A 108,308-nucleotide genomic window follows, 5' to 3' on the forward strand; every position below is an offset into this window, starting at 1 on the left:
CCCTGGGGCAGCAGCACTCGCAGAGGTTTTTTCCTGCAGGAGCAGATCCGGCAGCAGCACAAAAAGCAGGAGGGGTCCAGAGCATCTTGTGGCCCTGAGCATCCCTCCTGTACTGCCCATCCATTCCCAGGTGGGATCAGGTGCATTTTCCCCACCTGCTCCACAGGCAGCTTTGGCTGAGGTCAGGCAGCTGCAAATGGCAAATCAAGTATTTTTTTCCCCTCAAAATGGCAATTTTCTCTTTCTAACAAAGGATAGAGGCTGCAAAGAAGAGCAGTAATGGCTGGGCTTGATCTTAGAGGCTTTTTTCAGCCTTATGATGACAGAGCAAAATATTTGCTTGGGAGGAAATGCTGAGCTGCAGCGCTGCTGCTGAAAAGGCTGCAGGTCCAGAAAATGATTGTCTGTGTTGCACTTGAGGGATAATTTTGATGAGTATTGCTGTGTCTGGTAAAAAACAGAATCTAAGAATGGTTTGGGTTGGAAAGAACCTTAAAATTCATCTCATTCCACCTCCCAGTGTCCCAGGTTGCTCAGAGCCACATCCAGCCTGGCTCTGGGCACTTGGTCACCACTCACTGTGCTGCTTTCTGGCCATGCTCAGTTTTATAAAATAAATGTGATTTTTTCCCCCCCAGAAAAGATTTCTTTCACTCCCAGTTTTCCCTTCTTGGTTTCCACATCTGAAGTTAACCAAAATCTGTTAATCCCCATCTGTTTGCCTGGGGTTCTGTCCTCCCTTACCTGTCCATAAAACCATCTGATGTCTGTGCCAGGATGGAGATGCACAGGAACAAATCCAACATCTCCACCCTGCCCAGAACACGAGTTCATGAACTGATACCATTCAGGGCTTTTCTAATTGAAACATCATGTCTTGCACAATCATCTCCTCCTCCATCCCCTTCTTTCACCCTTTTAGAAACCATTTCCTGCTTTTCCCAGCTGGACACGCTGTCCTTCCTCCTGCTTTGAAGCAAATATTTTGTTGGGTTTGGCTGCTGCTTGACACAGCCTCACGTTGTCTCCTGCCTGATATTTGAGACATCTGCTGCTGCAGGGAATATTTGGGGCTGGAAATCTCCAAAGGGAGGTGAGGTGCTGAGATGGATCAGGAAGCTGCAGAGCAGGAGGAAAACCCTTCTCAGCCTCACCTGCAGAGTAATTCAAGCTGAAATGGTTTAAAATTTAAAAGCTGGGAGCTGCTTGTTCCAAGAGCCTGGAACTCCAGGCTGAGGAGCTGCTCTCCTCCTCACGTGGACATGGAATCCAACCCCCATTCCCTCTTTTGTTTCAAGTGGGTGGGAAAAGAGAATTGGCCTCCTGAGCTGTGGAGGTTGCCAGCATCTGCTTTGCCTCATTCCTGCTGCTTGCAGAACATCTGGCTCTGCTCTGGGACAGCCACCAGGGCCAGAGGTGCTGCAGGGACAGGAGCTGTCAGCAGGTGACAGCCCCTGCTCATGGTGATTTTCCTTCCAGGACACAGACACAGAGCTTTCTCCTTGGTTGCTCCTGTCTTTTTTTTTTTTTTTTTTTTTTTTTTTTTTTTTTTTTTTTTTTTTTTTTTGGCTGGGTTGCTTTGAACAAATGATTTTTTTTTTTTTTGTCCAGCTGAGCTCCAAGATCTGGATTTTCCTGCCCAGGGCTGGGGCTGTGACAGGCACCTGTCACAGGACACAGTGTCACAGCCCCACCATGGATTGCTTGGCATCCCCCAGCCTCCCCCTCCTCCCACCCTGCAGGATTCTGTCTCAGCTGCTTTGGAGCTTCCATTGCTGCTTTTTGGGAAGCTCCTTGCAATTCTCAGAAATCCCACTTTCTGTTGAGTTTGCTTTATTAGCATTTAATCTCCACCACAGCTTGGAGGAGACCTGGAAAACCCCAATATACCAAACACCCCTTTGCCCCCCAAATTTTGCACCCTTGAGCACACACGTGCCTGGCTCCCTTGGTCTCAACAGCCAAAAAACCCCAAAAAACCCCAACAGGGTGAGTTGTTCTCACCTGACCTGGAGGGCTGGGGCTGCTCCTCGCTGCCACTCCAGGGGGACACTTTGGGACACTGGGGGGTGGAGGCACTGCTGAATGGCCCTTTGTGTGCTGGATAAAGAGGGCATTATGAAATGTGGGAAATGAGACTCTCCCTGTTCCTCTGCCTGGCCCATCCCAGGGGAGGGTGGGCTCCCCCCAGGCACTGAGTGTGCTCAGGTTCAGCAGCACAGGGGGGCTGTGCTCTCCTGGGAAATGGGGACAATAATCAGAGCTGGGGCTGGTTCTGTGCTGGACAGGGAACATCTGGCAGCTCCTCCTCTCACAGGAGCCACTGCAGCTCCTGGGGATGTTTCTCCTCCCTCAGCCCTTCAGTTCAGGGAAGAGGCAAATTCCAAAGGGAATGTTTAAGGAGTCAGTCCATTTCCAGGAAATCCTTCTCTTGTTCTTTCTTTTTTTATTTTTTTATTTTTTTATTTTCCTCCAGTGGAAAAGTTAAGTCCTCATGAACTTTTTGAGAACTTTTGTTCATTCTCTCTTGCCAGCTAAACTCTGCTTTGTGCTGGAGACAGAACCCCTTTCTCCCAGTGCTGGCCATGGGCCAGGAATGTCCCCTGTGTGCTGGCAATGCCACCAGCCCTGTCCCCCTTCCCTCTGCTGAGGAAAGCCCCAGCTCCTCTCTGGGGGTCTTTTCCCTTCCCCTTCTTGTGCATGAGGTGATGGAGGGAGCTCTGCTTGCTTCACCTTGCTCTGCAATGGAAAACGTCAAATATCAGGGGGAGGAATCAGTCAGACCTGTGGAACAGGAGGGTGGTGGCTCCTTGGAAGAAACAACAGCACAAGTGGTGTCAGCAGGAATTCCTCTTCCCTCTCCAGCTCCAGAGATGCTCTCTCTGGGATAGGACTTGGGGGCTTTTGGTGCTGTTTGAGTCTTTACACCATGTCAAGGTCTGCAGAGGGAGCAGGTCCCATCGTGCTGGGTGGCAAAGGGAAGATTTCCCAGAGTTTCTGTGTGTCAGGGCAGGACACAGAGGGCAGAGCAGAGGGGAGCCAGTGGATTCCACAGACCCACTCAAAGCCCCATCACCAGCAGCATCTGCAGAGGCACAAACCACAATGTGCTGAGGAAAAAAAATTCCAACAGCAAGGGATGATATAAATGGTATTTATCTCTGGAGGACTGTGGCTTGAGTTCTCCACTGCTACTGATACCCCCAGAGCATCAAATAAAACCCTGCCCTTCCAGAGAATCTCCATTTCCCAGAGCTGAGTGTGTGAAGAGGTGGCACAAAGGTTTGGTGACTTCACCTGCCCATTTCTCAGGGGTGCAGAGCAGAAGGGAGCTGTTGTGCAAGCAGGAGGGGAACAACCAGGGTGGCTCTAAAGATGTGTCCTCCAACTGCCAAAATATGGTTTGCAGCTGAGTGTGGGACGTGCATGAGTAGTGATTGCAACACAGCCACCACTGGGACTGTGTGGAGAGAACTGAGTATCTTTTGTGAGAGCTTTAACCTTTGCAAATGAGCTGGGCACAGGGATAAAAGGAGGGAAGTCATGAATAGTTTGTGTTGGAAGGGACCATTAAAGGTCATCCAATCCAACCCCTCTGCAGTGAGCAGGGTCACTTTGAACTAGACCAGGTTATTCCAAACCAAATCCAACCTGGCTTTGAGTATTTCCAGGGATGGGGCAGCCACAGCTTCTCTGGGATTCCTGTGCCAGGGCCTCACCTCCCTCTCAGGGAAGGATTTTCCCCCAATATCCAGTCTAAACCTGCTCTCTGCCAGTTTGAAACCATTCCCCTTGCCCTTGTAAAAATCCCCTCTCCAGCTCTCTTTAGCTACTGGAAGGGGCTCTTAGGAATCCCTGGAACCTTCTCTTCTCCACCTGGGTGGTTTCCAGGGGAAGGGCTGACAACTTGCCCCAGAGTGGAGAGAGCTGGAGCTGTTCCTGAGGGTCCCCAGCAATGATGACAGATGAGGATGGAACTGCAATTCCTATAAACACGTTTATTGGAAGGGTATAAAGACAGAGTGCAAATTCCAGTAAGAACACCTTGTAGGCACATAGACATTGGTGGGACAGGAACCCAGGAGGTGGCAGTATATCCAGATTCCCAGATGCACCCAGATCCAGAGAGATTTGACCTCCACAGATGGATTAGGACCCTTCTTTCTGCAAAGCTTTCTATTCTTCTGCTTCATCCTGCCTGGCTTAGAGCTCTCACCAGAGCAGGCACTGTTTTACCAAGCAGCCTTTGGAAGGGCAGCTTGGAGCAGGGCTGGGACCCTGCAGAGTGCAGGAGGAGCATCTGCATCAGAGAGGAGCCTGTTCCCCTCGCCCTGGTGCTCTGGGAGTGGCAGTAAATGTGTGCAGTTTGGTTAATATGAGCACTGCAGAAATGAGCATTTAACAGTCCTCCTGCTGCAGCTGTTTCCAGTCAAAAGTCCCATCCAAAGTTGGATCAAAATTATCCTTTTCCTGCTCTCGGGAGAGCTCCAGAAACACCTGGAAGGGGCAAGATAATGCTTGGGTTATTTCTCTGTGATGCTCCTTTGCAGGAGGCACAGCTCTGCAGCCCTGGGAGAGGGGTGGAGAGGCTTTTTTGGGAGCAGGAGCTGAGCCCCCTGTGCTCTCTGGAGACACCAGACAGCATCACCTGCCTGGAGGTATTTCCATACAGGTTTTCCCCACCAATGGATTGACTTAAATAATCTGCTGTTTCCATGCTTAGGTGTGCTGTGTGCTTTTCTCAGCCAAGTGGGGTCTGGGACATCATCCAGACTTGTTCCCACCAGGCAAAATCCCAGCAGTAAAAACCCCAAACCATTTCCCACCCCTTTACCAGTAGAGAACCCCTCACCCACCACCCTCAGGCAGTTTTTTGGTGGAACTGCCTTTTGCCACTGCACCAGCTGGTTTTGGCTGAAGGTTTTGTCCCTGCTCCTGCCTTCACAGCACAAATCAAAATCACCTGCCTGAGTCAGAGTGTTCAAGGAGAAGCTGTACTCCTCGAGGCTGCAGCTTTGCTTGGCTGTGGAGAAATGGGAAGGGGGTTGAAATGGAGCAGTTGCTGTTCTGCCTTTCCAAAATTCAGCTGGCTTTGCTCTTACCTTCCTCTAGCTTGGAGAAGGACTGAGACAGGGGCAGTGCATCTTTCATTGGGACCTTGTAGACAAGCAAACAGGAGAACCTTGAGGAAACAGAAGAAAAGGTGATTCCTGCCCTGTGTTGAGTTCTGGGGTCGAATCTTTATGGATGTATTGGTGTCCTGCTGCTGGGATCACAGGAGGGCTGGATGTGGTGGCATGATGGAATCAGATCCCCCTTAGGGACCCCTCTCCAGCTGAGACCCTGTGCCTGGCCAACACACCAGGTGTGTTTTCAGGGATGAGGCAGTGTTGAAACCACTCCTCATCCCATATTTTATACATCACACCAGGTGTGTTTTCAGGGATGAGGCAGTGTTGAAACCACTCCTCATCCCATATTTTATATATCACACCAGGTGTGTTTTCAGGGATGAGGCAGTGTTGAAACCACTCCTCATCCCATATTTTATACATCACACCAGGTGTGTTTTCAGGCATGGGGCAGTGCACAAACCACTCCTCATCCCATATTTTATACATCACACCAGGTGTGTTTTCAGGCATGGGGCAGTGCACAAACCACTCCTCATCCCATATTTCACAGTTACCTCTCCTGGCGGGCTGCACCTGGGAAAATCTTCAGAATCTCAGCGTGCAGAGCATCAGTGCTCTCTGCATCCTTGACCTTGATTTCCAGGAGATATCCTTTGCCAAACTTGTTCTTCAGGTACTGGATGGAGCCAATGCACCTGCAGGGCAGGGAGGAACAGTGAAATCATTGTCACCTCTTGTGAGGTTCTCTGACCTCTGGTGCTTTAAGGCACCAACTCTGGAGCTCTTGGCTCCTGTTTCATTGGGTTATCTTAAATAAGCAAAGCAGCTAATGGTTTAAAAGGTTATTTATTACAAAGCACATCTTATTGCAAAGCACATCAGTCTCAAAAGGCAATGGCAGAAGCAGTGGCAATAAGCTAGAAGCCAGAATTGCTAAAAGCACCAACTCTTCCCAATACAAACTCTTACATAGGATTTTTCCAACAAGCTGAGACACAAACTCAGACCACCACTCCTTAATCTATTAGAATTCTAGTTTCTTAGCACACCAGGTTATGTATAGAACTACACACACAATCTATCTTGTTCTATCTAAGAAATGTAAGCAATATTCTCACTATAACTCTATTATGTCTGTCCTGTCTACAACTGTGGTCCTGGAGCCTCTACTGAAGATATCAATGTTTTTCAACCTTCACTAGAACTCACTCTGCTGCTCTGGCATTTGAAACCTTTCACTTACTAAAAGCATTAGAGCTCACCCTAAAACTTACTAACTACTACTTTGTGTGAGTGGCTTAATGTACTTCAATCATCCAAAGGCTTTAATTCTACCCTTGCACTCTGATTTCTCTCTGAAGAATTCAGAGACTCACTGACTCCAACACTTCCTGATTAGGAAACCATGGCACTCTTGGTGGAAGCCTTGGGGTGGAGGAGCAGCCTGGATCAGCTGGGGCTGTCACCCACCGGAGCTGCCCGGACACCAGGATGGCCACACGGTCACACACGGCCTCTGCCTCCTCCATGGAGTGTGTGGTCAGGATGGCTCCTGACTCCTTGGCTCTCAGGGCATCCCGGATTGCTTTCCTGAGTGATCAGAGTGGAAAAAATATTAAAAAAAAATAAAATATCTAGAAATGTCAGACATTGTTCTTATATTCATCCAAATGTCTTTCCCCTGAAATTAGAATAAAATTTTCATGTGCTGTAATTTCAGATTAATGAGCATGTGGTAATGCTTTGAAATAATGACAAAAATACTTTTGGCTCGAGTCTCTTTCTGAATTCTCCCAAATCCCATTCAGGATTGTCCGAAACCTTGCAAAAATAATGAAGGCAAAATAGTTTTTCTCTCTCCTTGCCCATCCCTGAGTGAGAGAGAGACAAGAAACACATTTTCCAACAGAACCATTGCAACGTGAGGCACAGCACTGCCTGTGGATGGGGTAAAACCCTTCTCAGGTAAATCCCAACATAATCCTTTTTCTTCCCAGCCCTCCCCCAGGGTGGTGGCCCCTTTGCTGCTCACCAGACACGGCGCTGCCCGTTGGGATCCATTCCAGTGCAGGGCTCATCCAGGAGCAGCACGGAGGGATTCCCCAGCATGGACAGTGCCACACACAGCTGTGACACAGAGAAGGGCTCAGCAAAGCTCCTGCACACACAGCTGTGTCCACACACAGCTCCTCATTTATGGGAAATGCAGGTTGGGGAAAGGCTTCACCACCCCACCCAACGTGAGGCTCAGGTTGGTCACTCCACTCAGGCAGGAGAGTTTTAATTAGAGCTTGAGCATCATAGTGCCCATCAGAGGTGATCCAAAACACACCTTTCTGGTTATCCCAGCAGGTAGTTTTCTGACTTTTTTGTTTAAGTAGTCTTGAAGCTGCAGAGCAATCACAATTCTGCAGGGAAAAATTAAAATAGAACATTTTTATTATTCCAAATCAATGCTCTCACCAAGGGTTCCCAAAATGACAAGAAAAAGGAACTTTTTTCCCCTTGCTCTTGACTCCTGCTTGTGTTCATTAAACATTTATTGTGTTATTAAAATGTAAGTGACTGTTTGAAGCAGAGTGCACTGAATAAGCCACAAGCTCTTTTGTAAACCCACCATCAGTATCAACAGCATTAGGAATCCATCCCCTCCCTGCCAGTGTCAGCTAAGCACCCTTTTCTGTGGTGCCAAACTCTAACATCAGAAACTGCAGAAAAGTTGCCTGAAGACAACATTCTTAAAAGGGCATTAGTGGCAAATTTATCCCCACCAAAGCCACTTAGGAAAATCAGAGGTTTTCTTAACGCTCACTTAATCACAGCACTGAGCTCAAAAGCACTTCTGCAGCTGATCTCCTGATTTCCTTGCAAGGTTTTCTCTGTGAATTCTGACTCTCTGGTGCCATCCCCATGGCTGGGGGGTGGGACCATCTCTAAGAGTCAGTCCAAAGTTTCTTTGATCTGCCTCACGACCATCAGCAGAGACTGAGACCCTGGACCCACCACTGGCTCTGGAGCTGAGCTCTGGCCTGGCCCAGGTGGGTGCTGGCCCAGGGTGTCTGTAGCTGTGCCTGGTGCTACCATGGTACAAGCAGGGCACTGGTTATAGTGCCCTGTTCCAGCTCCTGCTTCATGGAGTGACAATCTCCACATACAGCAGTTCATAAATCTCCCCACCTTTTGGGCAGAGGCCACTCACTTTGGAAAAGGACTATAAGAAGTGACTTTCCTAAAGAGACTCTGAGATCTCTTTCTCCCCGACAGATTGAAGATGTGTCTATCAGCGGATGAACACGAGGATGCTCCTGTCTGTTGGTAGCTACATCCCATCCTCTCTCTCTCTCTCCCTTTTACTTTGTTCCTTTACCTCTCTCTCTCTTTATCACAAAACTGAATTGTTACACCCAATAAACTGCATTGTTGCTTTCTGCTGAACAAACCTGAGGCTCTTGCCTTTTGTCTTTTGCACCCTGGGGTCGAATGAACCATCACGACTCCCGCTGGGGTTGAGGGGATCATGACCCCATCCCATCCCCTGTGTGCTCTGTGACCCCATCCCATCCCCTGTGTGCTGTGTGACCCCATCCCCGCCCCTGTGTGCTGTGTGACCCCATCCCAGCCCCTGTGTGCTGTATGACCCCATCCCATCCCCTGTGTGCTGTGAGACCCCATCCCAGCCCCCTGTGTGCTCTGTGACCCCATCCCATTCCCTATGTGCTGTGAGACCCCATCCCCTGTGTGCTCTGTGACCCCATCCCAGCCCCCTGTGTGCTCTGTGACCCCATCCCAGCCCCCTGTGTGCTCTGTGACCCCATGCCATCCCCTGTGTGCTCTGTGACCCCATCCCAGCCCCCTGTGTGCTGTGTGACCCCATCCCATCCCCTGTGTGCTGTGTGACCCCATCCCATCCCCTGTGTGCTGTGAGACCCCATCCCATCCCCTGTGTGCTCTGTGACCCCATCCCAGCCCCCTGTGTGCTCTGTGACCCCATCCCATCCCCTGTGTGCTGTGAGACCCCATCCCATCCCCTGTGTGCTCTGTGACCCCATCCCATCCCCTGTGTGCTCTGTGACCCCATCCCATCCCCTGTGTGCTCTGTGACCCCATCCCAGCCCCTGTGTGCTCTGTGACCCCATCCCAGCCCCCTGTGTGCTCTGTGACCCCATCCCATCCCCTGTGTGCTCTGTGACCCCATCCCAGCCCCTGTGTGCTCTGTGACCCCATCCCAGCCCCTGTGTGCTGTGTGACCCCATCCCCTGTGTGCTGTGTGACCCCATTCCATCCCCTGTGTGCTCTGTGACCCCATCCCAGCCCCCTGTGTGCTGTGTGACCCCATCCCAGCCCCTGTGTGCTCTGTGACCCCATCCCCTGTGTGCTGTGTGACCCCATTCCATCCCCTGTGTGCTCTGTGACCCCATCCCATCCCCTGTGTGCTCTGTGACCCCATCCCATCCCCTGTGTGCTCTGTGACCCCATCCCATCCCCTGTGTGCTGTGTGACCCCATCCCAGCCCCTGTGTGCTCTGTGACCCCATCCCAGCCCCTGTGTGCTGTGTGACCCCATCCCAGCCCCTGTGTACCTGTGCACAGCATCAGCTGTGTCCTCCTGGCGCAGCCCCTTGATGGCTGCATAGAGCCTCAGGTGCTGCTGTGGGGTCAGGTCCAGCCACAGGGGGTTCTCCTGGGGGCAGTACCCCAGGAATGCAGGAGCCTGCTCCTGGGAGCCTCCTCCATCTCCCCTCTTCATCAGCACCTGCACAACAGAATGGGTTTGGTTCGGATTGTGGGGTTTAGGTAAGGAAATCCACAGGGAGGGAGTGATTTCACACTGTTCTTAAATATAAACATAGCAACTAGAGCAGATTTGGCAATTAAATATGGCAATTAGGGCAGATGCAACAGCTTAGGAAAATTAGAAGTCACCATCATCATCATGATCATCTTATTAATACATTATTTAATTTAATAGCAGGATGAACTCGATTAAAACCCCGATCACTAATAAAGCTCTGACAAAAACTGCAGCCTTGATAAAAACGATAGCTTAGCCTAGGTGCAAGGTTTGGATTTTTGCCATGGATCCATCCCTTGTCCCCAGGTGTCTCCTACCTGCCCAGCAGTCAGGGCTGTCTCTCCAGTGATCATTTTGATAGCTGTGCTTTTCCCTGCTCCGTTGGGCCCCAGAAGTCCCAACACTTCTCCTGCAAGCAATACACAGAATTTCTTAGGATTGTTCCCCAGTCAAGAAATATATCATGCACAGTCCCACAAAAGAAAAAAAAATAGAAAAGGCAGCTTAGTAATATCAAAGGTCATATAAAATAAATAGTTTTATTGTATAAAATACATGCTCAGAGAACCCATAAGATTTCCACTTAAACTGATGCTGTGAATTACTCCCAGGAGCCACTGCTAAAGTAGTCCCCTCTCCCCAGGATCTTTATCTTTATTTTATCTTTATTTTATCTTTATTTTATCTTTATTTTATCTTTATTTTATCTTTATTTTATCTTTATTTTATCTTTATTTTAGATAATGGACAGTCACAGATCATTAATAGGAGGCACCATTAACACATCAAGCCCAGACTAAACATGCTTTAACAACAGATTAGATTTGACTTTTCTATCCTTGCTTAGGCAACTTGGAATGTGCAGGGAATTAACTGGGGGCTCAAACAGGTCTGGAAGGGCAGTCCCAGTTCTCACCTTTTTTAACACAGAAGGAAAGGTTTTTGGTGGCTGTTTTCTTCTTCTTCTTAAAAAATGAGCCAGCTTGCTTTATTTCATAATCCTTGCACAGATTGTTGACTATAATGACTGATTTCTGAAAGTGAGGAGGAAGAAGCAAGATTAATTTATAATCTTGGACAGCATGAATCCTTCAGTTATATTTTTCTTTTAAAAAGGCAGAAAACCTTCTGAAGATCTTTGTTTTATAGTTCACCAGGTATATGAGGTGCAACAGGAAACTTTATTGTCCAGGTTCCTCTCAAAAGCTTTCTTCTCCTGATGAAATTCCCACTTTTGGGATTTTGATTTTCCCAAGGAGAACAACACAGCCAGAGCACTGACCTGCACTGGTTTGTGTTTTTTCAGGTAGAAAATCAAGCAAAGCAAGGACAGAACTCAGGGTACCTCCTCCTGCCTTGGAGCCACCACAGCATTTCTCACTGCTTCCCTCTCAGCTCTGACATCTTCATCTTCCTCCTCGAGCACCTTGGGGGGCTGCTGGCCACTTTCTCTTCTTGGGGAAATCCTGAAATCCAACCAGATTTAGCTTAGGATTTTGTTCTTTACCTTTGTTCTCCACCAGTGTATTTTGGATAGACCAAGAGCGAATTTCCCTGGGATTGAATTTATACTATATTTATAATGATTACTATTAATATTATTGTTATTGTAGGGGATGATGACGATAATGATGACATTTATAATCTTTGTTTTATACCAAAAAAAGAAGTTGGTACATCCCACAGCACAGGCTACATCCTGTGGAGGCACTAAATAACTTAAAAAGCTGTTTTATATTATCAAACCACTGAAGTATTTAAGGGGCTATTTAAGTTATAAAAAAACACCAGTTAAAAAAAATATTTAAAAATAGGGATGCAAACACAATTATATTTTCAAGGAGAAGCAGTGGGTAGGAGTTTAGATCTGACATGTGTGTTTATACAAACCTAAATATTGGGTCCCGTCTCAGCACTGCTTTTCCATATTTTAACTCCAAAAAGCGAAGAAGAAGGATGAACACCACAGAATGGATGTAAGGCTGAAAAACAGATTGTCACATTAACAGCCTTGCCCTGCCTCCCACCAGAGCTGGCACTGAGGTGGTGGCAGTGCTAAAAAGCACCTGGGGCAAACAGAAATAGTGGAAATGGAGCCCATTAGCATTGAAATTCAGGGTAACCAACCCTGCAGGAAGCACTAAGGGCAGAAAAACCCCAATTAATCAAATAACACGACAGCATGAGGTGATCCGAGCTCATTTTCATTTTGCTTTCCCCATTTCAAAGGTGTGAAATTGTTTTAGCACAACGGGTAAAGTGTCATCCAGACCCAGCCAGATCCTCCTGCTTCCTCACAGCTGAGGAGGGGTTTTAGGAGACACACATTCCTAAACAAAGCAATGTTAAATGTTTTCTTACTGCAAAGGCAGCAAACGTGAAATGAATGCCTGAGACCACAGCAAATCTCTCATCATCCTCCAGGAAAATCTGTAACAATGAAAAAATAAACCATTCAAAGAAGATGTGTAATTCTTTAGCACCATTCTGGTTAATGAAGTAACATCCAAAAATGCTTTGAAAATCTGCAAAACTTCTGATTTCCCTCAAACATTCAGAAAATCCCACCTAGGATGAGCCTTCCCAGACTGCAGCGTGCAGTTGCCCCCAGATGTTGGGGCAGTTACCCCCAGATTTTAGTGCAGTTACCCCCAGATGTTGGGGCAGTTACCCCCAGATTTTAGGGCAGTTACCCCCAGATGTTGGGGCAGTTACCCCCAGATGTTGGAGCAGTTACCCCCAGATTTTAGTGCAGTTACCCCCAGATGTTGGGGCAGTTACTCCCAGATTTTAGTGCAGTTACCCCCAAATTTTAGGGCAGTTACCCCCAGATGTTGGAGCAGCTACTGCCTGACTTTAGGGCAGTTGCCACCAGATTTTGGTGCAGTTACCCCCAGATTTTGGTGCAGTCACCCCCAGATTTTGGTCACTCCTTGCCCTGAACCACCACTCACGTGCAGGCAGAAGAACACTAAATCCATCAGGGGGTACACGGGAACCAGGAGGGAAAAAACGTAGAAGGAGATGTTGAAGTAGTCCAGGTAATTGATGAGCCTCTCGATTAAAAAAGTAATAAAGCACACCTGAAAATAAAACAAGAGAGGAATTCAGCTGATGGGAAGGGTTACTCACTGCTCGTTAAAACTCTGTGAGTCTAGTTCTGCCGTTCCCTGTTGAATTTATAAAAACTGACAAAAATAATGAGAAAGGTGAGAGGCAAGGAGGGCTCAGGAGATCCTCAGCTGTCTCTGCCTGAGGATTTGCTGCTGCTTTGGGCCAGCTGGGGACACTTCTTCCCAGGGACAGGGCTGCTTCAGGCAGAAAAATCAAACATGGGATCCCATCTTGTTCATTCCCCCATCCCAATCCATGCCAATAATCCACTTTTTTCCAGGCCAGGCCTGGATGATTAGTGTCTAGCCTGATGGCTCCTGTCTCAACACTTGACATCTCCTGGATGTGGGGTGTCAAGCAGAGTGATAAATTCATTTTTTGCCTCCATTCCTGCACCAGTTCAGGTTAGAACCAGGTAGGATTGTGGCAGCAGAAGACAGCGACACAAATTTAATACAGAATTGGCTGTTATGAAACACACCCAGATTTATTCTCCACATCTCTGCTTGGTGTTTTGGCAGCTAGCTCAAGATCCCAAAATGTCTGTAAACCCAGCTGTGCATTATCCAACCATGTGCTCACCAGTATCAGGATAAGAGACCAAAAATCAGAGTTCCATCCTTTGCGGGAGTTGAAGGAGATCAGGTACACTAAGAGAACGAGGGAAATCCCATAACCCAACATCCCCATGACCTACAGGGAGAAAAGGCTTTTGTTGGAGAAAATGGAGTGAGGTAAACCACCAGAAACTCATCTATAGCCATGGGGAGCAGTGGAAATGTTCACACAGTAAGATCAGGGCATTTAGAAATTACCACAATTTTACTCTGAGGTGCAAAGGAATATATTAAGGCACGATTTATTGCCTTTTATTTCCAGCTGGAGAAACCCAAAGGATAGGAAGTGAAACAAGAAGGTCAGTCAGAAGACCAAGAGTGTTCCAGCACCACCTGTACCCACAGTGTCTCAGCTGCCCCACAAAAAATATTTTCCCCTAAATCCCTTCCAAGCAAACCAGCAAGGACCAGAATGGGACCTACCAGCAAGAAGAAGATGCTGGCACTGCCAGAAACCTCGTTGCTTATGGCAAACTGGAGCCCAAACATGGAGAAGAGCAGGATCCAGCAGAGTGGGATGTCCACCAGTGCCTGGCCACACCAGTAGGCTGAGGGGAAGAGCCCTGAGATCCTGAGCTGGGCACGAGCTCCTGCCTGGAGAGACACAATTTCAAAGGATAATTTATTGCCTGTGCCTGGTTGGCCAACTGCACCCATGGGAATGGCCCCAGGAAATGAAAAGGGAATAAAACCAGTCACCATCATTATTCTGGGGTAAAATTCGACATCTTTTCCTCTTTTTTCCTTTTAATATTCTGTGTTGGTGGCAAAACTTTTCATGGATCAAAACACTCCCACGGTGCCAATCACAGTGCTGGACTCTGTTACCTCAGAGGTGTTTTCCAGCCTAAATGACTCCCTGGCTCTGTACTCACACATCCTTCTAGCAGAGCAGCTCCAGTCCCTTCTGCCCACCCCAAACCTGCTCCATTTCAGGGAATTTACCTTGCAATCCTGCGTGTAGCCCATTGCAAAGTGAGGAGGAAAACCAGGGAATACCAGTAGCATGTAAATGACGTAAAAAGACATAAAATAATCCCAGTATCCTCGATTAAACATCTGGAAACACAAGAAAAAAGCATTTGTGGAAAATGTCTACAATTCATTTCATCATTTATCTTACTGTGTTTCTCATGGATTATATGGCAGTATGAAAAAAAAAAAAAAGAAAAAAAAAACCAAAAAAAAAAAAAAAAAAAAAAAAGGAGGGTTTTGAACCCAAATTTTGGAAGGTTTTCCCAAACCAGAGCCATGCAAAGTGTTTGCTGCTGAGGAGAGATGGGGCATGCAGGTCCCACTCCTCCATCCCAGGTTTGTGGGGAGCTCTCTCTTCCACCAACTGATGAGCCAAAGATTGAATAATGTGGTGGAGAAAATAAAGAACCTCTTGGAGAAACCCTCCCAGCCCTTGAAGCAGCTCTTGAGACCCACATAGCAAAAATCAGATTTGTTTTTCCTGGAGTCAAACGTGGTGGCTCCAGAGGCACCGTGGAGAAAGGTGGATTTACACGTTCAGACAGCCCTACAAAGACTTCTCATTAAAACCTGATTAATTAGTGAGACTATGTTGGGAAGGATAAGGAGTTGACAGGAAGGTCTCACAGATATTTATGTATAACAGAAAGATTTTTGAATGTAGAATCTGTAAAAGGTATAGAGATGATAGCAAGTTTTGTTGTAGAAGAAAAGAATTGCTGAGCGTGTTTTACTAGGTAACTGAGAAAGCAAAGTGAGTTGGAAGGGACTTTAATGACTCTGAGCAAAGGATAGATCCACCTCAAACAAAAGATCCCAGCAAAAGCAAAAAGATTTTCACAAACAAAAATGCCATGTTACAAGTAGAGAAAAGATCTCAAAATTTTCCACAGCAAGAAAACTGAAAAACAACTTCTAGCTTGAACTGTAACACACTAACCTTTTGTGATTGGAAAATCATAATATGAATATGGTGATGTTAGTAATGATGGGCTGAAGGGAATAGGAAATGTATTGATTGGGTGGCATGCTTTAAGATGCTCTATAATAAAAAATATTTAATGTATTGTAACCAGAATTAGAGGAAGCTTTCAGACAAACCCACAGCTGGGACTGAAAAGGTTCTGTCACCCACCGCCCGTGAATTGCTGCATCCCTTGAATACAATAAACAGCATTTTAAATAATAAATAAATTGCTGCATCATTTGGATACAAGAAACTGCACTTTAAAGAGCCTGCCTGGAGCTCCCATCCCTCATTTTAGGCTCTTACAGACCTTAAGTGGTTTTCTGGTCCCTTCTGGCTTCACTTACAGAGAAGAAGGGGTGGCTCCAGACCTGGATGTGCTCGGTGGAGTTGAAGGTTCTCAGCAGGGCATTGCTGATGATGTTCACCAGCACTGGGAAGCAGTTGATGGCCTCCAAGTGGCACAGCACCGTGAACCTGTAGCTCTTCACAAAAACAGGAAAAACAGGGTAAGGACTCCTGGTTTTCCCATCTGCAGGGAAAGGAGCACACCAGGGAAATCCAGGCCTGAAATAGCTTTGCTTATCCCTTGTTTGCTAAAAAACCCAAATTATGAAGTGTTGGAAGTCCATATTGCTGTGCTAAAAATGTGCATTTTGGGGTGGAAGGTTGGGAAGATAAGGTCTCCTCTAGCATGGACTTCACTGCTCAAAACACTTCCTAATTTTCATACCTGTGGCACAAAAAGGCAATGGGGCTATCCCAGAGGGAGAGCTGATGGAGGCACCTTTCTTAATTATTCAATTGTTGTGAGGAAATTGGAGGGAGATTTAAAAAATCCTCACCTGACCTTTGCGGGACACTTTTATAGCCCCATTGTGTTGGAGTTCCTTGGTGATATTTTCCTCCTTTGCCATTTCCACTGTAAGATCCTGGCTCTGCAGCATGTGGATGAAGTCATCAATGCCTGTGCCTGGCGTGAGGACCAAAAAGAGAGGAATTAAAACACTGGGAAACAAAAGAGTCTTTGATGATTTGATTTTTGTTTTTATTTTTAAATCCATGACCACCAAATGAAAACACAGGAAATGTAATAACTGTGGGCATCAGCCAGCACGTGTGCGCTGGATCATTGCACGTTAGTTTTTGGGAAGTGAACAGATTTCAGTCTGAATTTTTGCATTGTTGTTTTTTTCCCCCCTAGCCTTTTCTGAAGTGCTACAAAATGAATTTTCCTTTGGGACCATATGATGAAGATACCAGTATCATTCTCTGGCTAAAAAAAATCAAATATCATCCACTCATGGGAATATTGAAGGTGAAACTCTGGAAGCAACTCATTAATTTGACTCAGCATGGAGTGTGGCACCTGCTTTGAAAATCCCAAACTCTGAAATTGCAGGATGGAGATCTGGATTTGTGGCAGGGAGAGAATTCTGTCCCCATCTTATCTCAGCTGCTCTGGTACCCCTTTGCACATCTCTCATCAGGATCTCACCAGCAGGTTTCCCTCATCACCCTTTAAAGACAAACCCTTCCCTCCTCCCTCATTAAAATTTTAGCCTCATTAAATAAAAACCTTCACCCCCCTTGGATCCTCTACATCTCACCCATCTGCTCTGCCCTGTGCTTTCCTTTGGAGCAGCAGCAGCTCAGACCTGGGAAGGAGAAGCTCCTTCCCTCACCTGTGTGGTTGTAGACCAGGAGGGTGGTGGTGTTCAGGTAGGATCTCCTCCCCAGGGGCAAGAAGTAGCGATCAGGAGAGAGCTGCCAGGCACTCACACTCTGCCAGCCAGCCAGCACACACAGCTGCAACACCAGGGGAAGCAGAAAAACCGCGTAGAGCAGCAGGCTGTGTTAGGAAAGAGATGAATAAACACTCTGAGGAGAGGAGCTCAGCAGAAACGCGTCCAGAATGAGTTTGTGTGTTGGAAATGGTGGGGGATACTCAGATTGCCCGATGCTCTGTTAAAAACTTCTAGGAATTTTCATAGAATCACAGAATGTCCTGACTTGGAAGGGATCCACAATGATCATGGATCCAAAGTGTGGCCTTTACACCTCGACAGTCCCACCCTGTGCATCCCTGGCAGTGCTGTCCCAACTCTCCTGGAGCTCTGGCACCCTCGGGGCCATGCCCTTTCCTGGGGAGCCTGGCAGTGACCAGCACTAAAGAAATTAGAAAAAAATTCCTAAAATCCAACCTGGCACAGCTCCATTCATTCCCTCACTATCACTGATGACCAGAGAGAATTTTATTTCCAGAAGACTCAAACCTTGATCATTCACCAAATGATTCAAAATGTAGCAGGGAGAGAACCTCAGACTGCTCAACTATTTGTAGCCATGGAATGCGTTTCAGACTTCTACTAGAAACAGGGTTTTCATAAATCAGCATCTTCTAAACATTTTAGAGCTATAAAATGTTTTTCAGACTTCCTTTAGATACGAGTTTTTCATAAATCAGCATCTTCCTCTAGTTCCTTGTGCCCTACCAGGAAACTCCAGTTTGAACACTAGTGGGGCCAAATGAGTTCAAATACTGGCAACATGAAAGACATTAAAAAAAAAAAAAAAAAAAAAAAAGCAGAGGAAGCCTGAAAGTACTCTCTGTACACACTGACTTATTTTAAAACTTCCTCCACTTGATATAAGAGTAATTCTAAATTATTCTTTTATTTGGAAAGAAAAGGGGATTCTCTTGCATAAATTAGTCAGCATAGAAATGAAAATGCACAAAAGGGAGATTTTATGTTACTGGCACTGGAAAGGAAACATCTTTCCCCTCCTCTGAGTGCAGACAACCAAGACCATTCCTAGCGAAATCAAGCATCAATTAATCACAACTCACTGAAACAGGGCTGCAGAAATTGCTATCCCCTTTGGTGTGACCGAGAGCAGAGCTCCAGGAGAGAACCTTTGGTAGTTTGTCTTAGGTGGAGATGTGTATTCTATCACCATCTGTTGGAGCTGGGTGTGGCAGTGATCTTTATCTCTGTGGCACACATTATCTGCTAATGGGCCATCTTTAAACCAGCTGGGCAATCATCTTATCTTTCCCATGACCCACCCTTCATCCAGAAGGTATCACCTGTTAATGGGCCATTGTTTAAAACTGGGTGTGGCAGTGATTCTTACCCCTGTGGGAGATATCTCCTGTTAATGGGCCATTGTTTTAAACTGGGTGTGGCAGTGACCCTGATCTCCTGGCACACATTCTCTGCTAATGGGCCATCTTTAAACCAGCTGGGCAATCATCTTTATCTTCCCACAGCCCATCCTCCCTCCAGGAGATATCTCCTGTTCATGGCCAGTGAGTCCCAGTGCATGACTGATAAAATTCCATCATCCCACTGGGAGATGCTCCAGCCAGGGGAGGAGCCAAGCCTTTCCTACCCAGATAAAAACTGAGATTTGGACACCAAGGAACCTTCTTTCCACTGGATCCCAGAGGAAAACCAGACCCTTCCACATCATCCCTGGACCTTCAGAGGAAACTGCACCTTCTGCAGGAGCACTGTTCCAGCTGAGCCACATCTGCCACTGCAGGAGGATGCAGCACCATGGAATGGGACTGCTGCCACCACCCTGACTGACTGACGGGTGTCAGCTTGGATTCTGACTCTGGCAGGGTTTGTGATTGTTCTGTGTAATACTGCATTTCTATTTTAATTTTCCTAGTAAAGAATTGCTAATCGTAATTCCCATATCTTTGACTGAGAACCCCTTAATTTCAAAGTTATAATAATAATTTGGAGGGAGGGGGTTTCCATTCTCCATTTCAAAGAACATCTCCTGCCTTTCTTGGCAGACACCTGTCTTTCAAACCAGGACATACTTACATGGCGCGGAGGTTCTTCACCGAGCTCTTGAGCTGCAGGAAGTGCACCCGTGCCATGGCAGAGCTCTGCTGCCTCCAGAGAGCCAGCTCCTGGCTCAGGGTTGTGCTGGTGTCTGTGAGCAGCTGCGAGCATGGCCGTGCCTCCTCAGGGATCCCTGCTGATGCTCCCCACTCCTCTCCAGGGATGGGATCATCTAGGGGGGATATTGGGACACCTGAGCACATCCAGACAGGGCAACGAGGCTGGTGAGGGGTTTGGAACACAAACCCTGTGAGGAAGGGCTGAGGGAGTTTGGGGCATTCGGCCTGGAGAAAAGGAGACTCAGGGGTGACATTGTCACTCTGTGACTCCCTGAAAGGTGTTTGTGCTCAGGTGGGGTTGGTCTCTTTCTCCAGGCAGCACTGACAGAACCAGAGCACGCAGCCTCAAGATGTGCCAAGGGCCTCAGTCCAATGGGTTGGATATTAGGAAAGAGTTTTTCGTGGAAAGTGTGATAAAGTACTGGGATGGTCTGTGGATGCTGGGGAGAGTCAGGGAAAACAACAATTTGAGTTTTCCCAAGCTACTCGTAGGAAAACAGAAGGGAAATAATTAATAACAAAGTTTAACACCTGGTGTTATTGACAAGAGAAGTGCATGAGGAACGTGATATTTTGGTAAAAGCATGTTTACAAGAGGTGTTGCCTTCCTTGGACCAATGAGCTCAATTCTATCCGTTGGTTCTGCGAACAACTCTATAAAAATGTGATTAATTCTGCAAGAAATCACTACTTCTGCTTTCTGGATGAGGCCTGTGTTGCTGCATTCTTTCAGCACTCCCGAGCCTTACAGAGACAATGGCCTACCCAGTGAGGTGGTGGAGTCACCATCCCTGAATGTGTTAAAAAAGATTGGATGTGACACTCAGTGCCATGGCCTAGTTGAGGTGTTGGGGCATGGGCTGGACTCAATGATCTTGAAGGTCTTTTCCAACCCAAAATTCTGTGAATTCTGTGAATGTGCATGCACGTGCATGTTTAGGTCTAATCCCAGCTCCTAGGCTGGGATTTGTGAAATTTGAACCTTTGGAGGGTATGGCTGAGGAGCTGATGTGTTTGGGTGTGGATTGTGAATTTTACCTTCTGGATTGGCTGTGGCTTCTCCCTCCAGCCTCAGGAACACGTCCTCCAGGGTGGTCATGCTGACTCCATAGTTGATAATTCCCTGCTCAGAGCAGCTTTCGAGGCCACTGAACAGATCTGCAGAACAGAAATAAACAAAGGCCATCCCTCGTGGAAGGTGCTTCCCTGCTCAGCACCAACATTTCAGACTGTTTTCATCCTCTGTGGGATGGTCAGGCTGAAGTGATGGGCATGGGGGGTGAGAAATGGGCACAGAGCAGCACAGGATGTGCGAGGTTTTCTCTTATCTCTCTCTTTCCATGCAACAGAAAGAGAATGAACTCTCAGTAACCCACTTTAGCCTGCAGGGTTTGTCACTGCAGACAGTAGAAAAGCATTTGTTGCACAATTTGATCTGATATGTATGATAAAATTGTGAGGAAAACCCAAACTGCGATGGTTTTGAAGTCCTGATGTGACTCCTCTAAAAAATCTCCCTTTGCATTTCTCCCTCCCCACATTTGGTTATTTTTTTTGTTTTTCCTCTCTCTGGATAATTCTCAATTATTTTCATATACGTTACCTGGGAATTTATTCACATTTTCTAAGGGCAGTTTATATCTCAGTTCATATTGGGTGTGTCCTGAGAAGGTGGCATTGGGAATGTACCCTTTCACCAGGGATGTCAGATTCTCCAGGTCACAGGACTCACTGACATGGATCCTGTTGTGTGGAAAAAAACCACAGACATTTAGGTTTGGAATAAAAACAACCCAAACCCACCCAGACAAACAACACCTACCATTTTATGGATGCATAAAAAGAAAGCTCTGATATTTTTCATTCATTTCCTACTCTGGATTAAGTAACCCTAACCCTGTTTCAGTTAATGGAGCTGGATTTTAATATGGGTAATTTGTTTTGATGACATCTGCTCTAGGGTTTCATTGATTCTTGTGTCCTTTTGTTGGGGGTTAAGGAGATACCTTAAATGATAGCAAATCCCCCATTTTTTCTTCAGGAAGAGAGAAGAGCCAACACACTTCAGCCTCCCGTGCGAGATAAAAGCCTTACGGTCTGCAGAAAGGAAAAGCCAAAGGAATTTCTCCTGTAGAGCAGGCAATGGCATTTTTTGGGGCTTTGTGCTCTGGGGTTACCCCCAGGGATTCTCTGGACTGAACCCATGCTCACCTGCCAGGATATCAGCCTCGTCCATGAACTGGGTGCTGAAGAGGATCGCCCGCCCCGCGCTCTGCTCCCGCAGCAGGCTCCACACCTGGTGCCTGGAGAGGGGATCCAGCCCTGCTGTGGGCTCGTCCAGGAGCAAAACCTGCAGGGAGGAGGGAGTCAGACATCCCTCTCTGCCTGTCTTTGGGGTTTGGTGCTCTGTGGGCAAGAGAGCCAGCGCATCTTTTACACCCAGCTGTTCTGGGGGATGTGAGAGCTCGTGGAACTGCTTCAAAACTCACCTGGCAAGGTGGGTTATTAATTAAAGAAAGAAAGAAATTATGAAATTTATTCATTCTAATTATAAGCACTTCAAAGAAGTCTGAAATCCTAGAGCCAAATATATATCATGTCATTGGATACTGCTGGGAACCAGGAAAAGCAGCTTTGAAGCCTTGGGTTTCTCAACCTGCTAAAGCACAAAAAAATATAACAATGATTAAACACTCACACAATTTCCACACCCTGCAGGTGTTTAATCATTGTTATAATTTCTTGTTCTTGAGCAGGCTAAGAAACTCAAGGCTTCAAAGCTGCTTTTTCCTGGTTCTCAGTGGTATCCAACGACACATCCAGTATTTTAGGTTTTATTTCTATTGGACTGGAATATTCCCAATATTACAGAGCCATGCCTGCTGTTTTACCTGGGGGTTTCCAAGCATGGCTATTCCAATGGATAACTTCCTTTTCTGTCCACCACTCAGTTTTTCAGCTTGAGTGTCTTGAATGTTGCTGATATCCAGCAGTTCCAGAATGTTCTGCACCTAAAACAGCACAAGGACGTCCATTCTCAGTAGCCATTGTCCTTCCATCCTTTATTAGGGTAGATTTATATTTAAATTAGACATCAGAAGGAAATTGTCCCCTGTGAGGGAGGTGAGGCCCTAGTATAGATTCCCAGAGAAACTGTGGCTGGCCCTGGATCCCTGGAAGTGTCCAAGGCCAGGTTGGACAGGACTCGGAGCATCAACTTTCAGAAGATCCAGATCTTTGAGCTCCCCAGTGCAAATCCTTTTGCACCTCTATGGAATGGTGGGAACACAGGCTCACCTCTTGCTCCACCTCTTTGGCCTTGATGCCCTTGATTTCAGCAAAAGTTTTCAGGTTTTCTCTCACTGTCAAGACCTCGAAGTGCAAGTTGAACTGTGGGCAAATCCCCACCAAGCCCCTGATCTCCTCCCTGTCTCCCATTTCAGACAGTTTGTAGTTGTATATGGTGGCAGAGCCTGGGGATAAATGGGATGGGAGGTTGAATTTGATCTTTAGAGATTTTGGATCAAGGCCACCCCATCCCTCCTTGTCCTACCTTCTGAAGGGAAGCTGAGCCCACTGAGCACGTTCAGCAGTGTTGTTTTTCCAGCCCCACTGTGGCCCAGCAAGGCAGTGATCTGACCCTCATAAATGTTTAAAGACAGGCCTAGAACAAAAATAACATCAAGTCTGGGGAGAAATGAGGCTTGAGTTGCCCACATACGCTGTCAAAGGCAAGAGAAGTCAAAAAGTACAAGAATTAAGTGATAATAATCAGCCAAAAGAGCACTGATTGAGTTGGGCAAAGCTGTGCAAACATTTAACTAAAGGCATAAGGAGCTGGTCTGTATTTCGCAGGAAAAACAGAAATGAAAAAAAAATTTAAAAATTAAAATCTTTCTTCTCTTCAGTCATCAAAACCAGCAAATCAGCAAGAACTGAACAAAATAGAGATAAGCCACATCAATTAATATTTGATATAATTTTTCAGGCAATGCAAATGTTTTATTTTTTTTCATTGACTGACTGTTTGCACAATGGTTTTTCCTTGTCTTTAACAGGAATCAATCTCACAGCTTTCATACCTCTTAAAGCTTCTGTCTTCTTGTCCTTTTTCTTATAGGATTTTTTAATATTGTGGAGCCTAAAATGAAGGTAAAGAGGTTATTATTTAGGGATTTCTGCAAAGGCTTTTCCGTGATGCCCTTTTACATTTTTATGGACCTTAAGTTACCATGACAGAAATGGCATGAAAAAAAAAAAAAAAAAGAAGTGTTGGGAAACAAAGCTGAGATTCACTGGTCTGATATTTTTTGTATGAACATCACAACCTGGCACCAAAAATGAGGCACCAAGACTGGCAAAGACAAGGCCAAGCCCATTGCAACAGATGATAGTTTTACAGAAAAGAAAAACAACAAACCAAACAAAACCCCAGTTATTTTTGATATAAATTTGCCTAAATTTCATCATTAGTGACCAGTCTGAATTATTTTTTTATCTCTAATCTTTCTCTGTGAAACGTTTTTATCTCTATTTTTTTCTCTGTGAAAGATTTTAATCCCTAACTTTTCCCTATGAAACAAAATTATTTTCTGATGGAAGGAGTGGGGAGCACAAATCCAGACAAAAGGAATTCCTTCTCTCTTAACCTGATGGCCTCTTTTCCCAGGAATTCGGGGGGAACAGGCTCCACATCATCCCCAAGCTGCTCCTCAGGGTTTGCTGAGGCTCTGGGCACGTCCCTGGTGGAGCCTCTCCTGCTCCTCATCCAGTATGAGCCCTTCAGGCAGAACAGGGGAGGGTCTGGGATCCCATATTTGCCTGCCAGGAAAGCAAAAAGATGTTCTGTCATTAACCAAATGCACAGCCAAGGAAACATCAGAGACTAAACTTTTAGGAGTTTCAAATAAGTCCAAAATTGCTGCTTTTTCCAGTCAAAACCCCCAGGTTTGGAGCAAAGGAGACAAGAAGGTTGTGTTCAGGGTTTATGTAATGAATTCAATTTTTGTGAATGAATAAAAGTATTGTCCTGCATGGTATTCCACTATAATATCATCAATAGAAAGAAAAAAATGTTAAATACTTTGTTGTCATTGGTGTGTGCCAGAAACAGAAAAATCACTCCATGACATAATAAAAAAAAAAAAACAAAAAATTATAAATAAAAAATAAATAAAAAATAAATAAAAAATAAATAATAAATAAATAATAATAATAACATAATTTCTTTTAGTCCACACCTTGTTTTGGTTGAGTCCAAGAAAGGACCAGCCCATTACTTCCTTGATATACCCCCTCAATCCTTGTAAATACAAATAAATCATTCCCACCTGGTAGAATTTTGTCAAAATACAGAGCCAGCAGCATGTACAAGACTGAGTCAAACAGCAGCAGTATGTATGTTGAAAATAAAAAGTGTGCTTCCTCCATAAGGTTGGAAAAGGAGAAACCTATTTGATATTTCTCTAAATGGAAAATCTGAAATCAAAGAGAAAGAAGAATAAATTTCAGGCTGGAAAAATATGCACATGCCATGGATGCAACTCTGTTAACCCAGAAATCATCTGCAGTAGTGACCAACTGTTATTTCCTTTCTAAAGGGTAAGGGAAATTAATTTACTCCATACAAAGATCTTCATTATTTAATCCAGAATTTTCTAGAACAGTCCAGAAACAGAAGGAAAGATCTGAGTTTTAGAGGAGATCAATTCAAAACACCAAATATTGGTATGACAGAGTCACAAAAAACCATGAAACAAGAATATAAGTTTGTAGTTTCAGTAGAAACACATTTTAAGCAAACAAAAATATGTATTATGTAAGCAAAGCAGTATGTTGAGTAAAAGGTTTTAAAGTTTAGCAATAGAACCTGTTATAAAGTTAGTTAGAAATTTAAGACGTATAAATATAAGTTTGTAAAGTGTTACATGATTGGTTAAAAAACGACTTCCTGTGGTAAAACCATGAAAGACAAAGCAATTAATGATGGGTGTAAGACACTAACAAACTCTGCAGAAGTATGTGATTGGCTAAAAAACTAAAATAAAGCATTGTAAGTGAGAATTAGATTGGTTTCTGATGCTATGGCATTGGATCTAACACCTTCAGTGCCTCAGTCTTCCATGAGACTGATCATGCCAAAAAGCAATAAACCTTCTTTTTTAGTTCTCCTGTCTCTCATACAAATTGTCCCAAGAGTGAATTAACAAAGTCAATTCTTTTTTCTGCTGGTGCAGAAATCACCTCTTCCATGCAGATTTTTAAAATGTATCTCAAGAAATCAAATATTCAATTACCAGAGCTAGAAAGAGCTGTGGAGATGTGACTAATGGGAAAATGGGAAACTGGGAAAATGGGAAACTGGAGAAATGGAATGGGGGTGTTGGAGCCCAGCACAGCCCAGCTCGCTTGGGGGTTTCAAACAGGCTGTGGAGAGGAAGGAAAAACATCTGGATGCTTCACAGCTGGATTTCTGAGCTAAGGGCAGGAATGTCTGTGCTTTTCTCTGGCAGCAGGGGTGGAGCCCCCTTACCTTGGCAATGCCAGTGTTGAATGCAAAAGGACACAGCAGACCCAGAAACCACTTCAGTGGCTCAGGGACCTCTTCTATCAGCACTGCAAGGCTCAGGAAGCCAAAGATGAAGATGATGAGGAAGGCCATGGAGCTGACAAGCTTGGCAGTCTTTAGGAGGGAGCTGAGCATGAAAACCAGGTGGATCTGTAAGAACAGAGCTTGCTTTCAACCACTGGAGTAACAAATATCCTTAACAGCAGCACTTCCATTTGCCAGGCACCAGGAGTAGTAAAATCCACTAAAGCCCTTCTCAGTGGGTTGATCTGAGTTTCAAACTGAGCAAATCAGAGCCCGCCAGCCCTTCAGGCTGCAAATCAAATCCCTGCTGCTGACCTGGAAAAACCACTCAGATGTTTCAGCCAGGACCACAAAGGTCCTGAGCACTGCAAAAGGCTCTGGAGCAATGCTGAAGACAGTAACAAATCGTGTGGGGAGGAAATGTGGCTGTAAAGGCTGACTTACACAGGCCAGGCCATAGAGGAAGAGGAGGAGTGAGACTGCAGGGAAGCTGCTGGTGTAGAAGGGCTCCTTGAGCAGCACAGCTGTCAGCAGGCAGGAGAAGAGCAGCACGTACAGAGAGTACAGCAAACTCCAGGACAGCCTGGGGAGGGAAAGCTGCCATCAGCCTTGGGGGTAATTAACAGCTCTGCTGACAGAGATGTGTTTGAATTGAAGTGTTGGATTATTTCCTGTCGCTGTGATTTCTCTTTGATGTCCTCAGAGTAGACAGGTGATCCAGGGAGCAGAGGGCATCTCTGCCATGCTCAACCCTCTGGCTGAGGAACTGCACAAAAACAGTGATCAGCTGCATTAACTAATATTTGATAAAATTTTCAAGCAATGCAAGTGTTTTGGTTTTTTTTGTTTTTTTTTTTTTTTTTTTCATTGACTGACTGAAATGTCTGCACAATGGTGTTTCCTTTCTTTACCAGGAATCCACCTCACAGCTTCGAGTGCTGGAGAAAAGTTATGAACCCATTTAAATCATTAACTGGCTTCTCAAGTGCCCAGGAACAGGCTGATTTTTGGCAAACGTGTTCCATTTTATAAAGAGCTCACCAAAATGCAATGTCCTGCAGCCCCATGGTCTTCATCAATACTTTGAGCTGCTTCTTTTCTCGTGTGACATTCCTTGATAAGAAATACATGAAGGGTAAGAAACACATCACAATGACAACCATGAAGTAACTGTACTCCAGGCTGATGGAGTAGAGGATGCTCTGGGACTTCATCCTGACACCAGCAATGGATTTCATTTCTTCCCAAACAGAATGATTTGTCACCATCTAAAGGAATACAAGGTCAACAGATCAGTGTTTTGCTTATTCTCTGCAGTGAGATGCATTTGTACAAGGAATATTCTGCTTCATCCTCCCTGGATGAACTTTTAATCAGCTTTATTTTCTGACAAACCCATCCCTTGCTATTCCCACTGCAGAGTTTGCCTTTCCTATATAATATTTAAAATAAAATGCCTCCATGGGTTCCTAAATTGGACTTACCTCTATAATGGCAGCATCAATGCTGGACTGCAGGGACAGGAATCCTTTGTACCAGTACCTTGGGCTGTCACAGTACTTTGAGGAGAAGTTATGGCAGCTGTCTGCAAGGCAAAGGGCATTCCACTAATGAAAAGTAATTAATTTTCACTATTAATGGAATGACAAGAACACACTGGCACTTTGGGAAACTCTTCAACTGTTGGACAGTGACAAGAAAAAAATCCCCCAAAACACCCAAACCCACAATTTATTGCATCACTTAACAAATAAGGAATAATCCCACCCTGTCCACACCAGGCAACCAGCCTGAAATTCCCATTTTGTATTACCTACATCTCCAACGACTTCATTGGGAATAGCCATGTAGAAGGAAGGAAACCTGAGGCGGTAGGAGAAGTTGTCCTTAAATACAACTCCTATCATTTCCTCGTTTGAAATCCAGGCTTCCTTCATGGCTTTCTCATCCTCCACTTCCTCTAGATTTATACCTGTGGAGTGTCAGAAAAATATTGCCATGAGGTTTTGTGGGTCTGGAAATGTGTCCACAGGCACTGAGGGAATGTTCTGCTTTCTTAGCACTGCAATTCCTCCTTTTCCAGCTCTAAATACTTCAGACTTTACCTGCTGAGAAGAAATGCATAAAGAATGGTTTTTAATGTGTTTTAAAAATATTAGCTAAGGCAGAGCTTTTCAGTTCAGAAGGGCACACTGGCCTCACAGGTAGTTTAAATCCTAGAGAAGAAATATTTGTGGAAATGGAGGATTTAGGATAAATTTTCTCTCCTGATTAACTGTTGCCGTGAGAAAGATTATGGAGCGTCGTAAAAAACAGCAACAAGACACTCTCTTGCTTGGTGTAAGAAAGAGCAAAAAAGAGCAAAAAAGAGCAAGAAAGAGCAAGTTATTGAAGGAAGCCATTGCCTTAAATAAGGCAGTTTGTGCAAAAAAAATACAGACAAATCATTGTCAGAGAAAGAGACAACTCTCCTCCCTGGCTTTCTCAGGGATCTTGCAGGTGTTCACCTCTGTTGTGATTCTTTCTCTTGTGTTTACAGTAAAGAAGGAGTTTCTAGCCTGGGAAAAATCCTGGCTAGAGCTAAGAAAGTTTCATGGCCTGAGAAAATTACTTAGAACTTGAGAAAAAGGCCTGGCAGATTTTGCCCAGGCCCCCAGCAGTGTCCACAATTAACGATGTCCGAGAACCGCTACAACACAGCGGGTTAAATAACGATAAAATTCAGTGTTTCAAAAGCAAAACCCACCCTTCATGAGAGAGCTGGAGGCCACCCTGCTCATGATGTGCCTGGTGGTGGCCGTGGCGGGGGTGAAGGTGACGGTGGCCCCGGTGGCATTGAAGGCAGGGTCATCCAGGTGGCCCAGGTGGGTGAAGGGCACCTCGGCATAGCGGCTCTGGTGCATGAGAAAGGCCACCATGAACACCAGGGGCAGGAAGAGCAGGGACAGGATCCACTCCTGCAGCGGGGAGAGCAGAGGGAATGTCAGGGCCAGCAGAAAAAAGTGTTTTTTGAGGGGTTAAAAGAATTAAAATGTCAATAAGAGGAACTCGGCACGCCCGTTTCTTAGGTGTGGATGGAAGGACTCTCTGCATTCTGCTCCTCTCTCCCCTATTGTCACAAACCAGACATAAATATCACCATTTAAATAAAATGCAAGTCTCCAAGGGTTCATTACTAGCCAGGCTTCTCAAAAGTACTTTAAGTTCTATTTTACCCAAAGAATTTGGTGTCTAGGGGCAAGGCAGGGATTGGCCACTCTCAGTAGTTTGCTACTGTTTTGGTTTTATTTTAAATTTTTTTCTTACCTGAAAGCTCTGCATCTTCATCCTCCACTTGATCAGGACATTTTTCCACAAGAGAATTTTAGTTTGCTGGAATACACTTATATTCCTCTGGACTGTCTTCATCTTTGAACCTAGAGAAAATTTCTTTTTGAAAATTGCTTTCAAATGCAACAAAAAACCAGCAGCAACTGGTTTTATTTGCACAGTCCTTGCAGATGTGCAGTGAAACTTTTTCTCCTTTACAGCAAGAATGAGCTGAAGAAATTCAGATGTTGTGTGTTGAACACAACCACCCCCGCGTGCAGGGTCCAAGAGACCTCATCACCCTCAACACACCCCAACCCTCCCAGCTCAGCAGCAAACACTGAGAAAAATCAGAATTTCAGGCTTCCATGCTGCAGCACGGGGAGTTTGGGAGGAGTTATTGATGAAATAAAAAAAGGACTATCACATTACATGACCTAATCTCCTTGGGTGGGCTCCATATCCAAGAAACAACAACAATATAGTCAATTAAAAATCTCTGAAATCCTTCTACATGTAATTTTAATGTGCTGTAGGCTCAACTCCAAGAAGTGTTGAGCAACTCCTGGCTGTGGTGTGAGCTGAGCTCTTGTGGAAAACAGCATCTGCTGAAGGAAACTCAGAGCCACGAGAGAACAAATTCTTGGAAGTGCGTGGGAGAGATGTCACTGGCAGGTTATTAATGAAAAATGAGAGAAAATGGAGTGGCCACGAGCAGGCACTGATGTGTTACTCCAGCAGCCAGGGCAGAACCCTCAAAGTGACAGGGTCAGAGCAAAATAAGGATTATTTTGCCTGGGTAATGCTGGTGGTGGGAAGGAAGTAAAGCATAAATCTGCCTGTCAGATTTTTGCAGATGAGATATTAACCATCCATAAATAATAATAATAATAATGTGCTTAATAAAATGCTTATTAACCATCCATAAAATAACCAGGAGGATCTTTATGAGCAAAAAGATTCAGTATTTCTGTGTAAAAGAGCTCTGCTCACATGGCCAAACTGCTCTGCTGTCACATCTGCAGCTAAACTCTGCTTTTAAACAAAATCTGGATCTTCTCTCAGTGATTCTCAGGTAGAACAATCAGAGCTGTTCCAGACTTTTAATCTTTTTGCAGCTTTTTAATCCCTTCACGCCTTGCTGTCATAGGGAAGGAAGATGTTGTCCTGTTCCCCTGGGGACAATGCCTCGTGGTGCTGACAGGCAGGACAGAATTTATCCTCCTCCAGATATTTCTATTCAGCCCTCAGGGGTTGAATCTGGATGTGATGAGGGAGCAGGCACTGGAATGCTGGAAAAGCAGCTGCAATAAATGCTGCTGCCCACTGCAAACACCTGCCCTGGCTGTTGCCATCACCTCCAAACAGATTTTTTTTCCTCACTGATGATCTCGCTAAACCCAGGTGTCTAAAAATTTGAATTTAGCCTGTGTAATAACCTCTAAACTTCCTTGAATAAACTGTGGATTTAAACTTGCTGTTATCTGGTTCCCTTTTCACCCCACAGAGGTGAGGATTAGGATGTTGTGTGCCACCTCTGCCACGGGGTTAGTGTCACAGCTAAAGCCAGGCTGTTCTGAGAGTCCCCTGGAGTAACCTGGGCAGGCTGGCACCCCCAGGAGATCCTGGCTGGGGTGGAGGAATGGCTCACATCCCAATGTCCCTCGTGTGTCACCCCCCAGACTGACCAGACTGACCCTGGCCATGCTGCTGCAGAGCTTGGGGAAATGTGCTACAGCTGATTCCTCTGCTCCTGGGGTATTTCAGGTGGGATTTCTTAGAGCATAAGATGGACAGAACTTTTAAATACAAACTTAACTTACACTAGAGGTAGAGAAAGAAATCTGCTCCTTGTATGCCCTGGATCACTTAAAATACTGAGCTGAAGCTATTGCTTCTTTTTAGTGCTGAGAAACACTGGAAATAAACCTCTGCCATGAGCTGAGCTCCATTTTTGTGCTATTTCACCCCAAAACAAGGTTTAAAAGACTCTATTGCCTTTAAACACCCCTAAGCTTGATCACAAGTTTGACTCAACCTATCAGAAAGATGCCCCATGCCCCAAACATTTGTGCCCTCACCCAGTGTTATTAACAGCTTTATGATTTACTGGGGGTTTTCATACCTTCAAAATACCATTTTTTATTTAGGCTTAGGAAGAATGCTTAAGCCTTACCTCAACAGGAAGGTTTGAGAGGAGCCCAGAGCTTGTCCTGGAGGAGCAGAGATGCTGAGCCTTGCTGGGATGGACTGGCTGACTGTCCCGGAGACTCCCAGCTCTCCTTTGTTGTTTTTTTACCCCCTCAGGCATTTCTACAAAAGACATTCCTCACACCATGGGTTCTTTCTTTCCTTGGCTTCCTTCCCCTTTCTGCCTGGCGGAGCTCCAGCTTTATTTGTGTCAGAAAAAGCAAACAGAGCACATCGCTGTTGAGGCGCTGGAGTGTGCTGTCCAAAAAGTTAACTCAGGACATTCTTGAGTCGTGGCCAAGAGAAGGAAAACAAGCCCCACAACAAAGCAGACAAAAATCCATTCTCTGGCAAACTCTGCTGTGTTCCCCAGTGCAGCAAGAGGGGCTGAAGTCAACGGCGATGTCACAGCCCAGGGGAGGACAGAAGGTGACAAACTCTGCCTGTGGCATCAGGCACAGAGCAGGAGCAGCAGAGAACGTTGCTTCTGGATAGCAACAGCTCTTCCAGCTAAAAATCATCTTGGAAACGTTGAAATAAACTTCTCCTAACTCTGCTCTTCTGAAGGGGATGGGTTTGGTTTCATCCCAGGCTGTGGAGCGTGGCTGGGTTTGAACAAAGCTGGATTTGCTTCCTTCTGCTCTGCCTAGCAGGAAAAAAACACCCCTAAGATCTAAATCCCATTCAGATGTTGCAGAGCGAGGCAGACAGCAGAGTCAGGGCACAGGATGAAGTTAAAACCTGTCCCCAGAACATCTCCTGCGTGTCCAAACCTTCTCCTCCCCTCCTTGCAAAAGGAAGGAAAACAACCCTAATGTGGAGAGGTGGCAATGGCAGGTCCCAGCTAGTGAATCTCAGATCTCCTCCCTGCCCAGCTCCTTGGCAGAGCCCTGATGTCAGGAGATCCACATGCAAAGCAGAGCTCCAGGGGCGTGGGTGGCTGCTCTGGGACTTCATCCCTGAGCCACGGCAGCCACCTGCTGGAACCTGCTGGCCCACACCCCTGCCTGCATTGCCAGACACCCAGCCCTGCCTGGGAAAGCACCTGCAGGGTGTCCTGCCAGTGTCCCAGCCCTGCCTGCACCCCCAGCAGCACCCAGGGCAGCTCAGGGCATGGTGAGGGTCCTGCTGTGCCCATCCCAGGGGATGGCACTGCCCCTGGACACGGGTGAGGGTCCTGCTGTGCCCATCCCAGAGGATGGCACTGCCCCTGGACACGGGTGAGGGTCCTGCTGTGCCCATCCCAGAGGATGGCACTGCCCCTGGACACGGGTGAGGGTCCTGCTGTGCCCATCCCAGGGGATGGCACTGCCCCTGGACACGGGTGAGGGTCCTGCTGTGCCCATCCAGGGGATGGCACTGCCCCTGGACACGGGTGAGGGTCCTGCTGTGCCCATCCCAGGGGATGGCACTGCCCCTGGACACGGGTGAGGGTCCTGCTGTGCCCATCCCAGGGGATGGCACTGCCCCTGGACACGGGTGAGGGTCCTGCTGTGCCCATCCCAGGGGATGGCACTGCCCTGGCCCCCCGTGGGTACAGCCCAGCCTTTGCCAGAGAGTGCTGCAGGGCACAAGTGGAAACACCTGAATGCAGGGAGTTTCTGTTTTATTTGTTTTTTGGGTTTTTTTTATCTACTTTTAACTCTAGCCCTGGCAGGTGGCTATCTAAGAGGAGATACTGATCTGCTCAGACAGGGTCAGGCTGCTGGTGCTTGCCCCCAGGTCCCCATCAGCTGCTCCATCCCTCCCAGCCACCCACAGTGGTGGGTGCTGGTGAGGAGAACCCCTCTTTTCTCAATGACCAAAGCCATGCTTCAGCACACCTTATTTTGACTCTAAATAATAACTGGGTTTTATAGGCGATGATATTAGAGCTGCTAGTTTTCATTATATTTACCCAGCCACTGCTCTGTCCCCGGCCCCAGTGGTGGGGATGAGATGGGCCCAGTTTGCCTGAGCTAGAATTCACAGCAAGAGCAGCTTTTCGGGGTAAAATAAAGCCTTTGCCCCTCTCTCCCAGGAGTCAGCCCTTCTCCTGGCCAGGTCCCACCAGCCAGAGGGGTGAGTGTCAGGGCTGAGAAAGGAGCTGCTATCCTCCTGCCATGGATGAGCCAGAGCCTTCCCTGGGTTTGCTCCTGGCACTGTCCAGGCACTGAGTCCCCTTTGCAGCCACAGTCTCACAGCCTTGGGGTCAGGAATTCAAATCTCCACCAGCCAGTTTAAGCAAGGGCACAGACGAGCAGCAGGCATCAATTTGTGAAAGGATAAAGGCTTTATTTATTAAAATAATAACTCTTTGTAAATCTGTAAGGCAGGACACCTGCAGGGCAGTGCATGTTGTGGCTGGGTAGCCGAGTGCTGGGGCTGCAGCTGATCACAGCTCTCAGGGACACTGCTGAAATCCAGCAACACTGCTGAAATACATGGAATATTTCCCACTGTGGCTCCAAAACTCAGGGGTGAAGGCATCTCTGCTCCACAGCCCCGTTGGATGCCACCTCCAGGTCGTGCTCCTCTGCATCCCTGGTGAGCTCCACAAACACCTGCAATGGACAGAGAGAAAACCACCCCATCATTGCTATGGACTGGCTGTATTTGTGCTGGTCACAGGTTATTCCCTCCTTTTCCACAGAGAGCTCCCAAGCTGGAGCTCCTGCATCAGCCTACCTGGTGCAAAGTGTTCAGTGACAAGCTGTATTCCTCAAGCTTGAAATTTCGTTTAGCTGCGGAGGGGTGGAGAAAACATCCTTAAAAACCAAATCCACACAAACGATTTGGAAGGGATTTCCTTATTTAACCAATTGTTTCCTTTTACCTGCTTCTAGCTTGGAGAAAGATCTGGACAGAGGTAGTGCATCTGCCACTGGAATCTTATAAGTGAGCAGAGAAGAAGTCCTGAAAAAGCAATAAAATAATGAATTCTTCATCTTGTGGCTCAGCATTGCAGTTTGGGGAGGGGCTATAGGATAACTGTGCTCCAGGTAAATCACTAAGCAAGGTCAGTAGGAGGAAAAGAGCACCCCAGGGCAAATCCAGGCTGTGGGCAGCCCATGGACCTTTCACATTGGTCACACACTGACCTTTCCTGCCGAGCTGCATGGGGGAAGAGCTTCAGGATTTCTGTGTGGACAGCATCACTTTGCCCCACCTCTGCCATCTTCAGTTCCAGGTGGTAACTCGTGCCAAACTTATTTTTGAGATCCTCAATGGAACCGATGTACCTGCAGAGGGAGGAAAAATGACTCAAACCACCATAACTAGCAAATAAATCAATGGCTTTAGGGAGCTGAGGAGTAGCTGTACATCCTCTTATTCATCAGCTCTTTTAACCGTGCTGCCTCCTCACAAAACTGATGAAATAAGCACAGTGGAAAAAACCACACATGGGAGCACCCAAACCAGTACTTTCCATTAGATGAAGAATAAACCAAACTGTGTTGGGTTGATGTGGCCAGAAATGTGAATTCTGTCACCGTCTGTTGCAGCCAGGTGTGGCAGTGACCCTGATCTCCTGGCACATATTCTCTGCTAATGGGCCATCTTTAAACCAGCTGGGGCAATCATCTTTATCTTTCCCATGACCCACCCTTCATCCAGGAGGTATCACCTGTTAATGGGCCATTGTTACAAACTGGGTGTGGCAGCGATTCTTACCCCTGTGGGAGATATTTCCTGTTAATGGGCCATTGTTTAAAACTGGGTGTGGCAGCGATTCTTACACCTGTGGGAGATATTTCCTGTTAATGGGCCATTGTTTAAAACTGGGTGTGGCACGATTCTTACCCCTGTGGGAGATATCTCCTGTTAATGGGCCATTGATTTAAACTGGGTGTGGCAGTGATTCTTACCCCTGTGGGAGATATCTCCTGTTAATGGGCCATTGTTTTAAACTGGGTGTGGCAGTGATTCTTACCCCTGTGGGAGATATCTCCTGTTAATGGGCCATTGTTTTAAACTGGGTGTGGTAGTGACCCTGATCTCCTGGCACACATTTTCTGCTAATGGGCCATCTTTAAACCAGCTGGGCAATCATATTTATCTTCACACAGCCCATCCTCCCTCCAGGATATATCTCCTGTTCATGGCCATTGAGTCCCAGTGCATGGCTGATAAAATTCCATCATCCCACTGGGAGATGCTCCAGCTAGGGGAGGAGCCAAGCCTTTCCTACCCAGATAAAAACTGAGATTTGGACACCAAGGAACCTTCTTTCCACTGGATTCCAGAGGAAAGGCAGACCTTTCCACATCATCCCTGGACCTTCAGAGGAAACTGCACCTTCTCCAGGAGCACTGCTCCAGCTGAGCCACATCTGCCACTGCAGGAGGATGCAGCCACCATGGAATGGGACTGCTGCCACCACCCTGACTGACTGATGGGTGTCAGCTTGGATTCTGACTCTGGCAGGGCTGGGATTGTTCTGTGTAATACTGCATTTCTATTTTAATTTTCCTAGTAAAGAACTGTTATTCCTAATTCCCATATCTTTGCCTGAGAGCCCCTTAATTTAAAAATTATAATAATAATTTAGAGGGCGAGGGTTTACATTCTCCATTTGAAAGAGAAGCTCCTGCCTTTCTTGGCAGACACCTGTCCTTCAAAGCAAGACACAAACCAAACCCAGGAAGCCCCAGACCCACCGGAGCCGGCCGGACACCAGGATGGCCACGCGGTCGCACATCGCCGCCGTCTCCTCCAGGGACTGCGTGCACAGGACAGCTGCCCTCTCCCTGCTCCTCAGGGAGGCCTGAATCACCTTCCTGCCAACACACGGATCACAGTCACTTCCTGGGAACAGCTACAACCTCCTGCTCTGTGTCTCCCTCCATGGGAACAAGTTTTAAAGCTATTAAAAAGAGGATGACTGTTTAAAGGACTTCAGTTTTCTCATTAAAGATCACCTTGACTCCACTGCTGTGTTGTAATTTCTCAGCATCCTTCCAAATTTTGCACTGATGGTGTAAACTGGTTATGAAGATCTACAGCAAACACTAGTGCTGAATGACTAAAGGGAGACTTCCTACAATTTTTTCTCTTGATCTGAAGAAAACAGAAATTTGCGTTTTTTGTACCAAATGCATGTGTTCAGCTGGTGTCTGCTGTGAATTTCTGGGGTGTATTAATGACCATTATATTACAGGGCTTGCTGCCAGATCAGTGAGGAGCTCAGCAAGATCTTGCCCTCCCCTGGGCATTAGGAAAAAGGGAAAAGACAGATCTATCTACTCTGTCACCAGGGCAGAACCTCAGCCTGCCCAAGAGCTCCTGCAATGGGGAGGGTGAGACCCATCGTGTTAAACCTGTCCCAAATTCCCATTCCCATTTCCTCACCACATGCAGTGCTGCCCTTTGGGGTCCACACTCACAGAGGGCTCATCCCAAAGCATCACTGCTGGCTCTCCCAGGATACTCAGAGCAAAGGTCAGCTGGAATAGGAACAACATGAGGTCAGGGCTCCTTTATTTACCTGCAGAACTGGAGCACCTTAATCCCTGTGAGTTTTTCACAGCTGAAGATCTTGATTCCAAAGTAGAGGAGCCGAGAGTTTAAAAAATCCCACTTCAGGTGCTCTCAGTTAATATTTTAATCTCTCAAAATCAGATTTCCCCAGAACTCCTGAGCCTGCCAAAGATGTGGAAGTGGTTTTCCATCTCATTTACTGGCAGATGTAGGTGGTGGGGCGTGAAGAGGTGATTATAAATCCAATTTGTGGTTAGCACTTATTAAACACAAGGTGCAGGAGAGTGGGAAAAGAGGGTGAGGAGGAGGGAGGAAATCCTGCAATCTGGATTCAAAAGGTATTGATGAAAATGAATGATGCCAGGAACCCACTCAGCTGAAGGTTTCATCTGCACCACATCCAAAAAATAGTGAGCAGGGTTTGGTTAATTAGCAAAGACAATTCCAACAGTACCTTTCTGGCTTCTCCAGCAGACAAACTCCTCACTGGGGTCTTGAAATGCTTCAGGAGATCCAAGGCCCTTCCTATGCTGTGGGGAATGGAAAGAAAAAAGCCCCAATGACCATCCTGGTGTGCAACCTCTGTGCTCAGGGGTGCTGAGGAACCAGACACTGGCAGGGCTTAGTTGATATCAATCACCTCGGGTTACTTGGTGATTCTGCTCCTAACTTGGATGATAAATTGAGGATTTTTTGCAGAAATGCAAAGCAGGAAGTGCAGCTAATGAGAGAAGTGAGCTACTCAAGCAACTGGCTGTGAACTGGGACAAGTTTGATTTCTTTTTTTCTGAATTTTCCCAGGTAAACTTGGGCTACAATATTCATTTGAAAGGGACTATGAACAGTATGAAATAGCAGACTCATCAGGAGAAGCCACCTCTCTTAAGGTGAAGATGTTGTCTCTTAGCCACACAAGCCAGTTTTGCTAACAGAGAATCCCTTCCCCACCCTAAAAAATCACATAGTGACTGGGCTGGAAGCCCCCCAACCTGTGGAGGGAGAGAGAACCAACAGAAGAGACCATTTGGCTTCCTACCAGCTGATGGCATGAGCAGCATCCTCTTCCCCCATGCCTCTGATGGCAGCCAAGGCTTCCAGGTGCTGCAGCACTGTCAGGTGTGGCCAGAGAGGGTCCTGCTGTGGGCACCAGCCCAGGGCACCTGGGCACAGGTGGGCTCCATCCCCACCCCTCAGCAGCACCTGCACACACACAGGTTGTGGGGTGTCTTGGGTTGCAATGTGCATTCTGTCCCCATCTGTTAAACCAGGTGTGGCATTGACCCTGATCTCCTGGCACACATTATCTGCTAATGGGCCATCTTTAAACCAGCTGGGGCAATCATCTTTATCTTTCCCATGACCCACCCTTCAACCAGGAGGTATCACCTGTTAATGGGTCATTGTTAAAAACTGGGTGTGGCAGTGATTCTTACCCCTGTGGGAAATATCTCCTGTTAATGGGCCATTGTTTAAAACTGGGTGGGGCAGTGACCCTGATCTCCTGGCACACATTATCTGCTAATGGGCCATCTTTAAACCAGCTGGGGCAATCATCTTTATCTTTCCACAGCCCATTCTCCCTCCAGGAGATATCTCCTGTTCATGGCCATTGAGTCCCAGTGCATGGCTGATAAAATTCCATCATCCCACTGGGAGATGCTCCAGCCAGGGAAGGAGCCAAGCCTTTCCTACCCAGATAAAAACTGAGATTTGGACACCAAGGAACCTTCTTTCCACTGGATTCCAGAGGAAAGCCAGACCTTTCCACATCATCCCTGGACCTTCAGAGGAAACTGCACCTTCTGCAGGAGCACTGCTCCAGCTGAACCACATCTGCCACTGCAGGAGGATGCAGCACCATGGAATGGGACTGCTGCCACCACCCTGACTGACTGATGGGTGTCGGCTTGGATTCTGACTCTGGCAGGGTTTGTGATTGTTCTGTGTAATATTGCATTTCTATTTTAATTTTCCTAGTAAAGAACTGTTATTCCTAATTCCCGTATCTTTGCCTGAGAGCCCCTTAATTTCAAAATTAGAATAATTTAGAGGGAGGGGGTTTGCATTCTCCATTTCAAAGAGCATCTCCTGCTTTTCTTGGCAGACCCACCTGTCCTTCAAACTAGGACATGGGGTCACACAATCACACATTTGGGATCTTCGAGCTCATCCCATCCCACACCTGCCACAGGCAGGGCCATCTTCCACCAGCCCAGGTTGCCCCAAGCTCTGCCCAACTGGCCAAAACAGGCAGCTGTGTGGTCAGCAGCCACCTGTGAATGGTCACTGTGTGGCTCTATGAGCAGGGTGATCCTGCTCCATCTGCCTTTTCACTTTGGCCAATATTACCAGCATCAGCCTGTCCTTTCCTGCTAATACTTTCTTATTTCCAGCCTCTCATCCCAAATCTGTAAGAGCAATGGTATTTCCTCTCCCCCAGCACATGCCATTAATCACTCTGCACGTAATTAAGTGATGGATTGTTACTGGCCCAACACTGCCCACATTCGTTTTCAATTTCCTGGTTTTGCAAGGCTGTTTATGGAGAGTGTTATTTTTGGGGTTTTTGAGATGTCAACAATTCTTACAGGGCTTGTGACATTTCACAATGGGTTTCTAATGCCAGCTGAAGATTTCCTGTTGCTCAAATTCTTAAATCTGTAACACTAACTTTGATGAACACTAGAATTTATGACTTTGATGAACACTGATGAATTTCTGTTTCTCAGTTCTGTAAATATTCTGGACACATAAATTGTACATAAACATCCATAAATCCCCTGATGGTAGGGAGATGTTGCTGGCTTGCTTTGTCACATCCTTAAGTTTTAAATGCATCAAGATCATCTCTGCAGCTGCTCCAAGGAGCCACCTACCTCCCCAGCAGTCACTGCTACACCTCCAGAAATCATCTTCAGAGTTGTGCTTTTCCCAGCCCCATTGGGTCCCAGCAGACCTAACACTTCTCCTGGAATAAATATGCAACAACTGTTAATAATATTTATTGGTACTTCCCTGTATTCTATGCAATATTTAAAAGTACAGTTGGAGAAAGGGTGGTTTTACCCCCATAAATTAAAACTTTGAATACAATGCCCACAAGAATATTCTAATAAAAATATTGCCTCCAAATGAGACCTTCCCTTTAGATTTTAGTCATTTATGTTATAGGGAGTGCAGCAAAGTACTTGAACCTTTTTTAACACCAAAAGAGAGGTTTTTGACAGCAAGTTTCTTCTTTTTCTTAAAGATGGAAGTGGCTGTCCTGACTTCGTATTCCTTGCGCAAACCATTGACAACAACCAAGTCCTGTGAACAGACAGAGAGGGAAATAAAAATACTCCTCCTACCCCATGAGACAGCTGATCTGTTCTTACCATTAAGCAGGACTTTGAAATAGAGAAAAAATTTAAATTAGAAAGCTATGAAACAGAGGGGGGGAAAAAAAAGAAAATATGCAGAATGGGAATAAAAATAATGGTGCCACGGTGACCGTGTGTGGACACTGCTGAAGGCCCAGGCAAAGTTTGCCAGGCCTTTTCTCAGATTCTGAGTTCCTTTTCTCTTTCTCAGGCTGGGAGGCTTTTTCCCAGGCTGAGACAGTTTCTCAGCTCCAGTCTGAGCCTTTCCCAGGATGGTAACTTTCTGGTAAACAGAAAAGAATTAATAAAGAGAGATTAACGCCTGGTGCTGACTGAGAAACAGTTTTGTGATGCACATGACAGGAGATGTTTTCTCCTATTGTCCAATGAATTACTGTCCTGTTTGAAGCTTGTGAACCACTCTGTAAATACGGTTTTGTTTTCCAATAAAACGTTTCTTTTGCTTCTCTTGCTTAAGAAGCCAATTGTCGTTATTATACACGACTCTCGCGTATAACGACAACCGTGGGCTGGAGGGTGAGATCACAGCAGACCTGAGTGCATGAGCTAAGGAAGCAGAGGCAGATGAGAGGATGGAAAGGATGGGGAATGAAAGGCAAAGCAGTCCAGGGGCTGGGTTTGGGTTTGGGCTCACCTGGTCCTGCTGCAGCGAGGTGACGGCGCTGCGCACCCTGTTCCTCTCCGCCTGCACCTCGGGGGGCTCCTCTGCAGGGAGCTCCTTGTTCTGCTGGGGGACCCTTCCTCTCTGCTGGATCCTGGGGGTGCAGGAGGAGAGATGCTTTCACTGGGAATCACTTCCAGAAAGGTTTGTGAGTTTTTTTTCCCAGGGTAGCACCAGCGAAACCCAAATTTTATCTGCGCTCACAGAGTCAGAGCTCAGGATTACTGAGACGGTGTTTGCTCAAGTATTTATTCCTGGGAAGGAAAAGCTCAACTTCACTGGCATGGCTGAGAAAATAGAGGCCAGTTTTAGCTTTTCCTTCATCTTTAATTATTTAATTATTGACTGGCTCCCTGCTCCACACGTGCCAGTCATCTGTTCAAGGAGAACTAAAATAATAGTGGCAGGTTTGCAAACCCATCTGGGCACTTAACTCCTCCACTTGGAAATATTTGATAATTAAATACTTTTTATCAGTCTTCTCCCAGATGACTCAAGTGGTTGGTCACTTGTTGGTGATAGTTAAGCACAGAGCACTTGGACAGTCCTGACCTGATGAAGATTTAGGGAAAGCCTCCATCCAATTTGGAGCAATTCTGACACCTTTGAAAAGGAGTTAAAATCTTTCTGTTTCAATCTGGAGCTATAATTTAGCCCCCTCTAGAGAAATGTCCCGAAATCTCAGCTATGAACCTTAAAAAAAAGCTGAAATCTCAATTTTTTTCCTCTCAAGGACATAGAAAAAAATTAAAAACACCTGCTTTGTCCACATGGTGAAAAGCATTTTTCACATATCATATTTTTCCCTCCTGCTGCCAGGGGTCCTGCCTGGCAGTGCAGCTCCAAGCTGCAGATTGGGATAGCTGTGGCTCTCAGGGAATTTTGGGACACACCTGAAGATGGGATCAAACCCCGGGATTGCTTCTCCATATCTCATCTCCAAACAGCGCAGGAGGAAAGCAAAAATCACCCCGTGGACGTAGGGCTGCAAACCAGACATTAATTAGGTTTAGATGGAGGCAAGGTAACAACACACTCTGCTAATTTTAATTAGAAAGGGATGCAGGGATCTCATTAATTTCAGCTACTGAAAAGGTTTGCAAGGGGAAGGAGCTCAAGTGATGCTTTGCAGACATTCCTCTCTGATATGCAGATTATTTGCAAAAGCCTTGATTTTTTACAGCAGCTCTAGCCCAGATAATCCACCTGCACCCCCACAGACATCCTATGGGATGGGAGATCATCTCATCCTTCTGTAGGAGCAGCTTTGGGATGATCAGTTTATTCATAATATCTGTCTTCTACATGAGATCTACTTAACCCCCTGCCCCATTTTTGCAGCATCCAAGGGCCACATGCAGCACAAGCCCAGGATTACTTGGAATTTGCCTCCCCTGCCAACACTTAATGGGAAATTTTGACAACAAAACCCATCCTTTCTTTATGGGGAAAGCCCAGTGCATCAGTGACAGCCATCCCTGCCCAAGCAACCATCTCCAGTTCCCTCCTTACTGCAAGGGCAGGCAAGTAGATGTAATTCCATCTCATAAAAATCGTGTGATCGTTATACAGGAAGAAATTCTGAAAGAGAAGGAGATCACTCAATTAGAAAGTTCCTCAGCATGGTGTGTGTCAGGGCAGGTGTGGCAGGTAGGGATGTTTAATTTTCCTGCAGGATGGGATAAAGGAGCTTTATCTGCCCTTGGTTCTCACTGCCTCAAGGGGTTGTGGCTTCCTTGGCTCCAGTAATTCAGAGGCCTCAAATCAGGTTAAATTGACCTTTTCTACCATTGCTTCTCTCTTCCCAGTTCTTTGGCCTTCTCCCAGCTCATTCCTCCCTCCTGGTTTTCCCACCCCACCACTTTCCCCTCCCATGCCAACCTTGCTGCCAAAACACAGCCACTGTAACAGCTCTTAGTGACTAAAAAAACAAAAATACCCCAACCAAACAAAGGATTAACAGGTCAGATCTTGGCCTCTTCTCTCACTCAACAGCCTGGAACTTCTCTTTTCTTGTTTTCTTTTCCCACTCTCTCTTTTTGACTGGGAATTTGGGAAGTGCCTCTTGCTCTGTCACTTTGCACCATTAGGATAATTATTGAGTTTAGTAGGATGTGTTTTGCTTACTAGTCCAGAAAACATGATCCAGCCCACAGGTGGGAACACAGGAATCAGCGTACAGGTGTAGTAAAGTACTCGATTATGATCACTGCTCAAAAAAGCAGCATAATTCACCTGGAATAAAGCAGAAAAACAATTTCCAATATTAATGCATTGTTGCTAAAAAACGGAGTTATTTGCCAGTGATCCAGGTCATTCTCCTGAATATTGATACAAATTGAAGCTGATTGCTGCAAATTTGAAATAAAGCCCCGAGTGGCAAGGTGTGAGAATCAAACATTCCAGAGTGAAGATGCTCCTCACTTACCAAAATGAAGGTTAAAGACCAAATGTAACGATTGCTCCGCCCCGTGCGAGACTTGAAGGCCATTAAATAAACAAAGAGGACAAGAGATATTCCATAACCAAAGATGCAAATGAGCTGGGGAGAAAGAGAGAGAGAGAGACATCAGTGACAAGGAGGTGCCTGTGGATGTACAAAACCTGCCCACAGCAGTTAACTGCAAATAAACTTTAAAGCCAAATCCTGCTGGGAAATGGCCCAGAGCTCACCAGGCTCAGCACAGCGTGGACCTCCAAGGGGCAGATGCGGGTGAAGAGCACCAGGAGCCCAAACATGAGGCACATGAGGCTCCAGAAGAGCGGGATGTCCACCAGAGCCTGCCCACACCAGTATGCCGAGGGGAAGAGCCCTGCCAGCCGCAGCTGGGAGCGAGCCTGCAGCTGCAAAGTGACAAAAAATGAGGAAAAGGGGAGGCTAAAACATCATTCCTGCTCCTTCTCCATTCCCTCACTCCTCCCTTCATCTCCTTTCTGAGCGCTCCCAATTCTCAGTTCAACTATTGTTTAAAACTATGTTGTTCCTAAAAGGAAAGAATATTAAATCGTTCTGATCTCAAAAGATTTATTAGCACCCAGATTATTGTGAGCCCCAGCTCACTGGGATGCAGAGAAGTGCACTTTGAAACCTGACTGCTTTTCTTCTATCACGATAGAAATCACCTAGAAATTTTGGAAGGGACCTATAAGATCACCCCTGCCATGAGCAGGGACACCTTCCACTGTCCCAGGGTGCTCCAAGCTCTGTTCCACCTACCCTGGACACTTCCAGGGATCTGGAAGAGCTGCTCTGGGCACCCTGTGCCTCCCCACTGGTGCTCTCCAGACATTTCACATCTCATTCTCTCCTTGTGTACGGCCACAGCTCGTGCTCTTTACCTTGTAATCCTCCACGCTGCCCATGGCAAAGAGAGGAGGCAAACCAGCAGCCAGAACCAGCAGGTAGGTGAACAAGCCATAAAAAATGTAGTGCTTTAGCTCTGCATTTTCTGCCTGTGGGGGAGAAATTCAGTCATCCATAATTGATGCTGCCCAGGGAAAATCTGGCTGGCTCGGTGCTCATGAGATGGTTGAACATATACAAGTGAGCAAGAGCACTAATGAAATGGTAAGTCAGTTCTGTTTAAGAACAGAAAACAGGGCAAAAAGAACAAAATAATGACATTTAGCATCCTAGAATTTGCAGAAAGAATTTGGATTATTGTAAATTGTTGAGGATGGAGACCAGCTTTTTTTTTCTGAGGAAAGGGGGGGTTTGCAAAGATCACTGTTGTATTCCCTGGCTGGAAACGACCTTAAGGATCATCTCATCCACTCCTGCCATGGTGGGGACACCTCCCAGTATCCCAGGGTGCTCCCAACCCTGTCCAGCCTGGCCTTGGGCACTGCCAGGGATCCAGGGGCAGCCACAGCTGCTCTGTGCCAGGGCCTCCCCACCCTCCCAAGGAACAATTCCCTCCTAATATTTAATCTAAACCAATTTGCCTCAGTTTGAAGCCATTCCCCTCATCCTGTCCCTCCAGGCCCTTGTAAACACTCTCCATCCTTCCATCATAAAAGGCCACCTTGAAACTTCTCTTTTCCAAAACCAACCCCAATTCTCTCCAAACAGCACAAACTTAAATACCTTAACAGTACCAAAACCCTACAAAACCCTTAGAAAAATCCCCCCAGGAACACTCAGCAGTGGCACCACCACCCCCAACCCTTGGAACTGCTGCCCCAGCCAGGTTTCCAAGGCTCATCCCAGTAAATTTGGGCAGCAGGGCAGGGCACTCCCCGTGTAGAAGAGCTGGCTCCAGAGGCGGAGGCGCGCGGTGGAGTCGCGGAGCCTCAGGAAGGTGTTGCTGAGGATGTTCACCAGCACAGGGAAGCAGTTGAGGGGCTCTGGGCTGCACATGACCGTGAACTGGCGGCTCTGGGGATGACAAAACAAAAAGTTTTCATGTCCCTGAGAGGTGTGGGAAGCACTGCTGGGACTGCTCATTACGCCAAAATAAAAATATTCTCCCTTTTTCTGGTGTGGTTATTGCTCTCATTTAAATAGTTCTCAGGAAATCTTGTTGATGTATGGGATGAAAGAAAGCAAAATATCCCTCACCTTGCCTTCCAGGGATATTTTTATAGCTCCATTATAATCTGGAAGGCTTGTGATGTTTTCCTCTAGAGTTAGTTCTGGGATTATGTTTTGACTCTTCAAAGCAGCAATGAAGTCCTCTATTTCTGATCCTGAAATCAAGTCAAGGACAGAAATTAGAGTTATTAGAGGTTCTTTTTTGTCTTTAAATATAAACAGCTTCATGTAAACAAGCTCCTACTTGCAAAGCAGAGGTATGTTAAAAACCCCAAACACTGAGATTCTAAGCAAACATGTATTTCCTGTATCTTTTCTATTTATTAAACACAATGCATGTTTCAAACTTATTTTATTTATTGCTTTTTTTTTTTTTTTTTTATTGCCTGGTTCATTACTCTTTTACATATCACCTATATCATCACTAGAACTGCATTTGCTTTTGCTCAAAAGAAAACACCTCTCAGTCAATTCCTTTATATATTTGTGGCATTTGCAAGGTTGCTCTGAAAATTATAACAAAATCCACATTGATGCAGAAAGTGAGTCACCCTCACATGCTGTTCCTCACCTGTGTCATTGAGGATGAGGAGGTTTGTAGACCTGTTTTGAATTTTCTCTTTCATGGGAATAAAATAGGGGCTAGATGTGATTTCCCAGCTGCTGGAGCTGTGCCACAGATGAAACAGCATTAAAACCATCAGTGGTGGAAGGATAAATGCTCCAAATAAAAGCAATCTGGATGGAAAAACAGACCATAAGTGAGGCCAGGGGAAACCCACCAAGAAGTAATTGTGTGATTTATGGGGGAAATTTTAAACTTAAGCAAGCCAGAGCCCTCCCACTGCCCAGCCTGCCCCTATTTTTGCAGCTTTGAAACATTCCCCACCCAATTCTCTGCTTCCAAACATCTCCAGCAGTGTTTAAACCTCCCCCCAGCTGCCCCAGGGCTGCAGGTAGGTGGGGGCTCCTGTACTTACACTCCCCTGAGGAATTTTCCTTCGTGCCTCAGTCTCAGCAGGCGGATTCTCAGCACAGCACACACCTGCTGCCTCCAGAGCATCATCCCACTCATGGCCAGGGTCCCCTGCTTGGAGAGCCCCCCAAGGTTCTGCTCCTTCTCCTCAAGGTCTGCATCTCCTGTGTGTTCACCATGAGAAATATCACCCACAAGAGCCTTCCAAGGACACCTTTTAATCCCAAACTATCATCAAGGATCTTCTGCTCTGAACAGAGGAACCCTTTGATTTTTAAATTATTTTATTATTTTAAATTTTTTTTTTTTTTTTTTTTTTTTTTTGAGAGAAAAGGGCCCGTAATTAATCCAGAATATAATTTATATTGGTGGATTCAGACTGGCTGATGTGGCAATACATCCAAAATCTTCACTGGCTTTGGGAAGCACCTTCTGGAAACTTTATCCCTTCCCACCTCTGCTCTGGGCTGTACAACCCTTCAAAAGCAAATACCCTTCCAACATGAGCCTTAATTCTTGTGCTTGAGGGAAGCCAAGACAGAATCATTTGGGTTTCTCTTCTTCCTCACTGAAGGCAAGTGGGATACAGCTGCCACTCTATGCCCATCAATATTGACATTTAGCAGAAATTGATGAGATATTCAGTTAACACATGTTTAGATGGAACTCTGAGGATACCAGGGAAGTGCAAGCTTTACCTTGGGGATCGATGGCTTCCTCACCCTGCAGCTTCAGGAAAACATCTTCCAGGGTTGTCCTGGTCACCTCATAATTAACAACCCCCTGCAAGGGGCTGCTCTCGAGGTGGCTGAACAGATCTGCACAGGAGAAAGCACCAGGCTCAGCAAGGCACCACAAACTCAGACAATTAACCCTGCATGCTCCAGCATTCACACCATTAATCCCCATGAGCTGAAAGTTATCACAAATTCACTGGTTTTTTTTGGAGGTAACTAGTGGAAAATTCAGTGGTTTTGGTTTTCATGGACAATCCTGAAGAACCAATACAAAGGGTTTAGGGGGATTTACAAGAGTGCAGCAGACTGACCTCACTCTCCTCACTGCTCCTTCTTATTTTAATAATAAATTGAGAGGAGTAAAACCAGTGAATTTTAGTTTGTAAATTAGTTGGTGGATTTTCTTTTTTTCATCCTCAATATCAGCATGTGCACTGAAGGCTTTCTGTAAAACTGATATTTATGCAGCTTCCTAATACCACACATTGCAGACCAAGGAATATAATGATTCACTTCACAATAATTTTGATTTCTAATTTTCCCACCAGAGGGTTTCCCTTTAAAACACAATAATTTTGATTATTCACAATAATTTTGATTTCTAATTTTCCCACCAGAGGGTTTCCCTTTAAAACCCAGGCACAGAGACAGGTTTCTTACCTGGGAAGCTGTCAGTGTTTTCCAGAGGCAGCCCAAAACACAGCTCATCCCTCTTCTGTCCCTTGAGCACAGCATCAGGGATGTGCTGTCTGACCACGGATGACACGAGCTCTGGATTACACCGGTCATTTATGTGCATCCTGTTAGCAAAAACAACCCATTATTGTAATGTTAAATAAGAAAAATAAATGTGTGCATCATCTGTTTGGAGTACAGAGCCAGTGGGGATTCTTCCATAGGGAAAACTCCAAAACTGGGCAGAATTCCAGTGGGAATTTTTACAGCCATCTGCAGTGCCCCTGGTTTTGCCATGAATGCCCAAATGGTTAAGAATTATGATCCTGGACAATACTGCTAAACCAAGAACTCAGAATCCTAAGAAAAGCAATTTTTTGAAAGAAAAGAAAGACAAATAAAGCCCTTGCAGGTCACTCTGGCACCACAGATCACCTCACTCTTCTTTCACCTGCAAGGGAGATGGCAAAGTCATTTTAGCTCTGTGCTCAGAACTTTCAGGGTTGGGCTCCAAAGAAAGGCAGCTTGTTGTCTAAAGAAGGGAAATTTTGGCAGGCTTAAAGGTCTTCTAAAGTGAATTGTCAGGATTTCTATGATTATCTATATAAACTCTACAAAAACACAGATTCTACAAGAAAATACGAGAATGAGAAGCTTTTCACAAAAAGAATGACGACCAAAACAAAAGGTTTTACCTTAAGTGATAGCCAATCCCCCACTTTCTCTTCAAGTAGAGAGATGAGCCAACACTCTGCAATCTCCCACAGGAGAGGAAAGCTTTTCGATCTAAGGAGGAGAATACAAAGGATTTAGGGGGATTTACAAGACTGACCTCACTCTGCTCCTTCTGAACACAGCAGACATTTTAGTAATAAATTGAGAGCAGTAAAACCAGGCCAGCCCTGAAGGTCCTTTTTATATAAAAAAAAATTAAATCAATGCCTTTCTCCTCAACATCATGGTTAATTCTTTTAGTTCTGCATTCTTGTGGGCTGGTGGAGAATTTCCCACGCAGCTCAGAAATAATACGGAAATGGGAATAGTGGCAAGTGAAATCCAGGAAAATAAAGCAAATTTTACTGACATAGAGACAAATCCAGATAATGTGAAAGTGCTCTATCCTGAAGAAGGCTGCTTTATCCTGGAGAGGAGCATGAGCAAAGCTTTGGAGGGATACAGTCCAGTTTTGGGTTTGCCCAGCTCAGCTCGGGTGGTCACTGCCAGACAAAACATTGTCCAGCAAGCACCTGCTGTTCCACAACAGGACCCACGCGTGGGCTGTGCCCTGGAAACCCCTGTTTTGCACCCCCAAGGTGCCAGCCTGGGCTCACCAGCCTGAGCATCAGCCTCCTCCATGGACTGGGTGGCGAAGAGCGTGACGCGCCCGGCGCGGCGCTCCCGCAGCAGGCTCCAGACGTGGTGCCTGGAGCAGGGATCCAGCCCTGCTGTGGGCTCATCCAGCAGCAAAACCTGCAAAGGACAACCAGGTCAGAGCTCCCCATGCCCCAGCTGTGCTCATTTTTTTCTGTGCTTCTGATGGTGTCACTCAGAAGAGGGAACGTATAGTAGGACCCACAGCTGGACTGTGGCTTAGAGAGGGTTAATAAATGAGGTTTGTTTTGAGAAGTATTCTCTGATCAAGGCATGGAGACTAAGGAGTGAAGGGGGAAAAGAAGATAACTAGGAAAGATACCCCCCAGTTGTGGAAAGTATTTTTAGAAAGATCCTGGGAAGAACAGAGGTGGAGAACTTGCCGCCAATGAATGTTGTGTTGACTAATTGTGACCAGTGATGAAAGTGTAAACTGTTTAAGGGGTATAAAGACAGTACATTGTTGTAATAAAAAGACATTAGCCTTCTGAATTATTATGTGCCTTTTGTGTGTCACACCTGCCTCTCTATTGATAAGAACACATCCCAAAATATCGCTCGTTTTTATTGCTCTTCCTCCTGTTGCAATACTGCCACCCTTCTAATTAAAAATATGGCTCTGATTAAAGCAGATTCCCCAATCCAAGTGAATCAGTAGCCTGGAATGGCAGGGGAAACCACAACAGTCTCTGTGCCAAGTCAAAATGCAAAGCTCTGTCTCAAAACAATACGTGTTGTGTGGGTGTAAACACGACCGCTCCTACCTGGGGATTCCCTAAAATTGCAATTCCAAGGGACAGTTTTCGTTTTTGTCCCCCACTCAGGGCATCAGCACAAACATCCTGAGTGTCAGTGAGGTCCATCATGACGAGAACTTTCTGCACCTTGGGAACACACCAAGACAAGAGTCACATTTCCACAGCAAGTCTGAATTCCTAAATGGCTGCAAACATTGCAGCTTCAGGATTGCAAACTTACCTACTCTTAATGACTTTGCTTGGAAATAAATAAGACAAATCTGAGTTTTAACACAGGATAAGAAAGAATCGGAAAATCACTTTGCCACTAAATTAGGTTTGTTCTCATTTCCACAGAACAAGATGAAGCATCTTTCATAAATTAAGCACAAAGTGCCCAAGATGCCATAAAAGAGAAATCAGTGGCTACCAACCTCTTCATCTACTTCCTTCCACTGAATCCCCTTGATGTGAGCAAAAATTCTCAGGTTTTCCTTCACCGTTAAGGCTTCAAAATGCAAATTAACTTGGGGGCAAATCCCAACCTTTTCCCTCATTCCTTCCATATTCCATGTTTCAGAAGCATTGTAGTTGTAGATCATTGCAGAACCTGCACAGGAGCATGAATGAAACATTTGACATGAATTCCAGCACCATGGATGTTTCTCAAATGTTAAGTAAAAAATTCAAAAAACAAAAAAATCTAAATAACTGGAGAGATCAAATATCTAATACCTTTCAAAAATATTTAAGAGCACCAAAACCCTCCCTTAAAAATAAAAACATATTTCCTACAGGTGTGCAGCTCATGGAAAGCACCAGGTCATGCAGATGGGCAAGTGACCATGGTCCACATATGAGGGATCCATTATCCCTGGAGCTGGTGTTGAAGGAGAAACCTGAACTGACAACTCAGCACGAATGATTGAGGGAAAACTTCGATTTTATTTTTCATTATTTTCCCCTTGCACTTGAAAAAAACCAAACAGCTCCTCCCCTTCATCTCCCAGGCCCATCATCTCACCTGCTGAAGGCTTGGAAAAGCCACTGAGCACATTTAACAGAGCAGTTTTCCCAGATCCACTGTGACCCAGCAGTGCAGTGATCTGGCCTTCATATATATTTAGGGACAAACCTGGAATAAAAAGAGGACAACAGCTGGATGGAAGTGTGTGAGAAGAGGATTTGGACCTGTAGCTGTTGCCACAGGTGACAGAAGTGACAGTTCTTTAGGAGCTGAGAGGTAAAATCAGATCCAAAAGCACAGGCTGGTTCTTCAGGAGTCAGGCCTAAGCTTAGTAAGGAACCATGTCTTGACTGAATTGGGGGAATAAATGCATTATCTTCAAATAAAAAAAAATTTACTTCAGTTTTCTATGAGGTTCATAACATTTTATTTTAGTGTGGCTCAAGAAGAATCCTCAGGCAGACAAGAGGCACAGCTTTTCCAACATGTGAGATTTCAAGACTTATTTCAAAGCAGCCAGACCTTGCTATCTCATTTTCTTTTTTTTTTTTTTTTTTTAATACTTTGTTTTCCTGTAGGTTATTCAGGTTGTGTTTGTTTGGTTTTTTTCCACTCAATGTAGACCTTTGAGGCAATATTGATATTTTTAATGGTTTTGTATTTTTCATTTTTGGTGTTTTCACTTGGAGGTTTCGTTAAACAAAAGCATTTAACAAATACTCCATGACTTTACTATGATTGTGTCAAATATTTGCATTGGCAACTGCCTTGGAGAACACAGCTTGGGCAGGGACAGCAGATTTGGCCATAAAATTCCAAATCTTCCCAAAATAGTTTACATTTTGAAAAGGAAGTTTGAGAGGGGATTTCTAGAGTGGTTCATCACTGCAAAAAGATAGCTTTTAAGGAGACTTCTGCTGTTGCAAAAAATAATAAACAGTGATTTTCCTGAAGGGAACAGGGAGATAACAACCTGGTAGATATTTGCCAGTAATTTACCCCAGCAGAAATAACCATTGCACAATATAATTTAACAGGCCCAGAGGCAGAATCCAGTACAGCCAGTACATTTCAAAACACTTTGGGTTCTTATCTAGTGAAAAAGGGAACAGAAGAATTACAAAGCTCTCCTTACCCTTCAAAGCTTCGGTGCTCTGGTTGTTTTTCTTGTATATTTTTTTAATATTGTTTAGCCTAAAGAAAAGTAAACAAGTCATTACTTATTGAATCACAATTTGAGGCCATTTTTTCTGCCTCAAATCAACCTTGTAAAACTTTTAGGGGAATATTTCTCAACCTCCTCCTCAAACTGGTACTTCAGAAGGAATCACTTGAGGTAATTAATTCCTGGTACTTTTAAACCAGGATTAGGTGCTGTACTTTGCTAAAAACTGTTTAAAAGGTTTCAAAGATAAACTCGAGGAACATTCAGTGAGTGAAGGAGGAGGCTCTAGGGAATAACATGTGGATATTTAATTAAGGATAGTGACCCAGCTGCCATTTTGGCAGATTTCTGTTTGCTTTCTGGTAATAACCAAAAAGCAGCACCAGCCACGAGCCCACCCAGACCTGCAAGGATGGACAGTGCAGCATTTCCTGCAGCACACTCTGTGCTTGAAGATGATGGGGAAGGTGAGCAGAGTTGCTGCAGAGAGGGCAGCACAGGGCAGGGAGTTGAAGGATGCCTGACATCCAACAAATGTTCAAACTGAACCACTGAACACCCCCTGCCTTTCACAATTTGCATTAATCTTATCCATAATCCTGCCAGCCCTACTCTCCCCAGAGCAGCGTGGCTGTGCTCTCTAGAGCCAAACAATCCATGCAGAGCTGTGTTTCCCATGCCAAAAGGAGTTCCTTTGCTGCATTTTGGCTGTAGGAGAGTGGCAAAAAGGAATGAAGAAGCAAAAGAGAGCTTTATTTAAAGAAACACCACACTTAAATAGGATAGATCGTGCAATACAGAACAGGAAATGCTCACTGGTCCAAGAAGGCAACACCTCTTTGAAAACATGCTTCGTGCAAAACATCACATAGCACATGTACAGCTCTGTGATCAACAACAGGTGTTAATCACTGTTATAATTTCTTGTCCTGAAAAACCCAAGGCTTCAAGGCTGCTTTTTCCCTGGTTCCCAGCAGTAGCCAAGGACATTCCTTACCTGATGGCCTCCTTGCCATCGAAGCCTGGTGGCAGGGGCTCGGTGTCACAGGCCAGGACGGGGTCGTGGCCGCTGCCAGCTCTCACCTCCATGCACCCTCTGCTGCCCCTGAGCCAGTACCAGCCTCTCAGGAAGAAGGCAGGAGGATATGGGACCCCGTACTTGCCTGATTCAGAGGAAGAAAAAATGAAATATCAACCCCACAACCTCCATCTGTCAACTCTGATAAATGCACCACCACCGCCTCCCCGGCAGCTGCACAATGTGAACTTCCAGCAGAGTGAAACAGTTGATGAACTCTGCAATTTAAATTGTCCATATCTATAAATGCAGGTTTTTACAACCACAGTTACAACCTCTTTGGTTCCAAAAAACCCTCACATTGGGCGCCAATAATTATTTGTCTTGGTTTAAGGTAAACTTGGGAGCAAATTTTTGAATGGGTTTTTTTTTTAGGAAACAGATATAAGTTGTGGTTTGTTTTTTGTTTTTTGGGTTTTTAAACTGGTTTGGGGAAATATTTTTTTTTTTTTAGAGAAGTGGAAAAAATGTTTATTTAATAGGTGAAGTACTTTTTAGTACAAAAATGGTCTAAATCAAGTCCTAGAGCACTCTTCCAACCCCAGTGGTCAGGTTGGAACAGGATCTCAGTGCAGTTTTCTCTCCTCTCACCACTCCTTTGGGAACTTTCTCCCTATAGAGCAGGGAATTAGAGAAAAAAAGCAATGAAGTTGGCATTTTCCCCCTCACATTTTCACTCACCAGGCAAAACCTTATCAAAGTAGATGGCCAGCAGGAAATACAAGACACCATCAAAGCTCAGGATGAGGTACAGGTTATAAAAAGGGTACATCTCTGGGGTAGCTGCTGGTCCATGTTTTTCTAGTTTTACCATCTAGGGGAAGAAAATAAATAAAAAAGCACAATTGAGATGCAACATTTCCTTCAGGCAGAAATACTCTGTGCGAGCTACTGCTGTGTCATCACAGCCATTTTCACTAAAATCCCAATTCACTCATGACCACGACACTGTTTCTACGGAGGCAAAGGGTTAATTCTGACCACAAGCACCAGAAATGCCTGGGTAAGCTGAATTTCAAACCATGCAGAAGTTACAGAGTGATGCACGTGCTGCTTGCATAGGCAACACTTCCAGCCCTGCAGCTCCTGCTTCCCACCAGCCACATCCCACTGCTCATTTTACAGAGATTTAAATTTATTGCAGTAAAATCCGTGGTGCAGTCGAGTGTCCAACCATCTTTGCCATGATTTAGCACTTGAAGCCAAGTTTTTTTAAAAGCAGAGGGGGTGACTGGGTTGTTTTGGTGATTAAAATCGTGGATTTTTCTGCTCTGTGGCAGAATTTTGAGGCTGAGCTTTTGTGCTGCACTGGTTTCATTATGCACTTACTGTAGACAGGCCAGATGTGAAGGCAAAAGGGCTGAAGAGGTTTAAAGTCCATTCCAAAGCCCGTGGCAGCTTTTCAAACAATGTCAAAAAACCCAGCGCCCCAAGGAGGATGTGAAGAAGAAATCCCACAAAACTGGAAATATTTGGCTGCTTTAGCAACGAGCTGAGCAGGAAAGTGAAGTGAATCTGCAGCAGAGAAAATCAGTAAGTGAGCAGGATGCATTTCTGCTGCAATTAAAAAAATAAAAAAAAAAAAGAAAATAGGAGCAAAATTAGAGACCCATCTGGGTTCTAGTTGTTCCCTCCAGATGCACAAGGCTTTGTTTAGCAGACAGCTCTGAGATTTAGGGCAGGTTTATAGGGACAGACATAACTCCCAGCCTCATTTTAGCATCTCTTTGTACTCTGATTTTGAGTTAGAATCTCCCAAAATGTAATGGGAGTGGTATAAAAGCCTGCAAATAATAACAATAAATCACAATAGAGTATTTTTGTTACTCTCTCATATAATACCAGGCCTAAAATACTCTGCAGTCTTTCAGATATTTTAATTAGGAATTGAAAAACAAAGTGCATCATATAAGAACACAAAAACAGACTTACAGATGCCATGCCATAAAAGAAATAAAAAAAATACAGTTCCAAAAAGCTGTTGTGATTTAAAACTTCACTCATGGTGATCCAGGTCAGCAGGCTGGCTGTGATGGAGATGTACACAGTGTACAGCAAACTCCAGGATAACCTACAAAGGAAGGCACAGTTATTTCTGTCCCTCAGCATGACAACACTCACCATGACACAGCCAATACGAGGCACAGGGGTTTGAATTCAAATATTTTGTATTTTCATCCATTTAGACTTTCCAGACTGGACAGGGGCAAATATCAGAGAGCCACAGGAATGGTCAGGGGATGGATGTGTCTGCTCAAAAAAGGGTCATCCCAGAGCACAAGGGACACAAATATGCCCAGGTGGGTCTGGAATATCTCCAGGGAGGGACACTCCACACCCTCTCAGGGCAGCCTGATTTTGGTTACTGCCCAGGGAAAATGTTCTTCCACAAATTCAGGTGCAGATGCAGTGATGGCAGCGAGGGGACACAGAGAATCTGTAGCCAGCCCCTTTTACCCTGTGCTTTTCCTGATGCTGTGAAACACTCATGCCCAGATGGATTAGGAAGGCTGTTTGGACAGACCCCATGTCCCTCTGCTTCAGCATTTAGGGGTTTCTCCAGAATTTGTTGTTTCTTTGCTTTTTTTCTGTGTGTTCCACCCATTTTCTGGAGGCAAACAACCCCTCCATACCCAGAGCCCTGCAGAACACGAGGAGGGTTCCTCCTCTTTTTGGGGAGGGAGAAGACCATCAAAACAACTCCAAAAATCCTGTCTCAGAGCAACAGGCAGCAAAGAGAGCCCCAGAATGGTTTAGGTACCTCAAAGATCCCCAAATTCCACCCCTGCCATGGACAGGGTCACCTCCCAGCAGACCAGGCTGCTCCACACTTGATAAAACAATCCCTGTAATTACAGATTAATTTCTGAGACTTACCAGAAGGCAACATCCTGCAGACCCATTGCTCTCATCAACACCTTCAGCTTCTTCTTCTCCTTGAGAACTTTCACTGACAAGAAATGCATGTATGGGCAGTAGCTCAGTATGGCACAGATAACAAACCAAAGGTAATCCAGTTTAAACAGAGGTTTCATGGTGGATCTCAGCTGAACTCCAGTGATTGAATTCATTTCTTTCCACACAGAGTGCTTGGTTTTCATCTTAAGGAAAGAAATCAGTCATTCATTTCATTTTTGCAATGAAATAGCCAACATCAGAACAAACAGGGGGTTATAGGCTGTAACATAATTAGTTTGTCAATAATAAGGTTGTGTTTATATACAAATAACCAGTGTCTAGTATCTTTTTGTGTTGACTTGCAATAAATATTATGAAATCCTTGTTGCATTCACTGCCTCGAGCCATGATAATGATCTGTCATTCTTTTAAATTTTAAATTACACTATGTGTTTAAGAAGTTGATAACCACAGAAAATCAGAGCATCACAAAATCCCAGAAATGGTTTGGGTTGGAAGGGACCTGAGAAATCCCCTTTTTCCACCCCCTACCATGGGCAGGAACCCCTCCCACTATCCCAGGTTAATCCAAGTCCTGTTTAATGTGGCCTTGGGCACTTTTAGGGATGGAAAAATAAGCTGGCTTGGTGATTTTCTTGGTGCTTGGGTTTCTTTTCTCATTTTTGGTTTAATCAGTTTGGGTTTTAATTTTACACAGAACTCTGGGAAGAGCAAAAAATTGCATTGTGGCCACACTTACTTCTATGATTGCTGCATCAATGCTGGACTGCACTGAGAGGAAGCCCCCATACCAGTAGAGAGGAACTTTGCAGTGCCTTGATGAAAAATCCCAGCAGGTGTCTGTTGGGGAAACAAATTTTTAAAAAAATAATTAATCAATATGAATTCATGCATTTCCGTATACACGTGCATATAAATACATGTGGGGTTGAAAATTAATTTTACCTAATTGTAAGGAAATCAAGATTGGGGTTTACTCAGCCTTTTATCTTTTTAGTGTGTTAAATCTCTGGCCAGGGACATTAATGCACACACAATTCTCATTTTCCAGGCATGATTTGATGCATTAAGGTACAAAAAGGAAAGGGGCAAAAAGGCACTGGATGATCTCTGAGCTCCCTTCCACCCCAAATTATTCTGGGATTCTCTGATTCTCTGTGGATGACATTTGCAACTTTTTTTCTCTGATTCTTTTTTTTGTTTTTAATTTATTTTACAAACACAAACTCTCAAATTTTAACTCTTGTCTTTCTTGAGCCATTTGGCACATGCAGCCTCCATCCCTTTGAGGTGGAACAGCAGCACAGAATTCCAGCTAAACAGTTTTTAATGGGAAATCAAAGCCTGGGGTTTCATTTATTTCCTTACCAATGTGCTCAAAGCCTTCATTTGGAAACACAGCTCTGCCCACTTGAAATCTGAGAATGTAGGAGAAGTCGTCCTTAAAAACAACACCAATAGTTTCCTCCTCCTCAAAAATTCCTTTTTCTTCCATTTTTGCCTCATTTTCCATCTCTTCTAGTATTATACCTGCCATTAGAATAGATAAATAATATAAATTTTAAAAAATTAAATAAAACCAGCCAGCTGAAAAAAAAAAACCACAACAAACCAGACAACAATGAAAATGGGCATCACCACCCAAAAAATCAGGTGGGACAGATGCTCTTGTCCCTCCCTGCCATGAGGGTGGGCGAAATCCACTTCAGGCACTGCAGGACCAGGGATTTAATTTGGAGTTTTACCCCTCAGTGGCGAGCTGGAAGCCACTTTGGCCATGATTCTCCTGGTGGTGTTGGTTGCAGGGGTGAACATGAGTGTCACCCCCGAGGCATTGAAGGCTGGCTCGTCCAGGCTGCCCAGGAATTTGTAGGGGAATTCCTGGGTGGAGAGGTGAACGATGAGACCCGCAGAGTCCCGCAGGATGTAGAGGAACAGCAGCGATGCTGCCCATTCCTGGGGGAGGAAGGAGGGAGGGAAAGGCACAGTGAGGGGTTGCTGCTGTGGGGATGGGGCTTTAGGGTTTAGTTTTGGTGTTTTTCAGATGTGTAGTGTGGAAGTCTAAACCCCCCCATAGCCTGGGAGTTGCTGGTCTGCTGTTTTATTCAGGCACAATCCCTCTCCAGGCTGGGAATTAAGGACACCTCACTGCCTCAGGCATTGGGAGATGGGAACAGAAGTGAGTTGGGGATAAATGACTTCATTACCTGAATCTGTAATTGGACAATTAACCCCTGATACGTAAATGGACCAAACTTATAATTGTGTGACAAACTCCTGCTCCATCCTGGGTGCAGCCTGGAAGGATTCTGACAGCCCAAGGTGCATCTATTGAAGGCCTTCAATAAATCCTCACTTTTATTCTCTTAATCTTGCCCAGCCCCTCCTCCAGGACCCCTCTAACCCAGCTCTGACCCACTGCCCAGCCCAGTGCACCAGGGAGAGCTGCTCCACAGGTGTGATGGGTCTGAAATCCCAGCAAGGTCTCAGATGGAAAACATGTTTTCTTAGTCCCAGAGCCAGCGAGGTCTGTGGCTAATTCAACACTGGAACCATGAATTGGACATTGTGTTCCTCTGGACAGGGCAGGATCAACAAGCAAAAGCGAGCAGCCAGCTTTGTCACGAGGCAGGTTTGTAGTGTCACAGGAAGAAGGAACTGCTGACATTTCCCAGGGAACCACAGCTGAGCCTTCTCACATCCCCTCACACAAAAACACTGCAATGTGAAAACACTTTGTAGTGGAAATCCTGATTTCCCTTTGGAAGGACTGACACTTGCCTGAAAACTTTTTGACTTCATCCTCCACACCAGAAGAATATTTTTCCATAGGAGAGCACAGGTTTGCTGAAATATTTGTGAGGCTTTCTTGGATACCCCCTGCATTTTTCCAGCTAAGATGAGAAAGAAAATGATAGAATTTAGAATAAAACAGGTGACTTGGAGTTAAATGCCACTTTAGAGGAAGCAAATAACATGTCAAAGGGGGAGAGCTGGTCTCCTTAATTTTGGACAACTGAGATTCAAAGGAAATAGTCCAAGATCATACAGGGGAGCAGAGTTGGGCTGGGCTCTGAGCTGCCTCTTCCACATGCACAGTTTCATCCTTCCTCACCCAGGTTCATCATTCCTTATCCAAATTCATCCTTCCTCCCTCAGATCCATCCTTCCTCATCCCAAAGAGGCTTTGTGGAAGGAGACAGCCACTCACTTTCCACATTTCCCTGCAGAAAGTGAATTTCTGTCTGGCTCAGACACGTGGTTTGCTGGCAAACCACAGCTCACGTGCTCTGGGTGCTGCAGCAGACCCTGAATCACGTTACAAACACTGAGAGAGGCTAAAAATACCTAAAATAGAGGCTGCCACTGCCTGTCTTCACCAGGCTGGTGAGAGACCAGTTTGTTCTGTTTTCACCCAAGTATTGAGGAACTTTAATGCAGTTAGAGCAGGGCAGGATCAGAACATCCATGTGCTGCTTAATACCCTCCTAAATACTGACAGGGAGTATTTCTTTGGGATATTTATTTCAGATTTAATCCAGTGGCCAAGCAGCAAGAACAGGAGCAAGTTCAGAGTGATGGGTTTCAATCCCTTCCCAGGGGAGCAGGGCAGGGAACCTCCCAACATGTTTTTGTGGTTTAATCCTTCTAAATGGCTGAAACCCAAAATCAGAGCAACCTCAAAGGCTGAGTGCTCCATTCCCCTTGGACAGCACTTCCTGATTTCACAGATTGGGCAGCTGGAGTTAATAAAAGCTTCCACTGCTCTGTTCCCTTCCCTGCTTGTTTTTTGGAAGAATTAAATATTTGTTTACTGCTGGGGCAGGGGATCCAGGATCCCAGTTTACCTTCTGTGTTATCACAGGGCTTATTTTATTTTATTTTATTTGATCCCCTGGTGCTCTGCTTTCCCTTAAACTTCCTTCCTGCTGCCTGCACTGAAGGTTAAAGGTAAATAGGAAGGGATTTCCAGGAAGTGCCACTTTTTAATTTCTTTTTTTCCTCAGGTCTGGATTTCAGTCATGAACTGAAAGCAGCAGCTCAGCCCAGGATGTTTGGGCAGTGCACAAAGTGTGGTGGTGTTTGGGTAACTAGGAAAACGTGATGGTCTTTAAAGGATGCACAGAATCCCTATAGTCACAAAAATCCAATTTAAAATGGAGCAAATCTAAAACTTTTAATAAAATTTTAACAAAGTTTCTGACAGTTTTAATTTACTTTTTCCTGTGGAGCAAAGAGCAAATATCACTGTGTGCCAAGTAAGGAGCCAGGAATTCAAACAAGTGATGCTGCCTACAAAGGCTGTGGAATTTAACTTTCAATCAGACACCTAATAAATATCAGCAATTATAAATTTTAAATTAGGTATCTAATTAATCTATTAGATTATTATTGAAAAGGTAAAAAATACAGCCAAGAGAGAATCCTCTGTGAGGCCAGAGGCTTAAAAATTCAGAAGACAAAACAACCAAATGAGAAACTGGAGGCAGTGATGTTTGGGAAACTTTAATCCAGTTAAGAGCATCCCTTGTAAAGCTGGATGTCTCCTGGGGCTCATTAAGTGCATCCAAACTTCCTGCTCTCCAGCAACTCCCTGCCAAGGTGCTGCAATAACTTTTCCTGGATCCTGTGTGCAGCTCTGCTCTACCAAAAGTCATCCCAGGAAGGCACATCCCATATAATCCCTTTATTTACTGTCCTGGGGAATTCCTCTTTGGCACCTCTTCAGGCTCTTTTCCTCTATAAATTTAACTTGTTGGTGCCTGAATATTCCTGCTCATTGTAGAGGGGTTGGACTGGGTGGCTTTTAAAGGTCCCTTCCAACCCAAAGCATTCCTGGAGTTTATGATTTTAGTTCCTAAAATCAAGCTGCTCTTTGGGAGCTCTGGCAGGAGCCTCAGTGCTGGTTCAAAGGAGAAACCCAGGCTGCATCTCACACTGCCCAGAGGATGCCCTGGCTTTCCCAGAGCCAAGGATTAACCCCTGCTGGAGGAGAGTGCAGAGCTGCTCTTTCCATCCCTCCTGTTTGCCAGTTCTGGCAGTTTTTGGTGATTGCATCTGATAAACCCGAGGCAGATTTGCACTGACTCCACTCCAACACACAAGCTGGAACAGGTTGTTTTTTCCTTCTCTCAGCTTGAAAATAACAACTCTAAACCTGCCCTTAATCAAAGCTCAACCCTTCAGCTCATACAGAGAAGTGAAATTTGGGGGTTTTGCATTTTTAAATGCATTTTTAGTGACAGCAAGGCAGGAGGAGGAGAGCAAAGGGAGGGAGCATCACCCAGTCCTCAACCTGGAGCTCTTCACCTGCAGCCATGGGGAGAACCAAAATCCACACACACCCAGAAAAGCTGAATATTTTTGCTCCTTTTCCTCTAAAATATTTTGTTGTGAACTTAAGAAAACAGAGCTGGAAGGTGCAACTTTTATGCATTCAGCATCATAAAGCATTAATTAGGAAAAACCTCATGAAAGCTCAACCCCTGCATGAAACTGCCCTGGGGAGAATTCTTCTAAATTAATTTTCCCTTGAGGAAAAAAAAAAAAAAAAAGAAAAAAAAAAGAGGAATATGTGACTCCTTACCTGAAGGTGTGTTTTCCATGGGGACCAGGGCTCCTCAGCTCTGATATCTCAGGACTGCTGGTCCCTTTTCAGCCCCAGGGAGGCTCAGCCTGGTGGCCCAGCCCGGTGGCCATGCCCCTCTGACGTCACCCGGGCAAACCCTCCCAAAATTTCTGGAGGGATGACCCAAGGTTGGAACAGCACCTACAACCAGCTGGCCCCGAGCCTGGGGGTGTTTACAGCACGGCTGGGAGGGTTTCACTCAACTGTGCAGATGTTCCCAGCAGAGTTGGGGTGGCCTGGGATGGGTGAAGCTTCACCCCTGAGAGGTGACAAAGCCACTTTGTCCCTGTCCCAGCTTCTCCAGAAGGAAAACTCTGCTGCCTGGTCCCCATTGTGCCCACAGCCTGACTCAGCAAATGCTCCTTCCTCTGCTGAGACAAATCCTGCATCCCAGCACCAACAGGATTTTAGTTCTTCTTTCTCCTTTCCCTGTTGTTTTGAGCGGTTTTGTTTTTCCCCTTCAATTTCCACTCCTTTTAATTGCTTTTCCAGCAGCTGCAGCACAGCTGGGAGCAGGATGGAGTGTGTTGGGTATTTAAAAACAGAACATCTTTCCAGTGGATCTGCATTCCAAACAGGGAGGTGAGGAAATCAGGCAAGGCAGGGAATCCAAACGAGCTGGCCACGGGATAATTCAACGTTTCAATGGATTCGACTGTCTCGGAACTTGCACAGCTCCAGGATTGTGCATCTGATTTGCAGAGCTGCCTCAAACCACAAGGGCTGGCTGCTTGTTGCTTAACAAAAGGCCAGGGCTCTGCTGCAGCTGCTGATTTACTCATTTTCAAGGCATGAGCTCATTTAGGAGAGCAGCAGAAGCGTTTTCCGGCATCCCTTCGGGTTGGGCAACAGAGGAGGCTCCTGCTGGCTGCAAAAACCCATCTGAGCTGCATTTCACCAAAAAACAGCACTTTCTGACCAAAACCTGTGCCTCAGTGTGGGAACCAGCCCTGCCTGATTGCACATTTTCTACAGAAAAGGGTTTTTTTCGCAGAAAAACGAACTCTGCTTCAAGCACTCCTTGGGGTTCCCATGCTGGTGCAACTCCTCAAAGTTTCCCTGAGAGCACAGAGCATCTCAAAAATCATTAAAATAATCCCTCAAGAAGATGCTCCATAGCATTTTCTGAGGAGGGGGCTCAGGACCAGATTTTCTATCTGCCAGAGGGAGGAGAGGGGCTGGGAAGGGAGCCAGAGCCTTCCAGGGGGGATGTGCCAGGCAAAGGAAAAAGGAACAGTGAGAGCTCCAGGAAACCCTTATCAAAGAGAAATCCAGCATGTCAAATCAGGGACTTTCTGGACATCTCTTAAAAGGAGCATTATAAGGGAATGAATTAATTTTAGAGCTTTAAAAAAAAAGAAAAGCATGGCACACTGCCCTTCCACACCATCAGCAACAAATGAGTATGAACTGCTGGGAACTGTCCCCATCTCAGATTAAACTTCTGTGAGGTTATTTCCTCTCCACTGAGGGGCTCAGGGAGCACAAACCCCTTTTATTTTGCTGCACCTTCACTGACCCATGAGGCTGGAGGTGGCAGCTCCTCCTCTTCCTCAGCAGGGTCTGTGCAGTGCCCTCCATCCCTTCATCCAAACCTCCCCCATTTCACTGCCCCTCACCCAGAGCAGCGAATCCACCTTGGGCACAGCTCCACGAATAAATTTATTTTTTTTTTATTTGGGTTAATTTTGCAGTGGCTGGAGGTGGTTCAGGCCTGCAGATGGACAATGGCAGGAGCACTCAGCTGCCCTGGGGTCACTGCTGGCCCCGAGCTGGGCTGAACAAACCCGGCTGTGAAACGCGGGTGGTCGGATGCTGAGTGTTGCAACACTGCAGAATTCCCCCAAATTCACTTTAAAATATGTAAATATTGCAGTCTGAGAGCCCTGGCCATGCCAAGAACCAGGCCTCCCACACTCTGCCTGAGCCCAACCACCTGAAACTCTGGTGCACCCCAAAATCAGCCCAGGCTTTGAAAACCACCCCCATTTCCAGCACAGCAAAACACCCAGAAAGCCAAGAGTTTAACAACCCAATCCATCTTTATTTTGGAAGTACTTCCTGCTGGGGAAGGGGAAATCCTCACCTTTACAAGCACAGCCAAGTGCTGGAAGGAAGGCAAGTGTGTAAAATGAACTGCACGTGGTCCAGCAGCAGCATCACAAACGTGTCACCTTCAGGCTGACACCTCCTGCTGCCACAGCTCTGTGCAAGAAATCCCACTTGCCAAACACAGACACTCTTAAATGAGGACTTTTCTTGGGAACATGAACAAAACCAGACATGTTAAACTCTCCATAGAAAAATACAACCTTGTGACAACACCATGGAGTGAATGCGTTTTCCAAACTTTGGACACATCACTGCTCACAGCAACCCTGCAAAGCAGCTCCAGGATCTGGGAATGTGACCCAAACCTGGGGATTTACCCCAAATCCCCCCCAAATCCAGTTTATCTCTGTGAGCACAGCTGGGTGTGTGTTGGATGGATGGGATTTGGAATGTCACTGGTAGCAGTTGAACCAAGGGGCTTCCAATGGCAGGAATAAAGTTCTGCTGTTCCCAGGGCATTCCCTGGTTTAATTTTGCCTGTTTGCTTATTTTACAGATATCTTAGGACACTTTGAAACACTTCTGATATGAGGATATGTTTTGGGGTGGAATTTTTACCCCATTTTAACATGTGATGTCACTCAGGCCAAAAAGATCCCACCCAAACTGGGAATTAATTTAATAAGCCAAATTCTCTGTCCTTTCTGTAGCTGCACAAAAGCCAGTGCCACCACCCACTGGGCTCCTCCAAGATAAACAACAGCACCAAACTGAGCTAATCCAAAATTTTCACATCTGAAATGTGAGGAAATATGGAAATATCTGAAACAGACAGCACAGAACTATTTTACAGACCATTAACTCCAAGTGAAAGAATAAATTCAAGGCAGACAGCAAGGCTCCTCACAGGTCACACTAATTCCCTAAATCCACGTGACAAGAATGTGCTGGACTGATGGGCAGGTGACACTTGGCTGAAACACCACTGGCAAAAAGAGACCAAAGAAATGTGGGAATTGGGAAAAATGCACTCAACTTGTACAAACCTCCATAGGAAAGTGCCAAGAGAATTCTGAGTCCCAAACTGCTCCAATTAAAGGCAAAAGCTCAGAGTTCCCAGGCACCAGCAGGGCTGAGGTTAAAGAAAGAAAACACCTGAATTTGGTTTTTTTTTTTCTTTTTCTGACAGGGAAGGTTCACCCTTCTCAGGCAGAGCTGCTTTAATCCTGAACTTTTAATTTAATCCCTCATTTCCAGGGCTGTGGTTCCCTGAGGAGGCAAATGGGATGTCCAGGGCTTTCTGTAGGGTTTGGGCTCAAATTTTACATACAAACCCAAAGTTGTGCATTTCTATGCAACCTGTGGGTACAAAAGAGGAAGTACAATTCTGAGTAAGGAGTTCATATCCCCAAATAACAAACTAATGGAAACAGATTTGGGCTGAACACACTGATAAACCATTATCAGACATACCACACACATTATTGCCTGATAATTACAAACAGCTGGGACACACTACTCCAACTTTACCCTTTTTTTTTTTTTTTTCTCATGAAAAACAAAGGTCTTTTCTAACTTTAAAGTGAAGATAGATAAACGGTATGACTTATGAAGCCAATGTCTCAATAGAAAGACATCTCTGTTCATTGCAGAGCAAAATGAACTGGGAGCAATCTTTAATTTCCCCTTATAAAACTAAAAGTGTGATGATAGCTTTGTGTAGAAAAAAACAAGAAAATAATATATTTTCAACATACATCTGTCATATCTCAGGCTAAAGGACTATTCTACTCTTCTTAGTGCTTCTATGCAAACCAAAGGCACCTTTCTTATGGATGAGGCTGTGAACTGGGAGCATTTGATTTGGGGTTTTGCAAAGGGGGTGGCAAAGTGCCAGGCTGGGCCCTGTGTAACTGACTGCAACCACAAGGAGGGACTGGGAAAGCACTGGAGCTCATGAATGCACTGGCAAGGAAAATGCAAACATCTCCAAAGCACTGTGTGTGAGAGCAGCTGGCAGGACACACATGGCCACACCCAGGGGAAGGATGAGACTGCTCTGAATGGAGACAAGGCAGAACCACATCTCTGCAACCCCTGCAGCTACACAACCCTGCAACCCCTGCAGCCACAGCCCTGCAGCCACATCCCTGCAACCCCTGCAGCCACAGCCCTGCAACCCCATCCCTGCAAACCCTGCAGCCACAGCCCTGCAGCCACAGCCCTGCAACCCCTGCAGCCACACAACCCTGCAACCCCTGCAGCCACATCCCTGCAGCCACATCCCTACAACCACATCCCTGCAAACCCTGCAGCCACAGCCCTGCAACCCCTGCAGCCACATCCCTGCAAACCCTGCAGCCACAGCCCTGCAACCATATCCCTGCAACCCCTGCAGCCACACCCCTGCAGCCACAGCCCTGCAACTCCTGCAGCCACATCCTGCAACCACAGCCCTGCAAACCCTGCAGCCACAGCCCTGCAACCCCTGCAGCCACATCCTGCAACCCTTGCAGCCACCCAGCCCTGGCTTTGTCCTTTCAGCCAAGCAGGGGAAGAAGGAGCACATCCACTCTGTGCACCCCCTGTGCCCCCCAGCACGCAGGACACAGCTGGGGATGGAGCAAAGTGCCACTCTGATCTGCAAATGAACATTTCCAGCCTGCTGGGATGCTGAGCCACGCTGGAGGTGCAGTCCAGGAGCCTCCTTGCAGCAGCACAGGGACTCTGCAGTGGTTTTCCCCCTCTCTTCTAAGCAGGTGCATCTTCAAAGCAGAAGCAGGGCAGGCTGGGCTGGTGCAGGGGCAGGGCTGGGTGTGCAGGACCCAAGGGCACAGCCAGACCCTGCAAACCAGCCCAGGGGCACAGGATGCTCCAGCACAGCTGGCTCTGCTCACACACAGGATTTAACAAGGGACAGCCCAACCTCAGGCTCAGCAGAGCCAGGGAAAGGCAGGTGGGAGCTCCTGCACCAGCCACCAGCACCAGGAGACTGCCTGGCTGTGCCCTCCTGCCCAAAAAAACCCAGAGGGGCTGGGGCTCAGCCAGAGGAGCCCTGGGGTGCTCCCAGCTCCTGTGGTGTTATTGCCAAGGCCAGGGTGGTGGGGCAGGCTCAGGGCTTCCAAAGCCAGCTGGCCTTGCCCAGCCCAGCTCCAGGAGCAGAGAGAGGACTCCTGCTGGCACCCAGGAGCAGGGGGAGCTCAGAAAATGACTCGGTCCTCCTGTGTCCTCTCCCACCACAGGCTGCTGTTCAGGGTGCCAAAGCTGCTCTCCTCCTCCTCCTGCTCTTTAGCCAGCTCCACAAACACCTGCAAAACATGGAAAAGACCCCATGCTGCTTGTAGCAACTTCCTTGGTCACAAATACAACTCATGCTAAAACCCTCATGAGTAATTAATGTGTTTCTTCATCTCCGAGTATTCTTAGGATTTTGAGGTTTTTCTCCTTACTCCTACCCTCCCACCTCTTTTCTTCAATGAAAAGGAAGTTCAGCACTGAAGGACATTAATTGTCAGCAATAATTAATCCACAATAAGCAATTACAAGTCTCAGCTTCACTCTCCTTCCAGCTACCAACAGCAAATGCCTGTTCTTGGAATAAATCAGAGCAGCTTTTCCACTAATAACAGCCATTTGCTTTCTTCCAGTCACTGCAGTTGGCATCTTATTTTTAGAGGGGAAAACAGGAATAAAGAGGAGCTGGAGAGCTGGCAGATGTGATTCACTTTGCAAAAAGGGAATTTAGTTTCCCAAAAATGCTCCAGCAGGCATCAGCAAAGCAGCCCCAGCAGCCTGGGAGCAGAGCCTGGGGGATGAGCTGCCTGCCCAGGGCTGCTCATCACAGGCTCATGGAATGTTCTGGGCTGGAAAGGAGCTTAAAGCTGATCCCATCCCAGCCCTGCCATGGCAGGGACACCTCCCACTGTCCCAGGCTGCTCCAAGCCCCATCCAACCCAGCCTTGGACACTCCAGGGATCCAGGGGCAGCCACAGCTGCTCTGGGAATTCCATCCCATCCTTCCCCTTCACAGGGAGGAATTCCTGCCAAATATCCCACCCATCCCTGCCCTCTGACTCCTTCACCTGGCAGGGTTTACACTCACAGAACAGAGTTTAACACACCTGCTCCAGTGTTGCTTGAGAAAAGCTGTAGTCCTCGATGTTGAAGGCATGTTTTACTGGGGAAAGAATCAGCAAGAGGAGATTTAGGGACACTTATTCTTCATTTGGAGTTGGGGACAACATTAACAAAAGAAAATTAAATCAAAGAAATGTGGAACAGCAATGGAGGAGTGACATCACATGGCAGAGGTGTCAGTTATGGGAGACAAAAGGATTTGTGTGTGTGTGATGTATTCAAGTGCTTCATTACCTTCTTCCAGCTTGGAAAAAGAATGTGAAAGGGACTGCACATCTTCTTTAGGAATTTTATATGCCAAGATAGAAGCAAAACTGGAACAAAAAAGCAAAACAAATTAAGCTTCAAGCAAAATCACTCAAAGAAAAAATATTAATACCCCATGGAATGGATTTAAACTCCTTTTCTGAAGGTTAATGCAGTCATTCTGACTTATGAACACATGAGGAGGAAGGGAATGATGCAGGTTCAGGTGCATCAGCTGAAACCCCTGAGACTGTTTAAGTTCATGCTCTTCCACTCAGGTTCAATCATTTCTATTCTGCTTACTCATGGCAGATTTGCCTCCTGGAGCTCCCAGAGTCCTGAGGTTTTGGATTTCAGCTGAGCTGGGAGGTCCCAGCACACTCTGGATGTTTGCACAGGGAGCTGCATCATTCCCCTGCTGGACAGGGAACTCCCCTCCCATCTCCCAGGTTTGACCCTATCAATATAGCAGCTGAAGCTAATTTTTGAGGTGAATTTGATGCTCCTTTGATGCTCAGGAAGGGTCACAGCCACGACCCCCCAAGGATCCCACAGCTGTGATGCTGCAGTGCCCTTTGTGGAGTGTCTGCAGCCACCCAGCCAAGCCCTGGTGGAACAGCAGCCAGCCCACACTCAAACTGAGACCCAGAGCACTTCCAGGTAAGGGCAGTGAGTCAGACTGGGATTTCAGCCCTTTCCTGGAGGCCCTGACCCAGCAGGAAGCTGTCAGGGAACAGCTATGCAGAAATCCAGTTTTGCTTCCTCCGTGCCAAACATCTGCGTGGGCTCCCGGCCCCGCCCTGGCAGCCTGGGCTCTGCTGCCTTCCACATCCCTTCCTTTTGTTCATCCTTCATTTATTTAAAGCTGTGTGTAAATATTAACAATCCTCCCCCAGTGCCAGGAGCTGCTGGAATCAGAGGTTTTTATAACACCAGTGTTTTCTGGGTGTCTGTCAAACCTCACCTGTCCTGGCGGCTGGCGTTGGGGAAGATGTGCAGGATCTGGCTCTGCAGATATTCCACCTGCTGCACATCTGCTGCTTCCCTCAGTTTCATTTCCAAGAAGTATCCTCTGCCAAACTTGCTCTTCAGGTGTTGGACAGTACCTATACACCTACAGATTAGTGACAGAAAACACAAGTTGTACTCAAGGACAGCCTAAGCTCAAGCAGATGCTTTTTGCAGGTAAGGATTCATTTTGCTCCACATTTAAGGAACCAAACTGATCTGTATTTTCAGGGAAGTAGATCCCAGGTGCCAGCTGGCTGTGCCCCCTGCCCCAGGGGCATCTGGTGGTACCTGAGCTGCCCTGAGACCAGGATGGCCACACGGTCACACACAGCATCTGCCTCCTCCATGTAGTGTGTGGTGAGGATTGCTGCTCTCTCCTTGTTCTTGAAGGCTGCTCGGATTGCCCGCCTGCAAAACAGCCCAAACCAGCCCTGAACAGAGACATCTGGCATGGAACAGCAAATCCTGCCCTAGGAGGGAAGGAGGGCTCTGATGGACCCTCTATTTATGGATTACTGCTACTCCCAATGCAACAATTAACACCTGCATTTCTTAAGAACTGTATTCCTTCTATTAATTTAAGGATTTCTTTCAACTTTCAAGGCTGTAATTCCCAGGTTGTTCTGGGAAAGGACACAGCTGCACTGCACCTGGAACACAGGTTAGGCTGATCCTCCTTTTTTTGTTTTTCTCCTTTTTTTTTGTGTTTTCTGTGTCCAGCACAGGAGGAGCTGCTGCAGAGAGTCCAATGGGGCCAGGGAGATGCTCCAAGAGCTGGAGCACTCTGCTGAGGATACAGGCTGAGTGTTGGGGGTGTTCAATCCAAAGAGGGGAGACCTCAGGGCTCCTCTCAGTGCCTGAAGAGGGACTGGGGACAAGGGATGGAGGGACAGGCACAGGGAATGGCCTCCCACTGCCAGAAGGCAGGGTTAGATGGGATATTAAGCAGAAATTATTCTGCTTTATTGGAAGCTATCCCTGCCCAGGGCAGGGGGGTGGAACTGGATGATCTTCATGGTCCCTTCCAGCTGTGTGGGGCTCTCTGGTGCCAGCTCAGCCCCAGCACTCACCACATGTGCTGCTTGGCTTTGGGGTCCATCCCAGTGGAGGGCTCATCCAGCAGAGTGACCCGTGGGTTGCCCAGCATGCTGAGGGCAAAGCAGAGCTGGGGGGGAAGGCAGAGGGGCAGGGTGAGCACAGGCAGGGGGCTGGGGACCCCCAGAGTGACCCCAGAGCCCCCTCACCTTGCGTTTCAGCCCCATTCCCAACTTCTTGGTTGTCTTCTGCAGGTGGTCCTTCAGATCCAGCACACTGGAGATGCTGGGGAGGGAAGGAGCAGGTGGGGGATGGTTTGGATTCCCCCTCACCAGCTGCTTTTGAGCAGCTCAGTTACAAATGTTTGTGTATCAAGTATAAAAAAAAGCAGAGCAAAAAGCAGAATTGGAGCTTCAATCCAAAACCACCTGTTCTGGAGGAGCCTTGATGACAACACAGAAACAGCTCCAAGGGCAGGAGTGCCCATCCTTGCAGCTTCTGCAAAGGTCACTGTTAGCACTTCATGACCTTAAAAATATAACTTTAAAAAAAAAAAAAAAATCAAAATTAAAATCCCAATTGAATTTTGTGTGGATGAACCTTCATCTCCTCACCTACGAATGGCAGAATTTCAGCCAAGCTTAAAACCAAACTTCAGTAGAAACAAAAATTGCATTGGGAAAGGTGAGATGGGGGGGAAAAAAAAAACCAAAAAAAGCAATAAGTCTGAAGATTAAAAAAGCCAAGGCAACCTCAGCTGAAGCAGAAAGATTTCTGTAGTGAAGTGCTCACCGCTTGATGACTTCTTTAACATCAGCCTGGCTCATGCCTTTGATAGCACCATAAATCTCAAAGTGCTCCTGCAGGGTGATGTCTGGCCACAGAGGGTTTGTTTGAGGACAGTACCCCACGAATTTCACAGAGTCATCCTCACTGCTCAGCCCCAGGGAATCATCTCCCATCAGAACCTGTGAGGAAAATGCCTAGACTTTAATCCAGAATATTACACATTTCCTTTTTTTTTTTTTTTTGCATGGTTTTACCAAGATGCCCTCAGGAGTGCTTGCATTAACAACAATAAAACTGAAATATGGGTTGATTTTTTTATGCTACTGGAACATACCTGCCCACTGGTTGGCTCAATCTCTCCAACAAGCATATTAATTAATGTGCTTTTCCCAGCTCCATTGGGTCCCAACAAACCCAGGATTTCTCCTGAAAAAAGACAATACAAACATTGCCCAGAGATCAAATATTGATAAAAGATAGATCAAAGAAAGCAGCTGAACTCCAACCTTTCTTCACACAGAGGGAAACATGTTTGGTGGCCACTTTCTTTATTTTCCTCCCCAGAAGAAATTCCTTCCTTTCATCAAACTCCTTGTGCAGGCTGCTGACCAGGATTGCTGGCATCTGGCAGGGAAGAGGGGGGTGGCTGCAGGTCCCAGGGGCTCTGGGGGGCTGCAGGGGGGGGTTTGGGCAGAGCAGGATTCACCTCTTGGCTCCTGGGGCTGCTCAGGATCTCCTTGACCCGCAGCCTCTCTGCCTTCACATCCTCATCCTCATTCTCCTCATGGGGCACATCTGGGAACTTCCAGGGCTTGGCTTTGCTAAAGCATTTCCTAAAAGGGAGGGAAACAGCAGCAGGCTCTCAGCTGAGCTTGGCTCAGGGATTTGGGGCTCAAAGCCATGGGCAGATTCCTGCAGTTCAGCCCAGGGACTCAGGGACTGTCACTGTGTCACTGTGTCACCTCCCTGCTGAGCCATCTGTGGGGCTGCAGCATCCTTGTGTGCAATGGGGGATGACAATTCCCTTGTTTTTACATAGGCAACACCCTTTTAAAATCCCTGATTTTGCAGTGAGGTAACTTGAAAGGAAATGAACCCCCGGATTTCTGCACCCCAGTGACAACTTCAGATGGGATGGAATGAAAGATATTTCTTCTACTGTACACCCCAGTTTAACCACCAGCAGCACCTTCAAAACCAGTTTATTTAGACAATGTCTTGGGGAAAAAAAAACCATTCAAGAGACACACCTGAAGAAGGGATCTTCTCTCACCATCCTCCCTCCGTTCTTCAGCTCGAAGCAGCGCAGCAGGAACAGCCACACCACACACTGCAGGTAGGGCTGAGGCACACAAAAACCACCCTGGTCACCTGGGCAGCCTGGGGGAGACCCCCCAGAGTGATGGGGGACAAGGAGCTCCAGCTCTGCACCACCACACAAGTGCTGGACTTGCCAAGAATATGAAATTTTTCATTAAGTGCTGCTCAGCGGGTCTGAGGATGCACAACCGAAGGGAGTTCAGGTTTCAAAGTAATTATTTGGGGTTTTTGTCCTTGCTCTGGAGCTCTTGCTCCATCAGCAGGGATTAATAATCAGAATTAATACTGGCAGTAATATAATGTGATATTTGTAATTATTGTATCTATCAATATAAACCCTGGTGGGCACAGCAGTTTTCCTGACTCTGCTGCTGCTGCAGGCTCAGTACAGAGCAAAACTTTACTGCTAAAGATGATGGGCACAAGGGGATCCCAGCAGGAACCACAGTTCCCTACAGCAAATTGGGATTTTTTTTTTTTCCTATTTATAAATAAAGAAAAGAAGCCAAAGCCATGCTCACAGCCAGAACTGCCACCAGCAGCCTGTCCCAGGGGTCGTGATATCCCCCACTCTCACTCTTGCCTTTCCATGAGACCTGGGAATTCAGGGAAAAAAAAATCATGGTCAGTAAATAATCACCTACCAGAGACTTCATTTTCATTATTCCCCATTTTAAAACAAAGCACTTTGTTTAATAGGAACAAGGTGATTTTTTTCCCCCAAGCATTTGTTATTCTTCAGGTGTTAAGTGGCTACACACTGAAGACCCCCACCCAATCCCAGCCATGTCCAGGGGCTCTGGAAAGGATCCCTGGAGTGCTCTTACCTTTATAAAACAGATCAGGCAGCCAATAAGGGGATAAATAGGAATGGAGATGGAGAAGATATAATGCAGGACTGTGGTTACCAGGTAATGGTCCAGGAAAAAAGACACTTCAGTGACCACTGTGCAGAGCAAGGCTGTCTGTACCAAAGAAAAGGGGAAAAAAAATCCATTTTCACCTACTTCAGATTCTCTAAGAATAAGATGATGAATTTAAGGCACTTTTTCTTAAAGCTTTTATCACTCAGGATATGGCAGTGAGGGAGATTTTGGTAAAAGTTTCCCATTTCCTGTGCATTAGGGACACACAGTTCAACAAAAGAACTGGAATTTTTTTGAAGTGGCTTTGGAGATCCCCAGTCTTCCCACTCATCCCAGCTCCAGGCCAAGGCACTCACCACTGAAAATATAAATGACCAGAATTCCTTTGTGTTCTGGACTTTTCTGAAGGTGAAGGAGACCACATAGGTGAAGAGCACAACTGAGGGGACATAACCAATCAGGCAAAAAATCTGCAGAGACAGGAAAGGTTTCTCAGGAATGTGCACCAGGAATTTTTTTTTTTGCATAAGGATCATCTGGAATTACCTCAGTGTGATATACAACTCTGGATTTATCTTTGTCACTTTATTTGATGTATTTTGCTGCCTTGGTTCATGGATAATATATATTATTAAAGATGCAAATTAAAGAATGTGTGGAGAGGCAAAAACTCCTCTCTTCAGTTTCCTTTAAACTTTTTCTCATTTTTTTATTATAACACAGGCTCCCATAAATGCTGACCTCAAGATTCTGGCAAATACTAAGAATTCCACCATAGCATTTTTTGTAGAAATTCAAACAAGGGCAGCAAACCAGCCCTGCAGCCACATCCCAAACCTGATTAACTCTGGAAAAGCAGCTGGGAATTCCTCTCCATTCCAGCCAGCATCACAGGGAATGCTCTGAATACCAAAGACATGAATTCTTGTGGTCTCCTCCATGTAATCCCATCTGCAGCTCTTTGCAGAGATGGGCTGTGCTCAGTCACTGTGCCCTTGGCAGCAGCAGGAGTTGGAGCAAACAGCAATTCTCCATCTCAGCACAGAGCTGAGGCAGCAGGGAGAAGGGAGCATTTCCTGGAGAAATCCTGGTTTTAACAATCAACAAGGCTGGAAAAGAGCTTTGAGATGTGAGCAGAGCATGGCACCAAGGGCCATTCATTCCTTCAACACCTCCAGGAGAGACTCCAGCACCTCCCTGGGCAGCCCCTTCCACTCCCACCCACCCTTTCTGTCAACAAATTCTTCCTGTGTCCAACCTCAACTTCCCCTGGTGCTGCTTTGTTTTATTCCAGCCCTGAAAGAAACTCCCAACCTGGAGCTGTTTTCCCCACAAAAAACATTCTTTGTGCCAGCAGCATTTTCCCTGTGAATCCATGGGGAGAATCCAGCTGAATCAAGTGAAGAAAATGAAAAAACCTGTAGGGAACAAGGTAACCCTGACTCACCACAGCCAGGAACTTGCCCACATAGAAATAAACACCATAGTGGAAGGCAAAGAGGCTGCCAATCATCAGGGTGAGGATGAAGAAGAACAGAGGCAGATCCACCACAGCCTGGCCAGTCCAGTAAGCTGAGGGGTAGAGCCCTGCAATCTTCAGCTGGGTATAAGCCTTGATCTGCAACACAGCATTAATCAGCTGTTAATTCAAATTAGCCTTGTGCAAATCCACCCCTGAGCTTTGCACAGAAAAGCTTTTCCCAAATCTGCTCCATCCCAGTGCCACCCATGGTGTTGTTTTAAACCTCTCTTGGGATCTTTCCCCAAATCCCAGGATTTTTAACCCCCCTGTGCATCTCTGCATGGACATTACCTTGTGGTTTTCTGCATTGTCCATTGCAAAATAGGGTGGCATCCCAGTGATGATGATCCCCAGTAACACAGCTTCAAAATAGATCTCCAGCCTGAAAATTGTGTCTGGAAGATCCTGGGATAGAAATCACATTTATTCAATGCCAGAATGGAATACATTACATTAGGAGCTGGAACACAGCTGTGAATGCCAAAATAAAAAGTCTGTGGATGTCAAGATCACCTGAGCTGCAGCAGGAAGAAAAACACCTGTGGAAGTTTTGGGAGTATTTATATGAGGAATAAATAACTGAAGAACTATCAGAGCATTTATCTCCTGCAGCAGGTCCTCTCCTCTCCCAAAGGCCCCTCCAGACCAAGAACTGCAGGCAACCACCAACAAACTCCTAATGAATTAATTCACAGGACCATGGAATGGTCTGGGCTGGAAAGAACTGTAGGGATCCCCTCATTCCAACCCCCAATTGCTCCCACAAGACTGGGCTGCTCCAAGCCCCACCCAACCTTTAATTCCTGACACAACATCCTCTTTCCAAGCCCCTTTTCTCCTCCCCTTCCACAACCTGCAGAGCAAAATTCACCTTTCACATCTCTTAAACCCCCCAGACAGTCCCAAGCAGCTTTTCCCTTGGCTTGGGGGGTGTTTATGCACTCCCCCTCCCACCCAGGGATGCTCTGCCCTCCCCACAGTGTCCCAGGGTGATTTTTTGGGAGCTGCTCACCTGAATCAAGGGGTTGCTCCAGATCTGGATGCTCTCAGTCACATTCAGACTGTGCAGGAGGAGGTTGCTGACAATATTCATCAGAACTGGCAGGGAATGCACCATGGTGCTGTTGAATATGATGTTGAAAACATAATTCTAGAAAGAAAAATATGTGCTGTATTAATCCTTCCACCCTGAGAGGGCTCTCCTTAATTAAACCTGAACACTAGGATAAATTTTGCATAAGCAAGTGCTTTGCAGGAAGCTCTGGGCTGCTCAGGGTGCTTGTCACACACAGCCTGAGTCAGGAAAACTCCTGCTCTCAGAGGAGGAATTCCTGGGAATAAATTCCCAGCATGTTTCACAGAGCAGTGACACTCTGACAAATGGCACTCCAGACAATTACAGTCTGGGAAACAAAACACACAAGGGATGATCCTGCTAATGGATTTCAAACCAGACAGGCAAAGATGTGCAGCAGTGTCAGGGAATAAAAATGGGAACAAGAGCCAGAGCTGGCACATTGCAAAGTATTTCCCTTGCTGGGGATTAATTATGATCCCAAAGTTCAGATCTTCCTGTTACTGTGAACACAAACAGCCCAAGAAACCGATTTTTCTTTACACATGAGAGAGCCATGGAATTATACTTCTGTCAAACTGTAATTCAGTCAAGTACAAATATAAAAAAAAAAAAAAATCATAAAAAATTCCTCTGCCAAGTGTCCTGTGAAGCAGAACATTTCTCCTGGCTTTCTGTGTCCTTGTGGGGAAGAAAAGGGGAAGGAAGTTTGACTGGCTTACTGTAATTATAATTATGGAAGAAGATTTACTTTGCTAATATTCCTACTCTGCAGCCTGCTGTATAAGCAGTATGATATTATTTGATTCCATGACTCCAGAGCTGCTTTTCAGGTAATAATTTGATATCCCAGCCCCAGCAGCTGCTCTGTGTGAGCCTTACCTGCCTGGCCTCGAGGGCAAACACGTTCAGAGCTGCACTGTGAGGTGCCACTGAGACATAATCACTGTCATTGAACATCTCCCAGAGGATGTTCATGCTCCCCAGGGAGTGCACAATGTCACTGATGTCCGACTCTGGGGACAGAAAACAACATGGAATCATTAAAGACCTTCAGGATGATGCAATCCAGCCATTCCCCACCCCCAAGGCATGTCCTTTAAATCCCTCCTCATCACCAGCCTGCAGGATTTGACACAGAATTAGCAATGCACAGCTCAAAAGGTGCTGGTTTCTACTGCTGGGCACTTTTAAAACATCCTCAGTTGAAACAAAAAAGGAATTTTCCCAGATGTTTTACAGCAGGATTTTAATGTTGATTTATCTCAACGTTTTTGGCCACTTCTTTCACCTGAATCATCTCTGACACAGCAAGAACAAGGACGTGGAGGTGGGAGGAGGATCTCCAAACCAAACCCCATGAGACAAACAGACAATTTACCACCCCTGGGCACTTGGAAACTCTTCATCTGGGTTAATTCCAAGGAGAAAATTCATTCCCAAGCCCAAAAGCTGGGAGGAGGAGAGGAGCTGCTGCCCTACCTGTGGAGTTCTGCAGCAGCAGCCGACTCCTGTACTTGTGGGAGCTCTCTCCAGGCTTCAGCAAGTACAGATCTGGGGAGAGTCTGATGGCAGCCACAGCATTTTTGATGATGTGGTGTATGAAAAACAACAAAATCTGAACTACAAGGAAAATGAGGAAAAGCAACAACCTGGAAGAAATGAAAGATTGGGGTTTATTACAACTCAGTGAAAGCCAACCCAGTTTTCTGCTCATGCTATTAAAAAAAAAACCAAAAACAATCTCCCTCATCCCCTAAAACCCCATTTATTAACAGAATTTACAGCTCCACACTTGCTATTTTTAAAATGTAACTATGGGGGGAAATGAAGGCCAGGATGTGCTTTCTCTGGTGTCACTCAGACAGGTTTGGGGACTCACAAAGCCCCAGTACTCACATAACTCTGACACACTTGTTCTCCCTTTTCAGACTGAGGAAATGCACTTTGGCTATGGTGGAAACCTGCTTCTTCCACAGGGCTGAGCTGCTCATGGCTGGTGCCTTGGCCTCAGACAGCACCAGCAGGCTCTGCTCCATGTCATCCAGGGATTTGGTGTCCATCTCATCCTGAGCTTGCTGGGAGTGGAACACGCTGTAATCTGAGAGAGGCAGAGAAATCCAGGGAACTGATGCTCTGACAGAGCTGGGAAATGGGAGAGCAGCTGGAGCCAGGGGCCAGAGACTCCTCCTTCTTGCTGTTGTAGGAGTCACCTCACCCATCCCATGGAGCCCATCCCATGGATCCCATGGAGCCTATCCCATCCCATGGAGCCCATGGAGCCCATCCCATCCCATGGAGCCCATCCCATCCCATCCCATGGAGCCCATCCCATGGAGCCCATCCCATCCCATCCCATGGAGCCCATGGAGCCCATCCCATGGATCCCATGGAGCCCATCCCATCCCATGGAGCCCATCCCATGGAGCCCATCCCATGGAGCCCATCCCATCCCATCCCATCCCATCCCATCCCATCCCATCCCATCCCATCCCATCCCATCCCATCCCATCCCATCCCATGGATAAGAATTACTAAACATCTGAATCTGAACCAGAAATACCATCCTGAGCTTTTAATGCCCACCCTGGCAGAAAAAGAAGATTAAAACACAGGAGAGAGGAGCCAAGGGAAGAGCCCTGGTCCTTCCCACCTGCTTGATCAATCTCTGCCTCCACTTCCAGCTTCAGGTACACGTCCTCCAGCGTGGTCATGGACACCCCATAGGTGATGACCCCCAGGTGGGAATGGGTGTCCAGGTCAGAGAACAAACCTGGGGACAGAGGCAGCTCTCAAACTCTGCTCCAGCACTTCCAAGAGCCCTTCAGGCACATCACACCCACCCCAAACCCTCCTGAGAACAAGCAGGGATGTGGGAAGAGCAAATAAATCAGAAGGGACAGGTTGTGGATTGAGAACCAAGGTGGGATAGGCTCCTTTTAGCATTAAATTTCAGTGTCTGTGGTCAGGAAATGTGGTTTTGCTGAAGTTGTGGTGCTTCTAAAAACTGTCTTAGCATCCTGAAACTCCTGGGCTCAAAGTTTTCTCAGGGCAGGTTCAAGGTGACCTCTCCTGGAAAAATCATCCCCAGGACAACTTGTCTAAATCCCTGCACAAGGATCTTAGAAATAAAACCACTGAGCCATTTTATATCTGTAAAAATACACACTTATATATATATATATATGTATATATATAACTTGAAGACCAACATGAGGTTCAGAGTGGGAGAACTTAACAGCACCTTGGGGTGGAAAATGTCACTGGGTTTTTGTCAATCCTATGAAATAAGGACTTTAAAAAACAAAAAGGAGCTTCAGAGCCAAGGTGAGGCTGAAGGGAAATTCAAATACATCAAATGGGAGAAGCACTGGGATATCTGACCAAACTCCTCAACCCTCCACAATTTCTCCTGTCCCAGTTGTGCTCCCAACCTCAGCTTCTCCCTGAAACAGTTTGGGGGAATTGATTCAATCTCAGCCTTTTAGCAAAGTGCACCCAGTGGCAAAGCACATAAATCATTAACTCCAATGCAATAGAGGAAAAAAAAAATTTATGGAATAGCAGCTGCATATTCCCATCAATATTGATGCTCCCTTGGCTTCCCACACCGTGCAGAGGGTGCTGGTTTAATTCCATTTATTTCTGGGAGGCCACAAGGAGCCCTGCCTAATTATCCTCAGATAATTGCTGCCACCTAGTGAGATCCTCCCCTCTGCTCCCTCTCTCCATGGAATTTCAAGGCCCTTTGCAGTTCACAACAAGAGTTTGTAGGGTTTTTTAATGATTTCTGTAGGAATTTTTGTAGGTTTTTGTATGATTTCTGTGTATTTGTAGATTCTGTAGATCCTGTGCAAGAGGATGCTACAAAGCTCCATAAATACCTGCAAAACTCTAAAAATGCCTTCAGAACTCCACAAATACCCACAAAACCCCACGAATAAATGCACAAAACCCACGAATAAATGCAAAACCCCATGAAATCCTACAAAACCCCACAAATAACAACAAAACCCCATGAAATCCTACAAAACTCCACAAAAAATGGCAAAACCCCCACAAAACCCCCACAAAAAGTGGCAAAACCCCCACAAAAACCCCACAAAACCCCACAAATCTCCACAAAACCCCACAAAAAAATTGCAAAACCCCCACAAAAAAAGGCAAAACCCCCCCAAAACCCCACAAAAAATGGCAAAACCCCCACAAAAAATGGCAAAACTCCACAAAAAAACCACAAAACCCCATAAAAAGTGGAAAAACCCCACAAAAAATGGCGAAACCCCACAAAAAAATGACGAAACCCCACAAAAAATGGCAAAACCCCACAAAACCCCACAAACGCCTACAAACGCCTACAAACCTCCACAAAAAATGGCAAAACCCCCCAAACCCTACAAAACCCCGCAAAACCCCAACAAAACCCCACAAAAAATGGCAAAACCCCACAAAAAACCCACAAAAAATGGCAAAACCCCACAAAAAACCCACAAAAACCCCACAAAACACCCGCGAAACACCGCGAAACACGGTAAAAGATGACAAAACCCCCCAAACCCTACAAAACCCTGCAAAACCCTGCAAAACCCCAACAAAACCCCACAAAAAATGGCAAAACCCCACAAAAACCCCACGAAACACGACGAAACACCACGAAAAATGGCAAAACCCCCCAAAGCCTACAAAACCCCGCAAAGCCCTGCAAAACCCCGCAAAACCCCAACAAAACCCCACAAAAAATGGCAAAACCCCACAAAAACCCCACAAAAAATGGCAAAACCCCAACAAAACCCCACAAAAAATGGCAAAACCCCACAAAAACCCCACAAAAAATGGCAAAACCCCACAAAAACCCCCGCGAAACACGGCAAAAAATGACAAAACCCCCCAAACCCTACAAAACCCAGCAAAACCCCGCAAAACCCCAACAAAACCCCACAAAAAATGGCAAAACCCCACAAAAACCCCACGAAACACGATGAAACACCACGAAAAATGGCAAAACCCCCCAAACCCTACAAAACCCCGCAAAACCCCAACAAAACCCCACAAAAAATGGCAAAACCCCACAAAAACCCCACAAAAACCCCACAAAAACCCCACGAAACACAACGAAACACGACGAAACACCACGAAAAATGGCAAAATCCCCCAAACCCTACAAAACCCCGCAAAACCCCCCAAAACCCCCCCGCAGTACCCGGGAAGCGGTGGCTGTCCCGCAGCGGCAGGCTGTACACCAGCTGCTCGCGGTTGTGCTGCAGCAGCGCCGCTGCCGGCACGTGCTGCCGGATCAGCGCCGTGGTGGCCTCGCTGCTGCTGCAGGGATCCATGTGCATGCTGCAAAACAGCACGGGGCTCAGGGGGATGGGGCTCAGGGGGTTTGGGGTTCAGGGGGTCTGGGGGTTCAGGGGGTCTGGGGGTTCAGGGGGTCTGGGGCTCAGGGGGGCTGGGGTGTGAGGGAATGCTGAAAAACAGCAGGATTTGGGGTCTGAGGGGGTTTGGGGTCGGAGGGAATGCTGAAAAACAGCAGGATTTGGGGTCTGAGGGGGTTTGGGGTCTGAGGGAATGCTGAAAAACAGCAGGATTTGGGGTTTGAGGGGGTTTGGGGTGTGAGGGGGTTTGGGGTCTGAGGGAATGCTGAAAAACCAGAAGGATTTGGGGTTTGAGGGGGTTTGGGGTATGAGGGGGTTTGGGGGTTGAGGGAATGCTGAAATACAGCAGGATTTGGGGTCTGAGGGGGTTTGGGGTGTGAGGGAATGCTGAAATACAGCAGGATTTGGGGTCTGAGGGGGTTTGGGGTCTGAGAGGGTTTGGGGGTTGAGGGAGTGCTGAAAAACCAGAAGGATTTGGGGTCTGAGGGGGTTTGGGGTCTGAGAGGGTTTGGGGGTTGAGGGAATGCTGAAAAACCAGAAGGATTTGGGGTTTGAGGGGGTTTGGGGTGTGAGGGGGTTTGGGGCCTGAGGGAGTGCTGAAAAACCAGAAGGATTTGGGGTCTGAGGGGGTTTGGGGTCTGAGAGGGTTTGGGGTGTGAGGGAATGCTGAAATACAGCAGGATTTGGGGTCTGAGGGGGTTTGGGGTCTGAGAGGGTTTGGGGTGTGAGGCCATGCTGAAATACAGCAGGATTTGGGGTTTGAGGGGGTTTGGGGTTTGAGGCCATGCTGAAAACACAGCAGGGTTTGGGGTGTGAGGGGTTTGGGGTTTGAGGCCATGCTGAAATCCAGCAGGGTTTGGGGTGTGAGGGGTTTGGGGTTTGAGGCCATGCTGAAAACACAGCAGGGTTTGGGGTGTGAGGGGTTTGGGGTTTGAGGCCATGCTGAAAATCCAGCAGGGTTTGGGGTTTGAGGCCATGCTGAAATCCAGCAGGATTTGGGGTGTGAGAGGGTTTGGGGTGTGAGAGGGTTTGGGGTGTGAGGCCATGCTGAAATCCAGCAGGATTTAGGATCTCAGAGGGTTTGGGGTGTGAGGGGTTTGTGGGGTGAGGCCATGCTGAAATCCAGCAGGATTTGGGATGTGAGAGGGTTTGGGGTGTGAGGGGTTTGGGGTTTGAGGCCATGCTGAAATCCAGCAGGATTTAGGATCTCAGAGGGTTTGGGGTGTGAGAGGGTTTGGGGTGTGAGAGGGTTTGGGGTGTGAGGGGTTTGGGGTGTGAGGGGTTTGGGGTGTGAGGCCATGCTGAAATCCAGCAGGGTTTGGGGTGTGAGGGGTTTGGGGTGTGAGGCCATGCTGAAATCCAGCAGGATTTAGGGTCTCAGAGGGTTTGGGGTGTGAGGGGTTTGGGGTGTGAGGCCATGCTGAAATCCAGCAGGATTTAGGATCTCAGAGGGTTTGGGGTGTGAGAGGGTTTGGGGTGTGAGGGGTTTGTGGGGTGAGGCCATGCTGAAATCCAGGTTACCTGAGGCGATAGCCAATGCCCCACTTGCTCTTGAGGAACAGGGAGGAGCCGAGGCACTTGAGCATCCCCTGGGAAATCACAGCTTTTCTATCTGCAAAGCAAAGCCAGGAGGGGCCCTCTGAACATCCAGATTTCACCCCAAAGCCCCTCTGCATCCCACAGCAAGGGCACCCCAGTGTTTTGGTTTAGGGCAAATTGAGGAGGAAACTTTTAATTATTTTTTTTTTTTTTTAGGAAACAGGCTTAAGGTATTTTTTCTTTATAATTGGTTTGGGGAGATATTTTTTTTGGAGAGAAGTGGGAAAACCTGTTTGTTTAATAGGTTTGTTTTTAGTCCCTCTGGCACTGGGAGATGTTGTGGCTCAGGCCAGGGCTGGTGAGCTACAGGTGTGAGCTCTTGGTGATTTTTTGGGTTTTTAGTTCAGAGCAGGAGTGGGGGAAGAAGAAAGAGACGAAGACGAAGATGACCAACAAGAAGAACAGCAACAAGAAGAACAGCAACAAGAAGAAAAAGATAAAGATGATGAAGAAGAACAAGAACGAAAAGAAGAACGAAAAGAACAAGAACAAGAAGATGAAGAACTACTATAGTTTAGGAAGTTTCTCTGCTTCAGCTAGCCAGAAAAACTAACTAAAAGCAAAGGAGAGCTCTCTCCTGCTCACTGCACACAGCCCAGTCTGTGTGAAGGATGTGGGGGAACAAGGGCAGGCTCTGGCAACAAACTCTGCACTTCTCTCCCCCTTCACTCCTGGAACCAGTCTGAAAACTGCAGCACTCAACATCCAACACCACCAGAACAATTTGGGGATACAAAGTCACCCCTGGCCAGCCAGGGCTGGGCTCACCTGCCAGGATGTCAGCCTCGTCCATGAAGTGGGTGCTGAACACAGTCACTCCTGTGGCTTTCCTGCTCCTCAGCAGGTTCCAGACGATGTGGCGTGAGCAGGGATCCATCCCTGCCGTGGGCTCGTCCAGCAGCAGCACCTGGGGCACCATCAGAAGGGTTTTACAGAGCCCTGAGCTCACCAATCCCTCCCCAGCACAGCCAGGAGGGTTTGTGTCAAACCTGCCAGGTATTCCCCTGAAACTGGGAACATCCCAGGATAACAAGCTTTTGTCACTGTGCTTTGAATAAATCCATCTCCTGTTGTGGCAAATGGAAAAATCCTGTAATTAATTAATGCCACAACATGTTTTATTCTGGTTCCAACAGAATTATGTGGTAGAATCACAATTTAGCCATGGATTCACTCTTTCTGCTGAGGGTTAAATGCACACACCTGCTTTTAAATCCCCAGGAACTGTCACACTCATCATTTTTAACCACAGATCTCAAAGCAGTCCCTGTCCTCACAGGCCAAAAATGACAGAGCTGGAACACAAAAGAGCTCTCTGCCTCTGCTCCTGCTCCTGGGTGCCTTTGGAAGAAAAGCATCCAACAATTTCACTGGTGGGGGATAAATGCTACCTTGCCAGAAATGACACACAAAACTTTGCCACACGATTTAACTGCCAAAGAGATCAAACCCAAAGCTGCTGCCACTACCTGAGCCTCAAGCACAAAGGTTGAGAGATTGAAATGATTGCAATTAAACCATCAACGAAGATAAAAAGCAGCTCAAAGGAACAATTTCTGTATTTTGCACATTAGTTGGTTTTGACAAGAGAGACCAAGCCTTCCATGGATCAGCAACACCAAGCTGGGAATAATTCCACCCCTCTCACCTTGGGGTTCCCAAGAACAGCAACTCCCACTGACAGCCTCCTCTTCTGCCCCCCACTCAATTTTTTGGCTTGATTGTCCCTGATGGGCTGCATCTCCAAATCCAGCAACACCTTCTGCACCTTGAAAACACAAGAAACACATTTTTTATTATTAAAAAAATACACAAAAACCCATAAATTTTTAAAACCAAGATATTAACAATTAACATTCAAATTAGCTGCTGCTGGTTCCCAGTGCGTTCTGTATCTGAACTACACAACCTACACACAAAGTTTAATGGTGTCTATAACTGGACCAAAATACCAGATTTAAAATATTTAATGGGCAGTTTCATCTTAGGAAAAATTAGAAGTTCATCCTTGTCTAAATATCTGCCTGAGCCTCTTTGTGCATTGTACCACAAAGCAATAACTCCCTGCAGAATGAAAACCCTGCAAGGATATTTTGATTTACAGGTTAAAAACGCACATTTAAGACAACACCCGTGGCCAGGTGAGTTACCTCCTGTATCAAATCGTTCTGGGGGATGCCCTTGATGGCAGCAAAGATGGAGAGGTTCTCCTCCACAGTGAGAATGTCAAAGTGGATGTCAGATTGGGGGCACACCCCCGCGATCTGCCGCACCTCCAGCATCTCGTCGATCTCAGACACTCTGTGCCCGTAGACAGACACAAACCCTGCAAGGAACCAGCACCAAATCAGGCAATGGTTTGGGTAGGGCTGGGCCCTAAAGCTCAGCTCATCCCCACTCCCTGCTGTGGGCTGGGAACTCTCCTCTGGAAGTGGAATCAGCAGAGAGAATTTCACAGTCCTGCGTGGACAGGGCTGCAAGGGGCTCAGAATTTACCCAGAGAAAATGTGATTCATGCTGGAATAAACAGCAAGGGGATCAGGCCAGGGCTGGCAGCAGGGCTCCCCCAGTGTTGGGGTCAGTGATTCAGCCACTCTGAATTCTTCAGAGAGAAATCAGAGTGCAGGGGTTGAATTAAAGCCTTTGGATGATTGAAGTATATTAAGCCACTCACACATAAAGCAGACATTTAAGTTTTAGGGTGAGTTCTAATGCTTTTAGCGAGTGAAAAGTTTCAAATGCCAGAGCAGCAGAGTGAATTCTAGTGAAGGTTGAAACACACTGATACCTTCAGCAAGAGGCTCCAGACCCACAGTTGAAGACAGGACAGACATAATAGAGTTATAGTAAGAATATTGCTGACATTTTTTAGATAGAACAAGATAGATTGTATGCATAGTTCTGTAGATAACCTAGTGTGGTAAGAAACTAGAATTCTAATAGGTTAAGGAGTGTGGTCTGAGTTTGCATCTTAGCTTGTTGGAAAAATCCTATAAGAGTTTGTATTGGGGAGAGTTGGTGCTTTCAGCCATTGTGGCTTTTAGCCATTCACTTATTGCTATTGCTTTGCCATTGCTTTTTGCTATTGCCTTTTGAGACTGATGTGCTTTGTAATAAATAACCTTTTTAGCTATTAGCTGCTTTCCTTATTTAAGACAACCCAATGAAAGAGGAGCCCAGAGCTCTGGGGCTGGTGCCACAGAGCAGCAGAGGGGCCTGGGGCTCAGCCAGCCCTGCACTCACCATCAGAGGGGGGGCACAGCCCACAGAGGATGTTCATCAGCGTCGTCTTCCCGGTGCCACTGTGCCCCAGCAGAGCTGTGATCTGCCCCTCGTAGATGTCAAAGGACAAATCTGCTCCCAGGGCACAGCAAGAGCAGTGTCAGGGGGGGATCCTGGCTCCCCAGCCTCAATCCTGATGCTCACATTTGGGGTTGCATTCATTCTGCCTGGGGGATACCCCATGGGCAGGCTGGGGTGGTCCCACACCCATTGGGGTGGCCACGTCTCAAAGGGACCCAGGGGAAGGAGGTGACACCATCAGGGAGGTGGGGCAGGGAGGGGACATCACCACAGGGGCAGAGGAGGAGTTGGGGTGATGGCAGCAGGCATTCCTGAGGGATGAAGGGCTCACTGTGTGAGAGAGGACACGCACAAGCACATCTGGCACTCGTGCTCCAGGGCCCCACCCCTCCAACAGAAACCAAAACCAGCCTGGACTCAAACACAAAAATCACTCAGCAACTCAGGCTACTGCTCCTCTGCATCCCAGGAGCAGCAAAAAAGCTGAAATGTTCTTACTTCTGAGAGCCTCCACGGTTTCTCCCTTTTTCCTGAATGTTTTCTGAACACAGCTGATCCTGAAAAAAAGACACATTATGGCATCAACTATCTCAGCACCTTTACATGGGATTTGGAGTCATCAACACTCAGCAGCAAGCACAACAAGACAACCAAAGTGGCACCAGATGTGTTAAAAACCCATCAAGGCAAATCAAGAGACTGGACAGGTTCTCCCAAAACTTTGCCCATCTCCATCCTGGCATCAGAAAGTTTTTTCTGGGCTCCTTCTGAGGTGATGATAATCTGAATTATTTCAAATCTGAGTCTCTTTTTTGTACAACAATGCACTAGAGGCTTCCCAAGAGAGGAAGGGGAACTTCTCCCCAGCTACTCCCCAGCAGTTGCACAACACAACAGAGACTCCACAGACATGAGAAGGAAAAGAGGTGACAGCAGAATGGACTCCAAAGATGTGATTCCTGATAGCCCTTGATCACAATCAGTAAAAGAAAGCAGAGAGAGGGGTAAAAACCTTCCTCTCCAGCCCTGCTGTTCTTCCAAAGGAAAAGAACAACCAGTTTATCTGAGGCACCAAACCAAGGATGGATTTTGGAAGCCTCCTCACCCTGAAAATGAGATGGTGAGTGGATTATGGAGGGTGAGTAATGGGGAAGAGAATGAGTATGAAAGAAAGTAAAACTTGCACATGGGAAGATGACAAGACTGTGTGAAAATGCTGGAGCTGGTGGAGGGATGATGTGGAAAGAGTCCTGGGTGGATGAATAATGCAACAACAGCCAAGGTGTTCTCATGGGAACATCAGGATTAAAACTGGACTCCTGAACCTGTGGCAGATGCCCAAAGAGATGTGGGTGCTGTGGGCAACACCAAACTCCTGCTGATCACTGAACTCAAATATTTGGGATTAGTGAAACCAGCCAGGAGTGGAGATGCAGAGTTCCCCATCTCCCATGAGGACACACCACTGGGAAATGAGGAAACAAGGGCTAAAAGGACATTGGGAACAACAGCTCAGAAACCCCAAACAGCACAGGACAGCAAGACAAGAGGTGACACAAGCACAGCACAGAAGGTGACAGTGTGGACATCATTCCCCTGTTTTCTTCACCTCCTGTAGGTGGCAGCTGGACAAAACCACCATGAAATTCCCCTTTGGTCTAGGAGAACACCACAGCCTTCCCATGAACCCAGAATTCTGGTTTTTCCCCTCAAATGTGCACTCCCAGGAGCTGAATTCTCCCATTCCAACATCTGCAACCAACATCTGCAGCTGCTCACAGCCTCAGTGAGAACCCAGGGAATGGAGAAGCAGCAGGGCTGGGCAGGAGAACTCAGCCCACACCAAACCCTGGGATTTATCCTTGGATGCACAGCCCTGGGGATGGGGATTCCCTGTGGGGAGGGCTCTGGCAATCCAGCTGCTGTTTGAAGAGCCAAGGTTGGTTCTCAACCTGCCCCTGCAAACTCCAGGTGAGCTGCTCAGCCCCAGGCAGGGCAGGGGCTCTACCTGATGGCTTCCTTGCCCTGGAACTCTGCAGGCACAGGCTCCACAATCTCACTGAAGCTCAGGCTGCCATTGATGCTGCTCTCATAGAGCTCCTTGTAGTTTTTCCTGTGCTTTGACCAGAAGGAGGGTTTCATGAAGAAGAAGGGCGTGCGGCGCAGGCCAAACTCCCCTGGGGGAAAGGGAATAAAGGGAATTAATTCCTCAGCACCAACCACAAACATCCCTCAGCTCTGGGATTTCAGCTCCTCCTGCAGCCAGCCCACACCTCTGCTCCTGAGCAATTCCATCAGCCAAATTCCCAGATTGCTCTTCCCCACTGCTGGCAGATCCACTTAAATAAATGTGCAATTCTTTTATTGCAGAGAAATCCTCAGTGCTGAATGAGCAGTGGCAGGGAGAAAAGAGAGGGACTGGAGGTGAAAAGAGCTGAGGGGCTTAACCAGGCTTTAATCTCAAGATTAATGACTTTATTCTGTGTTTTTTTTTAGGTTCAACTACATCTGTCACAGGGAGAAGCAGAGCAGTCTTTGATTTCCAGCCCTCCGAGAGGAAATTGTAAATTGTGAGGTTGTAGTTAACTCAGGAAGGAAGTTTTGCCTCTAGAAATAGGGGAAAATTAAGCTTTTTAAAGTCAGGCCCAAACCCCTCCTCACACCTCACAGTTTTAACAGAATATAAATTATTTCAGATTAAAGTGTAAAATTCTAGGTGAAAACAGCATCACCTCCCTTCTGCACAGAATTTAGGGGAGATGCCAGCCTGGGGGGCTCAGGATCTCAGCCCAGTTTTTGTCAGGAACTCACCTGGGATCACCTGGTCAAGGTAAACAGCTACAAGCAGGTAGAAGATGCTGTCCAGCACCAGGAGGATCAGAGAGATACACAGAGGGTAAGGACCAGCATTGATGCTTGCAAATGTTGCCCCATCTTCATAATCCTCCAGATGCATGACCTGCAGGGACAGATGTCACACACCAAAAAGGCAAAACAGCACAGTGCAAAACTGGGAAAAAAAACCAAAATAATGAGAAAGGGACTGAGATCACAACGGGCACAAAGAGTAACAGCTCCTTGACATTGCTGGATATTTATTTATGAAATGAAGCTTTTTCTCCACCATCATCAGCTTATTAAAAATAAAATATCTATTTAAAACCTCCATAGCCTGGTGCAGGAGGGGCAGGTGGGGATTTACCTGTGCAACACCAATCAGGAAACTGCACTGACACAAAGGGCTGAGGATCCACACAAAGGATTTGGGGAAATCCTCCAGCAGGACAATGTTGAGACCCACAAATCCAAAAACCAGAGTTGCCAGGAACTCCACAATCCCCACGTGCTTGGACTTCTTAAACAGAGGAGTCAGCATCAGGGCAAAGAAAACCTGAGGGCAGGGGGAAAAGCAGATAGGAAGGTACTGTAAAAATAATAATAATATTGAAATTGTGTAGAAAAACTAAGGAAAATGCCATAGCTGCCTCTGACCATCATATAATTTAATTTTCCTGGTATAGTCACTACAGCACTCACCCACACAGAATCATGGAATCATTTTCATCTGGAAAAGATTTTCAAGTTTCAGTCCAACTTTCCTCTTATGAACTCAGACAAGCAACTGGATACATAAATATATTTATAATGTAGTTTTTTTGTAATTCTCTGACAGTTCATTATGGTTTGAGCACCACACTCTGTAGTAAGAGGAAATGTTTTGAAGAGGACCTGGACTGCAGAATGGCTCTGTGGAGGGTTTAGAAATCAAACCCTGAGATAAACTCAGATATTTCAGGAGGGAAAACATTTTTTGTGGTGACAGGTAACACCTGTACAACATCCTAAAAACAGGAGAAAACCCAAGGAAGGGATGGGACAGCTCAGATTCCCAGCACTGCTCAACCCTATTTGCCCCAAATATTCTGGCAGAGAGAACAAGATCAGGAGGGAAGGGAATAAAACCATCAAACCCCCAGGGATGGGATGGCTGGATCAGGATCAGGAATACTCACTGAGGAAACTCCATAGAGGAAAAAAAGGAGGAATATGACAAAGGCACTGCTCTGGGGGAAGAGGGACGAGGCTGTGGCAATCACTGCCATGAGGATGGACATGACAAAAATCAGGCTGATGTACAGCAGCACCCAGGACAGCCTAGGGAGGAAAAAAGAGGGGAAAAAACAGAAAAATGAATGAATCCCCAGCCACACAAACAGCACAACCCACCACTCTTTAATATTCCAGACAACAAAGGGCAAGCATGCAAGAAAACCTGAATAATCTTTTATTATTGGGAACATCCCAGGGATTGAGCCAGGGCAGCTGAAGGTGCACAATCAGGTGAGTCACCATTGCTTTCTGCATCATTAATTCCCTGCTATAGGCAAAAGAGGGTAACACAGTCGTAGGTTTCAATAATTCAGGAAATTCTGTTTAAAATTTAATACAGGGTGCTGGGTAATAAAATCCTGCTCTGCTGGAAAGCAGAGCTGTGAGTCTGGGAGCAACTGTGACCTCAGCAAACAGGGGTGGTTTGGGTCCAGGTAGCAAAAAAATAACACATTTCCTCTGAAACAACTGAAAAAAAAAAATAATTCCAAGCACCCCAGGTGGCTGTTTCAGTGCAGATGTGAAAACCCTGCCAGAAAGGGCAAAGCAAAACCTGGTTTTATCTCCTCAGCTATCAAGGATTTCAAATTAACACATCGTTTGGGAGAAAAATAAAATATTCTATTACCCAAGCCAATTTTCACCAGGGTGAGGAAACAATTGAAAACCTGTTGCTCTGGCACATTAAAATTACAGAGTTGGATTAATTTAATTATGTGCCAGGCTGCAGGTTACCTGTTGAGCTTCCAGGAAAGGAGGTAGAGAGCCAAAAATGCTTAAAAACCTCCATAAAAACCTCAGACATGATGAGGTTTAATCCCTCTAAGTCTGGTGTAGCTTTACATGAATAAATGCAGCAGGATTACTTATTAAAATATTCATATTTGCATGGCACTGGTCCCTCTGATTGTACAGAGTATTTAAAATTTTGGTTGTTTTCAGTTTAAGAATGAAAAAAAAATAGAATTGGAGGGTGAGATAGAAGAGGTTGAGAAGAAATATTTTTTTAATATTTCTTCACTTTTTTTTTTTTTAACTGTTATTAGGAACAGGTTATACCAAACACATACCAGAAGGCAGTGTCATGGAGTCCCAAAATTTTCAAGAATTCTTTCAGCTTCCTCTCCTTTTCTGCCACGATGTGAATTGCCAAATAATACCCAAAGGGGGAGAATGCAATCACCAGGTAAATTAAAATGATTGCACGAGGGAAATTATCAATTTCCACCACTGCAGCCTCTCCCATAACCATGGCTCTGGTCAGATCCAGCTGTTCCCAAACAGAATGATTTGTTTTCAGCTGGAAAGAAAAAAAAAGAAAAGTTATTTTGACATTTTTCCTAATTTTTCAGCCACATCCCAACCACTCTACCCCTGCTGGAAAACCCAAAACCTTCCTGACCCCAAATCCCAAAAGCAGGGACACTGGAAAACACCTGAAAGTTGGGGATAAAATTAGGAAATGTGGAATTTCTGAAATTCTGTCACTTAAAAATATGGAATTTCTGCCACCACGAGCAGGGTGAGGGGAGGGAAATTGGGGAAAATTGCTGAGCAATTCTGACAGCAAAATCAGAAAAATTCTGCAGCCCCTGTTTGGCATTTTGGGGGGAGCTCTGTGATCTCAGGAGGGCTGTGCTGAAGTTCAGGATCATTGGGGATGGAAATGGAGACAAAAATCCTCAGAATCCAACCCAACAGGATTGGGGAAATCCTGGGAAAAGCAGTCCTGGAGAAAACTCTCTGCCTGGATCCCAGCTGGGATCTGACACAGGATTTATAACAACCTGGGGAGCCCTTGGATCTGCCCCTTCCTTGGGGTGAGGGGGGGGGGGATTTTATGGGATTTTTATGGGATTTTGTGGGATTTTTCAGGTGATACCTGGACCTAAAACAGCCAAACCCTCCTGGATCCCTGGTGGGATCTGACACAGCATCTCCCAGGATTTACAGACAGATTAAACAACCTGGGCAGCCCCTGGGTCTGCTCTTCTTTGGGGTTAAAGTGGGATTTTATGGGATTTTTATGGGATTTTCCTAGTGATACCTGGATAAATCATGGCCAAACCCACCCTAAAACTTCTGTCTTCTCATCTGATCCCAGCTGGGATCTGACACAGCATCTCCCAGGATTTACAGACAGATTAAACAACCTGGGCAGCCCCTGGATCTGCCCTTCCTTGGGATGAGGGTGGGACTTTATGGGATTTTTATGGGATTTTCCCAGTGATACTTGGATAAATCATGAACAAACCCATCCCAAAACTTCTGTCTTCTCATCTGATCCCAGGTGGGATCTGACACAGCATCTCCCAGGATTTACAAACAGATTAAACAACCTGGGCAGCCCCTGGGTCTGCTCTTCCTTGGGGTTAAAGTGGGATTTTGTGGGATTTTGATGGGATTTTTCAGGTGATACCTGGACCTAAAACAGCCAAACCCTCCTGGATCCCAGGTGGGATCTGACACAGCATCTCTCAGGATTTACAGACAGATTAAACAACCTGGGGAGCCCCTGGGTCTGCCCTTCCTTGGGGTGAGGGTGGGATTTGATGGGATTCTGTGGGATTTGATGGGATTCTGTGGGATTTGATGGGATGTTTGGGGTTTGGGGGGGTTCCTGACCTGGATGATGGCAGCATCAATGCAGGCCTGCAGTGCTGTGAACCCTGAGCTCCAGTAGGTCACAGACTCACAGCTCTTCCTCAGGCTGGAGCAGGTGGCTGCAGGGAAAATTGGGAATTCTCATCTTCAGCACCCCTCCCAAGCCAGCCCATCCCACCATTCCACGTTAAAATCCCCCCAAAAAATTTCCAGCAATCCCCCACAAACCAATACACCCCACAGCAAGCAAATAAAAAAAAAAATATAAAAAATATAAACTCAAAAAAGAAAAAATATGGGATGGTTTTCCAGCTTTTTCTTGCAGATTTACCTCTGGATTCTGTATAGATGGAGGACATGGCAATGGAGTCGTGGAACCTCAGCTGGTAGGACATGGAATCCTTGAACACCACCCCCACAAAGTTGGAGGGTTTGAGAAAACTTGCCTCTTCCAGCTCCTCCTCACTCAAATATTCCTCTGTGATAAGGCCTGGAAGTGTTAATTTTAAAATTATTTAGTTTTTATGTATTCCGTGGCAACAATCAGCAACCCCCTCCAAAAAAAAAAGCAGCAAAAAACCTCAAAATCAACCAAAAAAATCCCCAAAAGCAGCAAAAAAAAGCTCCTGAAAACCAACAAAAACTCCAAATGAACAAAAACATCTGTAAAAGTGACAAAAAAAATCAAAACCAGCAAAAAAAAAAAAAAAAAAAGTTCCTAAAATCAATAGAAAAACACCCCAAAAGAAGAAAAAACTCACAAAATCAGCAAAAATCCCACAAATCAATCTAAAAAACTCAACACCTTTATACTCCCTGCTCTGGAAAATAAACAGATTTTTCCTCTTGAGCTCCCCCTTCAAACACAAGCTCCAACATGAGATAGGAGGGAAAAAATAAAGATTTAAGGTCTGAATACCATCCTCAAAGTTATCAAAAGCCACTTTCTTCATGATTTCCTGAGCCAGGGGTGGGGCTGACCTAAAATCAGCAAAAAAACCCCAAACCTGCAAAAAACCCCAAAACCAACACCCCCTCCAAAAACAGCAAAAAACTCTAAAACCTAAAAAAAAAGACCCAAACCAGCAAAAATACCCCTAAAATCAATTAAAAAGCCAACTAAAAGGAACGAAAAGCCCTAAAATCAGAAAAAAACCAAATTAAACAAACAAAAAAAAAATAAAACCAAACTAAAACCAGCAAAAAAAAAAAATTCTAAACCAACCAAAAAATATTCCCTCCCCTGGAAAATAATCAGATTTTTCCTATTGCAGCACCTTTCAAACAGAGATATGAAAGGGAAAAAAAAATAATTGAAATTGGAATACCATCCTCAAAGTTATCAAAAGCCACTTTCTTCATGATCTCCCGAGCCATGGCCGTGGGGGGGGTGTAGCCAATGACAAAATTCACCAGCACTGAGGTGTCCAGGGGACCCAGGTCTGTGTTGGCCACCTCATCAAATTTCCTGTGAGGGTGCATCATGCTCATCAGGATCAGCCAGAAGAGGAAAAACAGTGGGAAAAGCACTTCCTGCACAAATAAAATGGAATATTTTTGGATGTGGTATTTTAAAGGGTTAAAAAAATTCATTGTGTGCTCATCAGGATCAGCCAGGATAGAGAAATTAGTGGGAAAAGCACCTGCTGCACCAAGAAAATATGGAATATTTGAAAAAAAAACTTCATCAGGATCAGCCAGAACAAGAAAAACAGCAGGAAAAGCACATCTTGCACGAAAAAAGTGAATTATTATTATGCTACTTAATATCTAAGAGTATTATTAGATAATTATACTAATATAATTGACTAATGTATTCATTAATATATCCTTTTATTCATTAATATATCCTTTTTTATATTACATATATAATTACTGATATTAATATATAATGATACAATTACAGTTTTATTATAAAACTATAATATAGTTTAATATTCAGGTCTATTATCTGGATAAACATTAGAATATTATTTAAACAAAGGATCACAAAACACCTTCTGATAAAACCTATTTCACCCCAAAATTCAGAGGAGACAGTAACTTTAAAATAAAATTGCTTAAGAGTAAAACCGTATTTTAAAATAAAATAAAAGATGTTTTTATAATAATTATTGCATTACTGATATTAATTATTATATTAAATAATGATGATAAGGATAATCATGATGATAATGATAATAATAATATAGTAATAATTTCTGTTAATAATTCCAGTCCTTTAAGAGTTTTTGAGACACAGGATGTGCTGGAAGCAGGGCCCAAGGATCTCCTTTACCTGGACACTGCTTTTCTTAGTCCTGCACTTAATGAGACAATTCTTGAACAGCAGAGCTCGGGTTTGTCTCCACACTCCTGCTTCTCTTGGAGCAGCTGGTGCCATCTTTCTGCACTAGTTTAAGAAGAAAAAAAATATAAATTTTTATTAAATGACAAAATAATTTCCAAAGTTGAGGCCGGGAAGCTGCAGCATTCTGCCCCTTTTATTTTTGTATTTTCACAGAAAGGTTTCATTTTCAGTTTTTCATGTTTTAATGCCTTCTGATACAAGCTATGTGCCTGTCACACAGAGTTAAACTGGGCTGGGATGGATTGATGTGGCCAGAAATGTGAATTCTGTCCCCATCTGTTGCAGCTGGGTGTGGCAGTGACCCTGATCTCTGTATTCTCTGCTAATGGGCCATCTTTAAACCAGCTGGGCAATCATCTTTATCTTTCCCATGACCCACCCTTCATCCAGGAGGTATCACCTGTTAATGGGCCATTGTTTTAAACTGGGTGTGGCAGTGACCCTGATCTCCTGGCACACATTCTCTGCTAATGGGCCATCTTTAAACCAGCTGGGTAATCATCTTTATCTTCCCACAGCCCATCCTCCCTCCAGGAGATATCTCCTGTTCATGGCCAGTGAGTCCCAGTGCATGACTGATAAAATTCCATCATCCCACTGGGAGATGCTCCACCCAGGGGAGGAGCCAAGCCTTTCCTACCCAGATAAAACTGAGATTTGGACACCAAGGAACCTTCTTTCCACTGGATTCCAGAGGAAAGCCAGACCTTTCCACATCATCCCTGGACCTTCAGAGGAAACTGCACCTTCTCCAGGAGCACTGCTCCAGCTGAACCACATCTGCCACTGCAGGAGGATGCAGCACCATGGAATGGGACTGTGCCACCACCCTGACTGACTGACGGGTGTCAGCTTGGATTCTGACTCTGGCAGTGTTTTGGGATTGTTCTTTGTAATACTGCATTTCTATTTTAATTTTCCTAGTAAAGAACTGTTATTCCTAATTCCCATATCTTTGCCTATGAGCCTTTTAATTTCAAAATTATAATAATAATTTGGAGGGAGGGGTTTACATTCTCCATTTCAAAGAGCATCTCCTGCCTTTCTTGGCAGACACTGTCCTTCAAACCAGGCCATGGTTTATTTCCATTTTTCTCCCCCTAGATGCTGATCCCAAATGCTGCTGTGGGAGCAGAGTTGCAGGCTGGCTGGAGGAGCAGAGGGCAGGCAGCCAGAGCAGGGAGAGCAGAGCCAGCAGCCCTGGGGCCAGCAGTGCAATTGGGCATGAGTAACCCCCTTCCCTGCTGGAGCACAGCCAGCAGCACAGAACTCTGCTCCAGCCCAGCTGAGCCTCTCCATCATTCCAGGAGTGCTGCACGTGGCCTTTGGGAGAGGAGAATCATTGGAGTCAGTGAGTCAGGGGCCTCTCTGAATTCTTCAGAGAGAAATCAGAGTGCAGGGGTTGAATTAAAGCCTTTGGATGATTGAAGTATATTAAGCCACTCACACATAAAGCAGACATTTAAGTAGAAGTAAGTCAGTAATTTTAGGGTGAGTTCTAATGCTTTTAGTAAGTGAAAGGTTTCAAATGCCAGAGTAGCAGAGTGAGTTCTAGTGAAGGTTGAAACACACTGATACCTTCAGTAGAGGCTCCAGCCCACAGCTGTAGACAGGACTTGGACATAGTAGAGCTCTAGTGAGAATATTTCTTACATTTCTTAGATAGAACAAGATAGGTTGTATGCATAGTGCTATAGGTAACCTGGTGTGCTAAGAAACTAGAACTCTAATAGGTTAAGGAGTGGTGGTCTGAGTTTGCATCTTAGTTTGTTGGAAAAATCCTATAAGGGTTTGTACTGGGGAGAGCTGGTACTTTCAGCCATTCAGCTTTAGCCATTCACTAATTGCCACTCCTTCTGCCATTGTTCTTCTGCTTGCTTTTTGAGACTGATGTGCTTTGTGATAAATAACATTTTTAACTATTAGCTGCTTTGCTTATTTAGAGATTACCCAATGAAGTTTGTGCCTAGAGCACAGGAGATCTTAACCTCACAGAGAATAAATGAAATTAAATGAGAAATGTTCTTCTGTGTGATGGCTGCACATACCTGGGGAGGGAGGGAGGGTTCTTCTCTCCTGGGTTTTGCCACTCCTGGTGCTGCCTGAGGTTGGGAATCACGGGGCAGTCTCCATCTCCCTCTGCTTCCTCAACTGGGAGTGCTGGAACATTTCACCTGGGCAGGTGAAACAGAGACCACGAGCTGCTCAGAGGGGACAGTGACACAAACCTCATCACAAGAAAAACTGAGTCATTCCCTCAGCCAAAACCCAGTGGAGAATGGAGGGATTGATCCCCATTCCAGAGGCAGGCTGGTGTTCCTGGAGCACAGCTCTGGGCTCTCAGTTATCTGTCAGACACCACATGGCTCAAACTTCCTTCCCTGGCTGGATTCCAACGGGGAAATCTTTTTTTGGAGCACAGGCATCACCTCAGTAAAGGGGCACAGGAAGTTCCTCAGATGTCAGCACCACTATAAATACACAAATACTTTATACATGGAGCTTGATGAGCATGGGGGGGATGAGAGGAGGGAAAAAGGGATAAAAGAACCAAATTCCTGCTCCCAGGCTGGTTTTGGAATCCCCCATGGAACAGTGACCCCTGCAAGCACGAGGGATGTGGGACATCACTGCAAGAGCAGCTCTGGGAAGGGATCCCACCTCCAGCCTGGAGTGCTGCCCTCACACTAAGACTTCTCCAAAAATGAGAAAGAAATGAAAAATAAAAAAATATTTTGCTTAGAGAAAAAAAAAAAAAATCCAACCACAAAATGCTTCAACACCAAGCTATGATAGTAACCAAGCCCTGCAGGAAAAAATAAGTACAACTCCTCTGGATATTTTCAGGCAAGAAACATTTTCCAGTGACAGCAGAGTGTTTGAAAAATAATCAAAAGTGGCAGTTCTTGCTTACAGGTCATGAAATCAGTGTGCTTGTCCCCCCTGCTCACAGCATGCCCTGAAGTGCCACTGTTTGCACATTCCAACAGCACTCCCAGGAGCAGAAACTCCACTGAGCTCCCTCAACACCACACAAGGGTCTAACCCAGCAAACCCTTCCCTCAGCCACAATATTTTAATTAAATCCCCCAAAAGTGGCAAAGATGTTTTAACAAGGTTCAATCACCAGTGTCAGTTACTGTTTCTCTAATTATTTTCTATCCACTTCTAAAACCCAAAATCCTCCCACATCCCCACTGGAACTCTGCCATGCTTTCATTTACATCACTCAGGTTGGAGGAAGGGTCATGTGAAGAATGTTAATTAATTTTTCATATTACACCTGCCACCTTCATGGAAGCTACAGAAGGATGAAGGACACTGAATAAGCATCACTTGAACAGTGAAAAACTGTATTTGGGGGAGAAAAAAAACAACCAAAATCTCTTTTGAAACTCCAGGTGAAGGAAATGAACACAGAGGCTGAGCAGAAAAAGCTGCCAACGCATTTTAATTGATTACTACAAAAAATGAAGATACTCTCAACCCGTGAGAATCCTCCTCAGTTTAGGCACTGCCTTGTGATTTGTGCTGATCTGGGGTGGGGGTGACACACAAACCCTCGTGGGCATCTCAGTCAAAGCCATCCCAAGGGAAGGGCTGGGTTTGGGCTTTAATTCCACATCAGAGACATCAGTGCTTCTTCAATAATGCTCAGATAATCCTTGGGAAGCCTCCCCTCCCTTCCCCTGTAAAGGTCACATGATGATTTAGTGCTGCACATCACGTTTGCCTTTTCTTTCAAAAAAAAAAAAAAAAAAAAAAAAAAAAAAAACAAAAAACCAAACCAAAAAACCCCAAAATCCAAAAGAAAACCAAACAAGAGGGCCGTCAGCAGCAGCTAAATGAGCTGTGCCTTGAAGCAAAAACAACTCATCAGTGAACAACCCCGTGGAAAAGCAAGAAAATAACATTATTGATCTTGCTGCTATAAGGCAACAGCCGAGGTGGCACTTCAGCAAAACTCTGATGTGCTCTTTACAGCACTTCAATTATTTAAATTGAGAGCATAACAGCACAACAGAAATGTTTTATGTTGTAATTTTTTTTAAATGGCTGAATTTTCTCCCTTCTTTGAATTTTCTCCCTTCTCTGAATTTTCTTCCTTATCAGCCCCAAGGGGAATCCCTGCCCTGCCCGGGGCTGCAAATCCCTCCCCTCCAAACTCGTCCCAGTTTCCCTGCGGGGACAAGGAATGACATGGAGCAGAGTCGGGTCGGGCTGTCCCCGCACAGCTCCCGCAGCATCCCCAGCATCCTCCTGCATCCCTGAGCATCCCCAGCATCCTCCTGCATCCCCGAGCATCCTCCTGCATCCCTGAATATCCTCCTGCATCCCCGAGCATCCTTCTGCATCCCTGAATATCCTCCTGCATCCCCGAGCATCCTCCTGCATCCCTGAATATCCTCCTGCATCCCCAAGCATCCCCGAATATCCTCCTGCATCCTTGAGCATCCCCAAGCATCCTCCTGCATCCCTGAGCATCCTCGAGCATCCTCCTGCATCCCCGAATATCCTCCTGCATCCTTGAGCATCCCCAAGCATCCTCCTGCATCCCTGAGCATCCTCGAGCATCCTCCTGCATCCCTGAATATCTTCCTGCATCCTCCTGCATCCCTGAGCATCCTCCTGCATCCCTGAGCATCCCCGAGTATCTCCAGCATCCCTGAGCATACTCCTGCATCCTCAGCATCCTCCTGCATCCCTGAGCATCCCCAAGCATTCTTCTGCATCCTTGAGCACCTCCAGCATCCTCTGACCGTCCTCTGAGCATCTCCAGCATCCCCGAAGATCTCCAGCATCCCTGAGCATACTCCTGCATCCTTGAGCACCTCCAGCATCCTCTGAGCATCCCCAGCACCCCTGAGCATTCCCGAGCATCCTCCTGCATCCCTGAGCAGCTCCAGCATCCCCGAGCATCCTCTGATCATCCTTTGAGCATTCCCGAGCATCCCCAACACCCTCCCGCATCCCCACCGCGCCCCAGCCCCGGCTCCCCCGCGTGTCTCAGAGGGGAGGACACTCCTGCTATCCTCACTTCCCTTTCCCCCCGCTCTAAATCCCTGGAAAGGCGCTTTTCTCACCGTTCTGCGCCCAGCCCCGCCGGCCCGGCTGCCCCAGCCATCGGCACCCGCGAGTAGTGACGCGCACCAGGTGCAGCCCAACTCCTCCTCTTCCTCCCGCTCCTTCCCCTTCCCGTCCCCCCCGAGCCGGGAGGGGCCGGACCCGGCTCCTGCCACCGCCCCCCGGCCCGGGACCGCCCCTCCGAGCCGGGCACGGCCGGGGGAGCCCCGAATTCCCCGAACCCCCCCGGTACCGCCCGCCCCGCAGTGCCGGACTCGTCCCTGCTGGTGACCTTGCTCTTCTCCCGGGGTCACCCCCGAAACAGGATCCCCTTTCCTTCCCGGGGACCCCCCTCCGGAGGGCTCCATCCTCCGGGTGACCCCTTCCCTCCCAGGGACCCCATCCTCTAAGTGACCCCATCCTCCGGGTGACCCCTTCCCTCCCAGGGACCCCATCCTCTAAGTGACCCCATCCTCCGGGTGACCCCTTCCCTCCCAGGGACCCCATCCTCTAAGTGACCCCATCCTCCGGGTGACCCCTTCCCTCCCAGGGACCCCATCCTCTAAGTGACCCCATCCTCCAAATGACCCCAATCCTCGTGTCAGGAAAATTAATCCACAAACGCCAGAAGTTTATGTCCAAAAAGGACACGGAGTCCTCTTTGGTGTATTCGAATAAAGGGAGAGGCCATGGGGCATTGCCCTGGGGTATCTCAGATTTTTGGAGGATGCAGCCTCCTTTTTATCCCTATTTCCCTCTCTCTTTCCCCATTGCTGAGGTACTTGAGAGGCACAGACTTCCCAAACACCTGATACCTGAGATTCCCCTCTAATGTATAACCCTCCCTTTTAATTTTTAATTCTTATAGAACTCAGTTTTTCCCCATTGCTTCTTCCATCTTCCAATATCCAATTTCATTTATCAGCGAACCCACAGTTTGTTAGTACAGGCAAATATCTTTTTCCATTCATCAATCAGTGTAATCCATCCCATTGTTTTTTTGTTCTTTATCTCTCAGTGCTGGTTTTATCCACTAGCAGATCCACAGCTTGTTTGTAAAGACTAATCCACATTCCTCTCAGTCCTGAGCACCCCTTTCCCAGGACCCCATTCTCTGGGTGATCCATGATCCCCCCTCCCAGGAACCCCATCCTCCAGGTACCCCCTTCAAGGCCCCCCCCCCCCCCTTCCAAGGATTCTCTCCTGGGGACCACACCTTCTGGAAGACCCCCCCTTCCAGGGACACCCCCTCCTTTCTGAAGCCCCCATTCCCCAGGGACATCCCCTTTCCACATCCCAGCACAGCCTTGGTGGGGAGCAGAGGAAAGGAGCTGGAAATATGTGCTGGGGGTCTAGGGGTTTAAGGTTTCACTCCACCCACTGCTCCCAGCTCCTGCCTGCACCCACAAGGTCACCAGGATTTTATTGCATTACCCAAAATATAATTGAAGCATTGAAAATGCTGCTCTGAATGCCAACACTGAATTCCTGCTGTTACAGGGTGCTGGTTCCTGTGATGCTTCCCATGGAATTATTCTCTCTCTGGGATCCCTGTCACCCTCTGGATGGGCCTGAGTCCCTGAGCAGCTTTTTGCAGCCTTTGGGATGTGATCAACCCCACTGGGACGTTTGTTCATCCCCCTGTTCCCATCGCTGAGAGCGTGATCTGAGCACAGCCCGACGTGCTCTGATTTTCTGAGTGCCTCCTGTGAGCTGCTGGGAGAGGCTGAGCTGAGCAGGAATCCTGAATCCTGCTGCAGGGATGCTGCATCCATGCTCAGCAAAACACCCAGCAGCTCTTGGATTCACTGCTCAGATCCCTGCAGGGGCTGGGAATTCCTTGTCTGGGTTGGTTTGTGCACGAGCATCACCCACAGCAGTGACCCAGCTCTGTAAGCACAGCACAGGCTCCACGATTTTTTCTTGGAAAATGGAGATCAGGACACTGTGTCCTCATCTGGAAAGAAGGAAAGGATCTCACAGCACAGTATTCAGTGGAAAGATCTGTTTGCACGAGATCACAGCCATGCAGAACTCTTTGCATCCACTCCTTCACCCACAGCAATGGTTGGGAATATCCAGGATTGAAGCCCCAGCCTGGTCCCAGGGCCCTCATTAAGCACAAGCCCCACAGCAGCACAAATCTCATGAAAACTTTCTTTTCCTTAGTTTCCACCTTAATCAAGTAGTATTAGCTCAAAGGACTCTAATTAAATAATTGCCTAAAGAATACTGAGTAAATACAATGACGTAATTTTAACTTCAGTTAAAAAAACCCCAAAACTTTTTATCTTCATCCACCAAGCATTAAACACAATAAAAGTCTGTCTGGGGCTGAATTCTTCTGGTCACTTTGTTGTGGTCTCTGTTTATACTTCAAAAGTTGTAACTGCTCATATTCATTTTCCACTTCTTCCTGGCCTAGTGGAACTTGGAACCAGCTGGTCTCTGAGGTCCCTCCTGATGCAGCTTTGGGTTTTGCCTTTTTTCCTTTTCTGTGTTCTCTGTACTCTTCACACACACATTTGTAACTGTCACTTATTGTGTTAGTGGATTGTTCTCCCAGTACTTTTCCATGGCCTTTCCCTAGGCAGAAAGACAAAACAAATGCCAGAGTTCCAAAGGGGTACAAAGTCCCAAAGCTATCTGGGCTCTTCCTGGGAACCAAGGTTGAGAATCACTCCTGGAGAACCATTCTCATGGGTGAAGCACAGCCAGTGCTGGGGGGGACTCCAGAGAAGGGGAATTGAATCATCACTTGTCCTGCTAATTGGTGCTTTTTAATCAATCCTGCTAATTTCCTAAAACCTATAAATGTGTACTCATCCCTGTGAGGGTGGGCTTTTGTGGGCATCTTTCCATAACTGCTCCTGAAGGTGTTAATTAAAGACCTGCTCTTATGTTACCTCCTTACTAAATGATCTCAAGTTTCATTTCCAGGTTGGAGAAAAGCAGCATCCAACCCAAACCTCTCTATGAACCTGTGATTTTCTGCTCTATTTGCAAAGTTTGTAACTCCTTGGAGTTCAGGGTATTTTAGCCCAAGAACTCCTCCTGAAGAGGATCACAGCTACAACACCCCAATTCACAGCAACAAAATGTGAGGTGTTTGCACAAAGCACAGGAAGGGCTGCTCCAAAACATCTGGCTGTGTCATTTGGGAAGGAAACATCCCCTAAAATGCTCCTGGCAGGTGGGTGAGACAGCTCTGGCACTGGGTGCTGCTGCAGCCAGGGAAACACCAAACAGAATCAGCACCTGAGAGTCAAACCCAGCTGCACCACAGGGAGAGAAGCTCCAGAGACCTAAAACCTACAGCACTGCCCTGCTTTTCATCTTCAAAGCAGCACCTAATTTACTGAGCCCTGTGTGCTCAGGTGCCTCAAACATCATCTCTGTTCGTGGATACAAAGAGCCAAAGGTGATGGAATTTGTTCCAGACCAGGTGTCTATGCTGGGGTGGAGGTGGGTGCTATGTTTGCACCACAAACCTTACATGTTACACATGTGTCACAGTGTGACGAGAGGGTTTGCCAGTTTTAAACATTTAATTTCCTTTAGAGATAGGATTTAGGAGTAAAGACAACACAGGCTTAAAACTTAAAACAAAAGTACAAGAAGAAATTTATTAATAACGTACACAAAAAAAGAATTCAGAATAAGATTCCTAGATTATTCCCTCCTCCCTTCATTCCACATTTTTTACCAACCACATACAGAGAACACTTCAGTCAGTTATCCACTCAAATAATCATTTCAGTTCACTTAAGAGAGAAAAGTTCCTTTTTCTGCTTTAGACTTAGGGGGTGTCTTCACCTTCACAGTCTGCATCCTCCCGGGACCTACAGAACAATGAATTTTCCTCTCATTCTCACATTCCTTCCAGAGCCGTGTTATGGGTTATGATGCACACATGGGGTACCACTTTTAAAGGCAGGCTGCTGAAAAACAAAATCCTCTTCATCTTCTTCTCTATCAAATGTCTCTGTTCATATTCCAATCCCAAAACAGAGAGCTCAATTTCCCGAGGCAAGAAAAGTCTTCATCTCAAGCACCCATCCTCCCCAAGTGTATTTCAGTTTAAAGGAATTGTAGTGAAGTCACAATCCCCTCATAGCCCCACAAAAAAGGTTTTCAGCTACTCATCAGTTGCATCTTCTCAATCTCTTCCCATCAGGAACTTTATCTTCATTCCACCGACTTCTGTGGACTCCTCCCACTCCCCAGCCTCATGGTGCTTACCCTGAGGGGAATCCACCCTCCCCTGAGCACCTGAAACCAACACAACTTACAAGGAAAAGAATTTAAAAACAAAGAGAATTTCATCTCTTTAAGTGGAACAGGGATCTAAACAACTCTACCAGGCAGTGGCACCAAATGATGGCAACTTCCAGAGGCTCTGGGTGCAGGGGATGCTGAGGGAGTTGGGGCTGTTCATGCTGGAGCAGAGGGAAATTTTTCCAGTCCTCATAACTTTGGGATGATGGACTCTGTGCATCACACCAGAAATTCAGGGTCATAGCAGCACATCCTCCCTCCAGGCTGGGCCATCTCTTCCCCTCTCTATTCAAAGGATCAATTCTTTCATTGAAATTGAAAGTTGTGCCCGGGTGCTCACCTCAGGAACTCAGCAAACAGGATATTAGGGAAGCACAGTTCAGTGCACTGCAGAGGGAATGCACTAATTCATCCAGAAAGGAAACATGACTGGCTGAATTTCCTTTCTTTCCTTTATTTCTTTCTGTGACTCAGCCTTTTGAAAGCAAAGAAAAAAAAACAAAAAAAAAGGCATTACAGTCACAAGGGACCATTCCCAAAATCTTTGGTGCATCCCTGCTCATGCTGTGGAAAATGTTCTGTGCTGGATGTGGAGCAGAGCAGGAGGGAGGTGCCTCCAGCAGGGCAGGCTCTGCTTTTGGAAGGTAAAATGGGAGGTTCTGTGCTGTGCAGAGGGCAGAACAAGTTCAGTGTGGAGACAACAAATAAATGGCCAGAAATTGTAAAGTGGAACATTACCCTGGGATTTCAGGTTGGTGGATGTGGCCCTTCCATCCTCTGTCTGGGGAGAGCACAGATTGCTCTCCTCAGTCTGCAGAGCCCTTTTTCAGGAAGCCCAGGAATGCTGGAATGATTTTGTGCAGTGATGCAGAAGCTGCAGGTAAACAGCTGCTCTTTCTTTTTTTATCAAAGCTCATGCAGAGCCCTTTGGGAGCCAGAGGCCCATCACAGAAATTACTTGGATTCAAATGCACAGAAACCCAAATTATTTTCCATTTTCCTTTGGACTTATTAACCAACTGAAGCTCTGTTCCTGCCCATATCTTGTGACTGTTTAGATCTGTTTTTCTTGTGCACACAGCTGGCTCAGGCACTGGCTGAGATCTCCTCCACATTTACTGGAAGTGATGTGTTTGCATCAATAAACCTGTGGAGAAGCACAAGGACGATGCATTTGCATCCTCTTCAGCCCAGATTGCCTTCAGCAGGAATTCAGAGCACCTCATTTGGAGGCCTGCCTCTTTCTGGGAGCTGGAAAGAGGCTGAAATAAACTGTGCAAAACCCAAATTCCTGCAGTGTTTGCTGCTCCAAGGCTGCAGCTGCACCAAACTGCAAAGGGCTCTTGGCTGTCAAAGCCATCAGCTCCTGGACACTAAAAATATCCTGATATTCACACCCAGGGCATGATTAACAAGCACAATTTATCCCTGGATTTCAAGAAAAGGGCTCAAAACCCAGCTGAGAGCTGCAGCATTTTGCACCTCTATAAGTGATTATGCAAAATCCAGTTCTTTAGGAGTCAGGTTTGCTCACACCATGCAGGTTTTACTCCGTGCCCTCACCCACCTCCTGGAACAACATCCAGCCTGGCTCAGACTAAAATTTCATAAAAGAGATTTCAGTCTTGGCCTGAGACTTGGCACAGGGAGTCCCAGCCCAGAATAGATTTTTTACGGGAAGTTAAAAAACTCTGTGAAAAAAACTTCAGCTTTGAACTGAAGCATCAAGAGAGTCTCAACAAGAGCCATGCCAGCAGTTCAATGCACAAAATATACATTGTGTGCATATAGAATGCCATAATTACAGCCAGATGGGTACAAACATAGATTCACTCTGGCCATGAGTAGTACCTCATGATTGCAGAAAAAAGAACTCAAATGCTTATTTTAAATCAGCAGAGTTTAAGGGGGGAAAATGTGACCAATCCCTGATGAGGCTGTGATAGAAAAAAAGGTTTTTTTGTCAGTGCCACGGGCATGTGTGGCACCTGGTCCTGCAGCTACTTGCTCACCTCCTGCTGTGTTCCCTTCCCAGTGTTTTTACTGGATGGATTATTAAATATTATTTCCTGCTTTAACAAAGCTCCTGGCTGGCTCTGCACTGCAGCACACTCCAGATATCCATGCCAGCTAAAGGAAGAGATGTTTCCTGCTGCCATCCCAATAAAAGATCCCTTCAGGCAGAGGTGCCACCCATCCTTGTTTAGCTGCTCAGCCTCATTCCACCCTGTTTTAGAACATTTCTGCAGTGGATTCCTCTTCTTTCCTCTCTCTGGTTGCTGGTGAGGCCTCTGCTTCTGTCCCTAAATATCCTGGTTTCTCCTTGCCTTGCACACTCCATCCTGGGAATTTTGAGGCTGGCTGGGACCCCAGCATTGCATCCACACTCAAAAAATCATTCTGCATCCCTGGGGATGCAGAGCAAGGAGCAGTTAATGACTGAGCCCTTCACTGAGTTGTTGAAGGAACCTGCAGCTCATTTTGCTGGAAATAAAAAGTGTGGAATGAAGGAGTTGGGGACAAACATCTTACATTTTGTACAGCCAGATTTATGGCTCTAAAACCTTATTATTATTACTAAGCTGAAAGTCATTTTTATTTATTGATCTCTGTCTCTTTTATGAGCTGCATGTTCATCTTAGATCATTTTATCCCCACAATTCCCCACCTCTTCAGCTATTGAGAGATTTTGCCAACATCTCAACCTGTGTGTGCTGGGGCAGCACAGTTTAACTTCTGGGAATTCCAACTCCTCCTGGGTTTTGATTCATCTACTCAGGCTCCAGGGTGAAAAAAAACATGCTGGGAGCTCAGGGCTGGAAGAGGAGGAGACCGAGGAAATTCAGACAAAAGGTAAGATGGGGCTGAGCTGCCAGGGGCTGTGTTTGGCTTTAAATTCCTGCAGGCTGCAGTTCCCGGGGAACAAAGGAATGCAGGATATCAGGCGGCAGCACTCAGCCCCCGGGAGCAGATGGTGCCTGCTGCCATCAGGACAGCTCATTGTTTCTCACCTCCCCTCTCCCCCAGCCACATTCTCCTCCCCAGCATCTGCACCCTCTCTTTGATTTGGTTTTTCTTTGAGCTCCTTCCCCAGACATCCCTTGGGAAGGTCCCTTTTCCCAGCTGGTCCCTCTGGTGTTGGAGAACTTCCTGCAGTTTGTTCATTTTCTGTAGCAGAGCCTGCCTTGTCATGGCCAGAGCCTTTAGGGTCTTTATTCCTACTATTTTTAATTTCCCTTAGGAGCATTAGGCAATGGTTGCATTCTCTTGTGCAGCTGTTCCCTGGGGACTGACTGCTACCTGAGCTAAAAAATAATGAGAAATTTCATGAGATTCTGTCCAGGGGATGGGATCACACTTGAAAATGTCAGGACAGAGCAAGCCAAACCTCACTACAATCATCCCAAATTATCTTTCCTTCCACACAGCTCCCATTCCCATGAAGGGAGATGATGGCTGGGAGCAGAATAATCCAATAAAAACATAAACCAGCACCAAAGAAACTGAAATACCCACAGGATTGTTCAGCACAGAAACTGCTGGAGCCTGTCCCACCTCCTGCTCCATAAAGTCTGATCACCAAGCTTCTCTGCTTGATTTCTCCATTTGCAAAGTGCATTGTTTATGGAAAAAAAACAGGACTTCTGTCTGTCATCCAAAATACACAA

At 46.1% G+C, this 108,308-nt stretch overlaps 3 protein-coding genes across 3 annotated transcripts; all 3 read right to left on the reverse strand.

Moving 5' to 3' along the window:
- Positions 1-3,988: 3,988 nt before the first annotated feature.
- On the reverse strand, positions 3,989-32,109 carry LOC306810656 (ATP-binding cassette sub-family A member 10-like). Its single transcript, XM_079323481.1, has 39 exons — positions 31,599-32,109; positions 29,420-29,529; positions 28,860-29,070; positions 27,927-28,085; positions 27,598-27,698; positions 27,155-27,381; positions 26,558-26,696; positions 26,054-26,239; positions 24,852-24,999; positions 24,171-24,342; positions 23,604-23,662; positions 23,075-23,185; positions 22,819-22,994; positions 22,413-22,532; positions 21,733-21,871; positions 21,528-21,618; positions 21,125-21,264; positions 20,560-20,679; positions 19,442-19,634; positions 17,285-17,451; positions 16,445-16,572; positions 15,947-16,084; positions 14,603-14,716; positions 14,081-14,251; positions 13,623-13,733; positions 12,881-13,009; positions 12,288-12,356; positions 11,817-11,908; positions 11,272-11,392; positions 10,843-10,960; positions 10,244-10,335; positions 9,715-9,887; positions 7,468-7,543; positions 7,168-7,262; positions 6,606-6,725; positions 5,690-5,830; positions 5,103-5,182; positions 4,968-5,023; positions 3,989-4,497 (listed from the first exon to the last, which is right to left on the reverse strand). The coding sequence occupies exons 2-39, from the start codon at positions 29,519-29,521 to the stop codon at positions 4,399-4,401; spliced, it is 4,884 nt and encodes a 1,627-aa protein (XP_079179607.1). The 5' UTR covers positions 29,522-29,529; positions 31,599-32,109; the 3' UTR covers positions 3,989-4,398.
- Positions 32,110-33,865: 1,756 nt separating this feature from the next.
- On the reverse strand, positions 33,866-62,062 carry LOC306810655 (ATP-binding cassette sub-family A member 10-like). The gene is made up of 39 exons (XM_079323480.1): positions 61,863-62,062; positions 59,047-59,169; positions 58,021-58,221; positions 57,644-57,805; positions 57,015-57,115; positions 56,234-56,457; positions 55,289-55,427; positions 54,686-54,871; positions 54,038-54,170; positions 53,276-53,441; positions 52,249-52,307; positions 51,171-51,281; positions 50,581-50,756; positions 50,174-50,293; positions 49,370-49,508; positions 48,734-48,824; positions 48,024-48,163; positions 47,325-47,444; positions 46,631-46,790; positions 46,222-46,388; positions 45,678-45,805; positions 45,353-45,494; positions 44,456-44,565; positions 43,790-43,960; positions 43,545-43,658; positions 43,244-43,351; positions 42,629-42,697; positions 42,010-42,101; positions 41,090-41,210; positions 40,267-40,381; positions 39,949-40,040; positions 38,109-38,272; positions 37,527-37,602; positions 36,944-37,038; positions 36,253-36,372; positions 34,693-34,833; positions 34,428-34,507; positions 34,280-34,335; positions 33,866-34,155 (listed from the first exon to the last, which is right to left on the reverse strand). The coding sequence occupies exons 1-39, from the start codon at positions 61,879-61,881 to the stop codon at positions 34,066-34,068; spliced, it is 4,821 nt and encodes a 1,606-aa protein (XP_079179606.1). The 5' UTR covers positions 61,882-62,062; the 3' UTR covers positions 33,866-34,065.
- Positions 62,063-63,929: 1,867 nt separating this feature from the next.
- On the reverse strand, positions 63,930-100,480 carry ABCA5 (ATP binding cassette subfamily A member 5). The gene is made up of 41 exons (XM_079323479.1): positions 100,383-100,480; positions 97,343-97,472; positions 95,227-95,335; positions 94,277-94,481; positions 93,280-93,438; positions 92,970-93,067; positions 91,415-91,644; positions 90,248-90,389; positions 89,437-89,625; positions 89,046-89,193; positions 88,243-88,411; positions 86,733-86,791; positions 86,175-86,285; positions 85,082-85,257; positions 84,580-84,699; positions 83,700-83,838; positions 82,854-82,944; positions 81,158-81,297; positions 78,611-78,730; positions 77,857-78,058; positions 77,440-77,609; positions 76,840-76,973; positions 75,895-76,032; positions 75,174-75,287; positions 74,808-74,978; positions 73,717-73,830; positions 73,322-73,459; positions 73,016-73,090; positions 72,425-72,516; positions 71,881-72,007; positions 71,681-71,798; positions 71,509-71,600; positions 71,178-71,353; positions 70,595-70,670; positions 70,421-70,515; positions 69,639-69,758; positions 69,304-69,453; positions 68,328-68,407; positions 68,078-68,133; positions 66,253-67,264; positions 63,930-66,053 (listed from the first exon to the last, which is right to left on the reverse strand). Exons 3-40 carry the CDS (start codon positions 95,329-95,331, stop codon positions 67,157-67,159), a joined length of 4,947 nt encoding a protein of 1,648 aa, XP_079179605.1. The 5' UTR covers positions 95,332-95,335; positions 97,343-97,472; positions 100,383-100,480; the 3' UTR covers positions 63,930-66,053; positions 66,253-67,156.
- Between the last annotated feature and the right edge of the window lie 7,828 nt (positions 100,481-108,308).

The sequence above is a fragment of the Erithacus rubecula genome (assembly GCF_903797595.1).
Source record: "Erithacus rubecula genome assembly, chromosome: 20".
Classification (NCBI taxonomy): domain Eukaryota; kingdom Metazoa; phylum Chordata; class Aves; order Passeriformes; family Muscicapidae; genus Erithacus; species Erithacus rubecula.

What these genes read in the sequence shown, in the direction of transcription:
- LOC306810656 (XM_079323481.1), bottom strand. Translation starts at nt 29,521, where the DNA reads ATGAAGACAGTCCAGAGGAATATAAGTGTATTCCAGCAAACTAAAATT. An exon ending in TTGATGCTGCCATTATAGAG is followed by an intron (nt 27,382 to 27,597) that starts GTAAGTCCAATT and finishes GTATTCCTTTAG; the next exon opens with ATGGTGACAAATCATTCTGT. An exon ending in GTGAAGAACCTCCGCGCCAT is followed by an intron (nt 17,452 to 19,441) that starts GTAAGTATGTCC and finishes TTCCTAACACAG; the next exon opens with CCTGCTGCTCTACGCGGTTT.
- LOC306810655 (XM_079323480.1), bottom strand. An exon ending in TCTTTTATGGCATGGCATCT is followed by an intron (nt 54,872 to 55,288) that starts GTAAGTCTGTTT and finishes TCTCTGCTGCAG; the next exon opens with ATTCACTTCACTTTCCTGCT. An exon ending in AAACACTGACAGCTTCCCAG is followed by an intron (nt 47,445 to 48,023) that starts GTAAGAAACCTG and finishes TCTCCTGTGCAG; the next exon opens with ATCTGTTCAGCCACCTCGAG.
- ABCA5 (XM_079323479.1), bottom strand. Translation starts at nt 95,331, where the DNA reads ATGGCACCAGCTGCTCCAAGAGAAGCAGGAGTGTGGAGACAAACCCGA. An exon ending in CAGGGCAAGGAAGCCATCAG is followed by an intron (nt 86,792 to 88,242) that starts GTAGAGCCCCTG and finishes TCTTTTTTTCAG; the next exon opens with GATCAGCTGTGTTCAGAAAA. An exon ending in AGAACGATTTGATACAGGAG is followed by an intron (nt 84,700 to 85,081) that starts GTAACTCACCTG and finishes TGTGTTTTCAAG; the next exon opens with GTGCAGAAGGTGTTGCTGGA.